Here is a 116637-nt window from a genome sequence, read left to right as displayed (position 1 = left end):
CGGGGGGCAGCACAGTAGGGGGGGACCAAGGGGGCACAGAGACAGCAGAACACAAGTCAACTGGATAGGAGGAGTGACGGGGGCAGCATACAGAGGAACCAATCTCCTCCATTTTCCTCCTGCAGCTACAGGAGGAAAAGGAGGACAGTGATTTCTCTACATGCTGCCCCCCGCCGCCCCTCCTATCCAGGTGTACAGGGGAGCCGCACAGGCCCTGGAGCACAGGGCCCGGTTGCAATTGCAACCCCTGCAGTTACTCCCCAGGTCCACTCTGATCTGATCATTTAACCCCCTGACCACCCGTCGTCAATAACCAATAATCGCCTTCCCTTTGAAGGTGGGGGTGGGGAAGACGTTATAATGCAGAATATAAAAAAATAAATAAAAAAGTTTTGGAGGATTTACAGACTTACGGTTTATCCTTCGACGACGGCTGGAAAACTGAAAGTACGAGATGAACACTTTCAGTTTTGCTTCTTGACATTGACACACCTCATCCTGAGAGCAGAGGGGGGGGGGGGGGAAGGGGGGGTTGGGGAAAGGTCGGCTGCCTCCAACTAAAACCCATACACATACACTGCTTAACCACTTGTGGACCGGGAGGTTTTACCCCTTTAAACACTTTAGCCCCAAGCCTATTTTTAACACTTTTTGTTTACAAGTTAAAATCAGTATTTTTTTTGCTAGAAAACTACTTAAAACCCCCAAACATTATATATATATATTTTTTAGCAAAGACTCTGGAGAATAAAATAGCGGTCATTGCAATATTTTTTGTCACGCGGTTTTTGAGCAGCGGTTTTTCAAACGCCATTTTTTTGGAAAAATTACGAAAAAAATTACATTTCACTGCATTTAAAAAAAAATAAACAGTAAAGTTAGCCAATTTTGTTTTATATTGTGAAAGATGATGTCCCGCCGAGTAAATAGATACCCAACATGTTAACGTTTAAAATTGCGCACACCCGCGGAATGGCGAGAAACTACGGCCAATGAAAATCTCCATAGGCAACGCTTTAAAAAAATTTTTAACGGTTACCAGTTTTGAGTTAGAGTGTAGCTCTTTTTTTTAATTATTGCTCATGCTCTGGCGATCGCGGCGATACCTCACATGTGTGGTTTGAACAGTGATTTCATTTGTGGCGCGACTTCCGTATACGTTTTCTTTAGTGCATGAGCTCATGGCGACGGGGGGCGGCTAAAATTTTTTTTTGTTCCTATTTATTTTTATTTATTTTATTTTAACACAGGTTTAAAAAAAAAAAAAAAAAATCAAAAATCTGATCACTTTTATTGCGGTCACAAGCAATGTAAACATCCCTTGTGACAGCAATAGGCAGTGACAGGTACTCTTTATGGAGGGATCGGGGGGAATGTGACAGCAGTAGGCAGTGACAGGTACTCTTTATGGAGGGATCGGGGGGAATGTGACAGTAATAGGCAGTGACATTTACTCTTTATGGAGGGATCGGGGGGAATGTGGCAGCAGTATGCAGTGACAGGTACTCTTTATGGAGGGATCGAGGGTCTGAAAGACCCCAAACCCCTCCACTGCCCTTCAATGTATTTAAAACGCAGAAAATGGCATTTTTGAATACAGTCACTTTTTAAAACTGCCGCCTTTAGCAGCCAAGTAACCCGGAGGAGACGTGATGGGCGCCGGATCCGGGTTACGTCATCGGAGACCCGATCGAAGCCGCTTCCAGCTTTGATCGGGACTCCATCCAGCCGGCGGAGACACAGAGCGCCTTTGATTCATCTATATAGGAACACATGTCTCTATGATCATTTCACAAGCCACGCCTCCTCCAGTAAGAATCCCTCCCCTAGGGACACATTTAGCCCCTTGATTACCCACAGTGTTAACCCCTTCCCTACCAGTGTCATTATTACAGTGACAGTGCATATATTTAGCACTGATTACTGTAGTAATGTCACTGGACCCCCCAAAAGTGTCAAAAATGTCAGTAGGGCAGCCCTGCAGCGATGTTCAGCAGCAGGAAGAGGACAGGGCAGCCCTGCAGTGACATTCAAAAGCAGGAAGAGGACCAGGCAACCCTGCAGTAATGTTTAGCAGTAGGAAGAGGACAGGGCAACCCTACAGCGATGTTCAGAAGCAGGAAGAGGACAGGGCAGCCCTGCAGCGATGTTCAGAAGCAGGAAGAGGACAGGGCAGCCCTGCAGTAATGTTCAGAAGCAGGAAGAGGACAGGGCAGCCCTGCAGTAATGTTCAGAAGCAGGAAGAGGACAGGGCAGCCCTGCAGTGATGTTCAGAAGCAGGAAGAGGACAGGTCGCCCTGCAGCGATGTTCAGAAGCAGGAAGAGGACAGGTCAGCCCTGCAGCGATGTTCAGAAGCAGGAAGAGGACAGGTCAGCCCTGCAGCGATGTTCAGAAGCAGGAAGAGGACAGGTCAGCCCTGCAGCGATGTTCAGAAGCAGGAAGAGGACAGGTCAGCCCTGCAGCGATGTTCAGAAGCAGGAAGAGGACAGGGCAGCCCTGCAGCAATGTTCAGAAGCAGGAAGAGGACAGGGCAACCCTGCAGGATTGTTTAGCAGCAGGAAGAGGACAGAGCAGCCCTGCAGTAATGTTCAGACACAGGAAGAGGACAGGGCAGCCCTGCAGCGATGTTCAGAAGCAGGAAGAGGACAGGTCAGCCCTGTAGTAATGTTCAGACACAGGAAGAGGACAGGTCAGCCCTGCAGTAATGTTCAGAAGCAGGAAGAGGACAGGTCAGCCCTGCAGTAATGTTCAGAAGCAGGAAGAGGACAGGTCAGCCCTGCAGCGATGTTCAGAAGCAGGAAGAGGACAGGGCAGCCCTGCAGCAATGTTCAGAAGCAGGAAGAGGACAGGGCAACCCTGCAGGATAGTTTAGCATCAGGAAGAGGACAGAGCAGCAATGCAGTCACGGTTTCTACACAATCCATTAGCCTGCACATCGTAGGACATACAATATTACAGGTAAGGAACAGGCCTAAAGCTGTAGAGAGAAAAAAAAAATGTTTTGCTAAGGCCCCATTAACACTTGTGAGACTCTTCATGCAACTTTGGACCCCAAAATTGCATAACAAGTTGCACCTCATGTTTCCCCAATGAATACTGTTCATATCTGTGAAACTTAAGGTTGCAGCGACTTTAAAATAGTTCCTGCACTACTTTGTTCTGACTTTCATGCGGCTTGACTTCAATGTAAAGTTGCATAAAAGTCGCACCTGCATGATATACATGCGACTCACTTGTGAAAAGAATGCTGCCAATAAAAAAAAAAAAAAAAAAAAAACTAAAAATAAAAAAAACACAAGAGCGCAGAAATGAGTCCCACGCTGTCCCGAGTGTGCTGGGTCCGACGCCCCAGCCAACTTCCATAAGCCCTCCTAGTTAGTCATTTTAAAGGGGTGGTGGCCACGGGCGTACTCAACAGCCAGCTGGTTATCAAGGAGCAGGACCAGCAAACCAGCTGCTGCAACGTTAACATACAGTCAGATTCAGTACAGTTCCCCACTGACAGCTGAATATAAACAAAATTCCTGACAATGAAAACTTCAGGAATAAAAACAGCATAGGGGTCCCCTCCCCAATCCATACCAGGCCTTTGGGAATCTGACGGGAACCCCATGCCAAAATGTGAAAAAAAAAAATGGCGTGGGACCCCCCTCAAAATCCATACCAGACCCTTATCTGAGCATTCAGCCTGGCAGTTTAGAAAAGGGGAGGGGGGGAATGAACAAGCGCCTCCTGAACCATACCAGGCCGGATGCCCTCAACATGGGGGGGGCGCCCCAGCAAAGCACCTTATCCCCATGTTGATGGGGATAAGGGCCTCTTCCCAACAACCCTGGCCAGTGGTTGTAGGGGGGGGGGGGGTCTCATCGGAATCTGGAAGCCCCTTGTGAATAAGTACACCCATTTTTCTACATGCTCCATATCTGTGGTAAGCAGCCTCTGTAGGACACTGTGGTGTTGTTTGTAATTATTTCACACGGGTGATGGAATGTCCTCCTTTTTATGGACATTCATGTGACAATTCAATTCCCCCCCTACTTCTTGGGGGAATTGAATGAGTTTATGACGTCGTAAAGATGCAATATTCTAGAAATCACAGATTTGGAAGGACAAACTTCTCTTGCTGAAAGGGTCATCTCTTTGGCCTTCATGTAGACAACCTGCTGCCAGAGGGTTTTAGTCACTTTAGAACGGCTCACCATCTTGCAAAGTCGGTGAAAACTGGAAAGTTAGGCTGCCAGTTAAATAGGATTTGTCAGAGAACTCAAGAAAATTAGCACAAGGTGCCGCATTAACACCAATCACTGGGAAGAATGTGAAAGTGTTCTCCAATTTTCATCAATGTTCTTTTTCAAATCTCATTGAAGTTTTTTTTTATTCTGTGCTTCAAAATATATGGAACTCATAAAATATGCTTAACAAAAGCGCTCTTTTACTCATGGTTAGATCATTTCAAATAGGACTAAGCGGTGACCTTGAAATTGATAAAATTGTAGGTGGTTCTCTAATTTTGATCTCCAGTGTACGCAGGGTTTTTTCTCAGAGAATAGGTGCAGGAACTCCCCTCTTCCGAGTCACCCCTTGTCTCCACCCACTACCCACCTCTGAGCACTGTCCCTTGGTTCCACCCCCTACCCACCTCTGAGCACTGTCCCATGGTTCCACCCCCCTACCCACCTCTGAGCATTATTCCTTGGTTCCACCCACTACCCACCTCTGAGCACTGTCCCTTGGTTCCACCCCCTACCAACCTCTGAGCACTGTCCCATGGTTCCACCCCCCTACCCACCTCTGAGCATTATTCCTTGGTTCCACCCACTACCCACCTCTGAGCACTGTCCCTTGGTTCCACCCACTACCCACTTCTGAGCACTGTCCCTTGGTTCCACCCACTACCCACCCTCTGAGCACTGTCCCTTGGTTCCACCCCCTACCCACCTCTGAGCACTGTCCCTTGGTTCCACCCCCTACCCACCTCTGAGCATTGTCCCTTGGTTCCACCCCCCTACCCACCCTCTGAGCACTGTCCCTTGGTTTCACCCACTACCCACTTCTGAGCACTGTCCCTTGGTTCCACCCCCTAACCACCTCTGAGCATTTTCCCTTGGTTCCACCCACTACCAACCTCTGAGCACTGTCCCTTGGTTCCACCCCCTGAGCACCGTCCCTTGTGGTTCCACCCACTGAGCACTGTCCCTTGGTTCCACCCACTAAGCACTGTCCCTTGGTTCCACCCACTACCCACCCTCTGAGCACTCTCCCTTGGTTCCACCCACTTCTGAGCACTGTCCCTTGGTTCCACCCACTACCCATCTCTGAGCATTGTCCCTTGGTTCCACCCCCCTACCCACCCTCTGAGCACTGTCCCTTGGTTTCACCCACTACCCACTTCTGAGCACTGTCCCTTGGTTCCACCCCCTACCCACCTCTGAGCATTTTCCCTTGGTTCCACCCACTACCAACCTCTGAGCACTGTCCCTTGGTTCCACCCCCTGAGCACCGTCCCTTGTGGTTCCACCCACTGAGCACTGTCCCTTGGTTCCACCCACTAAGCACTGTCCCTTGGTTCCACCCACTACCCACCCTCTGAGCACTGTCCCTTGGTTCCACCCACTTCTGAGCACTGTCCCTTGGTTCCACCCACTACCCACCCTCTGAGCACTCTCCCTTGGTTCCACCCACTACCCACCCTCTGAGCACTGTCCCTTGGTTCCACCCACTACCCCCTTCTGAGCACTGTCCCTTGGTTCCACCCCCCTACCCACCCTCTGAGCACTGTCCCTTGGTTCCACCCACTACCCACCGCTGAGCACTGTCCCTTGGTTCCACCCACTACCCTCCTCCCACAAACAAAATACCTCACCCAGCAACAAAAAAAGACCCCCCCCCCCCCAGAAACATTAGAAACCCTTCCAGTAGCAACAATGGCTCTCCCAGCAACCAGTATCAATAGATCAACCAACAATTGACCTCTACCTCAACAGGAGATCCCTACCAACAACATAAGACCCCCCAGCAACAATAGACCCTCACACAATAACAGATCCTTACCAGTGACAATAGATCCCCAAGCAGCCAGCATTAAGAGATGCTCCAACACACCCCATACCCCTAGCTATTACATACATTCAGTGCTAGACGTGACGGAACTGCGTCCCCCCCCCCCCGTGTTCCTGCTGAAAAAAGAGCCCTGAGTGTAGGTGTTAGTAGGGGGGGGGGGGGGGAAGGAAAACTGTATCCTAGAATTCTACAAAAAAATAACTGAAGAGGCTCTATACCTTCCCTACTCCACCCAAAAAAAAAAAAAACTCAGCAGGAGCCCCACATGAAGAACATTAAGATAAAGAAAGACACAAGACTTCTATCGAGGATCATTTTATTTCACTTGCAATAATGAAACAGAAAATGAGAACATCTTCAGCTGTGTCTTTCTATGGTCCTGTTGGATGGTCATCGCCACCAGTGTTAGAAAAGACACGAGAAGCTCTGCGCTGAGCTGGAACAAACTACTATATAAGAACAGTTATATATAAGGAGGGGGAAGGGGAGGAGATCTTAACGGAACTGGAGGGGGCTGATCCGCAGACCAATCACATCTTTCCCAATTTCTGTCACCTGCAAACATAAAAATGAATAGGATTATAATATTATATTTATTGTGAAGATAAATAAATAAATTATATTATATATATATATATATATATATATATATATATACACATACATACACACAATGTAAAGTGTGTATATATATATATATATATATATATATATATATATATATATATATATATATATATATATATATATATATATATATATATATATATATATATAGCTCTTAGCTGTGAATGTACAGAGCCGATCAGCAGGTCCCAGCCACGAATCATTGGCCAGGACTTGCTGACAGGCTCCTGGTGTGTACAATCACAACAAAATCCAACAGGGGGCGCCCCAAACCCAAAAGTAGGCGGCAACATACCAGAACGCCGCTTTGACTACAATGGTCACCCATCCGCAATACAATGCAGACGGGTGTTATGTGAAGATATATATCACATAGTATATATGTACAAAGAACGATCCTGTACCTGCTGACTTTCAAGGACACTTAGTCCCGGTTCACACTGGGGCAACTTGTCAGGCGACTTAGCAGCCTGACAAGTCCTGCTCCATTCAGTGCAATGGAACCGTTCTAATCGGAGCAACTCAAGTCGCTCCGACTTAGAAAAAAGGTTCCTGCACTACTTTGAGGGCGACTTGCATTGACTTCTATTAGAGAAGTCGCTTGCAAGCCCCGCTGAAATCGCGCTGCACGGGGCAGCTTCAGAGTTGGGCGACTTTCAAGCCGCCCCAGTGTGAACCCAGCCTTACCCTTCCAGGTATCCACCGCTGTCGTCACCTGGGCAGATTCTTCACCGGTCTTCGGTTTCCTGGCACCAGCATGATTACTTTGGTAAGCCGGCTGTGACTCCTTGTGGCTTCCTGCTGCACTGTAAATGGTCCCGCAGCCTTCTGGGACCTGGGACGTGTTCCAGAAGGCTGCAGGAAAAAAAGAGGTGGGACCGAACTTCCGCTTGGATCGCCTAGACGAGGGAATGGGTACAAGTGGCGGCCCGTCCATTGGGGGCGCAGGGGCACCGCCCCCCCTATCCATGCGTCCAGCCCCCTAATCTACATGCAGGCAACCAGACGCATGGATTCCAATGGGGGTTTTTTTTTTTTTTGAAGCACCTGATTAGAGCCAGAGGCTCTAATAGGCTTTAAAAAAGGGTGGGCTGGAGGCGCAAAGCCCACCCAGTTGTGTGACAATAGCGAATGAACATTTGCTAGTGTCACACGGATTCCCCTCCTGACCAATCAGGAAGCGGGTCCTGAGACCTGTTTCCTGATTGGCCGAAAGGAGAAGCCATGCTATTGACCGTGGAGGAGGAGGAGGGAGGAGACGCAGGGGAAGTCCGACCCACAGAGGAGACTGAGGGTGAAGTCGCCACCGCTGCCTGGCAGTCCAGGGTTAGTCAGCCGGCGACCGGGGGGGGGGACTATGGTGTGCAGGCTGGAGCTGGTGTGGTCGGGGGGAGGGTGGGGTATGGTCCGTCTGCCGACCCACCCTCCTTTTCGGCCCATGGAGCACCAGCCGCCACTGGGGGGTACCCATCAAAATTAGGTACTCCCTTGCCCTCCACAAAAAAAAAAAAAAAAAAAAAAGTGTCCAAAAGTGGGAGAGAAGGCAGAAAAAAACACAAAAGGAAGAGGAAGTTCCTTTTTGGGTAAAGTTCTGCTTTAACTGCTCCAACATCTCATAGCAACATGAACATAAAAGCACAAATTATAATGAAGAATATTCTCCAATGCAAAGCTCTCCAGGTGAGGATTCTTAGGCTTTGCATAGAAGAATATTCCTCGTTATATTTCATGCTTTCATAGCGGTAGCCGGCTAACTCTTACTGAAGGAGACCATTTCACCCATCACAATTTTTATAATAAAACATTCCCACATTGTAGGCCAAGACCACCCACCATAAAAGCCACCCCAAAAGGCATAGGTGGGCAGTCAGTGACTTCTCCCAGCGCGCCCATAATGCCGGAAATCCAACTTCCTTCCAGGGATTGTTCTGTTATTGCTTACAGAAATGTAAATGTGACAAGTCGGCATTCGTTCACTTACCGTGGAGACTCTGCAGATCTGTCCTTTGTACTCTGGACTGTAGCAGGCGCCGCTGAGCGGGCATTTCTCTACCGGCTTCCCTCTGTAGATGGGCTTATATGAGGCGGCACAGATGTCGAAGGGGTTGTGCATGTCGTAGTTGAGCTGGTACGTGTCCGTGAGGGTTTTCTCACACGCCGCGAGGATCTTGCGAGTCTGTGGGAGGGACGGTGACAATAAGAAGACGCTCACTCTACGGAGAACTAGATCCCTTCCAGAGATCTCAGAATACATTAAACTCAATGATTTGCTGTTATAGAGAAAATGTAGAAATGTTTATTGTGCCTGCAACAATGCAAATAATGTCAACTATAGGTTGAAACTGAGTTGGGAGTGATCACTGCAGGGGGGTATTGACCTAGTGGGACAGCCCCCATGGGTGTGTATATGCAAATGCCGTTGTTCTTTTTGACTAAGTCTTATGCCTAGCTACTCCTGTGGAGCGGAAGTCAATAACCAATAGTGATGACTTAGAGGAGGCGGCGACTGTCGGAGGACGTAAGAGAAATCTGAAACACCGCAATCTGCAGAAGAATATCATATAAAAATGTGAGCAGGGATCCTCAAACTACGGCCCTCCAGCTGTTGCGGAACTACACCTCCCATGAGGCATTGTAAAACTCTGACTTTCACAGACATGACTAGGCCTGATGGGAATTGTAGTTCCTGAACAACTGGGAAGGACGTAGTTTGAAGACCCCTGGTCTAGACCAGTGATGGTGAACCTTGGCACCCCAGATGTTTTGGAACTACATTTCCCATGGTGCTCATGCACTGTAGTGAAGCATCATGGGAAATGTAGTTCTAAAACATCTGGGGTGCCAAGGTTCACCATCACTGGTCTAGACCATTGTACAACTATTACAAGTGTACTTTGCAGTATTGTAACCTTAAACCTGAATACTGCAAATATGAGCTGAGCAGATCAGTGTACACTAAAGCAACTTCGTCTCCCTGGCTTCCATGCAACTATGGGTTCCAGCAGGGTAGGACCACAGCCAGCGTGCCCTCCCGTGCTTCTGACCACAGCCAGCGTGTCCTCCCGCGCTACTGACCACAGCCAGCGTGCCCTTCCGCGCTACTGACCACAGCCAGCGTGCCCTCCCGCGCTACTGACCACAGCCAGCGTGTCCTCCCGCGCTACTGACCACAGCCAGCGTGCCCTCCCGTGCTTCTGACCACAGCCAGCGTGCCCTCCCGCGCTACTGACCACAGCCAGCGTGCCCTCCCGCGCTACTGACCACAGCCAGCGTGCCCTCCCGCGCTACTGACCACAGCCAGCGTGCCCTCCCGCGCTACTGACCACAGCCAGCGTGCCCTCCCGCGCTACTGACCACAGCCAGCGTGCCCTCCCGCGCTACTGACCACAGCCAGCGTGCCCTCCCGCGCTACTGACCACAGCCAGCGTGCCCTCCCGCGCTACTGACCACAGCCAGCATGCCCTCCCGCGCTACTGACCACAGCCAGCGTGCCCTCCCGCGCTACTGACCACAGCCAGCGTGCCCTCCCACGCTACTGACCACAGCCAGCGTGCCCTCCCACGCTACTGACCACAGCCAGCGTGCCCTCCCACGCTACTGACCACAGCCAGCGTGCCCTCCCGTGCTACTGACCACAGCCAGCGTGCCCTCCCGCGCTTCTGACCACAGCCAGCGTGCCCTCCCGTGCTACTGACCACAGCCAGCGTGCCCTCCCGTGCTTCTGACCACAGCCAGCGTACCCTCCCGTGCTTCTGACCACAGCCAGCGTACCCTCCTTTGCTTATGACCACAGCCAGCGTGCCCTCCCGTGCTTCTGACCACAGCCAGTGTGCCCTCCCGTGCTTCTGACCACAGCCAGCGTGCCGTCCTGTGCTTCTAACTAAAGCCAGCGTGCCTTCCCGTGCTTCTGACCACAGACAGTGTGCCTTCCTGTGCTTCAATGTGTCACTGTGACCGGGCTATGGGGACAACACAGCAATGTCATGCCCCATGCTAAAATCACAGTAATAATGTCTGCCCTTTATCATATCCTGGAACAAGGTAACATCATACCGGTCCAGTAACCACAGGGCATAAATATGTGCGGACCTTTTAAAGCACATATACATATACATACATATATATATATATATAAAATTACATGCTCTGTGCAATAGAGTGGGGGGGGGGGGGGCCCCAACTACCAGCAACTGCTAATGTTCTCACCTGCTGTGCCACTTCAGGCTTGGGCCCCAATTCCAGCAGCCGCCTGGCGAACACTGCGGCTGTTTTGAAGTTCTTGAGTTTGAAGAAGAGGTTGACGGCCGTTCTCAGCACCAGGATCATGTGGACGGGCTGCAGGTTGGAGTGTGTGAAGTAGGCTGCCATCTGCAAGGAGGAACATACAAGGTCACAGCGATATCAACACCTCCCCCTGGTGGCCGGTATTAATGTTCATGTAAACCATAATGAACTTGTATTATAGTATTTTTTTTTCTTTCCAGTCTGTTAAATACACAATAAAAGCATTTTGCTGCCTGATAAAGGCAACTAAAATATTTGTTCTAGTCTGAATGACAAGTGCCCCGGCGGCCGGAGGGGGGCGCCAAATGCCCCTACTAACGGGGGATGCCAAGTGCTGTCCCCCCGACGACTGGGGTGCCGCCCCCCGATGTCTGGGGGACGCCAAGTGCCCCGACGACAGCGCTGGAAGCCAAGTGCCCCGACGACAGAGGTGGGCGCCAAGTGCCCCCGACGACAGCGGGGGACGCCAAGTGCCCCCGACGACAGCGGGGGGAAGCCAAGTGCCCCCGACGACAGCGGGGGGAAGCCAAGTGCCCCCGACGACAGCGGGGGGAAGCCAAGTGCCCCCGACGACAGCGGGGGGAAGCCAAGTGCCCCCGACGACAGCGGGGGGAAGCCAAGTGCCCCCGACGACAGCGGGGGACGCCAAGTGCCCCCGACGACAGCGGGGGACAGCCAAGTGCCCCCGACGACAGCGGGGGACAGCCAAGTGCCCCCGACGACAGCGGGGGACAGCCAAGTGCCCCCGACGACAGCGGGGGGAAGCCAAGTGCCCCCGACGACAGCGGGGGGAAGCCAAGTGCTTCAATGTGTCACTGTGACCGGGCTATGGGGACAACACAGCAATGTCATGCCCCATGCTAAATATCACAGTACTAATGTCTGCCCTTTATCATATCCTGGATCAAGGTAACATCATACAGGTCCAGTAACCACAGGGCAAGTGCTCCCACGACAGCGGGGGGGGGGGGGACGCCCAGTGCCCCCGACGACAGGAGGGCGCCAAATGTCCTGCTTCTCTGGGGGGGGCGTACCAAACTCAGGTCTCACAGGAGAATGCTGGAGGGAACGGAGCTGACATCATCAAGCAGGGCCATTCTGTGCAGCATTCTGGACCAGGCCACCGCAGGAGGAATATGATTGTCATCACATGACCCGACCAAAGAGTTGTTGTTGGGAGATAGTCTGGGGTGTTCCCAGTCTGAAGTTGGCCTTTAATCAATTAAACATGCAGAGTTTTTCTTTGTGTTTTTTTTGCTCCGCCCCCTTCTAGCTCACCTCACAGATCCTCTTCTGCTGCTCCAGGGTGTCTTTTGGAAGTTTCTTTCGTTCGATTTCCATGGACAGACCTACGATATATTCTCTGCAAATGGTGATCAGCTGCTGAGCCTGAAAAGAAAGTCATTTAGAGAATGAAACATTTTTAAGTCCAGTCTTAAACGTCACATTCTTTACGTAACTCCCTTTAGGTGGGCTTTCAGAACCCATTGTAGAGACAACAAGCCCTCACCTCGGAGATCTCCTGCTTGTTGTCCACCACCAGAAGGGGAACGCTGAGTAGAATTAGGCGGAACTTCTCCACTGCCTCTTCAAACTTGCCAGACGTGGTGAGCTGGTAGCACACCTGCAGCCGCTGGATGAGATCGCTGAGCTTCAGACCAACCGCGGGAAGCCCGTTCTTCAATCCCGCGTCCTTCCTACAAAAGACGGGGAAGATGGAGATAGTGTCTTACCAGACAGCTGACCTCAATTAGGCTGCTATTGGGGACCTTGCTGATCTTACTCAGACCCAGAAGAACACATTGCACATCATTCTATTATCATTGGGACTTTGCTGGCTGCATTCTTGCAGGGCACAGAAGCTGAACCCATCTGGGACTAATCTGACAGCCAACTGCCATTTTCAGATGAAGGTCAGCAATGTTAATTACTTATCTCTCCAAGCACAGGAAATAAACATTGCACATCAGAATGTGTCTAAAAATGGCTTACCAGTTACGCTGTGGGTAGCCGTACATGGGACTTTATTGGCTGCATTCTTGTAGGGCATGGAACCTGAACCCATCTGGGATTAATCTGACAGCCAACTGCCATTTTCAGAGGAAGGTCAGCAATGTTACTTATTTATCTCTCCAAGCACAGGAAATAAAACATTGCACGTCAGGATGTGTCTAGAAATGGCTTACCAGTTGCGTGTGTGTAGCCGTACATGGGACTTTACTGGCTGCATTCTTGCAGTGCACAGAAGCTGAACCCATCTGCAACTAATCTGAACCCATCTGGGACTAATCTGACAGCCAACTGCCATTTTCAGAGGAAGGTCAGCAATGTTACTTATTTATCTCTCCAAGCACAGGAAATAAAACATTGCACGTCAGGATGTGTCTAGAAATGGCTTACCAGTTGCGTGTGTGTAGCCGTACATGGGACTTTACTGGCTGCATTCTTGCAGTGCACAGAAGCTGAACCCATCTGCAACTAATCTGAACCCATCTGGGACTAATCTGACAGCCAACTGCCATTTTCAGATGAAGGCCAGCAATCTTACTTATTGATCTCTCCAAGCACAGGAAATAAAACATTGCACGTCAGGATGGGTCTAGAAATGGCTTACCAGTTGCGCTGTGGGTAGCCATACATGGCGGGAAGCCCAGGCAGAGCCTGGAAGGTGCTGCGTCCCCGGGAAAAGGTATGGAGGAAATGTTGCTTGTATGCGCTGAAGTTCACCACTCCCACCTGATCATGGAGGAGCTGAGAGGACAGGAATCACAGTTAGTATCAAGTCACAAAATCCTGTAAAGCTTTATTTAGACACGTAGCTTATAAAAAACTTGTTATACATACCTGCTCTATCTAATGGTTTTGCGCAGAGCAGCCCCGCCCCCTCGCCCCTCTTCTTGGGTCCCCCCCGCTGACGCTCCTGGTTCCTCCCCTCTGCTGAGTGGCCACCACAGCAAGCTACTTACTATGGAGGGCACTCATGCAGGCTTGTGCCTGAGCCGCACTGTGTGTGTCCATTGACTTGGCCCCTTCTCCGCCTCACTGGCTGTGCTTGACAGCCAATGGCTCCCGCCGCTGTCGCTGAAGGAGCAAGCTGCTGCTCTTGTGCACAGCACTGGATCGAGATTGGGCTCAGGTAAGCATAATGGGAGGCTGGGGGAAATCCTGGACACAATGTTTTTTTACCCGAAGAAAATGCATTAAAGCGGAACTTGACCCAAAAGGGAAAGTTTCGCTCTTACTTACTCCACCCCCGACATATTTGGCAATTTTTTTTTTTTTTTTAAGGGGAGTGGGGAAGCGGGTATCTGGTTTTTGTTAGGTACCGCCTCCCACTTCCTCCCCCCCTCCAAGCCCACAGCCTTCTGGGACACATCAATGCATGTGCAGTGTGAAGCCGCAAAAAGTAACAGCTTTCTTCTCAAAGTAGACATTCTGGGGACACGAAGACAAATGAAGAACCAGCCAGGGTGAGGCCAGCGCTGGATCCCTGGACAGGTAAGTTCCCTTTTATTAAAGTGGAACTTTAGTCAGAAAATTAGGTCCTGCTAGAGGACTTCAGGCCGGCCCTTTTTGCTGGTATAGCTATGTAAAACACTACTGGTAAGCCTTGGGAGGGAAAAGGGAGCGCTCATGACACTAAGTGGTAGAGCGCATGCTCCGAAATGCGTTGCATTCTGGTCCTGAGCCCTGCCCGCGTCATCCTGCTCCTGGCTGTGTTCCACCTGCTTCAGGAAGGACTTCGGCCGGCTTTCTCCTCCACTCGGGGACTCGGGTCTCATTCCACCTCGCAGTACCAGCAGCTCCCGCGGCCCGCTGCAACCGGTATTCCGGACCTACACTCATTGCTGTGCCTGTTTTTTTACTTATCTATTGTAAGTTGCCCTGTTGTGGGGTTTATTACAATACTCTGTATTACTGCACTTAGAGGCGCTTCTCTGCTTTTGATTTTTATGGCTAGTTATCAGCCATCTGAGCTGTTTTGTGCCCTTACAATTAAAAGGCCCCTCTCCGGGCTAGTTGCCAACCGACCGTTAGCCATTTTCACCACTCAGAGTTCTGAACTCACCCGCATCGCCGTTTCAAATGAACCAGCCAAGATGTGATCCACGGGAAGCTGGGAGTTGTTACACCACATCTGCAATACACATAAAAAACGTCAGTCAACATCTAGCCAAATATAACAGATAAAACAAAGCTTTTTCTTTTCCCATATAATTAATAATTTTATTCTTCACAATCAATCACATAACATATTCATTTTTTTTTCTGCAACAAAAAGGAATGATTGAAACCAGTTTTCTATGTAACATGTAAGAATAAAACGGCTTTCCTGCATTTCAATGGTCTGGTGATCATTTGTGTTCTGCTCCGGGATGTGAACACCTCCAATGTCTTACCTGTGCTGGGCTACTGCCTTTGGTGGGTGGCACAAAGAAGCCATCTTCTCCAGTTCCAGATGGGCCAGAGGGAACATCCTGAATAAAAAGGTAAGAAAGATAAGGTAAAAAAGAAAGCAGTTTTTTGCTACAGGAACAAAGTCAAAGAAAAAAAAAAAAAGAAAGCTGGGGTAGGATCTAGAGGGGGGAAGGGAGGCTTGGCCATAAGCTTTGCTCTGAGCAATGTAAGCTATGATACCTCACCCTCATTCCAAGCCTATTCTATCTACCCTGTAAAGGAAAGGTCTGAATACTTACCTATGCTGAGGGCACTCCAGTCTATTGATTGGGTCCCAACGCTGCCGGCTTCAGTGAAGAGGAGAGATTGCCGACAATGGCTAGAGTATGGGCGATGATGTCATCCATAGGCTTACTATGGGGCATCAATTGATGGCTGTCCCTCCTCTACATTGAAGCCAGTGCTGGGACCCAATCAAGTGACGGGACCGTATCGCCCCCAGAATAGGCAAGTATACAGATCTTTCCTTTCACCGGGTATATAGAATAAGCTTAGAATGGGGGTGGAAGTAGAATAAAGGTATAGTTTGTGTTCGTCTGGACTTCCACTTTAAGGATTCTCACCAGTTCAGGAGGAAGTTCCAGATCTTCTTCCACGTCCCATCCACCTCCTTCTTCCTGTCCTTTTCCAGGAGCCTCATCTCCAAATGCCTCTCCTGCATCCACAAATCCATCTAGAAGTAGAAGAAAAGCATTCAAGGACAAAATTCTTCCTGACCACCCATCAGAAGACCAAGAATCAGACGTCTGCTTTACCTTCATCCAGCTGAAGCTCAGCATCCTCTCCCCAACCTTCTCCTCCTACAGTGTCCACATCGATGTCTGCTGCCATACCTTTGGCTACAAGAGGAACAAAGTGCGTGAAAAAGGAGACAGGAGGTTATTTGATGAGATGACCTTCATTGGACTTGTTCTTCAGAACCTTTCATATCCTTGCAGGAAGCCTTACCTTTACTTGCTATGGACCCTTCAAAGAAGCCCTTGGAAACAGTCAGCAGAGGCCAGTTGGTGTCCAGTGGCATAACTGGAGGAGGTGGTAGCAGCAGTTTGGCATTTGGGTCTACCTCTGGAATCTACAAAATGTGAAGGCAAACTGATCAGTCTCTACACCCAGAAAGGAGCTGGGTGGCCATCTTAGCTGTATGAGGTGACACTTCCAATGGTTTGTTTTTGTTGCTGGTGGACATTGTGGTTTTAGCTGTCTGTTAAATCAGATGGCCAATCATGCCAGTGCAAGGTGGGCAGGAATAAAGAAGACTGCACCAAGGAGCCTCCACATACATGTTAAAGCTGAAGGAAGAGAAATACGGAGCTGCCATTGAGACTTTATTGTAGATCTACGCGATTATGCGCAGCCAAGCCGCCCTGCCACAGTAAATCTGTATGGGGCGGTTGGGCAAGTGGTTAAAGGTCCCATGGGCCATTATTTTTGAATAAAGAAATTTGTATAGTGTGTATCCAGCTAAAACTCACTTACATTTAGTGACTGGAGCAACAGAGGCAAGAGTATCTCCATGCTTTGTATTATGACCTACTGTTTGATTTGCCCCACGATTTTTGGTGTATCATCTGTGTTACTATTCTGGTATGTTTTGTGAAGCATTGGGAAACATCTGAGACTTTTTTTAAATTTTGTACTTTAGTGTTTTTCTATAAAACTCAATAAAAACATCTTTCAGGGGTTTACAATCAGGGGTCCTCAAACTACGGCCCTCCAGCTGTTGAGGAACTACACGTCCCATGAGGCATTGTAAAACTCTGACATTCACAGACATGACTAGGCATGATGGGAATTGTAGTTCCTAAACAACTGGAGGGCCATAGTTTGGAGACCCCTGATATAGACCCCATGACTAAGCCCTGATGGGTGGGGGCGAAACTCATGGGGGGGGGGGGTGTGGTTTTGACAGAGACATGTAGGCTGAGGCTGCTCCATACCTCTGTTACACGGGCTGGTCAGGAGTGGCATTCTTTATTCATTTATACATTTTTGTCTGGAGTTCCCCCTTTAATCTAGACCCTATGAATAAGCCCTGGTGGGCGAGGTTAAATGCATCAGAGGGGGGTGTGGTTTTTGGCAGAGACACGTAGGCTGAGGCCGCTCCTTGCCTATATGTTACACGGGCTGGTCGGGAGAGTGGTGGTGTTCTTTAGTCTTTACATGTGTGGAACTACACATCCCATGAGGCATTGGAAAACTCTGACATTCACAGACATGACTAGGCACGATGGGATTTGTAGTTCCTGTACAACTAGAGGGCCATAGTTTGGAGACCCCTGATCTAGACCCTATGACTAAGCCCTGATAGGTGGGGCGAAAATCATTGATTGGGGGGGGGGGGGGGGGGGAGTGGTTTTGGCAGAAACATGTAGGCTGAGGCCACTCCTTGCCTGTATGTTACACGGGCTGGTGGGGAGAGCGGTGGTTTTCTTTAGTCTTTACATGTGTGGAACTACACATCCCATGAGGGATTGGAAAACTCTGACATTCACAGACATGACTAGGCATGATGGGAATTGAAGTTCCTGAACAACTGGAGGACCATATAGTTTGAAGACCATTTGCATTTAAGTCATGCAAAAACATGAGCCACCAATGGTCACTATTATATGGCTACGACTGACAGGAGTTGTAGGAAGCCCTGTAACACACTTACTATTTCCTTTTCTAGGTCAAAGGATTCCCGCAGTTTGTCTTCTTCATCTGTAATGCCATGTGTGGCTGCAGTGAGATAGGCCAGAGACTCTGCCGAAGAGGAAAGACAGATACAGGCTACACCTCAGCAGAACAATAGAGGAAGGATTAGGCAGTGTAGGAGACACGGGTTTACTTACTCTGCCCACAGTTCTTAAGGATCCGCACTCGCTCATCAATGTCTCCCAGGAAGAGGGCATTCTGGTACTGCCCGCTCATGTCCTTACGGATCTCAGCTGTAATTCAAGATACAAAAAGGAGATGGTAAGACAGGAAACACCTTGACCCCAAAGTCAGCTTGACCCCAAAGTCAGCTTCTTCCTCAAGTGGCTAGAGAGGTGACCATGTTTCTTCTCTACAGCGTTTGTTGGGCACAAATTCCCACAGACAAACTCCAAAATATTGTATAAATCCTTCCCAGTAGAATGGAGGCTGGTATAGGCACAAAGGGGGCACCAACTTCACACTCTTACGCATGCAAAAAAGAGTGGCATCATCCCACCCGAGCCAACGAAGACAGCCACATCACAGCCCCAAGAAGAAGCCGGGTAGGAGATGCAGCCGCTGGCACAGGATCTCGCAACATTGAAGGAGAGTCAAGTGTTGCGGACTTTGGTTCTCCTCTAAAGCCTATGGTTTTGGAGCAGGATATTCAACAAACTCATATAGGTGTGATGGTCAGGTGTCCACAAACTACGGTCATATAAGAGAACAGGTAACTCAGGTGAACTGGCTGGTTAAAGTGACAATAAACCTTCCTATCCTCAACCAGCCAAGGAATCTGCTATCTTAGCTTCTGCTTAAAGCGGATCTTCAGTGCCCCCTCCAAAAAATTAGCCCCTTGAGGCCAACGTAACGCAAATATGAAGCCTTCTGCTTCAAGGGGTTGTACCGGGCGATGCCTGTAGCTGCAAGCATCACCCCGGTACCATTTATTTTTTTTTAGAGCCGACGATCAGCTTTCTTGTAATAACAAACGATGCGGCTAATCAGCTTGGCTGTTATTACAAGCAGCGGGCGAGGACACACGCCCACTGGAGACCCGCGCGACCAGCTGACACATTGGCCGGCTGGCTGGAGACCTGAATAAAGCTGGAATCGGCTTTGATTGGGTCTCGGATCCAGTAACCTGGAAATGACTTCACAGCATCACTTCCAGTTTACTGGAGTCCTAAAGGTGCCAGTTTTAAAAAATTTGGGGGGAGGAATAAAGGGAGCTTCCCCTTTTGGGTGGAGCTCCAATTTAATTGTGATGGGGCTGCACAGTGATGAGTTATGACACCAGTCATTTGATGGCTTTACAGTTGAGTTGACAGCAAAAGCAAAATGTGACAGTTGTCATTCATGGCACACCTTGAAATTTAGCCATTTCGGGGAAACAAAGCAGAACTAAACCCTCTTATCCTTTTCAGCCAAGGAAGCTGCCATCTTGGCCTTTGTTTTATCTGTAACTACCATGGTGCTGCACATAGGATCAGTTATGACACCGGCCATTTGATGGTTTAACAGTTTGGTTGATATAGCACAAGCAAATGTGACAGTTAGAATTCCTGGCATGCTGGGAATGTAACTTTTTTCTTTAAACAGTTAAATCGATGGGTTTAGTGACCTGCAACCCACACTCACCCATAGGTCATATCAGAACAAAGCAGCTGTGTCTGTGCATCTGCTTGTCCCAATAGAGATGAATGGGACAGCGGCACAGGGACACACTCAACACCTGTGCATCCCCATGCATAGGTCCCATTGCCCCCCATGTGAACAAGCCCCAATACAAATCATTGGAGAAATCTGCAGATTATTCAGAGCTTCCCGTGTAACAAAGACCTTTACTAATTATCTATATTGCCCACCAAAGGAGTCTACCATATGAACTCAGGAGCTGATCTGATTATATAGGCAGTCTGCATCTCTTACCGATCTTCATCATCTTTCTCAGTTTCTCCAGGTTCCCGGTGATGAGGTAAAGGAAGGCGAGCTTATCGAAATTCTTGGTGCGCTGGTAGCACATCTCCACGATCTGATGGTTGCCTTGCAGCAGAGCCACCTCGCCCAGCTTCTCCCAGCAGCTCTTGTCATCCAGAGCCTTTGAGGCTTCTAAAGCAATCTGGTGTGGGGAGAGAAGCTGTTACTACAGATTATGTACCTGGTTGAGGTTCACACTACCATAGATGAACAGGACACTGATAAAATTAAATAAATAAGGTGGTTTGTGCTAAAAACGTGAAAACTGTATATGTGATGGCTTGATGGCGCTAACTTCCACTTTTAGGCCGTTTATGTGAACCTGTGCTTTTCCCATGCATGGTAACGGACTGCTCTGTCCACTGCTTGTACTCTTTTCTTTGCTTCTCTGCTGCTGGAAGGATCTCCCTGCTCCGGTTTCATCCATTCTGTGCTTGCTCTACCTCCATTATTACCCCACCAGTCATCAGATGAGGGCACTGCTATGCTGTTCACGGTTCTCTTTGCTAGAAAATAAGCTGTACCTGAGGACCTGCAGTACAAGGACCCCCCTGCTTCTGTATCATCCATTCTGCCTATCTGCGCTTCCTCCACCACTCCTGCAGGTACTTAACCATTACCCCCCACCAGCAACAGGGGGATACCACTGATATGAAGTGAAGCCACGTTCCTTGGACTACTAGGCTCACCAGGATCGGAGTTATGTTTGGTGATTTCACTACAGTGCTGCTTCACTGTTCTCCTTGCTGGAGGGGGAAGCTGTACCCGAGGACCTGCAGTGGAAGGATCTCCCTGCTTCTGTTTCATCCATTCTGTGCTTGCTCTACCTCCATTATTACCCCACCAGTCATCAGATGAGGGCACTGCTATCCTGATCACTGTTCTCTTTGCTAGAAAATAAGCTGTACCTGAGGACCTGCAGTACAAGGACCCCCCTGCTTCTGTATCATCCATTCTGCCTATCTGCGCTTCCTCCACCACTCCTGCAGGTACTTAACCATTACCCCCCACCAGCAACAGGGGGATACCACTGATATGAAGTGAAGCCACGTTCCTTGGACTACTAGGCTCACCAGGATCGGAGTTATGTTTGGTGATTTCACTACAGTGCTGCTTCACTGTTCTCCTTGCTGGAGGGGGAAGCTGTACCCGAGGACCTGCAGTGGAAGGATCTCCCTGCTTCTGTTTCATCCATTCTGTGCTTGCTCTACCTCCATTATTACCCCACCAGTCATCAGATGAGGCCACCACTATGCTGATCACTGTTCTCTTTGCTAGAAAATAGGCTGTACCTGAGGACCTGCAGTACAAGGACCCCTCTGCTTCTGAATCATCCATTCTGCCTATCTGTGCTTCCTCCACCTCTCCTGTTGGTGCTTAACCATTACCCCACCAGCAACAGGAGATACCACTGACATGAAGTGAAGCCATGTTCCTCTGACTACTAGACTCACCAGGATCAGAGTTATGTTTGGCGATTTCATTACAGTGCTGCCTCACCGTTCTCCTTGCTGGAGGGGAAGCTGTACCCGAGGACCTGCAGTGCAAGGATCTCCCCGCTTCATCCATTCTGTGGATCTGTGCATGCTCCATCATTACCGACCAGTCATCAGATGATGCCACTACTGTGCTGCTCATTGTTCTCCTTGCTGGAGAGGTAACTGCACCTGAGGCCCTGCACTGCAAGTTTCTTTCATTCTGCGGATCTGTTTCCTCCACCTCTCCTGTTGGTTCTTGACCATTACCCCACCAGCAACAGGGGGGTACCACTTACATGAGAAAGCAAAGCCATGTTCCTCTAACAAAATGGCCCTCTCCACACACAGTTCAGAACAAGGCATGGTAAGTCAGTAATAAGAAAAAAGAAAAGCTTCTGAGAGTCTACAGGCAATACTGGATTTTACTCTTTTACCCCATGCTTGCCTTTTTTTTTTGGGCATGGCTTCCACATTACTAATCCCCTTTGAAGCAAACATGTTATTTTGGACTTCATGGACAAATCACAGGAAGATACCACAGAAAACATGCAAATGCCAAGCAACATCAAGAGCATCTAAAAAGGCAAACTCAAACCCCATTAGGCTTCTGGTGTGAAAGTGTTGTTCTGTAAGACCTTTGCGCACTAACATTTAGTCAGAGTAGAAATTATAAAAAAGGACCGGACAAGTCAACAAACCTCAATATTCCCGCACTCCAGAGCCAGGCTAAATCGTGTCTTCTCATCTTTCACAAAGTGCAATGCCACCTCGGGGTAACCCTTCTTCTGTAAGTAGGCAATGATGGACTGTCCTACCAGCTTGGCGTTTCTCACCATATGCAGCACCTATAAAGGAAAAAAAAAATAAAAAAATAAAAAATGGTGGATAAGTGCTCGGCTCAACCAGAAATATCATTCAAGAAGAAAGGAAGTGGCACAGCGTGTAACTACACTTGAAGACAGCAGAGGGAGCCAAAGCACACTCTAAACTGAGCACTACTGCCAGCAAATCAGAGAATGCCAGTTTTAAAGAAAAACTGTCAAAATAGAATTCAGCCCCCCTCCTCCATCCCCCCACTGCCGGGTCAGTTAGAAAGCGCAGCGCGCTTCATGCATGCGCAGTAGCAAACCGGCTGTGTGGATTCCCTTAGTATCAATGGGCGCAGCAGCACCTGGGCGCTGATCCGAAAATCGGCTGGGGTACCGACAACGCTGGACTCCAGGACAGGTAAAGTGTTCTAAGTATTAGTAGCTGCAGACTTAATTTTTTCGTGGGGGGGGGGTGGGGTGGAACAGCTCTTTAACTCTGCCCTGCACTCCCACCCAAGGCAGAAAATTATATTGTGGGTGGAGTTGCAGTTTAACCAATTGCGACCGTATACTGTACATGCACGGTGGCAAAGCAGCTCCCCTGTGCAGAATCATGTACCTGTACGCGATTCTGCACTTCCGGGTCTGGGGTGCGCACGGGCGCTGCCGGCGACCCTCTCCCACTGTGATTGGGCAAAGCGGGAGCCAATCAGCGGGTCTGGTGGATGCGATGTCCGCCTGGACCGGCCATTTGTTTGGGAGACAGGCAGAACGGCGATGTGCCTATATAAACAAAGCAAAACACTGTTCTGTGACAAGGGAACTCATGGATCCTGTGTTTCTGCTAAGCAGGAACACGTATCTCTGCCTTCCCACAGTACAAGCACCTCCCCCGCACAGTTTCCCAGCACTCCCTAGGAGCACATTTAACCCTTTGACTCACCCGTTAACCTCTTCCCTGCCAATGCCATTAGTACAGTGGCAGTGCATATTTTTAGCACTGATCACTGTATTGGTGTCACTGGTCCCCAAAAAGTGTCACTTAGAGTCCCATTTGTCCGCCGCAATGTCGCTGTCCCACTAGAAGTCGCTGATCGCTGCCATTACAAATTAAAATGACAAATCTATCCCATAGTTTGTAGACGCTATAACTTTTGCGTAAACCAATCAATGTATACTTATTGGGATTTTTTCTTTTTTTTTTTTACAAAAAAAATGTGTAGCAGAATACATATTGGCCTAAAATGATGAAGAAATTTGCAGAAAGAAATATATATATTTTTTTAATTGTATATGTTTTATAGCAGAAAGAAAGAAAATGTTTTTTTTTAATTTGATATGTTTTATAGCAGAAAGAAATATGTTTTTTTAACTGGATATGTTTTATAGCAGAAAGAAATATATATATATATATATTTCTTTCTGCTATAAAACATATCCAATTAAAAAAAAAATATATATATTTTTTTTAACGGATAGGTTTTAATCGCAGAAAGAAATATATTTTTTTAACTGGATAGGTTTTATAGCAGAAAGAAAGAAAAATGTTTAACTGGATATGTTTTTAAAAAAAAAAAAAATATTTCTTTCTGCTATAAAACCTATCCAGTTAAAAAAATACTTATTTCTGCTATAAAACATATCCAGTTAAAAAAATAATATTTCTTTCTACTATAAAACCTATACAATTAAAAAAAAAATATATATTTATTTTTTTTTTCTGCTATAAAACATATAATAAAAAAAAAAAAATATTTATTTCTGCTATAAAACATATCCAATTAAAAAAAACATTTTCTTTCTTTCTGCTATAAAACATATCCAGTTAAAAAAATATATATTTTTCTTTCTACTATAAAACCTATACATTTAAAAAAAATATATTTCTTTCTGTTATAATTGGATATGTTTTACAGCAGAAAGAAAAATATTTTTTTAAATTCTCGTTTTTTTTTTTTTTTTTTGTTTGTTTATAGCGCAAAAAATAAAAACAGCAGAGGTGATCATATACCACCAAAAGAAATCTCAATTTGTAGGAAAAAGAGACATAAATTTTATCACAGAGTCGCACGACTGCACAATTGTCAGTTAAAGTAACGCAGTGCCGTATCGCAAAAAAATGGCCTGGTCATGAAGGGGGGTTAAACCTTCCAGTGGGCAAGTGGTTTAAGGTGAACATATTTGGAAGAGGGCTGGGCTAGGGTACTACAATGCGACTTTACATAGGTCCCTACCTCATCATATTTCCGATTGATCAGGGCCAACTTGAATTTAAATTCAGTGGGGTCAATGGTGAGCACCCGCGGGCGACATTCCCGGTCCAGACAGTAAACGTTGTTCCCCTTCACCCGGGTGATGTAGATTGGCAGATCCAGAGTACGAATGATGCCGTGATCACTAAAAAGGAAAACAAAACCAAATGACACACCAATGTAAAGACAACGTTTTATATGCTGCAAGTTAGACAGTTGAAGAAATAGTATGGCCAGACAACTACTTTGTATTTAAAGGGGATCCATCACTGTGCCCACTTCTCTTTCTATAGTATCTATCTTGGCTTTGCAGGGCCCGCTGAAGCCTCTGGAAATCAAAGGTATTCCTGGATATGGGAGAGCAAGTGACGGCATCACCTTACTACCAGGATGCAGTGCTTGGGCCTAAGCTGCCAATCCACAGGCCCAAACTCTGCCACAAAGGGGTAGAGAGAAGGCCATTAACTCTGCATATGGTCCCAACACATATTTTACACAGGGATAGGGAATCGACCAATTATCGGCAATGCCGATATATTGGGGGCCGATATGCACTTTCCCGATATATCGGAATCGGCCCCTGAGGTTACCGATTTTTCGGGAAAGTGCTGTACTGGAGTGATGCCTGCAGCTAGAGGCATCACCCCGGTACCGGCGTCCATTGCAGACGGTCAGCTGTCTTGTAATGACAACCGATGTGGCGGAGAAGCCGCTCGGCTGCCATTACAAGGAGCGGGAGGGGACATGGGACATTTCCCCCCCCCCCCCCTCCACGGCTCACCCAGGTCTCCCGTCCCACCAGGAGACCCAGGCATCCTACCTGCACGTGAGAAGACCCGAATTCGGCTCTGATCGGGTCTCCATGTAAAAAAAACGGAAGTGATGTCATGACATCACTTCCGGGTTTTTTACATGCAGACCCGATCGGAGCCGAATGCGAATCTTCGAGTACCCGGAAGTGATGTCATGACATCACTTCCGGGTACTCTGTGGCAAATTAAAAAAAAATGCGAGCATTTAAAGCAGCCAAACTTGGCGTTTTGAATACTTTTAAGTGCAGAAGAGGGGGCTGGGGTCTTTTAGACCCCAGATCCCTCCACCAGAGTACCTGTGATAAAAAAAAAAAATTATTAAATGTCCGAAAATATTGGCCAATATTGGCCGATAGCGGCACTAAAAAAAACAATATTGGTCGATCACTACACAGGGATTAGCCCCAAGGCCCCAACAGCCAAAAAAAGCAGCAGTGGAGTATCAGCGGTGGTGTCCCAACAAGAGAAAACGGTCACCTTGCCTCGAATAGGCAAAAATGAAAGATTCCTGAATGGGCACAGTGAAAGATTTACATCAAGTCATTATCAATTTTCCCACTAAATTTAGCACCAACGTATAGAAACGTCAGACTACGCTTGGTATCTTACCCGGTGGTGAGCGCGTATTTGATGTGGTTGCTGGTGGTGTAGATGAAGACACCGCTCTCGTCCCATGCACCGCTCTTCACGCGAATGTTCTCGTGGATGTTACAAAGAGATTCCAGCTTTCTGTTGCAGATCATGATTGCTGTGGATGGACAAAAAAAAGAGGACAACCCTTCGTTCAATCAAATTCTGCAGACGTGGGATGTGAGCAGCCAATGACGGTCCTGACACCAGGGTACAATCTTCATATTTCAGTGATGGAATACTCACCATGTTTGGCCAGCAGGGCCACGTGAGACATGTCAGAGGACCAGATGACATATTTTACTTTAGCGATCTTCACAGAAGACAGCGTTCTGTAGACAGATACAATAACGATATTAACAGCGGGCAACTAGCAGGTAAACTCAGCTGTCTGGATGTTATTCTGGTTTGCTCCATTCCAGAGATTCTGGATCAAATTGGCCTATGGCAGGGATTGCTTCTCATCGCTATCAACATTTAATGTCCAAGTCTGCATCTAGGGATATCCCACCGCTCTTCCAAAATCTTGTCTACGCCAAGTACCCACATGTACCTAGCTCCCATGTCTTCAACTCACTCCAGTGACCAAGACCTGACCTGTCCCCCAGCTCCAAAGTACCTTCTACTCATTACAATGGTCAAGCCCCCACCAACCACATTGCCTTCTTATTGCAGTGGCCAAGCCTTCACCTATCCCCAGCTACCACAAGCCTTCCCATTGCAGTGGCCAAGCCTTCACCTGTCTTCTCATTGCAGTGGCCAAGGCCCCCACCAGTCCCCAGCTACCATGAGCCTTCTCATTGCAGTGGCCAGGGCCCCACCTGTCTTCGCATTGCAGTGGCCAAGGGCCCCACCTGTCTTCGCATTGCAGTGACCAAGGCCCCCACCAGTCCCCAGCTACCATGAGCCTTCTCATTGCAGTGGCCAAGCCCCCACCAGTCTCCAGCTACCATGAGCCTTCTTATTGCAGTGGCCAAGCCCTCACCTGTCTTCTCATTGCAGTGGCCAAGCCCCCACCTGTCTTCTCATTGCAGTGACCAAGGCCCCCACCTGTCCCCAGCTACCACGAACCTTCTTATTGCAGTGGCCAAGCCCCCACCTGTCTTCTCATTGCAGTGGCCAAGGCCCCACCTGTCTTCGCATTGCAGTGGCCAAGGCCCCCACCAGTCCCCAGCTACCATGTGCCTTCTCATTGCAGTGGCCAAGCCCCCACCTGCCTTCTCATTGCAGTGGCCAAGGCCCCCACCTGTCTCCAGCTACCACGAACCTTCTCATTGCAGTGGCCAAGGCCCCACCGGTCTTCTCATTGCAGTGGCCAAGGCCCCCACCTGTCTTCTCATTGCAGTGGCCAAGGCCCCCACCTGTCTTCTCATTGCAGTGACCAAGGCCCCCACCTGTCTTCTCATTGCAGTGACCAAGGCCCCCACCTGTCCCCAGCTACCACGAACCTTCTTATTGCAGTGGCCAAGCCCCCACCTGTCTTCTCATTGCAGTGGCCAAGGCCCCACCTGTCTTCTCATTGCAGTGGCCAAGGCCCCCACCAGTCCCCAGCTACCATGTGCCTTCTCATTGCAGTGGCCAAGCCCCCACCTGTCTTCTCATTGCAGTGGCCAAGCCCCCACCTGTCTTCTCATTGCAGTGGCCAAGGCCCCCACCTGTCTTCTCATTGCAGTTGCCGAGTCCCCCACCAGCAGGATCACATAGCCTCTGATGATCTAAGGGAGAATGACAGACGGCTGTGTTTACATCAGCCGTCTGTCTTTCTCCCTCTGCTGGAGATCATGAGTGACCGGCGGACATCGGAGCCGCCGGTCATCAGCGCGAGCTCCCCAGGGAACGAGCGGGGGCGCGCCGCGCGCTCGCCCCCTACAGGCGGCTGAGCGAGCGACGTACGGTATACGTCGCTTTGCCCAGCAGCGGCGGAGTGCCGCAGTATATTCATGGTGGGCGGGGCTAAAGTGGTTAATATTCAAACTGTACAAAAATTCACTGTAACAAAACCGCTTCAGATTCCCAGGGTTCTCACCGTTTCTGCTGTACATCGAACAGCGTGATGGAGTCAGCATCGCGGAGCAGCAGGTTCCCAGTTCCGGCGTAGAAGATCTCATCGCAGTTCGGCACCTGAACTTTCTTAGTGATCTCGTTCTTCAGGTTCTTAATGAGGATCTGCGGGAAGAAGTGAATGATAAACCAGGTCATTATTTTGGGGGATCGTACAAAAACCCTTCATCAGCGATGACACCAGAGCATGGAAGTAAACTCACAGAATGCATGCGATCCAGGACAGCGAATCTATTGCGAGCCACCCAGACAGCGGTCAGCCCAGAGGAGCGCTTCCCTTCAGGAGCTATTTACAGATCACAGAGGATTACTATCAGTTCACACTATACCTAATGACAGGGTCACTTTAACACTAGAGCCAACCTCTTACCATCAGGGTTCTGAGAGTCGGAATCCTTGGGGATGGTGTACAGGTCATAAGTGCTGTTCTCCAGGTTGCTGGCTCTCTGTAATAAAGGCGACAAATCAATCCAAAATACAACACAAAACCCACCGGTTATAAACTTTCTGAATCAAATACACCAAATAAATCTGGAGGTTTTAAAACAAAGCTACAGTGAGTACAGCTAATTCATATATGTGAACTTTTTTACATGCTGAAATTATTGTAAAACGCTGTTCAGTCGTTCTTGTGAGCAAAAACGCGGCAGTTGCTTTATGTAGTAATAGGCTGACATGATTGCTCATGCACTGTAGATCTCTCGAGTCTCCTCCCCCCTCTACAGCCTGACCACTGAAATAAGAATGAGCATCATAACATCAGTGAGGCGCAAAAAGTAGCGTCAAATATCAGATTCCTGATCTAAGAGCAGCTACCTGCCTCGTTCACTGACAGGTCGCAAGCACCCGCAGCTGTTTGAGCCTCTCTGCACAGCCAGTTATTACCTGCGGTGGTTGCACTTTGCGTGTGTCCAGCAGCGATCACATCGTAGGTAAATCGCTGGCTCTGCAAAGAGCTGGGGGCAGCTGCGGTCGCTGCCGACCTGTCATTATAACGAATAGGGCTGGTGGATGCACCCAGCAGCAATAGGAACAGCCGCTACAAATTTGTCCCAGCCTTAGTCGCTGGTGTGAATCTAGCCGAACTTTTTTTTTTTTTTTTAAGAACCTTTACAATCACTTTAAGAATTTTAAATGAATACGAGTACAGTAGGTAGGCAAAGAGAATGCTGTACTCTGTATATGCATGGTTTTGTATAATAATAAGAACTTGTGATTATGGACAATAAACCTCTTAGGTCACTTACAATCTGATGCAATTATTGTTCTTACCGTGCAGAGCAGTACGGCGTTTTCAGCTGGGTTATAGGACATGTTAAATACTGGGAACTTGGAACCACTGTATAGAAAAAAAAAAATAAAAAAAGATAAATCAGACCCAAAACCAAAAATGTGCTGAGCTGAAGTCAGACTTGCTGGAGCCCTGATCTGACTCATGTCATATCCTTCTGCCTGTACAATAGGGGAGGTCGGCTCCTTCAGGGTTTCTAGCTCACTAGCAACAGAATCACTGACAGCTTCTGCCACACCAAACCCGGCGGCACTGACAGGCTGCCCCGATGGGGGCGGCACCGACAGGCTGTCCCGATGGGGGCGGCACCGACAGGCTGCCCCGATGGGGGCGGCACCGACAGGCTGCCCCGATGGGGGCGGCACCGACAGGCTGCCCCGATGGGGGCGGCACCGACAGGCTGCCCCGATGGGGGCGGCACCGACAGGCTGCCCCGATGGGGGCGGCACCGACAGGCTGCACTTAATGGGCACTGGTATGCTGCACTAATGGGCACTGGTATGCTGCACTAAAGGGCACTGGTATGCTGCACTAAAGGGCACTGGTATGCTGCACTAATGGCCACTGGTATGCTGCACTAATGGCCACTGGTATGCTGCACTAAAGGGCACTGGTATGCTGCACTTAAAGGGCACTGGTATGCTGCACTAATGGCCACTGGTGAGGCTTCCCTGATTTTCAGTGTAAATGTCCCCTGTCACAGGATTGCCAGTTATCTGCTTTCCTTTCCTCAGACAGTGACAGAGCTGAGGAAAAAAGATATGCAGATAGCCGATCTTTCTTTGCATGTGATCAGTTGTGACTGGACCTTTACCTTGGTCTGTGATCAGCTGTGTCCGAAGGCCACCCCAATCACAGGGCACGCAGGGGGCGGGGGGGGGGGGGGGGGGGGGGTTCTGGGAGGAAGTCAATAGACGCTCTCCTAAAACTGGACGACCCCGCTGTAGCTGTCTTTTGGCTATAGCGTGACCCGCAATAGGGTAAGAAGTTGTATCTTTGTTGCTCTTTGCACTTACAACTTTTAGATCAGTTTTGGATGGGAAATGCCCTGAAAGCGTACCCCCATAATTTCCATCTCACCTTCTGAGCTGCATGACGGCCACATCCTTGGAGCTGTTGAAATCCAGTTGGCGGAGGAAGCGGTCCTTCACGTAGTACAGGATGTTCCCGTGGACGGCGTAGGCTGGTCTTTCCCGTTCCAACTTAAACACAATCATTCCTCCATCGTGTCCTGAAGGAGCAGAGGCAAATCACGACGGAGTTATCGAAAATTGTCTTAGTATATTAAATAATAAATGGGCACCAAAAAAAAGTGAAAATCCTGCTGATTTGCCCCCCCCCGCTCAGTAACCGAGTTACAGGTTTTTTTAAGGGGTGGTAGCGAGTATGGATTTATATCGGTAGCTGCTGCCACTTACTCAATCCTTGACTAAGGAAGGTTTACCTTGCGGCTTCACAGCATGTTTTCCTGCTGCGCTTACGCAAGACACGCTGCACTTTCTCATCTGTCTCCCTGTCTCCTGGGAGCTGTGTGAGGAGGGGCCAGAAATGTACTAGATCGTTGTGCGATGATCTTACCCGGAAGTGGGAGCAGGTACCTGGTTTTGACAGGTATCCTCCCCCCACCAAAAAAAATGCCAAATGTGGCAGTGGAGGGGGAAAGGGTGAGAACATCATATCTGCTCCTGATGACGTCATATTGACGAAACGCGTAGAGCGTCACTATGTCACTTCCGCTGTACACTGTGTTCCAGAAATACTATCTGCTTTCACAGCTCGATTTTCTGTCTGTTTGTGAGTATTTTGTATTACTTCAATAAACCATTTAGATTTAGAAGGATGGATTTTTAACACTGTGTTGGAGCACCGTGACACCACCACCCAAGGGAAAAATGGTAATAAAATAAGGGATTCAAAAGCTGTGTGAGGAGGGGCCAGAAATGTACTAGATCGTTGTGCGATCGTTCTGAGGTGATCTTACCCGGAAGTGGGAGCAGGTACCTGGTTTTGACAAGTATCCTCCCCACCCCCCCCCCAAAAAAAAATGCCAAATGTGGCAGTGGAGGGGGAAAGGGTGTGAACAAGAAGAGCTTCCCCTTTAAGTGCCAAAAGCTTCAAATATAGGCTATGACACTCCGGTCCCACATACTACAATGCACTGCATGTGAGCCCTCAACAAGCTAATGTATGTGCAATGCAAATCTATTCATATCTGCTCCTGATGACGTCACACTGACGAAACGCGTAGAGCGTCACTACGTCACTTCCGCTGTACCGGAAATACTATCTGCTTTCACAGCTCGATTTTCTGTCTGTTTGTGAGTATTTTGTATTACTTCAATAAACCATTTAGATTTAGAAAGATGGATTTTTAACACTGTGTTGGAGCACCGTGACACCACCCAAGGGAAAAATGGTAATAAAATAAGGGATTCAAAAGCTGTGTGAGGAGGGGCCAGAAACGTACTAGATCGTCACGCGATCGTTGTGCGATGATCTTACCCGGAAGTGGGAGCAGGTACCTGGTTTTGACATGTATCCTCCCCCCACCAAAAAAAATGCCAAATGTGGCAGTGGAGGGGGAAAGAAAGGGTGCGAACAAGAAGAGCTTCCCCTTTAAGTGCCAAAATCCAGCTTCAAATATAGGCTGTGACACTCCGGTCCCACATACTACAAAGCACTGCATGTGAGCCCTCAACAAGCTAATGTATGTGCAATGCAAATCTATTCATATCTGCTCCTGATGACGTCACACTGACGAAACGCGTAGAGCATCACTACGTCACTTCCGCTGTACACGGTGTTCCGGAAATACTATCTGCTTTCACAGCTCGATTTTCTGTCTGTTTGTGAGTATTTTGTATTACTTCCATAAACCATTTAGATTTAGAAAGATGGATTTTTAACACTGTGTTGGAGCAGCGTGACGCCACCCAAGGGAAAAATGGTAATAAAATAAGGGATTCAAAAGGCAAGCATTTTGCTAAACATAGAGAAATTTTTACCTGCTGCAAAAAGGTTGAGGTTGGGGTGAGCAGCCAGAACCCAGAAGCGATCGTGGTCTCGGCGGAAGGTCTGGACTCCGGTTCTATAAAGATAAACAGTGATAAGGTGAAATCAAAGGATAAATCCACACCTGGGAAGCAGCAGAGAAATAGGTCCCAGTAATTGTAAGCTGAACTCAAAAGTAAAATTCCACTGTTAAAAATGCTTCCTCCCATCTCCCGATAACTAAGTTGAATAACCCCTGTAAGAAATATGTACAGTGCCTTGCGAAAGTATTCGGCCCCCTTGAACTTTGCGACCTTTTGCCACATTTCAGGCTTCAAACATAAAAGATATAAAACTGTAATTTTTTGTGAAGAATCAACACGTGGGACACAATCATGAAGTGGAACAAAATTGATTGGATATTTCAAACTTTTTTTAACAAATCTAAAACTGAAAAATTGGGCGTGCAAAATTATTCAGCCCCCTTAAGTTAATACTTTGTAGCGCCACCTTTTGCTGCCATTACAGCTGTAAGTCGCTTGGGGTATGTCTCTATCAGTTTTGCACATCGAGAGACTGAAATTTTTGCCCATTCCACCTTGCAAAACAACTCGAGCTCAGTGAGGTTGGATGGAGAGCGTTTGTGAACAGCAGTTTTCAGTTCTTTCCACAGATTCTCGATTGGATTCAGGTCTGGACTTTGACTTGGCCATTCTAACACCTGGATATGTTTATTTGTGAACCATTCCATTGTAGATTTTGCTTTATGTTTTGGATCATTGTCTTGTTGGAAGACAAATCTCCGTCCCAGTCTCAGGTCTTTTGCAGACTCCATCAGGTTTTCTTCCAGAATGGTCCTGTATTTGGCTCCATCCATCTTCCCATCAATTTTAACCATCTTCCCTGGCCCTGCTGAAGAAAAGCAGGCCCAAACCATGATGCTACCACCACCATGTTTCACAGTGGGGATGGTGTGTTCAGGGTGATGAGCTGTGTTGCTTTTACGCCAAACACAATGTTTTGCATTGTTGCCAAAAAGTTTGATTTTGGTTTCATCTGACCAGAGCCCCTTCTTCCACATGTTTGGTGTCTCCCAGGTGGCTTGTGGCAAACTTTAAACGACACTTTTTATGGATATCTTTAAGAAATGGCTTTCTTCTTGCCACTCTTCCATAAAGGCCAGATTTGTGCAGTATACGACTGATTGTTGTCCTATGGACAGAGTCTCCCACCTCAGCTGTAGATCTCTGCAGTTCATCCAGAGTGATCATGGGCCTCTTGGCTGCATCTCTGATCAGTCTTCTCCTTGTATGAGCTGAAAGTTTAGAGGGACGGCCAGGTCTTCGTAGATTTGCAGTGGTCTGATACTCCTTCCATTTCAATATTATCGCTTGCACAGTGCTCCTTGGGATGTTTAAAGCTTGGGAAATCTTTTTGTATCCAAATCCGGCTTTAAACTTCTCCACAACAGTATCTCGGACCTGCCTGGTGGGTTCCTTGTTCTTCATGATGCTCTCTGCACTTTAAACGGACCTCTGAGACTATCACAGTGCAGGTGCATTTATACGGAGACTTGATTACACACAGGTGGATTCTATTTATCATCATTAGTCATTTAGGTCAACATTGGATCATTCAGAGATCCTCACTGAACTTCTGGAGAGAGTTTGCTGCACTGAAAGTAAAGGGGCTGAATAATTTTGCACGCCCAATTTTTCAGTTTATTTGTTAACAAAGTTTGAAATATCCAATAAATTTAGTTTCACTTCATGATTGTGTCCCACTTGTTGATTCTTCACAAAAAATTACAGTTTTATATCTTTATGTTTGAAGCCTGAAATGTGGCAAAAGGTTGAAAAGTTCAAGGGGGCCGAATACTTTCGCAAGGCACTATAGATAGATGGATAGGACAGATAGATCAGTAATACTTGAATGAAAGCGTCACATTTACAGATATAAACCTTCACATTGGAAATGTTAGATCTCATAGAAGACATTCAGTATAAGAATCTGATGGGTGACTCTGCCCGCATACTCCACCAATAACTGGAATATCACCGGTGGGTGGACTGGTTGGTTCTCTAGGAGTGCAAGGCACTGTATGTATAAAATATCCATACCTGGAATTCTTCTTGAAATCTTACTGAACCCAACATGGGATTCCCTGACCCCTCACCTTTTGGACATATCCCAAACGCGGATGCTCTTATCTTCGGAGTTACTCAGGATCAGCTCCTGTCGGGGGTGGAAGACGGCGCAGGAGACATTGTTGTAATGTCCGCGGCAAGTGTCCACTTCCCAGGCCTTGGACTCTGTGGATGGGGGGGGGGGGGAAAGAACGAGACGTCAGATGGTATAAAATGTTCCATTCCAGCCACAACTGTTTTTCTTTTACATTTTCTGACAGAGTGGGAAAAAGCTGCAATCACAATCCCTCTGTGCTTCAATGGAGGGTATTTTTCGGTCACATGCTGCCTTTAGCGGAGACTTCACTTCCTGTTCTGTCATCTGGACAGGAAGTAAGGGGAAATCTCTCTCACAGAGACAGCAACAAAAACTTGACAGAGGTTGTAAACGTTTCTCACAATGTGGGAGATTTTACTAAAACCGGTGACCTCAGAATCTGGGGGCAGCTGCACATGGTAGCCAATCAGCTGCTAACGTCAGCTTGTTCAATGAACGTCAACTATAAAACCTGGAAGCGGATTTGGTTTCTGTTCTTCATTGGCCAGATTGGGATTTTGTTTGGGTCTCACCCTCTGACAACATATGAGCCTCGTGTCTGCGATCTCTCTTCACCAATTCTGGAAAGGTGACCTCTCTACTGCCTTTCATACTGTTGACCACCCCCTCCTTCTCAAAAAACTCTGCCAATCCCTTCACTGACCTCCATTCAGTGTCCTCTACCCCTCTCTGCCAATCCCGCCACTGACCTCCATTCAGTGTCCTCTACCCCTCTCTGCCAATCCCGCCACTGACCTCCATTCAGTGTCCTCCACCTCTCTCTGCCAATCCCACCACTGACCTCCATTCAGTGTCCTCCACCCCTCTCTGCCAATCCTACCACTGACCTCCATTCAGTGTCCTCCACCCCTCTCTGCCAATCCCACCACTGACCTTTATTCAGTGTCCTCCACCCCTCTCTTCCAATCCCATCACTGACCTCCATTTAGTGTCCTCCACCCCTCTCTGCCAATCCCATCACTGACCTCCATTCAGTGTCCTTCACCCCTCTCTGCCAATCCCATCACTGACCTCCATTCAGTGTCCTCAACTTCTCTCTGCCAATCCCATCACTGACCTCCATTCAGTGTCCTCCACCCCTCTCTGCCAATCCCATCACTGACCTCCATTCAGTGTCCTCAACCTCTCTCTGCCAATCCCGCCACTGACCTCCATTCAGTGTCCTCAACCCCTCTCTGCCAATCCCATCACTGACCTCCATTCAGTGTCCTCCACCCCTCTCTGCCAATCCCATCACTGACCTCCATTCAGTGTCCTCCACCCCTCTCTGCCAATCCCATCACTGACCTCCATTCAGTGTCCTCCACCCCTCTCTGCCAATCCCATCACTGACCTCAATTCAGTGTCCTCCACCCCTCTCTGCCAATCCCATCACTGACCTTCATTCAGTGTCCTTCACCCCTCTCTGCCAATCCCTTCACTGACCTCCATTCAGTGTCCTCCACCCCTCTCTGCCAATCCCACCACTGACCTCCATTGAGTGTCCTCCACCCCTCTCTGCCAATCCCATCACTGACCTCCATTCAGTGTCCTCCATCCCTCTCTGCCTATCCCACCACTGACCTCCATTCAGTGTCCTCCACCCCTCTCTGCCAATCTCACTACTGACCTCCATTCAGTGTCCTCAACCCCTCTCTCTGCCATTCCCATCACTGACCTCCATCCCTCTCTGCCAATCCCATCACTGACTTCCATTCAGTGTCCTCCACCCCTCTCTGCCAATCCCTTCACTGACCTCCATTCAGTGTCCTCTACCCCCTCTGCCAATCCCATCACTGACCTCCATTGAGTGTCCTCAACCTCTCTCTGCCAATCCCACCACTGACCTCCATTCAGTGTCCTCCACCCCTCTCTGCCAATCCCATCACTGACCTACATTCAGAGTCCTCCACCCCTCTCTGCCAATCCCTTCACTGACCTCCATTCAGTGTCCTCCACCCCTGTCTGCCAATCCCTCCATTGGCTTCCACTCACCCAACGAATAAAATTCAAAGTGCTAACAATAGTTTACCACACCATCCACAACTCTGCCTCCAGCTACATCACTAACCTGATCTCAAAATATCAACGAAGCCGCTCTCTTCATTCTTCCCAAGACCTCCTGCTCACTAGCTCACTTGTCACTTCCTCCCATGCTCGTCTCCAGGATTCTCCCATTCTTTGGAACTCTTTACCCCAATCTGTCCGACTGTCCCCTAATCTATCCATCCTGTTTTACTCCACATACAGATATGGTGTAAAACTCTGACCGAATATACCCCCAGAAGTAGACCCTTGGACGAAACGCGTAGGGGTTCCTTGGAGTCCATATGTCCCGTTATATGAGTGAATAAGTCCCATTCATGTATTTTGTACCATGTTCAATTGTGTGCACTTTTTAAATCGATTGTTACAATTTTTGTACCTATAGTCGAAAGCCGTTTCAGCATTGTGATGATTTTTTTATCTGGATTTAGTAAAAAAATACGTTTTATTGATTTTGCATCTACATTTTCCCATCACTTTCCCCGGTATCGCAACATCCCGTTCCCCATTTACCGACTCCATAGTTGCCAACATTTGAAAAAAAAAATTCCAAGGACACTTTGCAGTACAGCTATCAATTACTTACCACACCCACTTCCCTGACGCTTAGCCCACTCCACATGATTAATCTCCGCCTACTTATCAGATTATAGGGTCTACTCAATAAAGAGAGAATTACAGGAAATTGAAAAGGGAATTTCAAACTTAAGGCCAAAGTAGCAGAGTAAATTACCCGGGACAGGGTCCTATTTGCCGGGACTGTCCCGGGAAAAACGGGACAGTTGGCAGCTATGCGACTCCTTTTTTGGATTAGGTTTTTTCCATATTTGGTTTCTATGCAGATTCTGTGTGCACAGTTTTAGTAAAATCTCCCCCAGAGTATTTTTTACTGCTGTTTGTGTCTCCATTCTTTAGGCCCCTTTCACACGGGCGGTGCGCCCGGCGGACTACATTTTGCACAGGAGGGATTGATCTGCCGATCCCCGCTGAGCAGGCGGATGACAGGTCCGTCTCCGCTCTGTGTGCAGAGACGGAGCCGTCAGATCCCTGCTCTTCTCTATGGGGAGATCGGATGAGAACGGACCGCCTGCCCGTTCTCATCCGATCCGATCCTCCAGATGGATGGAAAATAGGGTTTCTATCCGTCCGGATTTCACAGACAGGATCGGATACGGATGGCAGCGGGTGTCAGAGGAGATGTCTCCGCTGACATCCGCTGCCCCATAGGGATGCATGGAGCATCCGATCGGGTCCGCCTGAAAAAAACTGACAGGCGGATCGGATAGCCCGTGTGAAAGGGGCCTTAGTGAGATTTCCATGCACTTCCTCTTCTCTGACCCTTACCCAGCAGGGACAGAATCCACATTAACCACTTTAAGACCAGGCCTATTTTTGACACTTGGTGGTTACAAGCTAAAAACAGTTATTTTTTGCTAGAAAACTACTTAGAACCCCCAAACATATATATTTTATCTATTATTTTTTTATATATATTTAAAAAAAAAAAAGAAAAAAGGTTTTGCCTTTAGTTGTACTTTAAGCTAAAAAGCCTTGTGTGCAGCAGCCCACCTCAGCCCCCCTAATACTTACCTGAAGTCCATCTATATCCAGTGATGTTGCAGGAGTGTCTCGGCTGCCTGGGACTCCCCACCTCATTGGCTGAGACAGCAGAGAGGCGCCATTGGCTCCCACTGCCGTCAAAGTCAGTCAGCCAATGAGAAGAGAAAGGGGGCGGCTGTGGCTCGGCTCGGGTGCCCTATAGCAAGCTGCTTGCTGTGGGGGCACTTAACAGGAGGGAGGGAGGTGCCAGGAGCGCCAAAGAGAGACCAGAGAAGAGGAGAATCCGGGCTTCTCTGTGCAAAACCAACTGCACAGAGGAGGAAAGTATGACATGTTTGTTATTTATAAAATAAGGAGACTAATATAAAATTTTAACCACTTGCCGCCAGCCCATAGTCCGACGGTGGAGCGGTGCGGCTCTCATTCTGGGCTGACGTCATACGACGTCCGCTCAGGCACGACCCCGATCTTGAAAAAGAGCCAATGACTTGGTTCTTCACCCATGTGATTGGCTGTGTCCAGTCACAGCTGGTCACATGTAAATGAGGAAGTGCCGTTTAACGGCGCTCCTCGCCTCACACTGTCAGAGTGTGTGGAGAGGGGATCTGATTAGCGGCTCCTTCTCGAAGTGGAGTCCAGGACAAGTAATCAGGGCACAGATCATCAGTGCCCTGAATAAAGTAAAGCAAGAACAGTGCCCAGTGATGCCAGTCAGTGCCCGCCCAAGAGTGCAGCCCCACCGGCGCTCCCAAGACTGCAGCCCCACCGGCGCCCAAGACTGCAGCCCCAGCGGCGCCCAAGACTGCAGCCCCAGCGGCGCCCAAGACTGCAGCCCCAGCGGCGCCCAAGACTGCAGTCCCAGCGGCGCCCAAGACTGCAGTCCCAGCGGCGCCCAAGACTGCAGTCCCAGAGGCGCCCAAGGTTGCAGCCCCGCCAGCGCCCAAGAGTGCAGCCTCATCAGTGCAGCAGAAAAATTACTTAATTACAAAAAATTTATTAAACAGAAACTAGAAAAAAATGTTTTCTTTCCTAAAATGTCTTGTCTTTTTTTTTTTAAACCCAGCGGTGAATAAATACCACCAAATGAAAGCTCTATTTATGTGAAAAAAATTATAAAAATTTAATTTGGGTACAGCAATGCATGACCGCACAATTATCACCCAAAGTGTGACAGCGCTGAAAGCTGAAAATTGGCCTGGGCAGGAAGGGGGTGAAAGTGCCCGGTATTGAAGTGGTTAACTGAACAAGCTGAAGTTAGAAGCCGATTGGCTACCATGCACAGCTGCCCCATATTTTGCACTCTCTAGTCCAGTGATGGTGAACCTTGGCACCCCAGATGTTTCGGGTATTACATTTCCCATGATGCTCAAATACACTACAGAGTGCATGAGCATCATGGGAAATGTAGTTCCAAAATATATGGGGTGGATGCCAAGGTTTGCCACCTTAGTAAAGCAGGAGCTGTGCCCGTGCAACCACTGCATCCCAACTGACAGCAATGGGACTGCCTGCATGGAACACGGTGTGGGTAAAATCGGCCCTCACACGGGGCGCCATGCATCCAGCGGGTAAAGTTGTACAGATTGTGGGTTAGCTGAAGGCTCTCACTGCACACCTCACACACAGGCCAGAAAGCAGAAGTTCCTTGGCTGTCATTCAGGAGAAAGCAAGCGCTTGGGGGATCATGAACAAAAAAGCGTTTGAAGGTTCTCATTCGCCCAGGTCATGGCAGATTCAGCAGAAGTCCATTATATTCAACCAGGCTGCTTCTATAAATGTTTTGGATGTTTTATTTCTCAAGCAGCTTCTTCCACTCTAATAGGTTTCAGCAACTTACCCCAGCATTTATAGCCACATAGGCAACTAAGTTTTAACACCTCTACCCGGAGATTATTACCCATGTAATGTGATCAATTCAAGTGGGAGCAAACAAGTGCACCTTCTATCATGTCCACACAAAGCTTCAAGGTCCTTAAGATCATTTGTGGTTAGAAGTTCTGGCCTATCTTTTTGAATACAGTCATTTGTTAAATCCGGCGCCTTTAGCAGCCGAGAAACCCGGACGTGACGTCATGGACGCCGCCTCCTGGTTACGTCATTGGAGACCCGATCGAAGCCGCATCCAGCTTTGATCGGGACTCCAAACAGCCGGCGGAAGAGCCAGCTGGTTGCTCGGGTCTTCTGGTGGGATGGGAGACCCAGAGAGATCCGTGGGAGGCGTCCCCTCCCACTCGCTGGGGTAACGATCGAGCGGCTCCCGAGCCGCATTGGTCATTACTGCCGGAAAGCCGACCGCCGGCTCTAAAAAAACGGTACCGGGGTATTGCCTCTAGCTGCAGTCATCACCCCGGTACAACCACCTAAATGCAGCCGACGTAGACCAACGTCGGTTTGCGTTAAGTGGTTGTAAAGGCTATGTTTTTTTTTTTTTTTATACCCTAAAGTGGTTGTAAATCGACATGAAATATGAATAAAGCAAATCCCTCTATAGCAGGGGTCTTCAAACTATGGCCCTCCAGTTGTTCAGGAACTACAATTCCCATCATGCCTATTCATGTCTGTGAATGTCAGAGTTTTACAATGCCTCATGGGATGTGTAGTTCTGCAACAGCTGGAGGGCCATAGTTTGAGGATCCCTGCTCTATAGTGTGTACTTGTCTCAGTCCAGAGCACTAGGTGTCATTTCTGTCTGCTGCCTCCTTCCTCTGCTATCGGAATGAATCGCTTCTGACAAGTTTTCCTGACATTAAGAGAAAAATGGTGACAGTGGAGGGATCTCAGCTCTGTTCCTGTGTGAAGGGGTGTGTGTCCTTTCCTTCCAATCAGCTCTCCTCACTGATGTAACTTCAGCTCTCCGCCCCCTGCTTTGATCCTGTATAAATTCTGCACTTTGATAGGATGCAGGGGGAATGGCAGCTGGATGTAGGGGGAATGGCGGCTGTAGATAAACAGGTACAACTTATGTAGGAGGATTTGTTTCATCTCTGTGTATCACCTGAGGCAAGTCACTGCACTGGGTGTATGTGAGGGTCTACAACCACTTTTAATGCTGGCACTTTTCCACTGCAAGTACCGGCTCGGCTCTACTCGGCCCGGTTTGCTTTTCCACTGCTGGTACCGCATGGTATAGTGTGGGAACGGTTCGGTACGGTACGATATAGGTTTACTTTTCCACTAAAGTAGTACTAAAGTTAAGTGGGTGGGATAACAACGGGGTGGGTGGGATTCTCTGACCAATCAGTGGCTAGTAGTGACTGCATGCAAAGGATTGTGGGATATGGTACCAGTTTGGTACCTGTTGGAACCACAATCGAGTAGGTACTGTTTTTTCAGAGCCGTACCGTACCGTTCGGTTCCATGCAGTGGAAAAGCAAACCTATACAGACCCGAGCAACCAGCTGGCGCTTCCGTCGGCTGGTTGGAGTCCCAATCAAAGTGATCACAGTAGTTCTCAATGGCTAAAAGAATGGCAACCATGTTTACTACTGGACATGTGATCATTGTGATTGGTCACAGCGATCACATGGTGTCAGGAAGGAGCACTGCTAATCGGTACTCTGCTGTGTCCAGTAGCACAGTGGTCAAAGGTTTGCGCCGATGCGTGCCTCTGGGGGGCACACATGAGGCGCAGTACTCCCCAGAACGACGTTCATCCCACCCTGGCAGGAAGCGGGTAAACATTTCATGGTACCCATGTTGGCTATAATTACCGGGGTATGTTCCTGACACTCATAATAACCGAGGAAACTACTTGGGTGAGTAGCAAATCATCATCAATTCAGAAGTAAAGTACAATGGGAATAACTACTACTAGATCTTAAGCCAAAGCAGATATAAAAGGAAGAATTGAGTATAGACACTTGATCACTGGGCCGTCTACCACACAGTGCACAGAACCTCAGTAGTGTCACTGAGAAGGTACCACAGCTAAAAGGAGGCTCCAGTAGGAAACAGGGGAGGAACATGCCTTCCTTTGAACTATGGGGGGGTTTGGGTTTATCACAACAGCCTGCTGGAGAAGAGACAACAACGCTGCACAGAACACTACAGTTCACGGACGGCAGTCACACACAGACAGGGACAAACACATGCAGGCAGAAACCACCATGTATGGAGAACTGGCCTGCGCAGGCTGGGACAACCTCTGGAAAAGACACAAAGAGGACCACGTGTTAAATCTCATCCCTATCACACAGATCCACCCCAGTACATACATACTAGATGTCTAAAACAGGTGTCTCCAAACAATGGCCCTCCAGTTGTTCAGGAACTACGTTTCCCATCATGCCTAGTCATGTCTGTGAATGTCAGAGTTTTACAATGCCTCATAGGATGTGTAATTCTGCAACAGCTGGGAGGTCCATAGCTTGGAGATCCCTGGCCTAAAACATTGCTCATTGCGAGCAGCAGCCACTCAGAGTTCATTCTGCGTTGGCCAGACCCCAGGTGAGTGAATTCTGATTGGTCGCTATGGTTCTCCCTTAATAAAAAAAACACACCTTATTGAATAAAGGCTTTGAGAGATATAAAGTCACTTACCGTTCATTCTCCAGATTTTCACCTGCCGGTCATCAGCTCCGGACACAATGAGAGGCATGGTAGGGTGAAAGGCGGCCCAGTTCACACCACGATCGTGACCCTGGGGTTGAAGGAACAAAAAATGTATTAACTTTTCAACCCATCCAAACAGCTAAATACTCTTTAGCTTCTAAGCTCTCACGAGGTGGGCCCTCCTAACCCTCTTGTATTGAAACTGCACAGTCTCTTTACTCTGAAAAGCTGTCAAAAACTGGATCACCTGCTGGCAGCACTGTGGTTTCTGGACCAGAAGGTTGTAGTTCCAGTTTCCACCAACAGGTGTCTCCCAGCAGATAGTTTTCACCTGATGCTGGCTGCTGGGAGGGTATTTAGTCCCTCCTCTACTATTTCCTCTTGCCTGCTAGCCAGATACATGCTTGCTGACTAAACTTGAGTCTAAATCCTGCCCTGTACCCTGCTGTCTCTTATCGGCTCCCCTTGTTCCTGATACCAGTCCTGGTTCCCCTTCCTGACTGTTCCTTGCATCTCTAGTTTGGTCCAACAAACTATTCAAAGTGCCTGCAAACCTGGAATTTTAGTTTAAAAGAGGGGTGGGCCACTGTGGCCCTCCAGCTGCTATGGAACTATGTGTCCCATAAGGCACTGCAAAACTGACAGTAACAAGTATAACTACCATGAGGCATGATGGGACTTATAGTTTTGCAATAGCTGGAAGGCCGCTGTTGGCCACGCCCGCTTTAAAGCGTCCTTCACCTACTGTACAGTACATAAAGCGCTGTGTAAATTGTTAGCACTAGACAAAGGCCTGTTCTAACAGAACCGTGACTCGCATTGTGCTTGTGGGCTTCCGTCAGTATACCACCTCCTCCCAGTCTTGAACATGGATATCAAATATCCTAGCTGCCCCCATACAAAGCTAGCTGACAACTTAGCTTGTACAAGTTTTGGAACCTTCTCCTTTATTGAACAGTCACACAGAATTTATATACAGCATGGACATCCCCCCTCCTGATCAGATTACCCCATCAGGTCAGGGGTTGCCTGATTACATTATCATATACAGATGAAATTGTATACAGAAATATAACTAACCTGAACTAATTATCTAGCCATCTGGACAGAAACAATGGGACAGACAGGCTTAACAGAATACACATCAGATCTCAATACACAGACAATAGGAAGGGACCACCACTGACAGAATGTCCGTCTCGGACATTGAAGTACAATACACATTATCAGAAGTGTAAACACGGAACCCCCAGGAGATAACAGGAGAGTATATCAGCATATTCAACGATGTGTGGAAGACAGGTGGTTGAGCTAATGATTTTAGCATCTGCTATGAGTCGGACTGTGTGAAGCAGTCTTCATAGGTTTCTTGAGATAAATATTACTGTCCCATTTGAAGTAATCCAAACCATATTCTCAGTGTCCATTAAGTACCTGTCTTTCACCCCCAGTGACGGTAAGTACCGTCACATATCCCCCCCCCCAAAAAAAAATAGACTAACCAGGTACCAGACGTCCAATCGGTCTGTGCCTGAGTTAGTCAGGCAATAAGTCCCAAAGAGTCAACCCATCATGGGAGCCTCCTTAACAAAGCTCCACATGGTTTGTAAGTTTGTCCCAGCAGGGCGCATGGAGCTCTCATAGCCGATCAGTCTATGGAAGTCTGGTTTGGGCAGGCCAGACTGGGCTTCTTGGTCACCCTGTGTCCCTTAATAGACACAGGGTGACTTACACATAAGAGGGGCCTAGGGGACAGAGGGATTTCCCAACCTCTCTAAGATAAGCTGTGTTCCACGGGCCCCCCAACTACAGTGACTCCCGTCACACCTGTCCTACATAAAACATTTTACATGCAACTAAAAAAACTTGTCAACATTTTCAACTGTATATTTGCAAATTATTGTATTCTACAACAAAATTCAAAAATGTATCGCGTGTCTTTTTCTATTGGACTCCCAGTGCCCCCAGCCTCATCAACATGATGTGAGATACACACATAGGAAAGGGTAATGCACAGTACCTCCAGAACATGTTTCACCACTGCGTCGGTGGTCCCAAACAAATCCACTCCTGTGATTCCACGCACATCGGAGTCCACCGCTCCCGGAGAAAGGTTCTTTTTGCGCAGGCCTTTCCGTGAGACGAGAGCAGAAGAGACATGATTATTGTATGGTAAAAAAAAGGGCCTTACACTTCCTGCAGCCACAAGACGACCAAAGGATGCATACGTCTACAGCCTCCAGAGCCTGGCTGGGACTTGGATGCAAGCATTAGGAACACCAACGTGTTGTGTGATTGCCACTTGTTTAAAGGGCAGCTCTAGGCAAAATATTTTAATTTTTTTTTTTTTGGAGCAGGGAAAGGGTTCGGGTTCATCATATTTATCTATGTCATGGAACAAGAAGTCATAAATTCAATGTATTATTGTCAACAGAACTGGAAATAAAGAGAAATCTTCCAATGAGAATATAAAGGGGATATTCACTCACTTCCTGTTCCAATGGGAATTTTGGGGCACAGACGGGGAAGGAGGAGGGAGAAGGAGGAGAGGAAGGAGGGAGAAGGAGGAGAGGAAGGAGGGAGAAGGAGGAGAGGAAGGAGGGAGAAGGAGGAGAGGAAGGAGGGAGAAGGAGGAGAGGAAGGAGGGAGAAGGAGGAGAGGAAGGAGGGAGAAGGAGGAGAGGAAGGAGGGAGAAGGAGGAGAGGAAGGAGGGAGAAGGAGGAGAGGAAGGAGGGAGAAGGAGGAGAGGAAGGAGGGAGAAGGAGGAGGGAGAGGAAGGAGAAGGAGGGAGAGGAAGGAGAAGGAGGGAGAGGAAGGAGAAGGAGGGAGAGGAAGGAGAAGGAGGGAGAGGAAGGAGAAGGAGGGAGAGGAAGGAGAAGGAGGGAGAGGAAGGAGAAGGAGAAGGAGGGAGAGGAAGGAGAAGGAGAGAGAGGAAGGAGAAGGAGAGAGAGGAAGGAGAAGGAGAAGGAGGGAGAGGAAGGAGAAGGAGGGAGAGGAAGGAGAAGGAGAAGGAGGGAGAGGAAGGAGAAGGAGGGAGAGGAAGGAGAAGGAGGGAGAGGAAGGAGAAGGAGGGAGAGGAAGGAGGGAGAAGGAGAGGAGGGAGAAGGAGAGGAGGGAGAAGGAGAGGAAGGAGGGAGAAGGAGAGGAAGGAGAAGGAGAGGAAGGGGGGAGAAGGAGAGGAAGGAGAAGGAGAGGAAGGAGGGAGAAGGAGAGGAAGGAGAAGGAGAGGAAGGAGAGGAAGGAGAAAGGAGGAGAAAGGAGAAGGAAGGAGAAAGGAGGAGAAAGGAGAAGGAAGGAGAAAGGAGGAGAAAGGAGAAGGAAAAGGAGAGGAAGGAGAAGGAAGGAGAAAGAGGAAGGAAGGAGAAAGAGGAAGGAAGGAGAAAGAGGAAGGAAGGAGAAAGAGGAAGGAAGGAGAAAGAGGAAGGAAGGAGAAAGAGGAAGGAAGGAGAAAGAGGAAGGAAGGAGAAGGAGAGGAAGAAGAAACCTCATACTTCAACTAGCTCACTGGGTTTTGGCCAGATGGCTTAGATACAAGCAAGCCAAAAAATACAAGCAGAGTGCCAACCAATCGGTAAAAAAAACAAAACAAGTTGCTTTAACGAATTGTAATATGATGGCAAAAAACACCCAAAACGATTTGGGGGCCAATTCACTCCTCTTCATCAGGGTTTAGAAACATTACGAGGACACAAAAGAAACAAAGTAGCCAAAGAGATCTGCATTGGATCTAGTAATTATCCTGGGAGATGCGAGTGCCTCAATATTGACAGTGGCAGCTTTCATAAGGTTGTTATGCCCTGATGAAGGGAGTGCAATGCCCCCGAAACACGTTGGATGCTCTACTTGATCATTTTATGACCTGGACTCTTTCACCATTTGGTTTAACCCTTTTACATTTTTTGAAGAGCCTGCAGTTCTGCATCTTACTGTGCTAACTCCCAGTCTTCAGTCTATCCACAGGACTCCCAATCATTAAAAAAGCATGAATGGACTCAACTTTAGGCCCCTTAAACATGGGCGCCCCTGGGCGGACTCTGCTTGCTCAGCATGGGGATCGCTCCGCTGATCCCTATCCAATGCATTTCAGAGGCTCAAAGCTCCCACTTCATCAGGACTGTATCCAAGATGTTTCAGGGGCTCAAAGCTCCTCCATCAGGACTGCATCCAAGATGTTTCAGGGGCTCAAAGCTCCAGCCTCATCAGGACTGTATCCAAAAATGTTTCAGGGGCTCAAAGCTCCAGCTTCATCAGGACTATATCCAAGATGTTTCAGGGGCTCAAAGCTCCCACTTCATCAGGACTGTATCCAAGATGTTTCAGGGGCTCAAAGCTCCTCCATCAGGACTGCATCCAAGAGGTTTCAGGGGCTCAAAGCTCCAGCTTCATCAGGACTGTATTCAAAAATGTTTCAGGGGCTCAAAGCTCCAGCTTCATCAGGACTATATCCAAAATGTTTCAGGGGCTCAAAGCTCCAGCTTCATCAGGACTGTATCCAAGATGTTTCAGGGGCTCAAAGCTCCTCCATCAGGACTGCATCCAAGATGTTTCAGGGGCTCAAAGCTCCTCCATCAGGACTGCATCCAAGATGTTTCAGGGGCTCAAAGCTCCAGCTTCATCAGGACTGTAGCCAAAAATGTTTCAGGGGCTCAAAGCTCCAGCTTCATCAGGACTATATCCAAGATGTTTCAGGGGCTCAAAGCTCCCCCTTCTTGAGGACTGTATCCAAGATGTTTCAGGGGCTCAAAGCTCTGGCTTCATCAGGACTGTATCCAAAGATGTTTCAGGGGCTCAAAGCTCCAGCTTCATCAGGACTATATCCAAAGGTGTTTCAGGATCTCAAAGCTCCCCCTTCATCAGGACTGTATCCAAAGATGTTTCAGGGGCTCAAAGCTCCTCCATCAGGACTGCATCCAAGATGTTTCAGGGGCTCAAAGCTCCAGCTTCATCAGGACTGTATCCAAAAATGTTTCAGGGGTTCAAAGCTCCAGCTTCATCAGGACTATATCCAATGCATTTCAGAGGCTCAAAGCTCGCCCTTCATCAGGACTGTATCCAAAGATGTTTCAGGGGCTCAAAGCTCCCCCTTCATCAGGACTGTATCCAAGATGTTTCAGGGGCTCAAAGCTCCGGCTTCATCAGGACTGTATCCAAGATGTTTTAGGGGCTCAAAGCCCCCTCTTCACCACGACTGTTAGGCTGGCCATGCATTATACAGTTTTCCTATTCAATTTACTTTAGATTTACCTTCAACTACGTAGTGCAAGGGCCTGCCTGACTGCATACAAATTAAAAGCGTTCAGATTTGACCTCATATTATAAGGTCCAGCTAAATCTAAATGAAAATTGTACAAGAAAATTGTATAATATATGGCCAGCCTTAGTGAATTCTGATCGGACAACCAGATACTTGGAAACATTTTGCAACTGATGTACAATATAAAACTGAATTTCTTACCACCACATAAGCACTGATGAAGAGAAAGTTTTGAGCAATTGAAATGCGTTGCCACCACATAAGCACTGATGAAGAGAAAGTTTTGAGCAATCGAAATGCGTTGTCACAAGGAAAAAAAAAATTCTTACAGGACTTACTCAAGTTTTGTGGTGCTCTCACCCATCTAGTGTTCTACAAGGGAGAGAGTCACATGTTCAGCCATTCACCTAGTTTCCCTTGGCCTGACAGCTCAGCATAAAATCAAAGCTTTATGGGGAACTAAGTGATCCTTTTACTTTGACCTGCATGGGTCAAGCCTCAACACCTTATTTCCTGCAGATTTTAAACCAATCCTATATCAAATACCACATATTGCACAGACAGTGGACACCAGGCCAGCTAGGCCTATAGGTGTCTCAGCTTTGATGATCTACAACAATCTTCTTGTCTTGCTCCATGGAGTGAGATGACCACAGCATGCGGGATGAGCTGAGGAATGTAAAACGTAGCCATGTACTGCTAGACACAGCAGCAGCATGAGTGGAAAATATCTGCGACTGCACAAATGAAGAGGGCAGGAAGGACACGTAGGATGGACCAGTGTATGGGTCAAACTTGGGAGGGTGTTCACAGTGAATTAGGTGGCATGGCATCTGCAGGCAGTAAAAGTTAGGCATGCACAGGATTAATGGCCATAAAAGAAATCAAAATTAGTTCCTGGGTAAAGAAATGCTTGCAAACAAAAAGGGACAGGGCATGCTGGGACTTTTAGTTCCTTTACTGATAGACACAATATTGGCTGTATAGGGGCCAATTGCAAAGGCTTTAATATCCCTGGACTTTACTTATCAAAGAGTAAAGTTCTTACATTCCATATTCTGAACTCAGGATAATAACATTTGTAGCTTTATCTCTTAATAAACAGCTTACCCTGACTTTGAGACAAAGTATTCACCTGTGATTACATTTTATTCCTTCCAACATTTATTTAGCAATTATAAGATCTGGGATTTCCTTATTTCATGGCTTAATCTACTGCTGTGGGGGTGGTCTATTTTTGCTGGGGGATCTATTGTTGCTGGCTGTTGGTGGATCTATGGTCACTGGGGAGGGGTGTCTATTGTAGGTAACTATTGTTGCTGGTGGGGAATCTTGTTCATGTGAGGGTCTTTTGTTGCTGGGGGGGGGTCAATTCTTGCTGGGTGTTATCTACTGTTGAGGGAGGGTTTTTTTGTTGCTGGCTTCTGAAGAGTCTATTTATGCTGGCTTCTATGATATCTACTGTTGCTGACAAGTTGGGGGGGGGGTCTGTTGTTGCTGGGATGGATCGGTTGTTGCTGGGAGGGTATTTGTTTTTGGGGGGGGGGGGGGTCTACTGTTGCTGGGAAACCTATAGTTGCTACGGGGGGGGGGTTATTGTTGCTGGCTGCTAAAGGGTCTATTTATGCTGGCTGCTGTGAGATCTACTGTTGTTGACGGGGGGGGGGGGGGTGTTGCTGGGATGGATTGATTGTTGCTGGGGGGGGGGGGGGTATTTTGTTTTTGGGGGTCTATTGTTGCTGGGAAACTTATTGTCACTGGGGGTGTCTATTGTTGCTGATGGGACATCTTTTGTTCCTGTAAGGATCTTATGTTGCTGTGGCTCAATTGATGAATTGCTGCTGGGAAGAATCTTTTGTTGCTGGCAGCTGTAGGATCTATGGTTGGTGGAGTCCTATTGTTGCTCAGATGGATCTGACGTTGCTGGGGGGGGGGGGGGTAATATTGTTGCTGGGAGGAATCTATTGTTTCGGGAGGAATCCAATGTTCCTGGCTGCGGGGAAACTTTCTTTACTGCTTTTACTGTTATCATTAACAAATTCCATAAAAAATTTAATGATACTTGGTTCTGTAGTTTCTTAAAGAGATAATACTGGGAGATGGGTAGGGGGTGGAACCAAAGGACAGTATGCGGAGGTGGGTTGGAGACAGGGGGTGACTCGCAAGGGGGGGGGGGTGTTGATGGAATACCTGCACCTAATCTGAGAAAAAAGCCTTAGTAAGATAATTATATACTATATGGGCCAAAGATTGTGGACTCCTGACCAGTGATGAGCTCTGGTACATAGCAGCGAGATGGGGGGGGATGCCTCCTCCAGGTATGACTGGCTGCTCGCTTTGACAGCTTCCAGGTGGCAGAGCTCAGCCGGGTTCGGGCTTGTGTCTGAACCCACCTGAGATCATCCCTAACCACTACACCAAAATTAGCTTGTTGGATCATCAATTCCAGAACCATGGTCAGTAGAATAGAGATGGCCTCCCTTTACAGATATAACAGCCTCCACTCCTCTAGGAAGATTTTCCATCAGAATTTGGAGGATGTCTGTTGGACTTTGTACTCATTCAGCCGAAAGAAGATTTACGAGATCCTGGCTCGCAATCAGCGTTCCAATGCATCCCTAAAGTGTTCAGTAGGGTTGAAGTAAGGGCTTTGTGGAGGACACTCAAGTTCCTCCACATCAAACTGGTCTAATCAGTCTATGGAGTGAGCCACCATTTGTGTAGTCAGGTACTGATGTTGGAAGAAGAGAAGGCCTGGCTCACCATCAACGTTCCAAATCATCTCAAAAGGTGTTCAGTAGGGTTGAAGTAAGGGGCTTTGTGGAGGACACTCAAGTTCCTCCACATTGAACTCGTCTAATCAGGTCTATGGAGCGAGCCACCGTTTGTGAAGCCAGGTGCTAATGTTGGATGAGGAGAAGGCCTGGCTCACCATCAACGTTCCAATTCAACTCAAAGGTGTTCAGTAGGGTTTAAGTAAGGACTTTGTGGAGGACACTCAAGTTCCTCCACATTGAACTCGTCTAATCAGGTCTATGGAGCGAGCCACCGTTTGTGAAGCCAGGTGCTAATGTTGGATGAGGAGAAGGCCTGGCTCACCATCAACGTTCCAATTCAACTCAAAGGTGTTCAGTAGGGTTTAAGTAAGGACTTTGTGGAGGACACTCAAGTTCCTCCACATTGAACTCGTCTAATCAGGTCTATGGAGCGAGCCACCATTTGTGAGGTCAGGTGATGATGTTGGATGAGGAGAAGGCCTGGCTCACCATCAGCGTTCCAATTCATCCCAATAGTGTTCAGTAGGGTTGAAGTAGGGGCTTTGTGGAGGACACTCAAGTTCCTCCACTTTGAACTGGTCTAATCAGGTCTATTTAGCAAGCCACCATTTGTGAGGTCAGGTGCTGATGTTGGATAAGGAGAAGGCCTGGGTCACCATCAGCGTTATAGTTCATCTAAAAGGTGTTCAGTAGGGTTGAAGTAGGGGCTTTGTGGAGGACACTCAATTTCCTCCACATCGAACTGGTCTAATCAGGTCTATGGAGCGAACCACCATTTGTGAGGTCAGGTGCTGATGTTGGATGAGATCAGTTTTCCAATTCATCCCAATAGTGTTCAGTAGGGTTGAAGTAAGGGCTTTGTGGAGGACACTAAAGTTCCTCCACATTGAACTGGTCTAATCAGGTCTATGGAGCGAGCCACCATTTGGGAGGCCAGGTGCTGATGTTGGATGAGGAGAAAGCCTGGCTCACCATCAACGTTCCAATTCATCCCAATAGTGTTAAGTAGGGTTGAGGTTAGGGCTTTGTGGAGGACACTCAAGTTCCTCCACATCGAACTGGTCTAATCAGGTCTATGGAGCGAACCACCATTTTTGAGGTCAGGTACTGATGTTGGATGATGAGAAGGCCTGGCTCAACATCAGCGTTATAGTTCATCCCAAAGGTGTTCAGTAGGGTTGAGGTCGGGGCTCTGCAGGACATTCCAGTTCTTCCAAACCTAGCTCGTCAAACCAGGTCTTTATGGAGCTTTTTATACAATGGTAAGAACTAGGTTTGATTTAAAATGTGTTTTATAATGTGGGCAGGAGCATTGGTCTCATATCAGTGGTCCTCAACTCCGGTCCTCAGGGCCCACTAACAGGCCAGATTTTAAGTATTACCTTGGGGAGATGCAGACTAGAATACTGCAATCACTGAGCAGCAAATTATATCACCTGGGATGTATTTCAGTTATCTTGCAAACCTGGCCTGTTAGTGGGCCCTGAGGACCAGGGTTGAGGACCACTGTCTTAGATGATAAAAGTACTTAAAAAGAAAAATACCCCAAGATTTGATTACAACCAATTATTAGCCAACTATATTTAGTTTAGTTTTTAAAGCCATCATTTTGGCAATAGAGCAGCTCTACCCTTCCAGTTTAAAACAGCAAATAATAGAACGAGCCTTTCTTGCTTCCTGGTGTTGGAGTTTAGTAGGTAAAGACCTTTAGATGACATGCAGTTCACACATAGTTAAACCACTCACACGGCACGAGATGATATGCAGCTCACACGTAGTTAAATCGTTCACACGGCATGCTTATGGAGCCATTAAGAGAAGGTAGACAACAGCGACAGCACAGAGGAGAGCAACAATTCCTCCAAGTTCATGTAGACAGAGAGATTGGGTGAGACGGCTCAATCTCTGCCCTCTCATGCAAACTCTTCTGCTGACTGGACTGGTCTGATCGGCTGTGTGCTTTAAAGTAGGAGCCAGAACCACGCTCTAAACTGCAGGAGATGGAGAGGTGATGGAGAAGGGAAGTAATATGACCTAACACCGGACTTTCTTCTTTCGGCAAGCTTTAATGAAGCTTTTAAAGCACCATTCAACTGTAAAAAGTTGAATACAGATCCTAATAGGAGTGCTGATTGCCACTTTAAACAAGCTGCTAGCAGGCTTCCAACAAGCTTCATGAAATGATGAAGCCTGCTAGCAGCTTGTTTAAAGTGGCAATCAGCACTCCCATTAGGATCTGTGTTTAACATTTACAAACTGGAGTTAAATGGTACTTTAAAAGCTTTAACAAAGTTTGCTAAAAGCTCTGCAAATGCTTTGTCAAAGCTTGCTGCTCACACATCTCTTATACAAGCTGAGGTTTATGTGAAACAGGCCTTAGTGCCGATTCACACCACCGCGGCACGACTTCGGGGACGACCTGTAAAGTTGCGTGCACCGCGACTTGCATGGACTTCATATAATGAATGTCAATGCAAGTCGCTCCGATGTCGCCCCCGAAGTAGTACAGGAACTATTTTCTAAGTCGGGGCGACTTGAGTCGCTCCTATTAGAACGGTTCCCGTAGCACAGAATGGACCGGGACTTGTCAGGCTGCCCAGTCACCTGACAAGTCGCGGTAGTGTGAATGGGCAAACTGGTATCCAAGGGTCAATGCACTGAACAGCGGTATTTCAGTTACTGGTGGAGTCTGGAGGGCTTGGTCTCCCCCAAACATCTGGGATGGAATATTTGCCTACTGTACTTCCTGGCTCTGGACCCACCCACCCTTGTGGATTCCTGATCCTCCTTTCTTCCCTATATAAAACTGAAACAAAAATCTAATATTGTGTGGTAACCCCTCATAATGGGCACAGCAGGTGTACAGACCCAGGAACTCAGCACAGGGATGGTGGGAACCCCTCATAATGGGCACAGCGGGTGTACAGACCCGGGAACTCAGCACAGGGATGGTGAGAACCCCTCATAATGGGCACAGCGGGTGTACAGACCTGGGAACTCAGCACAGGGATGATGGGAACCCCTCATAATGGGAGCAGCTGGTGTACAGACCCGGGAACTCAGCACAGGGATGGTGGGAACCCCTCATATGGGCACAGCGGGGGTACAGACCCGGGAACTCAGCACAGGGATGGTGGGAACCCCTCATATGGGCACAGCGGGGGTACAGACCCAGGAACCCAGTACAGGGATGGTGGGAACCCCTCATAATGGGCACAGCAGGTGTACAGACCCAGTAACTCAGCACAGGGATGAACCCCTGCTCAGCCATTAACATGAAGCTTTGTATTCTATGAATGCATACAAAGCCTCCTCTGATTGGCTGAGGTGGAAAGCCCCGCCTCTCCATCTTAAAAATTGCAATGCTCTCTGCGGCTCATCTAATCTCTTCTCCACTCCTTTTCATCTACTGCAGTTTTGAGCGGGTTTCTGGCACCAAGGAGACCCCCTTGACCTGGGCAGCTCACCAGAAATATCCCAAACGCGCACTGTCTGGTCCAGACTGGCAGAAACTACCAAATCTTCCGATGGGTGGAACTGGGCGCACATGACGTAATGGTTGTGACCCGTCAGGACGCTGCGGAGGAAAAAAACATTCTAAATTAATATTCTGTATATCTGTAATAAAAAAAAAAAAAGCATCAGTGTTCAGGAATGCATTTGCAGATAACAAACAACTATTTCTGTTGCGCCAATGTGAACGGGGGCTAAGCCTATAATTGGACGGTGAAAGGAGAAGCAGCAGACTGAGGAGCACATCTCTCTGCTCCTTACTCCTATAAGCACAGCTAATTGGCTCCTTGTGCTGCTTCTCCCTCTCCAAGCTCTGTTCTACAGGGACAGCAAGACGCATACCAAGTCAGACTCAAGTACTTATAATGCATTTAAAAGAAAAAAAAAAAAATACATATAGCAATGCATTAATACAGAGCTGAATTATTTAAGTCTTCTATATCTGCCTGGGGTTCCGCTTTAATGAGGAAACAGCAGATGAAGCAAAAATTCTTTGCTTGCCCCTGTAATAGACAACAAAAAACAATTGCAGGAAATTTGGTGGACACGTCTTATTGCCGAAGTTTCAGAGCTCTATAGCAGTGGTCCTCAACTCCGGTCCTCAGGGCCCACTAACAGGCCAGGTTTGCAAGATAACTGAAATACATCCCAGGTGATCTCATTTGCTGCTCAGTGATTGCAGTACTCTAGTCTGCATCTCCCCAAGGTAATACTTAAAATCTGGCCTGTTATTGGGCCCTGAGGACCACTGCTCTATAGGAATGCAATGTGATTTAACCACAACGGAAATACCAGTTGTACACGGACTATCCCTTTAAGGATGGAGCTTTTTGTTTACCAGACACAAGTTCGAGACTGCCAGTTCCAGATGCGGATGGTTTGATCATCGGAGGCACTGAGAATCCAGGGGTATTCCTGCAAAACAACCAGGTAAACATTATTAGCCACTTCCCACCCGGGCCAATTCTGACACTTCGCTCCTACATGTAAAAAGCTACTTTTTCTAAAAAATGACTTGGAACCCTTAAACAATATATATTTTTTGTAGCAGAGACCCTAGAGCAGTGAGATTATATATATATCTATCTATATCTATCCCTCTCTCTATCCCTCTCCCTCTATCCCTATCCCTCTCCCTCTCTCTATCCCTCTCTCTATCCCTCTCCCTATCCCTCTCCCTATCCCTCTCTCTCTATCCCTCTCCCTATCCCTCTCTCTATCCCTCTCCCTATCCCTCTCTCTATCCCTATCCCTCTCTCTATCCCTATCCATCCCTCTCTCTATCTCTATCCATCCCTCTCTCTATCTCTATCCATCCCTCTCTCTATCCCTATCCCTCTCTCTATCCCTATCCCTCTCTCTATCCCTCTCCCTATCCCTCTCCCTCTCCCTATCCCTCTCCCTCTCCCTATCCCTCTCCCTATCCCTCTCTCTATCCCTATCCATCCCTCTCTCTATCCATCCCTCTCTCTATCCCTATCTATCCCTCTCTCTATCCCTATCTATCCCTCTCTCTATCCCTATCCCTCTCTCTATCCCTCTCTCTATCCCTATCCCTCTCTCTATCCCTATCCCTCTCTCTATCCCTATCCATCCCTCTCTCTATCCCTATCTATCCCTCTCTCTATCCCTCTCTCTATCCCTCTCCCTATCCCTCTCCCTCTCTCTATCCCTCTCTCTATCCCTCTCTCTATCCCTCTCTCTATCCCTCTCTCTATCCCTCTCTCTATCCCTATCCCTCTCCATCCCTATCCCTCTCCATCCCTATCCCTCTCCATCCCTATCCCTCTCCATCTCTATCCCTCTCCATCTCTATCCCTCTCCATCTCTATCCCTCTCCATCTCTATCCCTCTCCATCTCTATCCCTCTCCATCTCTATCCCTCTCCATCTCTATCCCTCTCCATCTCTATCCCTCTCCATCTCTATCCCTCTCCATCTCTATCCCTCTCCATCTCTATCCCTCTCCATCCCTCTCTCTATCCCTATCTCCCTCTCTATCTCTATCCATCCCCCTCTCTATCTCTATCCATCCCTCTCTCTATCTCTATCCATCCCTCTCTCTATCTCTATCCATCCCTCTCTCTATCCATCCCTCTCTCTATCCATCCCTCTCTCTATCTCTATCCATCCCTCTCTCTATCCATCCCTCTCTCTATCTCTATCCATCCCTCTCTCTATCTCTATCCATCCCTCTCTCTATCCATCCCTCTCTCTATCTCTATCCATCCCTCTCTCTATCTCTATCCCTCTCTCTATCCCTCTCTCTATCTCTATCCATCCCTCTCTCTATCCCTCTCTCTATCCATATATATCAATATCTATTTTTTTGTACTTTATCGCTATCGCAAGGGACGAACAACATCTATTAGACCCCAAACCTCTCCCCTAGCCTCCCTTGAAGCATATCAGACATAGATCGATTTAATCAGCTGTGGCCAGGTAAACGAAGGGGCGGATCTGGAAGTGACAAGCTACTCGTCGCTCCCAGTTTCCAGGGTTACAGAGAGAGGAATGATGTTAGGTTCCTCTGTACAGGGCAGCCATCGCCACATCGCTCCCGGGCTTCTCGATGGGACAGGAGTACCCGGGAAAGGCAGAGCCAGCGGCAGGAGGGGGGGGGGGGGGGGGGGGGGACGACCTCCCGCAGAAGTGATCCGAGGTAGCAAATCAGCCACTCGGATCACTTCTGCATTACTGGGAATCTCCGGTTGAAAAAGATTGATAGGTGTAGGCATCCCGGTATATTGCAACCGGATAAAGGTATAAAGGCCAAAGCGCTACCAGTGATCATGCCGGTATAACCACTGAAACCTGAGGATGTCCATGGACGTCCTACAGGTGAGCAACTGGTTAATAAATGGTAAACCCCCAAATATTTTACTGCCTTAATCCCCTTGACCCTTAAGGCTGCGACTGTCAGCTTCCACCCTTATAGACATGACTCCCCCCCCCCCCCCTTCCCTCACATACAAGACTCCTCCTGTGCTGTGGTTTTACTCTTCTTCACGCTAACCTTCCAAGTATCTGGAAATGTTGAAGAGTTCTCTGAGGAAGTCTCTGCCCAAATGCAAACTATTTATTCATGTTCTGTATTACCAACAACTGGCTCATGTGCCACAACATGGCTCACAGGCCATTCCTTATTGAGGCAGTCTTATTAGGTAATAGTCCGTTTAGTGATCTCCCTACTCACATGATGGAAGAAAGTGGTGCGGATATAATCCAGGTGACCCAGCAGGGTGAACAGACAGCGTCTGAGTTTATAATTCCAGACCTGCGGTGGAAAAAAGAAAGAAAAAAAAAACAAAAAAATTTAGATAATTTCCTGCCAGGGCACACCGGGACCTGACTGCTCTTGTATCCTAATGTTGGATCATGACAAAGGACTAAGCTCCTAGATGAGTGATGGCGAACCTTGGCAACCCAGATGTTTTGGAACTACATTTCCCATGATGCTCAACTCAACACTGCAGAGTGCATGAGCATCATGGGAAATGTAGTTCCAAAATATCTGGGGTGCCAAAGTTCACCATCACTGCTCTAGAGAGTCTGTGACCCAGGACTATAACCCCGCAATGCCAAACGGAAGCCAGAATTCGAATGATTGAAACCTGAAAATCAATTACAAAATAAGTGTCTTGCAGGGTATATCGCTATCCGAGAAAGTCTGCTTAGGCGCTCATCACAGTTATACTGAGATAAGCATATGCAAAAAATAGGTTGCGCTAAACTTGAAATCAAAACATTATTGTGATGAAATTTTGTGATGCAAACAAACACCAAAAAAATAGTGATATCTAAACAAAAACTAATAGTTCAAAAAGTGATATGGTACAAGTCCAACCATAAAGTATTCAAATCCAAGTTAAACCGTGCAAAATAGTATGCCACCACCATAAAACCGTGTCCGCCAACAATCGGGTGACCTGCTTACCAGAAAGAAGAGACCACAAGGGTCAACAACGCTGGAAGTGTGGCTAAGATACACTGTGATGTCAGTAGCACAAAACTGACCTCTCCTTGATGTTTCTCAAAAAAGGAGTGAAATGCACTTACAAGACTTACAAGACAGTTGTAATCTGGAATCATGAATTGGAAAGATAAGCAGACTGGCTACAAACATAGCACCCATCCTTCCAGGATCTCCAACATGCGGTGACGTCAGCACGTCGTGGTGCCCCAGGACGACGTCATCTGGGACGAAACGTGCCGTGTTTGCGACGTGCTGCCGCATGTAGGACATCCCGGACGAACGGGTGCTGTGTTTATAGCCAGCCGGCTTATCTTTCTAATTCATGATTCCAGATTACTACTGTCTTGTAAGTGCATTTAACTCTTTTTTTTTTTTTTTCAATAAAACTCTCATACGTTACTACACTATGGCGTATCTCCAATCTTTTGGAGAATACCTTGTGACAAGCTGTCCATCGCTTTGAGAAACATCAAGAAGAGGTCTGTTTTGTGCTATTGACATCACAGTGTATCTTAGCACACTTCCAGCGTTGTTGACCCTTGTGATCTCTTCTTTCTGGTAAGCAGGTCATCTAAGTGTTGGCAGACACGGTTTTATGGTGGTGGCATACTATTTTGCACGGTTTTACAATACTTTATGGTTGGACTTATATCATATCACTTTTTGGACCATTACTTTTTAAAGTCCAACCATAAAGTATTCATTTCCAAGCTGAACCGTGCAAAATAGTATGCCACCACCATAAAACCGTGTCCACCAACACTCAGATGACCTGCTTACCAGAAAGAGATCACAAGGGTCAACAACGCTGGAAGTGTGCTAAGATACACTGTGAAGTCAATAGCACAAAAAAAGTATCTCTCCTTGATGTTTTTCAAAGCAATGGACAGCTTGTCACAAGGTATTCCCCAAAAGATATAATAGGAGATACGCTATAGTATAGTAACGTATGAGAGTTCATTGGAAAAAGGAGTTAATTGCACTTACAAGACAGTAGTAATATGGAATCATGAATTAGAAACAAACCACCCATTCATGCAGGATCTCCAACACGCGGTGACGTCAGCACGTCGCGGTGCCCCAAGACGACGTCATCTGTGATGAAACGTGCCGGATTTGCGACGTGCTGACGTCACCGCGTGTAGGAGATCCCAGACGAACGAGTGCTGGGTTTGTAGCCAGCCGGCTTATCTTTCTACTTCATGATTCCAGATAACTACTGTCTTGTAAGTGCATTCAACTCGTTTTTTTTTTTTTTTCAATAATCTCTCATATGTTACTACACTATAGCAAATCTCCTATTCTATCTTTTGGGGAATACCTTGCGACAAGCTGTCCATCGCTTTGAGAAACATCAAGGAGAGATCCTTGTTTCTGTGCTATTGACATCACAGTGTATCTTAACACACTTCCAGCGTTGTTGACCTCTTGTGGTCTCTTCTTTCTGGTAAGCAGGTCATCGGAGTGTTGGCGAACACAGTTTTTTTGTGGTGGTGGCATACTATTTTGCACGGTTCAACTTGGATTTGAATACTTTATGGTTGGACTTATACCATATCACTTTGGCCTATTACTTTTAAGTCCAACCATAAAGTATTCAAATCCAAGTTGAACCGTGCAAAATAGTATGCCACCCCCATAAAACCGTGTCCGCCAACATTCAGATGACCTGCTTACCAGAAAGAAGAGATCACAAGGGTCAAAAACACTGGAAGTGTGCTAAGATACACTGTGATGTCAATAGCACAAAAAAAGTATCTCTCCTTGATGTTTCTCAAAGCGATGGACAGCTTGTCCCAAGGTATTCCCCAAAAGATAGAATAGGAGATACGCCATAGTGTAGTAACGTATGAGAGTTCATTGGAAAATGGAGTTAAATGCACTTACAAGACAGTAGTAATCTGAAATCATGAATTAGAAACAAACCACCCGTTCATCCAGGATCTCCAACACGCGGCGACGTCAGCACGTCGCGGTGCCCCAGGACAACGTCATCTATGACGAAACGCATTGGATCGGCGACGTGCTGACGTCACCACGTGTTGGAGATCCTGGAAGGACGGGTGCTGTGTTTGTAGCCGGCCGGCTTGTCTTTCCAATTCATTATTCCAGATTACTACTGTCTTGTAAGTGCAATTAACTCTCATACGTTACTACACTATGGCGTATCTCCTATTATATTGTTTGGGGAATACCTTGTGACAAGCTGTCCATTGCTTTGAGAAACATCAAGGAGAGATCCTTTTTTTTCTGTGCTATTGACATCACAGTGTATCTTAGCACGCTTCCAGCGTTGTTGACCTCTTGTGGCCTCTTCTTTCTGGTAAGCTGGTCAACTGAGTGTTGGCGTACTATTTTGCACGGTTTAACTTGGATTTAAATACTTTATGGTTGGACTTATATCATATCACTTTTTGGCCTATTACTTTTAAGTCTAACCATAAAGTATTCAAATCCAAGTTGAACCGTGCAAAATAGTATGCCACCACCATAAAACCGTGTCTGCCAACACTCAGATGACCTGCATACCAGAAAAAAGAGATCACAAGGGTCAACAAGGCTGGAAGTGTGCTAAGATACACTGTGAAGTCAAAAGCACAAAATGGACCTCTCCTTGATGTTTCTCAAAGTGATTGACAGCTTGTTACAAGATATTCCCCAAAAGATAGAATAAGAGATACGCCATAGTGTAGTAACGTATGAGAGTTTATTGGAAAAAGGAGTTAATTGCACTTACAAGACAGTAGTAAACTGGAATCATGAATTAGAAAGATAAGCTGGCCGGCTACAAACACAGCACCTGTTCGTCCAGGATCTCCTATACGCAGTTACGTCAGCACGTCGCGGACCTGACACGTTTCGTCACAGATGTCGTCCTGGGGCAGTGCGATGTGCTGACGTCACCGCGTGTTGGAGATCCTGGAAGGACGGGTTCTGTGTTTATAGCTGGCCGGCTTATCTTTCCAATTCATGATTCCAGATTACAACTGTCTTGTAAGTGCATTTAACTCCTTTTTTTGGGAAACCTCAAGGAGAGGTCTGTTTTGTGCTATTGACATCACAGTGTATCTTACTTAGCACACCTTAGCACAGGAGCGTTTACCTGTCAAATTCGGATACCTGCTCCCCCCCCAAATGCCAATTCTTCAAGAGGAGCAGGGGACAAGTCCTTAAAGCAGAACTTTTGGGTGGAGCTTCACTTTAAAATCGGTGGTTTGAAACACACGGCACACAAGAAGACAAAACACTAACCTTGATTTTGTAGTCATCTCCTCCAGAGACAAACAGAGGCTGCTGTTTATGAAAATCAATACCACGGACCGGGCCTAGAGAGAAAATCAAATAATCATTTGTGGAAATGAGATACCGCCACACATTACAGATAGAACTTATAAAGATAGGCACCAAAAAATGTTTGAAATATCCTCACACGGGGCACCAAAAAAAAAAGGCAAAGCGGAACTTTACCCATAAGAACTTCATAAAAAATAATGTTCTTATTAAAGAACGTACATCCCAGCTCAACCACTTCCGGAACGCCCGCCGCAGTTTGGGGGTCACTACTTTGACGTTAAATACTGGGATTATGACAGCAGATAGCAGCCATAACACCGGTATTTTTTTTAAAGTGCGGGTGGTCCACTTTAACATAAGGGTGGTCCCAGTGGTGGATTCACCACGTTGTCACCCTTATGGGCGGCGGGAGAGGTCCCCCCCCCCTGGTTGTTTTCCCTGCTTACCGGATCCGCCGGTAGCGGGGAAAATGATCCGGTTTGCTGTCCCCTCAGGCAGGAAGTCGAGTGATGGCAACATGGCCCCCACTCCACTCTATGGCCTTGGAGGACTGGAACGACGTCATAGCAACGGATTTAAAGAGCCCATTTTTTTTCCATCATGAAAAAAATGATTTTTCTTTTTCTTTTTTAGTGTAGATGTGAGGTCTTTTTGACCCCAGATCTCACATTAAAGAGGACCTGTCCTAATTATTTCTATTACAGGGGGTGTTTACATTCCTTGTAATAGGAATAAAAATGATCAAAAAAAGTATAAAAAAAAAAAAAGTGTAAAAATAAAATAAATAAGAAAAACTTTTTTAGTGTAGATGTGAGATGTGAGGTATTTTTGACCCCAGATCTCACATTAAAGAGGTCCTGTCCTGCTTATTTATATTACAACGGATGTTTACATTCTTTATAATAGGAATAAAAGTGATCAAAAAATTATAAAAAAATAAATAAATAAAAAATAAAGCGTAAAAATAAAAGATAAAATAAATAGGATTTTTTTTTAGTGTAGATGTGAGGTCTTTTTGACCCCAGATCTCACAATAAAGAGGTCCTGTCCTGCTTATTTCTATTACAAGGATTGCTAACATTCCTTGTAATAGGAATAAAAATGATCAAAAAATTATTTAAAAAAAAAAAAGTAGTGTAAAAATAAAAGATAAATAGGAAAACAAAAAGAAAAAAATTAAAGCGCTCCGTCCCTGTTCGCTCACGCACAAAAGCATACGCTAGTCGCGCCCACATATGTAAACGGTGTTCAAACCACACATGTGAGGTATCGCCGCGATCGTTGGAGTGAGAGCAACAATTCTAGGCCTAGACCTCCTCTGTAACTCTAAGATGGTAACCTGTATAAATTTTTAAAGTGTCGTCTATGGGGATTTTTAAGTACCAGAGTTTGTCGCCATTCCGCGAGCGTGCGCAATTTTGAAGCATGACATGTTGGGTATCTATTTACTTGGCGTAACATTATCTTTCACATTATAGAAAAAAAAAATGGGCTAACTTTACTGTTTTCTTAATTTAAAAAAAAGTGTATTTTTTCCCCAAAAAAATTGCATCTTTCCTGCCTAGCCCACAAAGGGAAGCCCCCGGCTCAGGGAGTGGCTGATCCATTATTGAAGGGTTTGCCCCTCTGGCAGGATACGGGATAAATGGTTTCTTACCGTCATGTTCATCAAACTTGTCTATGAGGGTACACATGCGGTAATCCCACAGCTGGATGACGCCGTTGTGCAGACTGGTGAGGACCCATGGGCGCTTAGGGTGGAAGCTCAGGCCTGACAGAGAAAGGAAGATTACAGAGGAGCTGTCAGTAAATTTGCATGTTTACATCCCTGACATCTCACAATATACAGAAATAAAAACCCTCCATCAGCATTCTTTATTGCTGAATTCAGGGAGATAAACAAGGAATCCCATTCATAGCGTGGTCCATCTATCAATGGGGGATTGGTGGTCCCCAGTGCTGTTTATGAACAGAAATGGATAAATAGCCATGTTGGGCGGCTGATCCATTCGATGGTCGCTGTGTACAGAGTGGTCTTTAGACAGCTGTCTGCTTCCGCCATCTTCACAATCACATCACAACGAGAGCAACATTTGGGGCCCCACAGAACTCCCTCGGTTTGGCATGTGATGGCGTCCCCCTGCAAGGACGCTCTCTCCCACGTAATGATGCCCCCCCTATGGCTTCTGCGCTAGGTTCCCACATGAGGACGCCCCCCCCCCCAAAAAAGGTTCCCACCCACCTGAGGATGTCCCCCCCAAAAGAGTTCCCACCCACGTGAGGACGTCCCCCCAAAAAGGTTCCCACCCACGTGAGGACGTCCCCCCAAAAAGGTTCCCACCCACGTGAGGACGTCCCCCCAAAAAGGTTCCCACCCACGTGAGGACGTCCCCCCAAAAAGGTTCCCACGTGAGGACGTCCCCCCAAAAAGGTTCCCACGTGAGGACGTCCCCCCAAAAAGGTTCCCATGTTGCCCCAAAGGTTCCCAAGTGATGACGTCCCCCTCGCTCCCATGCGAGGACAATGCCCGCGGGGCTCCCATGTAACGATGTTCACCTTGAGCCCCCCACGTGAGGACGTCCCCTTGGGGCCCCCCATATAATGATGTTCGCTGTAAGCCCCCCCCCCCCCCGATGACATTACCTGAGGTTGCCCGCGTGGCTCCCATGGGAGGACGTCCCCTTGAGGTTCCCACGTGATGCTGTTCCCTGCGAGGCTCCCATGTGAGGACGTTGCCCACGAGGCTCCCACGTAACGATGTTCGCTGTGAGCCCCCCCCCACGTGAGGAGGATCCCCCTGGGGCTCCTATGTGATGACATTCCCTGCGAGGCTCCCACATGATGATGTTTCTTCCAAGGCTCCCACGTAATGATGGTCGCTGTGAGCCCCCCCCCCCCCCCAGGATGTCACCCGAGGATGTCCCCCTGAGGCTCCCACATGATGACGTACCCCCTGAGGCTCCAACGCGAGGACAAGGCCCACAAGGCTCCCACGCGAGGACAATGTTCACTGTGAGACCCCATGTGAGGAGGATCCCCCTGGGGCTCCCATGTGATGATGTTCCCTGTGAGGCTTGCACATAATGATTGTTGCTGTGAGCCCCCCCCACCCCCAGGACGTCACCTGAGGATGTCCCCCTGAGGTTCCCACGTGATGAGGTTCCCTGCGAGGACATTCTCTGCGAGGCTCCCATGTAATGATGTTCGCTGTGAGGAGGATACCCGCGAGGCTCCTACATTATGACCTTCCTTGGGGGGCTCCCACATAATGTTCGCTGTGAGCCCCCCCATGTAATGACATCCCACTCGAGGCTCCCACATGATGACATTCCTTGCGGGGCTCCCATGTAATGATGTTCGCTGTGAGCCCCCCACGTGATGATGTCAACCGCGAGACTCCTGCGCCACAACGTCCCCTGCTAGGTTCCCAGGAGAGGATGTCCCCCCCCCCCCCCCCGGCTCCTAATTTATGACGCCCCCCGCGAGGCTCCAATATGTTGCCCTAATTGTGAGGCTGGCAGCACGGACTTTCTCTGGGATCAGATATTGGGCTGCCCCCCTCCTCATAGAAAATGAAAGTCCCCGCACATAGCCGTACCCCCAATACACAGCTCCAGAGTGAGGATCCATCAGAACGCTCGCAGTGGCAGTGCTCATTGGTCAGTGTAGCCATGTGACCGTGCTGACCAATCAGAAGTGCCATGTGAGGCTGCTTCCTATAATAAGGATTCCAAGAATAAAACAGAGCTTCTCATTGGTCAGTATGGTCACACGGCTAACACTTCCCTCTATGAGCATTATTATAGATACTCACTCCAGGGCTGTGTGTTGGAGGTGCTGGCTGCACCGTTGGGGCCCATTCTGTGCAGCGGGGGGCCCACTAGGTGCAATGGGGGGCCCATTCTGTGCAGGGGGGGCCCATTCTGTGCAGGGGGGGGGCCCATTCTGTGCAGGGGGGGGGCCCATTCTGTGCAGTGTGGGGGGCCCATTCTGTGCAGTGTGGGGGGCCCATTCTGTGCAAGGGGGGGGGCCCATTCTGTGCAAGGGGGGGGGCCCATTCTGTGCAAGGGGGGGGGCCCATTCTGTGCAAGGGGGGGGGCCCATTCTGTGCAAGGGGGGCTCTATAGAGGTGGCTGGGATATTGAGGAATTGTTTTAACATCCCCCCCCCCCCATCTTGTCTAGGATAGAATGAATTGATGTCATCCGTCTGCTGCAGGCAGGAGGAGCATTTCCTCAGTCTCCCCCCAGTGATCACTAGGACTGTACAGTGTAACTTTGTAGCAAAGTAAAATGGTGCAGCTGTACTTCATTGGATTTTTTGTTTTAAATAAATGAATAAAAATAAATATAAAAGCAGAAAGTTACATTGTTGTCAGAATCACATAAAACAGGTTGGAAATTTCCGATCGCTCCGATTGGCTGCCAGGCCCCCCCAGGATGAGGCCTGTAACCTTCCTGAGGAACTACAAGTCCCACAATGACAGTGAATGGGCGAGGCTGGGCCTTGTGGTTCCTCAGGGGCCCAGCACACATTCCCCTCCCCCCCATTCAGCCTGTATAGGGGCTCAATGTCCCCCCCCCTCCAATAATATGTGTCCCCTCACCCCCAGGGGGTCCCCCTTACCCTTCACCCGGGCAGACTTGGTCTCGAACTTGGTCAGCATCTCCCCGGCCTCCCGTCACACGTCAGCCCACTCTGTCCCGGAAGTGCCGCGTTGGACCCAAAGCTCCGGCCCACCCTCTCTGAGCATGCGCGGCTTAGCACCGCCCTCCCAACCATTCCGCACCGACCCCACCCACACAGCCACAGCGTCCGGGTCCGCCCACACAGCCAGAGCTCCGCAGCCCCCGCCCACTAACCCGGCCGAAGACCTGGCGGAAGTGGAGCCAAGTGCTGGCGGAAGAAGGCCACAATGGGCCTCGGGGCAGGGCGGAAGTGGAGCGGCTGGAGATGATGGCGGCGGCCGGTGTCTTGCTGGGGCTCTCCCTGGTGCTGCTGACCGGTGAGCGAGTCTACCGAGTGGGGGGAGAGAGAACTGGGGGGATAATGAGCGGTAATGTCACCGGGTCATGTGACCGGCTGGGCTCTGTGATCTATGGTTCCCTTACCGCCTGGAGGGGCGGAGTCACGTGATGAGTTCTCTGCCTGCAGCCTGAGAACTGAGACTTCACCGAGAGGAGCCCCCTGGAGAGAGAGAGACCCTCCATTCCTCTGTTATTGTTATATATATATATATATACTGTCATGTGACCAGTGTGTATTACTAAGAGGAGTCCCTGGGCTCTCTGCTGCTCAGAGGAGTCCCTCCATTCCTCTATTATATATATATATATATATATATATTGTCATGTGACCACTCTTCATCACTAAGAGGAGTCCCTGGGCTCTCTACTGCTCAGAGGAGACCCTCCATTCCTCTATTATATATATATATATATATATATATATATATATATTGTCATGTGACCACTCTTCATTACTAAGAGGAGTCTGGGCTCTCTACTGCTCACAGAGGAGTCCCTCCATTCCTCTGTTTTATATATATATATATTAGGGACAGACCCATGTGTTTTTTTCAGGGCTGATATCGATATTTTGGTCACAATGTATCGGCTGATATTTTGTACATTTAAAGTTTTAAAAAATAAAGACAATTTTTGACACAAATCTGGTACTGAACATGTTAATTTTCGTTTAATGCTTAATGGCTGGCACGTTATGGTGGGTGGCTGTCTGGCACAGGGGCTGTGGGTGGCTGTCTGGCACCCTGTGGTGGGTGGCTGGCTGGCACATTATGATGGGTGGGTGGCTGGCACAGGGGCTGTGGGTGGCTGATAGAGGGCCTGCGGGTGGCTGGCTCCCTGTGGTAGCTGGCTGGCTGGCACCGTGTGGTGGGTGGCTGGCTGTCTGGTACCCTATGGTCGGTGGCTGGCTGGCTGCCACCCTGTGGGTAGCTGGCTGGATGTTTGGCACCCTGTGGTGGGTGGGTGGCTGGTACAGGGCCTGTGGTGGCTGGCTGACACCCTGTTGGTGGCTGGCTGTCTGGTACCCAGTGGTGGCTGGCTCGCTGGTACATGGACTGTAGATGTGGGTGGCTGACACCCTGTCTGTGGGTGGCTGGCTGTCTGGTAGCCTGTGGTGGGTGGCTGGTACATGGACTGTAGATGTGGGTGGCTGGCTGGCACTGGGGCTGTGGGTGGTTGGCTGGTACATGGACTGTAGATGTGGGTGGCTGGCACCCTGTCTGTGGGTGGGTGGCTGTCTGGTACCCAGTGGTGGGTGGCTCGCTGGTACATGGACTGTAGATGTGGGTGGCTGGTTGGCACCGGGCTGCTGTGGGTGGGTGTATGGCTGTGATACACTCCTGTGAGACTATTCCCGACTCCAGACGAGGCTGTCCAAGGCAAGGGAGGCGGCCTAAGAAGGCAGAATGACGTCACAAAAATATCAGCCCGTTCCGGGGGGCCGATAGCGATATATCAGGAAAAGTACATATCGGTATACTTAATGATTATGGGTCTATCCCTAAAATATCCATCATGTGACCACTCTTCATTACTAAGAGGAGTCCCTGGGCTCTCTGCTGCTCATAGAGGAGTCCCTCCATTCCTCCATCATCATTTCTATATACTGGCCATGTGACCAGTGATTATTATTGATGCCGGTCATGTGACCAGTGATTATTATTGATGCCGGTCATGTGATCAGTGATTATTATTGATGCCGGTCATGTGATCAGTGATTATTATTGATGCCGATCATGTGACCAGTGTTAATTATTGATGCCGGTCATGTGATTAGTGATTATTATTGATGCCGGTCATGTGACCAGTGTTTATTATTTATACCGGTGTTCCGTGAGAATTACCTACCCCATGAGAAAAACCTACCCTGGCAGTGCGCATGCTCACAGCCCCTAGTGCGCATGCGCACTAGTCTGAAATGATGACTCTTCCGTGGAAAAAACCTACCATCGCGGCGGGTACATTAAAACAGCTGTACTGCAATATGAGTAAGCTCCGCTCCTTGCCCTGTCACTTCCCTGATCTTGTCTAAAAAAATATAAAAGCGGCTGGCGGCTCCGTGATTTATGTTGTCATACAGCCGCCGCCGGTTTTATATTTAGTAGACAAGACCAGGGAAGTGTCAGGGATAGCAGTGGAGATCACATGATATTTCTGGCGAGCTCTTTTAATGTAATTCCGCGGCGTTACAGACACTTTCGTAAACCGGAAGTGACGAGGGTAGGTTTTTCCCACGGGTAGGTAATTCTCACGGAACACCGGCCATGTGACAAGTGTTTATTATTTATACCGGCCATGTGACAAGTGTTTATTATTGATGCCGATCATGTGACCAGTGATTATTATTGATGCCGGTCATGTGACCAGTGATTATTATTGATGCCGATCATGTGACCAGTGATTATTATTGATGCCGGTCATGTGACCAGTGATTATTATTTATACCGGTCATGTGACCAGTGATTTATTATTGATGCCGATCATGTGACCAGTGATTTTTATTGATGCCGGTCATGTGACCAGTGATTATTATTGATGCCGATCATGTGACCAGTGATTATTATTGATGCCGGTCATGTGACCAGTGACCCCCTTATTTTAGAGCCAGTGATGTCATCACCAGGTCTCTGGGCTTCTCTATGCAATGCAGGCAGATCGTGGCTGGTGGGAGGGGCCGGCAGGGGGCTGTACATAGTTTCCGGAAAACATCCCAGCATTGGCCTCAGTTCTCTTCTCCGGCCATTAGTTCCGATGTGATCTGAGGTCCTGTAACCCTATATACAAAAAGAAAACGAAAACCTTCTGCCGTTTGATTGGCCAGGCTGGAAGTTGGGTTTGTGTTGGGGGAGGGGATGGGGATATATTTTTAGAAATGATTAACAATTGTATTTGTATCTCTCAGGTGTGTGCCGGGGGAACTCTGTGGAGAGGAAGATTTATATCCCACTGAACAGCACGTCTCCCTGCGTCCGACTCCTCAACGCTACTCATCAGATTGGCTGCCAGTGTAAGGCCCCTCCCCCCTTTCCCTACAACTATTCTAGAGAACGCTAGAGGGAATTACCTGTATCCAATGCTGATAGTTCCCTCTAGACATTATAAACTATTTATTCGGAGGCTCGGCACGTGGTAAGGAGGAGGCTCTGCCATGTCCAATATATTATTGAAAGAGCACAAATTGTTGTGTGCGGAAAACTGCATCAAAAACCCCCTCATAGGACAGACCAACAAGTTATTTTTATTATTGGATTATAAAAATATAAAGAAAAAAGATACAAACATTCCATCCCTCTAGAGAAAAGATACAAATAAAAGCCGGCACCGGTTACATCACAGAATGTGCGGCCGCCGGTAGCGATTCATCAGGCTGGCGGCCATAACATTATCTGTGACCACCTAACATGTTTCCGACTAACACTGTGGAGTCTTCAGAGGTGCAGCAGTGAGTACTGTTATTTTCTAGAACACAAATACATTATCTCACAAAAGTAAGTACACCCCTCACATTTTTTGTAAATATTTTATTCTATCTTTTCATGTGACAACACTGAAGAAATGACACTTTGCTACAATGTAAAGTAGTGAGTGTACAGCTTGTATAACAGTGTAAATTTACTGTCCCCTCAAAATAACTCAACACACAGCCATTAATGTCTAAACCGCTGGCAACAAAAGTCAGTACACCCCTAAGTGACAATCTCCAAATTGGGCCCAAAGTGACAATATTTTGTGTGGCCACCATTATTTTCCAGCACTGCCTTAACCCTCTTGGGCATGGAGTTCACCAGAGCTTCACAGGTTGTCACTGGAGTCCTCTTCCCCTCCTCCATGATGACATCACAGAGCTGGTGGATGTTAGAGACCTTGCGCTCCTCCACCTTCTGTTTGAGGATGCCCCACAGATGCTCAATAAGGTTTAGGTCTGGAGACATGCTTGGCCAGTCCATCACCTTTACCCTCAGCTTCTTTAGCAAGGCAGTGGTCGTCTTGGAGGTGTTTGGGGTCGTTATCATGTTTGAATACTGCCCTGCGGCCCAGTCTCTGAAGGGAGGGGATCATGCTCTGCTTCAGTATGTCACAGTACATGTTGGCATTCATGGTTCCCTCAATGAACTGTAGCTCCCCAGTGCCGGCAGCACTCATGCAGCCCCAGACCATGACACTCCCACCACCATGCCTGACTGTAGGCAAGACACACTTGTCTTTGTACTCCTCACCTGGTTGCCACCACACACGCCTGACACCATCTGAACCAAATATGTTTATCTTGGTCTCATCAGAGCACAGGAGATGGTTCCAGTAATCCATGTCCTTATGCCCCATACACACGTGCAGATTATCTGCAGACTTTTGTCTGCAGACTTACCAAAACCATATAATATGAGGTCAAACCTAAACACCTTCAATTTGTATGCAATCCGGCAGGCCCTTGCACTACATAGAAAAGGTAAGTCTGCAGACAAAAGTCTGCAGATAATCTGCACGTGTGTATGGGGCATTAGTCTGCTTGTCTTCAGCAAACTGTTTGCAGGCTTTCTTGTGCATCATCTTTAGAAGAGGCTTCCTTCTGGGACGACAGCCATGCAGACCAATTTGATGCAGTGTGCGGCGTATGGTCTGAGCACTGACAGGCTGACCCTCCCCCCCCTTCAACCTCTGCAGCAATGCTGGCAGCACTCATACGTCTATTTCCCAAAGACAACCTCTGGATATGACGCTGAGCACGTGCACTCATCTTTGACCATGGTGAGGCCTGTTAAACCGCTGTATGGTCTTGGCCACCGTGCTGCAGCTCAGTTTCAGGGTCATGGCAATCTTCTTATAGCCTAGGCCATCTTTATGTAGAGCAACAATTATTTTTTTCAGATCCTCAGAGAGTTCTTTGCCATGAGGAGCCATGTTGAACTTCCAGTGACCAGTATGAGAGAGTGAGAGCGATAACACCAAATTTAACACACCTGCTCCCCATTCACACCTGAGACCTTGTAACACTAACGAGTCACATGACACCGGGGAGGGAAAATGGCTAATTGGAAAAAAATTTGGACATTGTCACTTAGGGGTGTCCTCACTTTTGTTGCCAGCGGTTTAGACATTAATGGCTGTGTGTTGAGTTATTTTGAGGGGACAGCAAATTTACACTGTTATACAAGCTGTACACTCACTACTTTACATTGTAGCAAAGTGTCATTTCTTCAGTGTTGTCACATGAAAAGATAGAATAAAATATTTACAAAAATGTGAGGGGTGTACTTACTTTTGTGAGATACTGTATTTCTGTTCTAGAAAATAACAGTACTCACTGCTGCACCTCTGAAGACTCCGCAGTATGAGTCGGAAACACGTTAGGTGGTCACACATAATGTTATGGCCGCCAGCCTGATGAATCGCTCCAGGTGGCCGCACATTCGCCATACTATTGTGATGTAACGGGTGTCGGTTTTTATGTGAATCTTTTTCTCTAGACGGAGGGAATGTTTGGATGTTTTTTCTATATATTTTTATAATCCAATAATAAAAATGACTTTTTACTATGTTGGTCTCTTATAAGTCTGTGAGGGGTTTTGATGCAGTTTTCCGCACACAACAATTTCTGCTCTGAAAATATTATTTGCCCGTCCTGCCAAGTAGACGATGACCCAATCCCTAAAATCTCTTGTGAGCTCTTCATTGGTTGGCCTTGCTCTGTGAAGTTTTCTTGTGTTTCAGCTTCCAGGAATGGGGACACGGGGGTTATCCACTTGGTGGAGAAGGAAGAGGATCTGCCCTGGGTTCTAGAGACCGGCCCTACGCCACCCTACATGGTTCTGCTCGAAGGCAACTTATTTAACAAGTAAGACGTGATGAACTAAAAGATTTTACACACATGTTTTTTTATATAATTGGCTAAACCATTATAATTAGCAGCGATATTTATTATTATATAATTTCATGTTTCTGACATCTGTTTATGCTGCAAAAAAAATTTTTTCCTCCGCAGGGACACACTCCAGAAGCTGAAGGGCAGCTCTCGTGTCTCTGGGATAGCGGTCACCTACGCCAAGCCCCCTCCGGAAGGCTTCTCTTTAGATGTTCAGTGCCCCAATGATGGCTTCGGTAAGTCTACAGCACATGTGTCAGACACAAGGCCCGCGGGCTGAATCCGGGCCTTCCAGGGTGTTTCATGTGGCCCTTGCACCTCTCCTGCAGCTGCAGGAGAGCTCCTGGTCCTCCTCCAGACCCTGTACTTTTTTTGCTTTCCAGCAATGCCTACAGCTTCATCCCAGCAGCAGCACAAGATAAGGGGGTTGCACTGTGATGTAAGGGAGGGTGGGGGGACTCAATGTCTGATGGTGGGGAGGCTCTTGCATAGTTACATAGTAGGTGAGGTTGAATAAAGACAATAGTCCATCCAGTTCAACCTGTGTAGGTGTGTGTGGCTGTAATCATCTCACATACCCCTGAATGTTCTGATCCTTGAGATGTACATCTAAGAGTCTTTTGAAAGCCACCATACTTCCCGCAGAAACCACCTCTTGTGGTAGAGAATTCCACAATCTTGTAGCCCTAACAGTAAAGAACCCCCTGCGTTGCCTGAGGTTAAAACTCTTCTCCTCGAGTCCTCATGCAATCCCTTCGACTGAATAGCTTATTTTCTATGCTGAGATCACCATTGAGGTATTTATAAATTGCTATCATGTCCCCTCTCAGACGTCTCTTCCCCAGGGAGAATTAATCAAGCGATTGCAGACGCTCCCCATAATTAAGGTCCTCCAATCCCCTAATTAGTTTAGTTGCCATTCTCTGGACTCTCTCCAGCTCCAACACAACTCTTGACGTCTGTAAGGGTAGGGGGTGCTCTGGACATCCAGTCTTACAGATACAAGGGCAATCACAATGCTGATGCGGCCCACGAATAAATTGAGTTTGACACCCCCTGGTCTACAGTATTAACCACTTCACACAAAATCCTGTACCTGTACATCACTTTGTGGAAGTGGTTATACTGGGGTGATGCCTGAAGCCAGAGGTGTCACCCCGGTACCCCTTTTTTTAGAGCGGACGGTCAGTTTTCAAGTGATAGTTAAAAAATAAAGCCTCAAAGGATCAGCGCAACCAACACCTAAACTAGTGGTAAAGTCTAACTCAGTGATGGCGAACCTTGGCACCCCAGATGTTTTGGAGCTTCATTTCCCATAGGGCTCAACTACACTGCAGGGTGCACATGAGCATCATGGGAAATGTAGTTCCAAAACATCTGGGGGTGCCAAGGTTCCCCATCACTGGACTAACTAGTCCAGGGGTCTTCAAACTATGGCCCTCCAGTTGTTCAGGAACTACAATTCCCATCATGCCTAGTCATGTCTGTGAATGTCAGAGTTTTACAATGCCACATGGGACATGTAGTTCCTCAACAGCTGGAGGGCCGTAGTTTGAGGATCCCTGAACTAGTCTAAAGGCTGCAAGCACTAATTATGCTAACACTGCATAAAGTGGGTAAAAAACAATCAAAATCACAATAGTGCTGCACCAAATAACCTCATAAACAAAGAATAAACTGCCAGGGTGCTATATAAAGTGAACCACGCTGTGACACCAAAGGGTCAAAGAAAAATCATAAAATATTAAAAATGCATAAAATAGTGACACGAAACGAATGAGCGCGCTGTAAATGATAAAACGCAAACCAATAAAATGCATGTCTTAATGCAAAGTGCAAATAGAACAATTGGGCAATGAGCAGCTCTTACCCCAATATAACAATAAATCTCATATAGTAAACTGTGCAATGTTGCAAAACTCCGTATGTGCAAACTCAGCAAAAATAAATAGTTAATGGTAAACAAAAAAGTAAATTCATACACGGATAACCCCCCCCCCCCCCAAAAAAAAAAGGGTAATATGATAATTGAATGGAGAGAAAAAACTGTCTATAAAATTCTGGCACCGTCCCCTCAAAAATGTAAAATTGGGTATATATAACCAGGTATGGTGGGAAAATAAAAATAATTACATAGGGATGGAAGTGGAAAAGGAAAGGGGGAGGGGGGGAAAAGGGAAGGAATAGGGCGTGTAAACCAACCCTGGATTTGGGGATTTGAATGTGCCCAAAATATAAAAACAAGAGGAGTTAAAAGAAATTATTCCATATTTATTCAAAATACAAAAGAAGTTTATATATAAAAAAAGAACACAGTCCTAAAAAGTTATCACCATATATGCATAAAATGCATCACATGGCCTATGAATAGGGCATATGATCTAGCTGTGGATCTACGCGTTTCGCTCACAATTGTTGAGCTTGTTCTGCATACATGTTTAACCACTTGCCGACCGCTTACTGCATATTTACTGTGGCAGTGTGGCTCTCCCAGGCAAACCGACGTAGGGATACTTCGGTTGCTTGGTGGCAGCTAGAGGGCGAGCACGCGCCGCCAGCGGCATCCTCCCGCCCCCAGTCGGCAGCGGGGAAGCCGATGCGTGTGTCAGGTTGCTCCGATTTCCGCCTGACACCCGCGATCGCTCCCCGCTGAGAGAGAAGGATGGTCAAATGTTGTAAACACAGCCGACCGTTCTTCTCCCTGGAATGATCACAGAGTGCCTGTGATCCTTCTATTATTATTATTATTATACAGGACTTATATAGCGCCAACAGTTTGCGCAGCGCTTTACAATGTGAAGGAAGACAATACAGTTACAATACAGTTCGAAAAAAGGAGGAACTAGAGGGCCCTGCTCGTTAGAGCTTCTATAATAGGATCACATGTTTCTATGGTCATTCCACAAGCCACGCCCCCCCCCCCACAGTTAGAATCACTCCCCTAGGCTCACATTTAACACTTTGATCACCCACTGCGTTAACCCCTTCCCTGCCAGTGTAATTTTTACAGTAACAGTGCATATTTATAGCACTGATTACTGTAGTAATGTCACTGTTACCCCCAAAAGTGTAAAAAATGTCAGTCAGGGGTCCGATCTGTCCATCACAATGTCACAGTCCTGCAAAAAATCGCAAATCGCCGCCATTACTAGTAAAAAAAAAAAAATAAATAAAAATTACATAAATATTTCCCGTAGTTAGTAGACGCAAACCAATCAAAATACGCTTATTGCGATTTTTTTTTTTTTTTTTTTTTTAACCAAAAATATGTAGCAGAAAACAAATTGGCCTAAATGTTAAAAAATTTTGATTTTTAATCTTTTTTTTTTTGCAAATGTCGTATAGCAGAATGTGAAAATTAAATTTTTATGTTTTTTCAAAATTGTCGCTCTTTTATTGTTTATAGCGTAAAAAATAAAAATCGCAGAGGTGATCAAATACCACCAAAAAAAAGGACATACATTTTATTTGGGTACAGCATCGCACGACTGCGCAATTGTCTGTTTAAGTAACGCAGTGCCGAATCGCAAAATATGGCCTGGTCAGGAATGGGGTAAAATCTTCCGGTCTTAAAGTGGTTAAAAATACGCTCATTGAGAATTTTTTTGTCAAAGACGTGTAGCTAAATACATTTTGGCCTAAATATATGACAAAAATTGAATATATTGGATATTTTTGAACTGTCAAAGTAGAAAATGTCAAATTTTTTGCAAAATTGTCACTTTTTTTTATTAATATCGCAAAAAATGAAAAGCGCAGAGGTGATCAAATACCACCAAAAGAAAGCTCTGTTTGTGGGGAAAAAAGGACGTAAATTTTGTTTGGGTACGACGCTGCATGACCGCGCAATCTTCAGTTAAAGTCGCGCAGTGCCAAGTTGAAAAAAGTGGCCTGGACGTTAAGCAGGAAAATCCTCCGGTCTTAAAGTGGTGAAATTCTCCAATAATAAAGAGCATTTCCACCTTTTGTGTATTTATAGCCGGGTGGCATTGAAAAGCCGTCCTTCCTTCTGAGTTCTGCCTGAACCCGTTTGTAAGGCAGTTTTTTTCTAACATTGATTGAAGCGCGCACTCTTCTGTTCTTGATTGACAGGCCTTTACAGCAGCGATCACGGCTCCCAGTACGCACATTGCAATGGAAGTGTATGGAACCCCCTGGGTACCGGATTCTCCTACGAGGATTTCAGCTTTCCCATCTTCCTCCTTGAGAATGATAATGAGACCGAGGTCATTAAACAGGTGAGTTGCCTTCATAAGCTTAAAGCCCAACTCCGGCCAATATTATTTTTTCCCCATGCAGGGCGGGCTGTGCCTGGGCCAACTGCTGTTTATTTTTCTAGGGGTGAGCACAAAGTTCATACTTCCCTGATTCCCTGATCCTCTTGAAAACCGCGGTTCAGTGGTGGACTGTTCCTGTCTATGGAGCGTGCTTGTATCCGGAACAGTCCATTCTCAAGACTGTGGGGGTGCCGGACCGGTCTTGAGCAGGGAGTATTGGCAGATCAGGTAAGTACAGTACCTTGAAAAAGTATTCGCACCCTCCAAAATTATGGACAGTCTTGAGGCACCCTCCAAAAATTATGGACAGTCTTGAGGCACCCTCCAAAATTATGGACAGTCTTGAGGCACCCTCCAAAATGATGGACAGTCTTGAGGCACCCTCCAAAATGATGGACAGTCTTGAGGCACCCTCCAAAATTATGGACAGTCTTGAGGCACCCTTCCAAATTATGGACAGTCTTGAGGCACCCTCCAAAAATATGGACAGCCTTGAGGCACCCTCCAAAAATATGGACAGCCTTGAGGCACCCTCCAAAAATATGGACAGTCTTGAGGCACCCTCCAAAAATATGGACAGTCTTGAGGCACCCTCCAAAAATATGGACAGCCTTGAGGCACCCTCCAAAAATATGGACAGCCTTGAGGCACCCTCCAAAAATATGGACAGCCTTGAGGCACCCTCCAAAAATATGGACAGTCTTGAGGCACCCTCCAAAAATATGGACAGCCTTGAGGCACCCTCCAAAAATATGGACAGCCTTGAGGCACCCTCCAAAAATATGGACAGCCTTGAGGCACCCTCCAAAAATATGGACAGCCTTGAGGCACCCTCCAAAAATATGGACAGCCTTGAGGCACCCTCCAAAAATATGGACAGCCTTGAGGCACCCTCCAAAAATATGGACAGCCTTGAGGCACCCTCCAAAATGGTGGACAGCCTGGAGGCACCCTCCAAAATGATGGACAGTCTTGAGGCACCTTCCTTGAGGCACTTCCACATGTTTGCCGTGTCCCCCACATGGCTTCTCACAAACTGCAAACAGGACTTCTTATGGCTTTTTTCCACCAATGGCTTTCTTCTTGTCACTCTTCCATAAAGGGCAGATTTGTGGAGCGCACGACTAATAGTTGTCCTGTGGACAGATTCTCCCACCTGAGCTGTGGATCTCTGCAGCTCCTCCAGAGTTACCATGGGCCTCTTGGCTGCTTCTCTGATGAATGCTCTCCTTGCCCGGCCGGTCAGTTTAGGTGGACGGCCATGTCTTGGTAGGGTTGCCCACCCGGTCAGTTTAGGTGGATGGCCATGTCTTGGTAGGGTTGCAGTTGTGTCATACTCTTTCCATTTTCCGATGATGGATTGAACAGCGCTCTGTGAGATGTTTGAAGGTTGGGATATTGTTTTTAGAACCTAATCCTGCTTTACACTTCTCCACAACTTTATCCCTGACCTGTCTGGTGTGTTCCTTGGCCTTCATGATGCTGTTTGTTCACTAAGGTTCTCTAACAAACCTCTGAGGGCTTCACAGAACAGCTGTATTTACACTGAGATGAAATTACACACAGGTGGACTCTATTTACTAATTAGGTCACTTCTGAAGGCAATATGTTCCAGTAGATGTTAGGGGTATCAGAATAAAGGGGGGTGAATACAAATGCAGCCACACTTTTCACAGATTTATTTGTAAAAAAAAACATTGAAAACCATTTTATCATTTTCCTTCCACTTCACAATTATGTGCCACTTTGTGTTGGTCTATCACATAAAATCCCAATAAAATAAATGTATGTTTTTTGGCTGTAATGTGACAAAATGTGGAAAATTTCAAGGGGTGTGAATACTTTTGCAAGGCACTGTATGCCTCCGCTGTCGTCTCCCTTAAAATAAAACAAGCAGTGAACTCGTGCAGTGCAGGCACAGCGCCCACTGCATGGAGAAAAATAATTCTGCCCGGAGTTCAGCTTTAATGGAGTGCATGTCTGTGTCCAAACTATACAGCCTACCTGTAGTAAGTAACAAAGAGCTCTCTATTCCTGTGTAGTGTTACAGGGATCACAATGTACCCGGGAATGGCAGCGTGCCACACTACCCGCTCTGCGCCATGCAGCTCTCCTCCCACATGCACGCTGTAACCAGTTCCGTCACCTGCATGAGGCGCAACTCCATCCAGACGTCATTCAGCATAAATCCCGGTGAGTAGGCCTGAGGTGCTGTTGGCTCATGCTGATGTTATATTTTATGACTTTTTTTTTTTCCTCTTTCTGAAATTTCACTTTTATAACGCACCCGCATTGTAGTGCGGACGGGCGGCCAGTACAAGCAGAGTGACAGACCTTTACATCACTGGCCTCTTCTGGGGTACAAGGCGCATGCATGCCGCTGACTCCCACAGTACAAGGCGCATGCATGCCGCTGACTCCCACTGTGATTAGACACCGTGGGATTTTGTCAGCAGGTGCCGGCCAATGATTTTTGGTGGGGGATCAGCAGAGCTGGGGGTACTACTGAGTGGGGGATCAGCAGAGCTGAGGGTACTACTGAGTGGGGGGATCAGCAGAGCTGAGGGTACTACTGAGTAGGGGGGATCAGCAGAGCTGAGGGTACTACTGAGTGGGGGGATCAGCAGAGCTGAGGGTACTACTGAGTGGGGGGATCAGCAGAGCTGAGGGTACTACTGAGTGGGGGGATCAGCAGAGCTGAGGGTACTACTGAGTGGGGGATCAGCAGAGCTGAGGGTACTACTGAGTGGGTGGATCAGCAGAGCTGAGGGTACTACTGAGTGGGGGAATAGCAGAGCTGGGGGTACTACTGAGTGGGGGAATAGCAGAGCTGAGGGTACTACTGAGTGGGGGAATAGCAGAGCTGAGGGTACTACTGAGTGGGGGAATAGCAGAGCTGGGGGTACTACTGAGTGGGGGAATAGCAGAGCTGGGGGTACTACTGAGTGGGGGAATAGCAGAGCTGGGGGTACTACTGAGTGGGGGAATAGCAGAGCTGGGGGTACTACTGAGTGGGGGAATAGCAGAGCTGGGGGTACTACTGAGTGGGGGAATAGCAGAGCTGGGGGTACTACTGAGTGGGGGAATAGCAGAGCTGGGGGTACTACTGAGTGGGGGAATAGCAGAGCTGGGGGTACTACTGAGTGGGGGAATAGCAGAGCTGGGGTTACTACTGAGTGGGGGAATAGCAGAGCTGGGGTTACTACTGAGTGGGGGAATAGCAGAGCTGGGGGGTACTACTGAGTGGGGGAATAGCAGAGCTGGGGGGTACTACTGAGTGGGAGATCAGCAGAGCTGAGGGTACTACTGAGTGGGGGGGATCAGCAGAGCTGGGGGTACTACTGAGTGGGGGGGATCAGCAGAGCTGAGGGTACTACTGAGTGGGGGGGATCAGCAGAGCTGAGGGTACTACTGAGTGGGGGGGATCAGCAGAGCTGAGGGTACTACTGAGTGGGGGGGATCAGCAGAGCTGAGGGTACTACTGAGTGGGGGGGATCAGCAGAGCTGAGGGTACTACTGAGTGGGGGGGATCAGCAGAGCTGAGGGTACTACTGAGTGGGGGGGATCAGCAGAGCTGAGGGTACTACTGAGTGGGGGGGATCAGCAGAGCTAAGGGTACTACTGAGTGGGGGGATCAGCAGAGCTGAGGGTACTACTGAGTGGGGGGATCAGCAGAGCTGAGGGTACTACTGAGTGGGGGGATGAGCTGAGGGTACTACTGAGTGGGGGGATGAGCAGAGCTGAGGGTACTACTGAGTGGGGGGATGAGCAGAGCTGAGGGTACTACTGAGTGGGGGGATGAGCAGAGCTGGGGGTACTACTGAGTGGGGGGATCAGCAGAGCTGGGGGTACTACTGAGTGGGGGATCAGCAGAGCTGGAGGTACTACTGAGTGGGGGATCAGCAGAGCTGGAGGTACTACTGAGCAGGGGATTCCCTGAGGGACGAGGGTATCAGTTAGCTGCGGATCTGCTGAGTTAGGGTACAACTGATCCTGGTGAGTAGGCCTGAGGTGCTGCTGGCTTATGCTGATCTCCTATTTTGTGGCTTCTCTCTCTTTCTGAAATTTCAATTTGAACTGCTTCAGGATGATGTGCCCACATTGTACTGCGGACGGGCGGCCCGTACAGGCAGACTGACCCCTAAGCACCACTCCCACGACCGACGTACCCCCTACGTCGGTTCGCGCAGGAGGGGCTGCCTGCCGCAGTATATATATGCGGCGGGCGGTCCTTAAGTGGTCAGTTGGTGGGATCAAGACGATAAAGCCCTGTGCAAGTTCCCATGACTGGTCGCACTGGGCCATAAACTCTCCCCCTCAACCCAATGTAACAATTCTAAAGCAATAAGAAGGTACCAGCTGTGTCACATGGCAGAACGGGTATGTGTCCTTCCTGGTTGGTTTCTGTGGATTGACTATCACTCTGTCCTTTAGAAGCTGTGTGCGACTCACTTGCCGGGTACAATGTCTGGAGTGCCACAAAGCCCATCAACACTTCCTCAGTATTGCTGCCGGAGGAGCAAGTGGTCGTGTCCGCTGCCAGGGTAAGCCCAGAAATATCGCTTATGATGGCGAACCTTGGCACCCCGGATGTTTGGGAACTACATTTCCCATGATGCCCAACTGCACTGCAGAGTGCATGAACATCATGGGAAATGAAGTTCCAAAACATCTGGGGTGCCGAGGTTCACCATCGCAGTAACTTTGCTGTTTGTCTTGGATTTCTTTATCTTTGTTGTTTTCGATGTTAACAGCTGGATGGCCGTTCGTTCTTTTGGAACCTGGCACCGGCGGCAGAGAGCACCGTCTCTGCACTGGTCACCCAGCTGGCTGCGGCGGAAGCTCTCCACAAAGTCAACGGCACCCAATCGCTGCCCAGAAACATCATGTTCACCTTCTTCCAGGGGGTAAGGAATCCTTATTATTTATCTTATGTCTTTCTGTGATGGAGGAAAGTGTTTGCTGCCTAAAGCAACCAATCAAATTGCAGCTCTCTAGTAATTGGATAGTACACTTGCTTCAAAATGCGGCATTGGATGCGTTTTTTTTTTTTAAAGCACTCTGAATGCCAATCAAAGTGGCTGTCGCTAAATAAAATGAGGACGTCTGATAAGACGAAACGCGGCGTCGGGGTCTTCTACAAGTGTTGCTGTGATTCTCCATGTACTATATTTAAGCGCTTTTAATATTGCACTATTAGGGGGAAACTCCACTTTTTTGGGGGGAAAAAATCAGCAAATAAAGAAAAAACAATATAAGATACAAGTCAGATTTCTGGCATCCCCTGCAACATAAATGTCATTTTTGGTGAGATACTCCCAATAGGAACACTTCTAAAGGGATACAGGCCCAGCAGCTTTCCTCATTAGAGCCCTGCAGCTGCCACAACTCAGGCTCCAGAAGACTAGATGTTAGGGGGAGAAGGGATGAAATGTTCCCTCAGGCTCCAGAAGACTAGATGTTAGGGGGAGAAGGGATGAAATGTTCCCTCAGGCTCCAGAAGACTAGATGTTAGGGGGAGAAGGGATGAGATGTTAGGGGGAGAAGGAATGAGATGTTCCCTCAGGCTCCAGAAGACTAAATGTTAGGGGGAGAAGGGATGAGATGTTCCCTCAGGCTCCAGAAGACTAGATGTTCGGGGGAGAAGGGATGAGATGTACCCTCAGGCTCCAGAAGATTATATGCTAGGGGGAGAAGGGATGAGATGTTAGGGGGAGAAGGGATGAGATGTTCCCTCAGGCTCCAGAAGACTAGATGTTAGGGGGAGAAGGGATGAGATGTTCCCTCAGGCTCCAGAAGACTAGATGTTAGGGGAGAAGGGATGAGATGTTCCCTCAGGCTCCAGAAGTCTGGATGTTAGGGGGAGAAGGGATGAGATGTTCCCTCAGGCTCCAGAAGACTAGAAGTTAGGGAAAGAAGGGATGAAATGTTCCCTCGGTCTCCAGAAGACTAGATGTTATGGGGAGAAGGGATGAGATGTTCCCTCAGGCTCCAGAAGACTAGATGTTAGGGGAAGAAGGCATGAGATGTTCCCTAAGGCTCCAGAAGACTAGATGTTAGGGGAGAAGGAATAAGATGTTCCCTCAGGCTCCAGAAGACTAGATGTTTGGGGAAGAAGGGATGAGATGTCATCTCAGGCTCCAGAAGACTAGATGTTCGGGGAAGAAGGGATGAGATGTTCCAACAGGCTCCAGAAGACTAGATGTTGGGGGAGAAGGGATGAGATGTCTCCTCAGGCTCCAGAAGACTAGATGTTAGGGGGAGAAGGGGTGAGAAGCCCCCTTAGGCTCCAGAAGAGTAGATGTTAGGGGGAGAAGGGATGAAATGTTCCCTCAGGCTCCAGAAGACTAGATGTTAGGGGGAGAAGGGATGAGATGTTCCCTCAGGCTCCAGAAGACTGGATGTTAGGGGAAGAAGGGATGAGATGTTCCCTTAGGCTCCAGAAGACTAGATGTTAGGGGGAGAAGGGATGAGATGTTCCCTCAGGCTCCAGAAGACTAGAAGTTAGGGGAAGAAGGGATGAGATGTTCCCTCAGGCTCCAGAAGACTAGATGTTAGGGGAGAAGGAATGAGATGTTCCCTCAGGCTCCAGAAGACTAGAAGTTAGGGGAAGAAGGGATGAGATGTTCCCTCAGGCTCCAGAAGACTAGATGTTAGGGGAGAAGGAATGAGATTTTCCCTCAGGCTCCAGAAGACTAGAAGTTAGGGGAAGAAGGGATGAGATGTTCCCTCAGGCTCTAGAAGACTAGAAGTTAGGGGAAGAAGGGATGAGATGTTCCCTCAGGCTCCAGAAGACTAGATGTTAGGGGAGAAGGGATGAGATGTTCCCTCAGGCTCCAGAAGACTAGATGTTAGGGGGAGAAGGGATGAGATGTTCCCTCAGGCTCCAGAAGACTAGATGTTAGGGGGAGAAGGGATGAGATGTTCCCTCAGGCTCCAGAAGACTAGATGTTAGGGGGAGAAGGGATGAGATGTTCCCTCAGGCTCCAGAAGACTGGATGTTAGGGGGAGAAGGGATGAGATGTTCCCTCAGGCTCCAGAAGACTAGATGTTAGGGGAGAAGGGATGAGATGTTCCCTCAGGCTCCAGAAGACTAGATGTTAGGGGAGAAGGGATGAGATGTTCCCTCAGGCTCCAGAAGACTGGATGTTAGGGGGAGAAGGGATGAGATGTTCCCTCAGGCTCCAGAAGACTAGATGTTGGGGGAGAAGGGGTGAGATGTTCCCTCAGGCTCCAGAAGACTAGAAGTTGGGGGAGAAGGGGTGAGATGTTCCCTCAGGCTCCAGAAGACTAGAAGTTAGGGAAAGAAGGGATGAAATGTTCCCTCGGGCTCCAGAAGACTAGATGTTATGGGGAGAAGGGATGAGATGTTCCCTCAGGCTCCAGAAGACTAGATGTTAGGGGAAGAAGGCATGAGATGTTCCCTAAGGCTCCAGAAGACTAGATGTTAGGGGGAGAAGGGATGAGATGTTCCCTCAGGCTCCAGAAGACTAGAAGTTAGGGGAAGAAGGGATGAGATGTTCCCTCAGGCTCCAGAAGACTAGATGTTAGGGGAGAAGGAATGAGATGTTCCCTCAGGCTCCAGAAGACTAGAAGTTAGGGGAAGAAGGGATGAGATGTTCCCTCAGGCTCCAGAAGACTAGATGTTAGGGGAGAAGGAATGAGATGTTCCCTCAGGCTCCAGAAGACTAGAAGTTAGGGGAAGAAGGGATGAGATGTTCCCTCAGGCTCCAGAAGACTAGAAGTTAGGGGAAGAAGGGATGAGATGTTCCCTCAGGCTCCAGAAGACTAGATGTTAGGGGAAGAAGGGATGAGATGTTCCCTCAGGCTCCAGAAGACTAGATGTTAGGGGGAGAAGGGATGAGATGTTCCCTCAGGCTCCAGAAGACTAGATGTTAGGGGGAGAAGGGATGAGATGTTCCCTCAGGCTCCAGAAGACTAGATGTTAGGGGGAGAAGGGATGAGATGTTCCCTCAGGCTCCAGAAGACTAGATGTTAGGGGGAGAAGGGATGAGATGTTCCCTCAGGCTCCAGAAGACTAGATGTTAGGGGAAGAAGGCATGAGATGTTCCCTAAGGCTCCAGAAGACTAGATGTTAGGGGAGAAGGAATAAGATGTTCCCTCAGGCTCCAGAAGACTAGATGTTTGGGGAAGAAGGGATGAGATGTTCCCTCAGGCTCCAGAAGACTAGATGTTGGGGGAGAAGGGATGAGATGTCATCTCAGGCTCCAGAAGACTAGATGTTCGGGGAAGAAGGGATGAGATGTTCCAACAGGCTCCAGAAGACTAGATGTTGGGGGAGAAGGGATGAGATGTCTCCTCAGGCTCCAGAAGACTAGATGTTAGGGGGAGAAGGGGTGAGATGCTCCCTCAGGCTCCAGAAGAGTAGATGTTAGGGGGAGAAGGGATGAAATGTTCCCTCAGGCTCCAGAAGACTAGATGTTAGGGGAGAAGGGATGAGATGTTCCCTCAGGCTCCAGAAGACTAGATGTTAGGGGAAGAAGGGATGAGATGTTCCCTAAGGCTCCAGAAGACTAGATGTTAGGGGAGAAGGAATGAGATGTTCCCTCAGGCTCCAGAAGACTAGATGTTTGGGGAAGAAGGGATGAGATGTTCCCTCAGGCTCCAGAAGACTAGATGTTGGGGGAGAAGGGATGAGATGTCTCCTCAGGCTCCAGAAGACTAGATGTTCGGGGAAGAAGGGATGAGATGTACCCTCAGGCTCCAGAAGACTAGATGTTGGGGGAGAAGGGATGAGATGTTCCCTCAGGCTCCAGAAGACTAGATGTTAGGGGGAGAAGGGGTGAGATGCTCCCTCAGGCTCCAGAAGACTAGATGTTAGGGGGAGAAGGGATGAGATGTTCCCTCAGGCTCCAGAAGATTATATGCTAGGGGGAGAAGGGATGAGATGTTCCCTCAGGCTCCAGAAGACTAGAAGTTAGGGAAAGAAGGGATGAAATGTTCCCTCAGGCTCCAGAAGACTAGATGTTATGGGGAGAAGGGATGAGATGTTCCCTCAGGCTCCAGAAGACTAGATGTTAGGGGAAGAAGGCATGAGATGTTCCCTAAGGCTCCAGAAGACTAGATGTTAGGGGAGAAGGAATGAGATGTTCCCTCAGGCTCCAGAAGACTAGATGTTTGGGGAAGAAGGGATGAGATGTTCCCTCAGGCTCCAGAAGACTAGATGTTTGGGGAGGAAGGGATGAGATGTTCCCTCAGGCTCCAGAAGACTAGATGTTGGGGGAGAAGGGATGAGATGTCATCTCAGGCTCCAGAAGACTAGATGTTCGGGGAAGAAGGGATGAGATGTTCCAACAGGCTCCAGAAGACTAGATGTTGGGGGAGAAGGGATGAGATGTCTCCTCAGGCTCCAGAAGACTAGATGTTAGGGGGAGAAGGGGTGAGATGCTCCCTCAGGCTCCAGAAGAGTAGATGTTAGGGGGAGAAGGGATGAAATGTTCCCTCAGGCTCCAGAAGACTAGATGTTATGGGGAGAAGGGATGAGATGTTCCCTCAGGCTCCAGAAGACTAGATGTTAGGGGTAGAAGGCATGAGATGTTCCCTCAGGCTCCAGAAGACTAGATGTTTGGGGAAGAAGGGATGAGATGTTCCCTAAGGCTCCAGAAGACTAGATGTTAGGGGAGAAGGAATGAGATGTTCCCTCAGGCTCCAGAAGACTAGATGTTTGGGGAAGAAGGGATGAGATGTTCCCTCAGGCTCCAGAAGACTAGATGGGGGAGAAGGGATGAGATGTCTCCTCAGGCTCCAGAAGACTAGATGTTCGGGGAAGAAGGGATGAGATGTACCCTCAGGCTCCAGAAGACTAGATGTTGGGGGAGAAGGGATGAGATGTCTCCTCAGGCTCCAGAAGACTAGATGTTAGGGGGAGAAGGGGTGAGATGCTCCCTCAGGCTCCAGAAGACTAGATGTTAGGGGGAGAAGGGATGAGATGTTCCCTCAGGCTCCAGAAGATTATATGCTAGGGGGAGAAGGGATGAGATGTTAGGGGGAGAAGGGATGAGATGTTCCCTCAGGCTCCAGAAGACTAGATGTTAGGGGAAGAAAGGATGAGATGTTCCTTCAGGCTCCAGAAGACTAGATGTTAGGGGAAGAAGGGATGAGATGTTCCCTCAGGCTCCAGAAGACTAGACTCCTCCACCAAATACTCGTCGGGGCTGGTTGCATGTGACCTCTCCGTGTTCCCGCAGGAAGTGTTTGACTACATTGGAAGCTCGCGGATGGTGTACGACATGCAGAAAGGACGGTTTCCTGTGCGCCTCAACAACATTCACTCCTTTGTTGAACTCAGTCAGGTACTCCGGTAGAAATTAGAAATTCTAAACTTCTAAAACTCCAATCTCCGGAGCCACCGGTGAGTCACGTTTACATTTGTCCTACAGGTGGCGCTTAGAAACAACTCTGTCCTATGGATTCACAGTGACCCCGTCTCTCGGACAAATGAGACGGTGAATGCAGAGGTATTTATCAGGGGGTGGAATCTGTTTATGGGGGGGTATGGTGGGTAATGTGTTTATGTCCTATATAAGCTATAGTGAAATTCTTAGACCTGGCTCTCCTTATAAAGGTGCAGAATCTCATCCAGACCCTGAGGACGGCGAGTACAGGGGCCAACGTGACCTTGCGGGAGGTTAACCAGTCTCAAGCCCTTTCACCAGCATCTTTCCAGCGTTTCTTGAAGGCTCGAAATATCCCGGGGGTGGTGCTGACTGACCACACCGTACCCTACCACAATAAGTGAGTCTTTGTAGTCCATAGAAGTGCCCATTTTGGACTTTTTTGGGCTAAAGCAGCACTGGTTCTGTGGAACAGTTGCTTACCCCTAGAAGTTACTAGGAGTTCCTTGAGCAATGGGCAATGGTGGATATCCTCTATAGTTCTGGTAGTGATGTCACATGCTAAAGCCAATAGTGTGGGATCAGTGACCATCAGCGTAAGGGGGAATTTCTTCTACTGACCACCAATGTAATGGGGCACCTCTCTCACTGTCCTCCCAACCCTGACTAACCAACAAACTAAGAGGACGCCTATTCCACTAACCACTAGTCCAAGGTGGCATCCCACTGACCTACTTTGTAAGCTGCACCTCTCCTATTGTTTACCAATGTCAGGGAGCACCTCTCCCATTGGTCACCAATGTCAGGGAGCACCTCTCCCATTGGTCACCAATGTCAGGGAGCACCTCTCCCATTGGTCACCAATGTCAGGGAGCACCTCTCCCATTGGTCACCAATGTCAGGGGGCACCTCTCCCATTGGCCACCAATGTCAGGGAGCACCTCTCCCATTGGTCACCAATGTCAGGGGGCACCTCTCCCATTGGCCACCAATGTAAAAGAGGGGGCACCTTGCCCACTGACCCCCAGTGTAAGAGGGCACTTCTCCAACTGGCGACTAATCTAGGGGTTCATCCCTCCCACTAGCCACTAATCTAAGGGTTCATTCCTTCCACTGGCCACTAAGCTAAGGGTTCATCCCTCCCACTGATTAGCAATTAAAGGGGGTACCTTTCCCATTGAAGAAAGTAAAAATCCGGCACCAGAACGTCTTGCCATTAAAACTTTTTTTTTTTCCCCCAGTGAAAACTTTATAGCTTAATCCATCAAACCAAGAAAATGAATCATTTCCTCAAAATTGACACGTTTCAGCCTCCTACATAGGCCTTAGTCATTATTATGACTAAGGCCTATGTAGGAGGCTGAAACGCGCCAATTTGTAGGAATTGATTCCTTTTCATGGATTACATATAGATATCTTGATCTCATCCTGTCTATCCTTATAGCATTTTGGGGTTGTAGCACTTCCTTTGTTACTCTAGACCTCTCCCATTGACCTCTTCTTGTAGCACTTCCTTTGCTACTTTAGACCTCTCCTATTGACCTCTTCCTGTAGCACTTCCTTTGCTACTCTAGACCTCTCCCATTGACCTCTTCCTGTAGCACTTCCTTTGCTACTCTAGACCTCTCCCATTGACCTCTTCTTGTAGCACTTCCTTTGCTACTTTAGACCTCTCCTATTGACCTCTTCCTGTAGCACTTCCTTTGTTACTCTAGACCTCTCCCATTGACCTCTTCTTGTAGCACTTCTTTGTTTCTCTAGACCTCTCCCATTGACCTCTTCTTGTAGCACTTCCTTTGTTACTCTAGACTTCTCCCATTGACCTCTTCTCGTAGCACTTCCTTTGTTACTCTAGACCTCTCCCATTGACCTCTTCTTGTAGCACTTCCTTTGTTACTCTAGACTTCTCCCATTGACCTCTTCTCGTAGCACTTCCTTTGTTACTCTAGACCTCTCCCATTGACCTCTTCTTGTAGCACTTCCTTTGTTCCTCTTGACCTCTCCCATTGACCTCCTCTTGTAGAACTTCGTTTGTTACTCTAGACCTCTCCCATTGACCTCTTCTTGTACAACTTCCTTTGTTACGCTAGACCTCTCCTATTGACCTCTTCCTGTAGCACTTCCTTTGCTACTCTAGACCTCTCCCAATAACCTCTTCTTGTAGCACTTCCTTTGTTACTCTAGACCTCTCCCATTGATCTCTCTTTGAAGGGGGCATCACTCCCACTGGCCACCAATCTAAGAGGTTGCTTTTCCTTCTGGCCATCAGTCTAAGGTGTGTGTTGATCTCATTGTTGGACCATGGGTGGAGGACGTGGGGGGCAGTGCTGGTGCCTTCAGAGGGAGAATACAGCTTCTAAACCTTTTTTTTTTTCAACTCTATACAAGGGAGGGGGCAACAATAAAGCTGCTCATTATTGAAGCGTGCTTTCTCTTCTCAGGTACTATAACAGCATGTTTGACATGGCAGAGACAATCAAGATGGACTACCCCAGCGGACTGTCCCAGGACGAAGCCATGGAGTATGTTACGGAAACAGCCCAGGTGAGAAATGATACTCCAAGGGAACCCGTCACGAAGAAAACTGAATTTCACTTTAAGCGTGATTCCAACCTAATCCTTTATTTCTGGTTTTGAATGGAGCCCTATTCTATTTTCATGTTGTCTCAACCACCGCTAGTGCGGTTCACCCCCACTTCTTGTCCTGGGGACACAGATGGCAATAAAAGGATGTACCGTATATACTCGAGTATAAGCCGACCCGAATATAAGCCGAGACCCCTAATTTTACCACACAAAAGTGGGAAAACTTATTGACTCGAGTATAAACCTAGGGGGGGAAATGCAGCAGCTACTGGACCACTACAAGTCTCAAAACAGGGGCTGCGGGCATGGTACACAAGATGGCGCAGGTCATAGTATAGGCATTGCACAGGTGATGGTAAGGGCATGGCACAGGTCAGGGCACAGGTGATGGTACAGGCATGTCACAGGTGATGGTACAGGCATGTCACAGGTGATGGTACAGGCATGTCACAGGTGATGATACAGGCATGTCACAGGTGATGGTACAGGCATGTCACAGGTGATGATACAGGCATGTCACAGGTGATGGTACAGGCATGTCACAGGTGATGGTACAGGCAATGTCACAGGTCATGGTACAGGAGATGGTATAGGCATGGCACAGGTGATGGTATAGGCATGGCACAGTATGTACAGGCATGGCACAGTATGTACAGGCATGGCACAGTATGTACAGGCATGGCACAGTATGTACAGGCATGGCACAGTATGTACAGGCATGGCACAGTAGGTATAGGCATGGCACAGTAGGTATAGGCATGGCACAGTAGGTATAGGCATGGCACAGTATGTACAGGCATGGCACAGTATGTACAGGCATGGCACAGTATGTACAGGCATGGCACAGGAGATGCAGTGCTGCGGGCATGGTACAGGAGAATGTCCTGTACCATGCCCGCAGCACTGCATGAGGAAATGCAGGGGCTGCGGAGGAGTCTCACTTACCTGTCGGTTAGCCGCTTTCGATTTAAAAATCGCGCCGCCTGGCGCCAATACTACGTATATATAGCAAATGCGCCGCCGATGCTCGGGAAAACCCGAACACGTTCGGCTATTCCCGGGCATGCCACACATGCGCAGTGACACATCGGCGCCGAACGGCGCCATTTTTAAAAACGCAGTGAAGCCAGTGAATCGAGTATAAGCCGAGGGGGGCACTTTCAGCATGAAAAACTCGGCTTATACTCGAGTATATACGGTAACTCTTGAAACTGGTGTAGAGCATTTCCCCCACTTTCTGTCCTGGGAAGCAGAGACACCTGAACAAAAGATTTGGATAAATCCCTCCAATGAGGACACAGATGGCACTACAAAATTGGTGGTTTTTAATCCCTCTTACAAAAACAAAACAAAAAAATGAGTTTCTTTCATAGATCGAAAGTGTTTAGTTATATCTACTCAATGTGGGAGATTTACTAAAACTGGAGAGTGCAAAATCTGGTGCAGCTCTGCATAGAAACCAATCAGCTTCCAGGTTTTATTGTCAAAGCCTAATTGAAGAAGCTGAAGTTAGAAGTTGATTGACTAGCATGCACAGCTGCACCAGATTCTGCGGGCTCTAATTTTTAGTAAAATGTGAAAAAAAAAAAAAATTCCATGTCATAAATCCAGTGCTGTCCTGTGCTATCTGAGTGTTATCAACTCTGCCCGATTCTCATCTGAGGACTACAGAACACCTGCCCACTATGTTATGGAGAGGGGGAGGCATTTTGCAGTCCTATCCCACATCCTGTGCCAAAGTAGACATAGGGCAGTGAGGGTTGTCCCTGTAGGACAGGAATTGTGTTACAGGCAGGATTGCCAGGGGAAAAAAAAAAGGGAGAAATACCTGAAAAGTCTTTGTGGACTACAGAACACCTATGTGATGGAAAGAAAAGAATAAAAAGAACGGGAGGTGTTCAGTTGTCTTAACATACTTGCTGTCCTAGGGTGACAACACTGCTCTTCCATAGATACAGTGCAGTGAGTGAACGTTGTCACCCTAGGACAGGAAGTGTTTAGGGGAAAATAAAGAAGAAAAATAACTATAAAAATAAATAAAAATTTAAAAAATATAAAAATAAAGAAAAGATTGAAAAAAAAAAAAATTTCAGCCACCACATCACATCGAAGGAATATATAATATATAATCTTTGGGCTATGCACCCGTAAAATTAACGGCAGTTGCCATATGTATACCTTACTGGTTCTTTAAGAGCAGAGAATATAATTAAAAGATATATATATTTTATATATATATATATATATATATTTAAATTATATATATATATATATATTATATTTAAATTATATTTTTATATATATATATATATATATGTGTGTGTAATATATATAGTATTTTTTTTTTAAATGTATATCCTCTGCTCTTAAAGGACCAGTAAGGTATACATATGGCAACGATTGTTAATTTTAAGGGTGCATAGCCCAAAGATGTTGTAATTTTACAACATGACCTGACCTGGAATAAGTTTGTTCCCAAAAGATGTCCTGAGAATTATTGGCTGCTTGCTTATTAGAGATCACTACCCGTATAATGAATGAAACTTGTCAGGGATGTTGCTTGCACCTGCAAGGTCAGCAATGACGGTTCCCAAATTTCTCTCTTGACTTCTTCTCTTTACACTGGTAACTTTTCCCGCTTGTAATTCAGATAACTTTCTTTCTTACAGGCCCTATCAGAAGTTGCCACCTTGCTGGCCAGAACTTTATACCAACTAGCAGGAGGAAACGACACCGTAGACATTAAGGCGGATCCCCACACGGTAACATATTACATTATCTGCCATATATCCAGTAGAGGTACCTCCTGGGCTGCTGCTTTGGGGAGCTTCTTATCTGGTGTCTTAGCTGCACCATGTTGCAGTCCAGTTGGGCACCTCAGAAGCTCATACAGAGAGGACACCGGCAGTCTAGTTGGGCGTCTCAATGGGATGAATAGTGCCCCATTGTTGGTGTCAGTGGGGGGAATAGTGCCCCAATATTAGTGTTAGTTCGAGGAATAGATCCCTATTGTTGGTGTTAGTGGGAGGAATAGTGCCCCATCATTGGTGTCAGTGGGAGAAATAGTGCCCCATCATTGGTGTCAGTGGGAGGAATAGAGCCCCATCATTGGTGTCAGTGGGAGGAATAGTGCCCCATCATTGGTATCAGTTGGGGGGAAATAGTGACCATCATTGGTGTCAGTGGGAGGAATAGTGCCCCCATCATTGGTGTCAGTGGGAGGAATAGTGCCCCCATCATTGGTGTCAGTGGGAGGAATAGTGTCCCATCATTGGTGTCAGTGGGAGGAATAGTGCCCCATCATTGGTATCAGTTGGGGGGAATAGTGACCATCATTGGTGTCAGTGGGAGGAATAGTGCCCCCATCATTGGTGTCAGTGGGAGGAATAATGCCCCATCATTGGTATCAGTGGGAGGAATAGTGCCACATCATTGGTGTCAGTGGGAGGAATAGTGTCCCATCATTGGTGTCAGTGGAAGGAATAGTGCCCCATCATTTGTATCAGTGGGAGGAATAGTGCCCCATCATTGGTGTCAGTGGAAGGAATAGTGCCCCATCATTTGTATCAGTGGGAGGAATAGTGCCCCATCATTGGAGTCAGTGAGAGGAATAGTGCCCCATCATTGGAGTCAGTGAGAGGAATAGTGCCCCATCATTGGAGTCAGTGGGAGGAATAGTGCCCCATCATTGGAGTCAGTGAGAGGAATAGTGCCCCATCATTGGAGTCAGTGGGAGGAATAGTGCCCCATCATTGGTGTCAGTGGCAGGAATAGTAAACCAAGGGCCAGATAAAAACAAGTACAGGGCTGCATCTGGCCTCCAGGCCGCAGTTTGGAGACCACTGGTGTAGACGGTCAGAAGTGACTCATGCAGATAGCAGAGGAATGAGGGAGCAGACAGAAATTGCACTAGGTGCATTGGGTTGAGTTCACACTATAGAATGATATGCTTTGTTCATTTGTTTACAACCACTGTTCATCCACTCATATATCTGTTGTATATATGGCCGCACTCTCCACTCTATGCAGGTTGGGAAAATGTATCTTATGCCATAGACGTAGAGGTGTCCCCATAGATGGCTTGTTTTGCTCATTCTCTGTATTCCTACAGGTGACTCGGATGCTGTATGGGTTCCTAGTGAGGTCCAATAACAGCTGGTTCCAGTCCATTATGAGGCCGGATTGGAAAGACGCTTTGGGTAAGACCAGTATGCTTTGCTCACTGAAGCTGAACTGCAGACAAAGGCTAAATACGCTGCTTAAAGCGGAGTTCCGGGCACAAAAAAGATTTTTTTTTTTTTTTTTGTGCCGCACCTGAAAAGGAATTGGATAGTTATTTATTTTTTTTTGTTTACTCGCCTTTTTATTGAAGATCGTAAATACTCACCTATGACAGCTTCCTCCTCCAGCGCCGAGGCTCACCCCGTCACTTCCTGCCTCGCGATGATTCCTGGGAGCTAAACGTCATCGCTCCCAGGAATCAATGCGCCGCACCGGCCCCGCTCGTCATTTCCGGGCGACGCCGCATTCCCCTGCTAAACAGCTTCTGGGCATGCCCAGAAGCTGTTTAGGAATGCGGCGCCGCACCGGAAGTGACGAGAGGGGCCGGTGCAGTGCATTCTGGGACACGAAGACGCGGAAGAAGACAGAGAAGAGGACCGCGCCAGGTTCAGCTGCCCATAACCGAGATGGAAACGCTGTGGAAGAAAATTTCTAAGTAAGTATTTCTTCTAAAAGGTAAGTGCGAACCGGGACAGATCAGAGGCTAGCCATTGTGGAATGTGCTAGCCCTGACTGTCCCGGGGGTATGTTCAGGAAAAAAACGTTTCTCTGCCCGGAACTCCGCTTTAAAGTATCACCCCACTTTTGTCGAGGGGGGAAAAAAAAAAAAACTGTCCTTCCCATTGGCCGTTCATCAGAAGAACCTTACCTGCTGATTTTTGTTAAGAAAGACACTTGCAGGTGTTGGCAATAATTCAGACTCGCATGGCCCTAGGCATCAAAGTTCCTTCAGATATCTGGGAGCACTCAATGATACAGCAGGTACGATGTCACAGAATGCTCGGCTTTATTAAAACAATGAAGAACTTTTTATAGAGAAAGTAAAAGGGAAAGTCCCTTTCCAGGAGATTATACATAGAATTGATACAAGAATAGCAATTTACCATTACGTGCTTCCAGTCACGTACTTACATATGAGCTAATTAAAATAAGGCATAATTATAATTGGCATTACATTAGACTTGTTCTAAGGGTTAAGATAAGGTATAATTAGTTACTTCAAACAGACTTGCTCTAAGGGTCAGTTTGACCACAAAGCGTAACATCCTGGAGACTTTAAAGGACATTTACTTAGATAGGCTTTTTAATTAAGCTGAGTCTAGGGTTTTAGTAATAAGATGGAGTTGAAAGAACAAAATGGAGGATAGATTATTCCTTTAGCAGGTTCGGCTTCCTTCTACTTCCTGCATCCTTCCCGAATCAAGTCTGATTCTACTCTTATGATCTATGGACAATCTATAGTGCCCTTTACCTATATGTTTCACTTACACTATTTATGATTTTTTTTTCTTTATCTTATTTTGCACAACTTTATTGATTATTGCAAAGATCTGGCCCAGCACTGTTTCTTGTGATCTATTGTTATTTATGTGTGTTGAAAACACGTTTGTATTGAGAGCAGCCAGAGACCTATAGAATACACGTAAATTATATATAATATAATTTTTTTTTTTTTTTTTTTTGATTGGTTGCGCTGATTTGTCTTTTGTTACACATTGGCACCGGTGACAGCTTTCCTTTATTCTGTGTCCTTTTGCACCAAATGATCACCTTTTTCCTTCCAGAGGACAAGCAGCCTCAGTATTACGTGACGGCCTCTTCAATGGGCAGCAAGCCGACGCCAAACAATCCGACCCGCCTCCTACTGGCTGTCCTCGCCAATCTCACCGGCACGGTGGTGAACCTTACCAAAGAGGAGTGCCAGAACCCGGACAAGGCCACAGATGCCAAGAAAGAGGCAAGTTGTGAACAGGTCCCCTGCTCAATCGGAGCGTAATAGGATGGATGATATCACAAATGGGCTGCGTACAGATTTTGTTTGCGTGCCAGTGTTTAATCCTCCTGTAGGTGGCAGTATAACCCTGGAGTTACAGCTGAAGTTAAGATAAAAAGCAATTTTTTTCCCCTGCAGCTTTAGTAACAATACTTACCTGTAAGGAAGTATTTCTAATGATGTGCAGGCTGCTGCGTTCTGTAGAAGTCTTCACTGCAGGGCTGCCCCGTCCTCTTCCTGCTGCTGAACTTCTGGTGCTGTGGGGGGGTAATAGTTTTGGGTTTCTGGGCTCAGCTACGCTAAAGATGATCTGATGGAGATACGCCCCCCCCCCCCCCCCCCCTCTAATGAAGTATTTTCACTGATTACTCCTGTACTCCTTTGCCTGTAACACCATCTGTGAATGGGGTAGAGTCTGATCAGTCACAGGATCCATCAGCAGAAACAGTACAGGGCAGCCCTACAGTGAGGTTCAGCAACAGGAAGAGTATACAGGGCAGACCTACAGTGAGGTTCAGCAGCAGGAAGAATACAGGGCGGCCCTACAGTGATGTTTTGCAGCAGGAAGAATACAGGGCAGCCCTGCAGTGATGTTCAGCAGCAGGAAGAGGACAGGGCAGACCTACAGTGACGTTCAGCAGCAGGAAGAATACAGGGCAGCCCTTCAGTGATGTTCAGCAGCAGGAAGAGGACAGGGCAGACCTACAGTGACGTTCAGCAGCAGGAAGAATACAGGGCAGCCCTTCAGTGATGTTCAGCAGCAGGAAGAGGACAGGGCATTCCTACAGTGATATTCAGCAGCAGGAAGAGGACAGGGCAGCCCTACAGTGAGGTTCAGCAGCAGAAACAGTACAGAGGAGCCCTACAGTGAGGTTCTGAAACAGGAAGAGTGCAGGGCAGCCCTACAGTGACGTTCAGCAGCAGGAGGAGGACAGGGCAGCCCTGCAGTGACGTTCAGCAGCAGAAGGAGGACAGGGCAACCCTGCAGTGACGTTCAGCAGCAGGAGGAGGACAGGGCAACCCTGCAGTGACTTTCAGCAGCAGGAGGAGGACAGGGCAGCCCTGCAGTGAGGTTCAGCAGCAGGAAGAGGACAGGGCAACCCTGCAGTGACGTTCAGCAGCAGGAGGAGGACAGGGCAGCCCTGCAGTGAGGTTCAGCAGCAGGAAGAGGACAGGGCAGCCCTGCAGTGAGGTTCAGCAGCAGGAAGAGGACAGGGCAGCCCTGCAGTGAGGTTCAACAGCAGGAGGAGGACTGGGCAGCCCTGCAGTGACGTTCAGCAGCAGGAAGAGGACAGGGCAGCCCTGCAGTGACGTTCAGCATCAGGAGGAGGACAGGGCAGCCCTGCAGTGACGTTCAGCAGGAGGAGGACAGGGCAGCCCTACAGTGACGTTCAGCAGCAGGAAGAGGACAGGGCAGCCCTGCAGTGACGTTCAGCAGCAGGAGGATGACAGGGCAGCCCTGCAGTGACGTTCAGCAGTAGGAAGAGGACAGGGCAGCCCTGCAGTGACGTTCAGCAGCAGGAAGAGGACAGGGCAGCCCAGAGGAAAAGAGAAATTGTTTTGATCATTTTAGAAGAATATTTGATACGTTTTGCTTAACTTCCCACCTACTTTTAAATCCTCAGTATTGTCACGTTTGCTAACAGCAGCGTATTTCAGAGATTAGAGGTCAGGGTGGAAAGTCTTGGCATCTTAGCGGTCAGACTGGAGTGCTTCTTTAACGTGTATTCTTACAGTTTCCTCTCTTTCATCATCAGCTGTATGACTATGTCTGGGTCCAGGGCCCTCTTAAAGACAATAGCACCTCCAGGGAGCCGTATTGCGTCAGAAGTACGAAGCGCACGCACTTTGCTGAGTCTCCCGCCTTCGAATTGAACGAGTGGGGCTCCACAGAGTACTCCACGTGGACGGAAAGCCGATGGAAGGAAATACGAGCGCGAATATTCCTCGTCCCCAGTCAGGAGCTGGAGGTGAGATTTTTGTCATTACTTATTATTCAGAAATATCTGATTGCATCCGGACTTTAAAGAAGGAACATTGCGGTGTCCTGCCGACTGCAGATCTGCTTTCATTTTTAACCACTTGCCTTCAAGACACTTTTACCCCCTTCCTGCCCAGGCCAATTTTCAGTTTCAGCTCTGTCACACTTTGAATGACTATGGCGTAGTCATGTAACACTGTACCCAAATGAAATGTTTATCCTTTGAGACAGATAGAGATTTCTTTCGGTGGTATTTAATCACCACTGGGGGGTTTTTTATTTTTTACTAAACAAATGAAAAAAGACCGAAATTAAAAAAAAAAAAAAAAGTATTTTCTTAGTTTCTGTTATAAAATTTTCTAAATAAGTAATTTTCTCCTTCACTGATGTGCACTGAAGAGGCTGCAGTGATGTGCCCTGATAGGCTGCAGTAGTGATGGGCACCGATAGGCTGCAGTAGTGATGGGCACCGATAGGCTGCAGTAGTGATGGGCTCCGATAGGCTGCAGTAGTGATGGGCTCCGATAGGCTGCAGTAGTGATGGGCTCCGATAGGCTGCAGTAGTGATGGGCTCCGATAGGCTGCAGTGGTAGGCTACACTGAGGAGGCACTGATAGGCGTCACTTCTGAGGCTGCACTGATAGGCACTAGTGAGGAGGCACTAATATGTGGCACAGACAGGCATCACTGATGGCCACAGACAGGCATCACTGATGGCCACAGACGGGCATCACTGATGGCCACAGACGGGCATCACTGATGGCCACAGACGGGCATCACTGATGGCCACAGACGGGCATCACTGATGGCCACTGAGGGGCATCACTGATGGCCACTGAGGGGCATCACTGATGGCCACTGAGGGGCATCACTGATGGCCACTGAGGGGCATCACTGATGGCCACTGAGGGGCATCACTGATGGCCACTGAGGGGCATCACTGATGGCCACTGAGGGGCATCACTGATGGCCACTGAGGGGCATCACTGATGGCCACTGACGGGCATCACTGATGGCCACTGACGGGCATCACTGATGGCCACTGACGGGCATCACTGATGGCCACTGATGGCCACTGACAGGCATCACTGATGGCCACTGACAGGCATCACTGATGGCCACTGACAGGCGCCACTGACGGCCACTAGCAGGCATCACTGATTGGCACTACTGATGGGCACTGTTGGGTCTGCACTGATAATCAGGGCACTGATCATCAGTGTCCTGATTATCAGTATAGATGTCCCCTGTGTGGATTTGCCGGTTATCGTCTCTTCTCGCGTGTTGTCAGCGTGAGGAGAGGAATGCCGATAACCTGCAAATACTGTACACTGTGATCAGCTGTGATTGGACACAGCTGGCCACATGGTAAAGAGCCAATGTGATTGGCTCTTTACCCCGATCTGTGATCAGCTGTGTCCATAGTACACAATGATCACAGATCCGTGCCGATGCGCGTCTTTCGACTATACCGCGGGTGGGAGGTGGTTAAACAGTCCACTAAGAGATGACCTGCATGGCCAGATAGGTGATCGGATCGGCCATTTTTTCTTCCTGTGTCACCTCTCCGCCTCCTGACTCTTCATTGGGCAGTGAATCGGCATCTTCACCCCTGTCTAGTAAGTAGAGAGCTGACCCAGGAAGTAATAGATGGGTATTACCAACTAGCAGAGGTGCGTTCGGCATAATTAAATCCTAAAGCATGTTGGCAGTTTGCCCGGAGTTCCCTTTTAACTCTTGAATCTACTTTGCATCGGCCTCTGAGATCTCCCTTGTTTTTCCCTGCAGGTAATTACGCTGATCACTGGCATTGCCGTCCTCGTCCTCTCCTTCGTTGGCACCTACTTCATCAACGCCAAGTCGGACATTTTGTTCACAAGCACAGAAGACGATGGATCCGTGGCCTACTAGAGACTGTGCTGCCCCCCGATGGAAGGGAGGACCGCGCTCTGCCTCTTGCACTGGTTGGGTAGCGATGCCCGTGCTGCTTTTTATCTAAAGAGCCACACTGGACGGACTTTAACTTTGGACTTTTTTGAGGTTTTTTTTTTGAAAATTAAGTGACGTAGATGAGCAAGCATAATCCCCCCCCTCCCCCCCCCGGTGCGCACTGCTGGAGGACCCGGGGAGGGGAACACGATGGAGTTGTAGAATGATGGGACCAAATATGGGCTTTGATTTTTCAAAACCAATGACGATAGGCCCAATTTTTTTTTTTAATTAGCTGAACTCTAATACCAAACCCCAAAATAACTTGCTTGTCCTATAATTGCATTTTTTTTTTTTTTGTTTTTCTGCCAAATTAAAGTGAAACTCCAGCCAAAACTTTTTCTCCTTTTGATTAGAGCAGGGAAGGTATAAAACCCCTCTCTGATTTTATATTGCAGTCTGTGTCCCATCTGAGGAGATTTCCCCTGACTTCCTGTCCTGGTGACACAGCAGGAAGTGAGTGGGAGTCTCACTGACCTGAAGGAAAGTGTACTTTTTTGGCAGTAGTCACCAGGAGATTCCCCCCTGTTTCTATGCAGGTGACAACTGAAACTCAATATAGGATCAAAGGTAAGCTATATGGGCTTATTGGACACTCCGTTCCAAAACTATGACCATTCAAATGGAGTTCCCTCCACTCCTCCTAGGTAGGTTTAGCCCAGTGCTTCTCAACCTTTCTTCAGTCAAGGCAACCTTTAAAATTATGGCCAATCCCAAGGCACCCTCTGAAATTATGGCCAATCCCAAGGCACCCTCTGAAATTATGGCCAATCCCAAGGCACCCTCTGAAATTATGGCCAATCCCAAGGCACCCTCTGAAATTATGGCCAATCCCAAGGCACCCTCTGAAATTATGGCCAATCCCAAGGCACCCTCTGAAATTACGGACAGTCTTGGGGGCACCCTCTGAAATTACGGACAGTCTCGGGGGCACCCTCTGAAATTACGGACAGTCTCGGGGGCACCCTCTGAAATTACGGACAGTCTCGGGGGCACCCTCTGAAATTACGGACAGTCTCGGGGGCACCCTCTGAAATTACGGACAGTCTCGGGGGCACCCTCTGAAATTACGGACAGTCTCGGGGGCACCCTCTGAAATTACGGACAGTCTCGGGGGCACCCTCTGAAATTACGGACAGTCTCGGGGGCACCCTCTGAAATTACGGACAGTCTTGGGGTCACCCTCTGAAATTACGGACAGTCTCGGGGGCACCCTCTGAAATTACAGATAGTCTCGGAGGGGGGGGGGGCACCCTCTGAAATTACGGACAGTCTTGGGGGCACCCTCTGAAATTACGGACAGTCTCGGGGGCACCCTCTGAAATTACGGACAGTCTCGGGGGCACCCTCTGAAATTACGGACAGTCTCGGGGGCACCCTCTGAAATTACGGACAGTCTCGGGGGCACCCTCTGAAATTACGGACAGTCTCGGGGGCACCCTCTGAAATTACGGACAGTCTCGGGGGCACCCTCTGAAATTACGGACAGTCTTGGGGTCACCCTCTGAAATTACGGACAGTCTTGGGGGCACCCTCTGAAATTACGGACAGTCTCGGGGGCACCCTCTGAAATTACGGATAGTCTCGGGGGCACCCTCTGAAATTACGGATAGTCTCGGGGGCACCCTCTGAAATTACGGATAGTCTCGGGGGCACCCTCTGAAATTACGGATAGTCTCGGGGGCACCCTCTGAAATTACGGACAGTCTTGGGGGCACCCTCTGAAATTATGGACAGTCTCGGGGGCACCCTCTGAAATTATGGACAGTCTCGGGGGCACCCTCTGAAATTATGGACAGTATCGGGGGGCACCCTCTGAAATTATGGACAGTATCGGGGGGCACCTTCTGAAATTACGGACAGTCTCGGGGGCACCCTCTGAAATTATGGACAGTCTCGGGGGCACCCTCTGAAATTACGGACAGTCTCGGGGGCACCCTCTGAAATTACGGACAGTCTCGGGGGCACCCTCTGAAATTACGGACAGTCTCGGGGGCACCCTCTGAAATTACGGACAGTCTCGGGGGCACCCTCTGAAATTACGGACAGTCTCGGGGGCACCCTCTGAAATTACGGACAGTCTCGGGGGCACCCTCTGAAATTACGGATAGTCTCGGGGGCACCCTCTGAAATTACGGAGAGTCTCGGGGGCACCCTCTGAAATTACGGAGAGTCTCGGGGGCACCCTCTGAAATTATGGACAGTCCCGGGGGCACCCTCTTAAATTATGGACAGTCCCGGGGGCACCCTCTTAAATTATGGACAGTCCCGGGGGCACCCTCTGAAATTATGGACAGTCCCGGGGGCACCCTCTGAAATTATGGGCATTCTCGGGGGCACCCTCTGAAATTACGGGCAGTCTCTGGGCACCCTATTCTAATATGTTTTACATAATACATCAACATCCACACATGTACGATACCCAACTTTAGAGGTGATTTATTCTTCCAAATCCAATACACTTTTGCATACTGGTACTGACTAGTATTCCAATGTTTCTCTTTTCCCTCAGATTTCTCCATCATTTAGCTAATGTGACCCCCAGCGCTGACAGAGAGGGACAGGGGAGGGTCATTGGTTATTAGGACCCCGGCGGCTAGAAGGTCGTAATGGTGCACAATGAAAACCTGTGGGTTTGTGTAACTAACAGGCAGGCTTCATCCATCTCCTGATTGGTATACAATTTTGGGGCATTTTTTTAGGCATTTTGCCAAGGCACCCCTGATGAAACCTCAAGCATCCCTGATGAAACCTCAAGGCACCCTGGTTGAAAAAGGCTGGTTCTAGCCCACCCTTTATCCCCCATCACTTCTATCAGCCAAGTTGAAGTTCACCCCCTAAATAGGTCTAGCACACCCTCTAGCCCTCGTTCCTTCTACCAGCCCTGCTAAAGTCCAGCCCTCTAAGTAGGTCTAGCCCACCCTCCAGCCCTGCTGAAGTCCACCCCTCTAAGTAGGCCTAGCCCACCCTCCGGCCCTGTTGAAGTCCACCCCTCTAAGTAGGTCCAGCCCTGTTGAAATCCACCCCTCTAAGTAGGTCTAGCCTACCTTCCAGCCCTGCTGAAGTCCACCCCTCTAAAAAGATCTAGCCTACCCTCCAGCCCTGTTGAAGTCTACCCCTCTAAGTAGGTCTAGCCCACCCTCCAGCCCCCACCATCCCTTTTACCAGCCTTATCGAAGTCCACTCCTCTAAGTAGGTCTAGCCTGCTCTCCAGTCCCCCATCCCTTCTACCAGCTCTTTTGAAGCTCACCCTTCTAAGTAGGTTTAGCCCACTCTCCAGCCCCCCATCCCTATTAAAGTCTACCCCTGATAAGTAGGTCTAGCTCACCCTCCACCCCCCAATCTCTTCTTCGAGGCCTGTTAAAATCCACTCCAAGTAGGTCCAGACTACCACCACCCAGCCCCATCTACCAGCCCTATTAAAGTCTATATGCCCAAAATGCATAGGCACCTAGTTTCCCAATGCTCTAAGTAGGTTTAACCCACCCTCCAGCCCCCCATCCCTTCTACCATCCCTATTCAAGTCCACCCTTTTAGGTAGGTCTAGCCTACCCACCAGCTCCCCATCCCTTCTACCAGCCCTGCTGAAGTCCACCCATCCAAGTAGGTCTAGCCCATACGTTAGCCCCTCCATTCCTTCCATAAGCCCTGTTGAAGGCCACCCTTCTAAGTAGGTGTAGCCCACCCTCCAACCTTCTACCAGCCCTATTGAAGCCTCCCCCCTCCAAGCAGGTTTAGACCACCATCACCCAGCTCCGTCTACCATCCCTATTAAAGTCTATATGCCCAAATTGCATAGGCACAGAGTTTCCCAACCCTCTAAGTAGATCTAACCCACCCTCCAGACCTCCATCCCTTCTACCAGTCCTATTCAAGTCCACCCCTCCTAAGTAGGTCTAGCCCACCCTCCACCAACCATCCCTTTTTCCAGCCCTGTTAAAATCCACTCCTTCAAGTAGGTCCAGACCACCACCACCCACCCCCGTCTACCAGCCCTATTAAAGTCTAGGTGCCGGAATGGCATAGGTACGGGCTTTGGCTCAAGAAGCTGACAGGGGGATGTAAACAATACTGTGGGTTTGGAATGAGATCTGACGAGTATAGCAATTGTGGGGGGGAAGTGGGGGCAAATGGGCTTTGTGGGAAAGTTCCCTTACCCTTTTAAAGTCATGGACCCCAAACATTAGCAGCCTTTGACTTTAGTGTGTGCTGTACAGCCATGCTAGAATGCCTCGACTCCTAAAATAATTTAAAAGCCGAGTGAAGTGAAACAGACCGGCCACCAGGGGGAGGCGTTGATATGGTTGTGATATTCTATGTCCCCCCAGCAGAGGGCAGCCCTCTCACACACTGAGCCCATCCACATGATCCTGTTGCTCAGAACGGCTGTCAGCCTCTTTGCTGGAAGCCCCTGAACTCGGTCATTTTAGTTTTTAGATTTGGTCATAAAGGGTCGATCATTCTCTAGCACCTTGCATAGTATCTCTCCCGCTTTTCCCAAGACCAGAAAAAAGAAAGTTTTGACGCTGTAAAAGCAATATGCCAGCCTTGTGGATTTAATAACACTAGACGCATGCTTTAAAGCCCTACTCCATTTTCTAAATACATTTCGGGTGCCTTGAAATAAAACGTGTGCAAAGTCTTACAGTTCTTTAGAGAGCAGCACCAGTCTCCTGCCAGGGGGGAGCCCCAGTCTCCTGCCAGGGGGGAGCCCCAGTCTCCTGCCGGGGGGGAACCCCAGTCTCCTGCCGGGGGGGAGCCCCAGTCTCCTGCCGGGGGGGAGCCCCAGTCTCCTGCAGGGGGGAGCCCCAGTCTCCTGCCGGGGGGAGCCCCAGTCTCCTGCCATGAGGAGCCCCAGTCTCCTTATAGCACCCCCAAATTTTCCCTCCTAGAAGAATTCATACCCCCTGCTGCCCCCCAAATCCCCCCTGTCAACTCGACACAAATCCCCCCCCCCCCCAATCTCCTTGTGGCACCCCCCCCATATCTCTCATGATACCACAGTGCCCAGGGCAGCCGCCCTTCCTGTCCACCCCTTGACCCAGCCCTGTTGGGGGGAGCTTTTGACCTCTGATTTTAGAAGGGGGGGGTTAGGGTGCTCTGGACATCTAGTCTTACAGATGCAACTGGCCCTTTGAGGACAACCATAATGCTGATGTGGCCCACGATGAAATCCAGTTTGACACCCCCTGCTGTAGAGCAAAGAAGACACAGCAGGGGGGGCCAGACTAAATACAGTATAATACAGGCCCTAACTTATTGATGAGCCAGTGTTTATGTAAGTTGCCTTTTGCCTTTCATTTCAATAAATATGTTTTACACTACACTTAGATTGCGCCCTCCTCTTCCCTAAGCTGTCATACTGAGCTTCAGTCATTTATCTTTTCTACCAGGAAGGAACCAAGTAGCTTGATTAGGAATTCTGGCTTCAGTTTGGCCTTGCGGGGTTCTAGTCCTGGGTCACAGACTCTCTAGATCAGTGATCGGGAACCTTGGCACCCCCAGATGTTTTGGAACTACATTTCCCATGATGCTCATGCACTCTGCAGGGTAGTTGAGCTTCATGGGAAATGTAGTTCCAAAACATCTGGGGGTGCCAAGTTTCCCCATCACTGCCCTAGAGCATCAAAGCAGCCATGGTATGGAACTACAAGTCCCATCATGCCTCTGGGAGTCATGTTTACGGCTGTAAATTGGGGATGTCTTTTTAGTTTTTGATTTCTTGGAATTAAAATAAATAAAATCTGATTTGATAAACAAATTGACTTGAACTTCTGAAATATTAGGGTTTAATTTAGATGTGTGGTTGAGGGGGGGGGGGGGGGGGCAGTAAAAATGTGTGGTTGAGCCTTGTTTTTACCACCCCCTTAAGATGCAATAGGCAGCCGACGGGGGGGGGGGGGGGGGGGGTGTTTACATGCTGCAGTGGCAATGCCTCACGCCCGCTGCAAAGTCTGCGATCGCCCGCTGAACGGGACACATGCAGGCAAGAGCCACAAACGCCTTGCAACCAGCAAAAATAGGGTTAGAACAGGTGGTGAGCAGGCATTGCATCACTTCCTCACTGCCTGTCAGTCACCTCTGAAGTGCAATCTGAACTTGGATCATGCTTCAGAGGAGAGGTAGATTTTAGATGCACATCTAATTCTATCCTAAAGAGTTACCTGTATTGCCAGCTTGGAATACTAGGCAAGGCTGGTGATGAATGGAAGGCATCCTAATGTTCTGTGCCATTGCTTAGCTCATCATGCCTCCTGCGCAGCACCCCTGACCCTCCAATGCAAATATTGACAAAAGTTGGTGTTTAAATTGAGGGTCTCCAAACTTTTCAGTACGCCCACTTGCATCAGGGAACCTATCAGAGTGCCCCCTTATATCTGGGTCTCAATTGGATTCCCCCTTCACACCAGGGTCCCCATTACATTCCCCCTTTACACCAGGGTCCCCATCACATTCCCCCTTTACACCAGGGTCCCCATCACATTCCCCCTTTAGATCAGGGTCCCCATTACATTCCCCCTTTACACCAGGGTCCCCATCACATTCCCCCTTTACACCAGGGTCCCCATCACATTCCCCCTTTAGATCAGGGTCCCCATCACATTCCCCCTTTAGATCAGGGTCCCCATCACATTCCCCCTTTAGATCAGGGTCCCCATCACATTCCCCCTTTAGATCAGGGTCCCCATCACATTCCCCCTTTACACCAGGGTCCCCATCACATTCCCCCTTTACACCAGGGTCCCCATCACATTCCCCCTTTACACCAGGGTCCCCATCACATTCCCCCTTTACACCAGGGTCCCCATCACATTCCCCCTGTACACCAGGGTCCCCATCACATTCCCCCTTTAGATCAGGGTCCCCATCACATTCCCCCTTTACATCAGGGTCCCCATCACATACCCCCTTTACACCAGGGTCCCCATCACATTCCCCCTTTAGATCAGGGTCCCTATTAGATTCTCCCTTACAATCAGGGAACCTATCAGAGTGCCCCCTTATATCTGGGTCTCAGTTGGCTTCCCCCTTCACATCAGGGTCTCCATCACATTCCCCCCTTCACACCAGGGTCCCCATCACATTCCCCCTTTACACCAGGGTCCCCATCACATTCCCCCTTTACACCAGGGTCCCCATCAGATTCCCCCTTTACACCAGGGTCCCCATCACATTCCCCCTTTAGATCAGGGTCCCTATTAGATTCCCCCCTTACAATCAGTGACCCTATCAGAGTGCCCCCTTACATCAGGGACCCTACCAGAGTGCCCCCTTACATCTGGGTCTCAATTGGATTCCCCCCTTACATCAGGGTCCCCTTCCGATTCCCCCCTTACAATCAGGGTCCCCATCACATTACCCCCTTACACCAGGGTCACATGTCACATTCCCCTTTACATCAGGGTCCCCATCAGATTTCCCCCTTATAATCAGGGTCCTTATCAGAGTGCCCCCTTACATCAGGGTCTCCATCACATTCCCTCCTTATATTAGCTAGGTGGACATGTGTCTTTTGTCAACCTAACTATGTAAGGGTCCCCATCACATTCCCCCTTTACATCATTGTCCCCATCAGATTCCCCCCTTACATCAGGGACCCTATCAGAGTGCCCCCTTACATCAGGGTCTTAATTGGATTCCCCCCCCCCCCCCCCCCCTTAGATCAGGGTCCCTAAACCTGACCATCAAACCTATATAAGCTCTTAGGACATCCAATTCCAAAACCATGGCAAATAATATGGAGTTGGACATCCAATTCCGAAAACATGGCTGGCCATTAACATGGAGTTGGCCTTTCCTGAGCAGCTATAAAAGCCTGTGGAGACCTGACTATCAAACCTACATGAGCTCCTTGGTCATTCCATAACCATGGGCATTCAAATAAAGTTGCCCTTCCCCACCTTCCTTTTGCAGCTCTCACAGCGTCCACTCTTCTGGAATGGATTTACAAGAGATTACCAGTAGCCTTCACTGGAAACACCGGAACTCATTTGAGGAGGAATCCACATACATTTTCGATAACTTGTATATGTTAATAAGTAAGGAAAATTTCCCACAAAGCTTCCTACTCCCTTATATAGGTTTAGCCCAACCCAGACACCGCTCCCCATCCAAACACACATATCTACCAGATCTATTGAAGTCTATGGGCCCAAGGTCGGCACAGATGTTGGTTTCCTGAAGGCGGCAGAGGGACCTCCATGAGCTGGTTGGACATCCAATGCCAGAACCTTAAGCATTATTGTGGAGTTGGCTTGCCTTTAAAGCTTTAAAATCCTCCACTGGGAAGACTTTCTTCAAGATTTTGGAGCGTGTCTGTGAGAATTTGGGCCTAGTTCACCAAAGTAACACTTGTGAGATCAGGCACTGATGTTAGAGAAGATCTGGCTCACAATTGGTGTTCCAATGGGGGGTTCAGTGGGTTTGAGGTCAAGGCTCTGTGCAGACCACTCCAGTTACTCCACACAACACTGGTCAAACCATGTGTTTGAGGAGCTAGCTCTGTGCACAGGGGTATCATTACGCTGGAAAAGAAAAGGGTATTCACCAAATTGTTACCACAAGGTTGGAAGAGCCCAATTATCTAAAATATCTTTGCATGGTGGGCCCAGTTCACCAAAGTAACACTTGTGAGGTCAGGCACTGATGTTGGAGAAAACCTGGTTCACAATTGGTGTTCCAAGTGGGGATCAGTAGGGTTGAGGTCAAGGCTCTGTGCAGACCACTCCAGTTATTCTACACCACACTGGTCAAACCATGTGTTTGTGGAGCCCAGTTCACCAAAGTAACACTTGTGAGGTCAGGCACTGATGTTGGAGAAAACCTGGTTCACAATTGGTTCCAAGTGGGGATCAGTAGGGTTGAGGTCAAGGCTATGTGCAGACCACTCCAGTTACTCCACACGACACTGGTCAAACCATGTGTTTGTGGAGCCCAGTTCACCAAAGTAACACTTGTGAGGTCAGGTACTGATGTTGGAGAAGATCTGGCTCACAAATGGTGTTCCAAGTGGGGATCAGTAGGGTTGAGGTCAAGGCTCTGTGCAGACCACTCCAGTTACTCCACACGGCACTGGTCAAACCATGTATTTGTGGAGCTAGCTCTGTGCACAGGGGTATAATTATGCTGGAAACGAAAAGGGTATTCACCAAATTGTTACCACAAGTTTGGAAGAGCCCAATTGTCTAAAATATCTTTGCATGGTGGGCCCAGTTCACCAAAGTAACACTTGTGAGGTCAGGCACTGATGTTGGAGAAGATCTGGCTCACAATTGGTGTTCCAAGTGGGGATCAGTAGGGTTGAGGTCAAGGCTCTGTGCAGACCACTTGAGTTAAGCCCCGTACACACGTACCGATCGTCGGCCGACCGATCGGCCGTCTTTTGTCCCCGGGCTGTCGTGTCTGTTGAAAAGTGCAAAGACAGCACAAGAATTTTGTCCGCCGACTACGGCTGACTGCAGAAGTGATGTCATGTGATGGTTAACTTTCCCTGTGTTTTTTCTTTTCTGAGCATGCCCAGTCTTGCAAATCTGCAGTCTGTCGGCCGAATTCTGTACTGACTGGCGAACAATCGGCCGCTTTGGTGTCGGCATACAAAAATTTTAATGCTTGCATGAAAGATTCTTGTCGGCAGAATGTGCGCTGACATCTGTCGGAGGCACCATACTAACAAGCGTACAATCGGCAGATCTTTCGTCCGCCGACGTTTGTATGCCGACGATCGGTACGTGTGTACAGGCCTTTACTCCACACTACACTGGTCAAACCATGTATTTGTGGAGCCCAGTTCACCAAAGTAACACTTGTGAGGTCAGGCACTGATGTTGGAGAAGATCTGGCTCACAATTGGTGTTCCAAGTGGGGATCAGTAGGGTTGAGGTCAAGGCTCTGTGAAGACCACTCCATTTACTCCACACAACATTGGTCAAACCATGTATTTGTGGAGCTAGCTCTGTGCACAGGGGTATAATTACGCTGGAAAAGAAATGGGTATTCACCAAATTGTTACCACAAGTTTGGAAGAGCCCAATTGTCTAAAATATCTTTGCATGGTGGGCCCAGTTCACCAAAGTAACACTTGTGAGGTCAGGCGCTGATGTTGGAGAAGATCTGGCTCACAATTGGTGTTCCAAGTGGGGATCAGTAGGGTTGAGGTCAAGGCTCTGTGCAGACCACTTGAGTTACTGCACACTACACTGGTCAAACCATGTGTTTGTGGAGCTGGCTTTCTGCACGGGGGTATAATTATGCTGGAAAAGAAAAGGATATTCACCAAATTGTTACCACAACGTTGGAAGAGCCTGATTGTCTAAAATATCTTTGCATGGTGTAGTATTAACAGGACCATTCGCTGGAAACATCTAAACTCAAAACGTTGAAGACATTTGGCCATATAGTGTCCTTGGTACCCACCTGAGGTTGCATACAATTCTTTTCATCTAGTAAATCAACAAAACGGCATTTGAGCAACATCGTTTGACCAGGGGGGGTGCCAAAACTTTTGCACACGCCTGCATATACATTCTGCATAGATAGGAAATGTTTCTAGACAGATTTGTGTCGTGTTTTTTACTCCGGGAACTGTCTGAACTGACATCAAGCAAAGCCCGCATCTTGCATGTTCTCAGCCCTCATCCAGCTGCTGTCGGAATGACCTGTATCGCATCCTGCGGAGGGTCATGTGACAGCTGCGGAGTGCGGGGACATATCTGAGATGACAGCGGCAGAAGCTATATAAGATCAGGGGGAATAAATCAGATTATTTAACCATTTCTTTCCTTCTATTGCAGGATAACAAACTTCTCTCAGGGGCGTCGACATTTGTAAAATTGTATTTATACATTCGCCGCTCGCTTGCCTTCTTGATGTGACCTTTTTAAAAAAAAAAAAATAATAAAATCTTTAAAAAATTGTATTGATTATATTATTCGATTGACCATTTCATTATAATTGGTTATACGTTTATAACATTTACTTTTATATACTTTATTATACAGTAATAGTGGGTGACTGGGGAGGGGGAGGGCAATAAATTGTAAGCTCCTTCCTGTGGTGCAGAGACTGATGTGACTGGATCAGTGTTCTCTGTACAGCACTGCAGTATATGTCGGAGATACAGTATCTCACAAAAGTAAGTACACCCCTCACATTTTTGTAAATATTTTATTCTATCTTTTCATGTGACAACACCGAGCACGTTCACTGAACGTCTTTGGTGGACCATGGCGAGGCCTGTTCTGAGTGGAACCTGTCCTGTTAAACCACTGTATGGTCTTGGCCACCGTGCTGCAGCTCAGTTTTAGGGTCTTGGCAATCTTCTTATAGCATAGGCCATCTTTATGTAGAGCAACAATTTTTTTTTTTCAGATCCTCAGAGAGTTCTTTGCCATGAGTTGCCATGTTGAACTTCCAGTGACCAGTATGAGAGAGTGAGAGCGATAACACTAAATTGAACACACCTGCTCCCCATTCACACCTGAGACCTTGTAACACTAACGAGTCACATGACACCGGGGAGGGAAAACGGCTAATTGGGCCAAATTTGGACATTGTCACTTACGGGTGTACTCACTTTTGTTGCCAGCGGTTTAGACATTAATGGCTGTGTGTTGAGTTATTTTGAGGGGACAGTAAATTTACACTGTTATACAAGCTGTACACTCACTACTTTACATTGTAGCAAAGTGTCATTTCTTCAGTGTTGTCACATGAAAAGATAGAATAAAATATTTACAAAAATGGGAGGGGTGTACTTACTTTTGTGAGATACTATATATATATATATATATATATATATATATATATATATATATATATATATTATAAAATTAGAGTGAAAGCTCGTCTGGCACAGAGACTGATATGAATGGCTCTGCATACTAGAATATATTTCAGAGCTACAGTATATTATTGTATTATAACAATAATAATAATGTGGGAATATGATGGGGACTGATGTGACTGTGGGGGGACATTAGAGTGTAAGCTCCTCTGGTGACTGGCTCAGTGATCTCTGTACAGCACTGCGGTATATGTCAGAGCTATATATATGTATAATAATAATAGTGTGTGACTGTGGGGGGACATTAGAGTGTAAGCTTCTCTGGTGCAGAGACTGATGTGATTGGCTCAATGTTCTCTGTACAGCACTGTGGTATATGTCAGAGCTATATAAATATATAATATACAGTATATATACAGTATATATATATATATATATTATAACATTAGAGTGTAAGTTCCTCTGGTGCAGAGACTGATATGAATGTCTCTGCATCCTCTATAAGGTACTATGGTATATGTCAGAGCTATATAAATGTATAATAATAGTGTGTGACTGTGGGGGGACATTAGAGTGTAAGCTCCTCTGGTGCAGAGACTGCGGTATTGTCTCTGCACCGGATTGTGGGGGGGGGGGGGGACATTAGAGTGTAAGCTCCTCTGTATAGCACTGCGGTATATGTCAGAGCTATATAAATGTATAATAATAATAGTGTGTGACTGTGGGGGCACATTAGAGTGTAAGCTCCTCTGGTACAGAGACTGATGTGACTGTGGAGGGACATTAGAGTGTAAGCTCCTCTGGTGCAGAGACTGATGTGACTGGCTCAGTGTTCTCTGTACAGCACTGCAGTATATGTCAGAGCTATATAAATGTCTAATAATAATAGTGTGTGACTGTGGGGGGGGGGGGGGGGGGGGTGGGGACGACATTAGAGTGTAAGCTCCTCTGGTGACTGGCTCAGTGTTCTCTGTACAGCACTGCGGTATATGTCAGAGCTATATAAATGTATAATAATAATAGTGTGTGATTGTGGGGGGACATTAGAGTGTAAGCTTCTCTGGTGCAGAGACTGATGTGACTGTGGAGGGACATTAGAGTGTAAGCTCCTCTGGTACAGAGACTGATGTGACTGTGGAGGGACATTAAAGTGTAAGCTCCTCTGGTACAGAGACTGATGTGATTGGCTCAGTGTTCCCTGTACAGCACTGCGGTATATGTCAGAGCTATATAAATAAATATTTTTTGTAATATTATAAAAAAAAAAATATATATATATATATAATAATAATAGTCAGTGGGGGGACATTAGAGTGTAAGCTCCCCTGGTACAGAGACTGATGTGACTGTGGGGGGACATTAGAGTGTAAGCTCCTCTGGTACAGAGACTGATGTGACTGTGGGAGGACATTAGAGTGTAAGCTCCTCTGGTACAGAGACTGATGTGACTGTGGGAGGACATTAGAGTGTAAGCTCCTCTGGTACAGAGACTGATGTGACTGTGGGAGGACATTAGAGTGTAAGCTCCTCTGGTACAGAGACTGATGTGAATGGCTCAGTGTTCTCTGTACAGCACTGCGGTATATGTCAGAGCTATATAAATGTATAATAATAATAGTGTGTGACTTTAGGGGGACATTAGAGTGTAAGCTCCTCGGACAAATAGCTCAGTGTCCTCTGTACACCACTGTGGTATATGTCAGAGTTATATCTCTAGAGGGTCTTCATTATGTGCGGAGGGACAGGTGCTCTTCAGTGCTCGTAGCTGGGAGTGATGCAACCATAGGTAATATCGCAGCTGTTATTGCTGCATGTCGGTGTAAACAAGACAGCGGGGGCCCCGGGGACTGCTGTATCTGGCTCAGTGGTGGCAGCGAGCCCGGGAAAGGCAGAAGCAGCAAAATAAGTTCACTTCCACAACAGGGGCCCTTTCTATACTTAGAAGCTGGACTCAACTCACCATTCTGGAGCCCCTTTTTTTACCACCCCCCACTTCTCACCCTACCCCCACCCCAGAGATGGGTCGGCGTCGGAGCTTTCTATCATTTTCTGCCTGTTACCTCTCCGCCGGCCCCTCTTTATTTCCTCGCCTATAAATATCTCATTTCCTTCCCCCCATTTCATGCTTCTTCTCCTCGCTGCGTCCTTCTGGGGCCGCTCGTGGTCGGTCGCATCGGTTTGCGATCGCTGATCTGTGCAGAGGCAATTAGTTGCTAATTGTCGGTATAATTCCCTTTTTTTTAATGTATTTTTGGATCCCGGTCACGGAAAACACGCAATAAAAAAGTTTTAACGCGAGGCGACGCATCACAGACCCATCACATCGAAAACCAAACAAAAAAATTCTCGGTTGTTCGTTTGTCGCGTCATTAGTGTGCCGGCTGCGACATGCGATTTTTTTTTGTGCCGCAATGGAAAGTACCCGATCATGATTTTTTTTTTTTTTTTTTTTTAGAAAAATGACGGCACAATCGTCCAAAAAAAGAAAAAAAAATCACTATTTTCGTTTTTCTATTGACAGAACGTTCAGTTTTCGCCTTGTCTATGGCCGGCCTTACAATGGCATTGATTTTAAGTGGTAAATCCACCCACCTGTGGTACATACCTGTGCCATGGTGGGGCGCAGAATGCTTTGTGAATGGGCTGCTGTAAAGTCGCATGCTGCGACGCATGATAAAGTGTGCTGCAGTGCATGCGTTATACATAAAGTGTTATATATGAAGCCCCTGCTCTGCATAAAGCTGAAGTCGACTCTGCTTTTCCTGGTCCCCCCCAATCAATTACATTTTTAATAAAAACCTTTCTTTTTTCATTACACACCGTATTGTGATGTCATCACCTGGTCTCTGTGCTTCTCTATGCAATGCAGGCAGATCATGGCTGGTGGGAGGAGCTTCCTGAAAACATCCCAGCACCCTGCCTCAGTACTCCAGTTAATTATTATTATTAACAGTGAATTTCATATTTTGTGTATATAAATATTAAGATTATTTATATTTCAAAAAGTAGAAAAGATGGGGCTTTACGGGCTAGATGGGAGGAGAAGGATCCATAGCAACACCATAATATTATAAAATCATAATTTTATTATATATATTAAAATACATGGGGACAATTCCCACTGTATTTATGGGAATTGTCCCCATGTATTTTAATATATATATATATATATATATATAATAAAATTATGATTTTATAATATTATGGTGTTGCTATGGATCCTTCTCCTCCCATCTAGCCCGTAAAGCCCCATCTTTTCTACTTTTTGATATATACCTACATATAGGGGTATGGGGAGTGTTTACACGGACATTGTATGTCTATTTATATTTCCTTCATACATATTATTATTACTATTTTACATATTATATTTAATATTCATATTTTAGATTTTAAATTATTATTAATTTTATTTTGGATGTTTAATATTTCTGTTCTATATTTTGAATTATTATTGTTTTATATTTTATTTTTGTGGTTTATATTGTAAAATATTTTTATTATTACTAATACTATTATTTACAATGTATTTCATATTTTGTGTTTTTTAATATTATTATTTGAATTTGCTTTACGTATTTTATATTATTAGAACTAGTCTAAATATTATATTTATATTTTAACTTATTATTATTTATATATTTATATTTTAACTTATTACTATTATTATTTTAGATGTTCAATATTTCTGTTCTATATTCTGTATTATTATTTTACATTATTATTATTTTACATTTGTCATTTACATTTTAAAATATTGTTATTATTATCACAATCTCTTTATTATTATTATTATTATTATTATTACTATTTCGATTTTTAATAATTATGTATCAGATTTATTATTTTCACTATTATTATTATTTTTTTATCATCATCATATTCTCTTTATTAGTATTACTATTTTAGATATTTAATATTTATGTTTCCGATTTATTATTATTTTTATTTGTGTTTTTTGTGTGGCTTTGTTGTTTTCTCCATTTTTTTTGTTGAATTGTTCCTATTTTATTTTGGATGTTTAATATTTCTGTTCTATATTATGAATTATTATTATTTTATATTTTATTTTTGTGGTTTATATTGTAAAATATTTTTATTATTACTAATACTATTATTTACAATGTATTTCATATTTTGTGTTTTTTAATATTATTATTATTATTTGAATTCTTTGAATTTGCTTTACGTATTTTATATTATTAGAACTATTCTAAATATTATATTTATATTTTAACTTATTACTATATATATTTATATTTTAACTTATTACTATTATTATTTTAGATGTTTAATATTTCTGTTCTATATTCTGTATTATTATTTTACATTTGTCATTTATATTTTAAAATATTGTTATTATTATTATTATCACAATCTCTTTATTATTATTATTATTATTACTATTTCGATTTTTAATAATTATGTTTCAGATTTATTATTTTCACTATTATTATTATTATTTTTTTTTATCATCATCATAATCTCTTTATTAGTATTACTATTTTAGATATTTAATATTTATGTTTCCGATTTATTATTATTTTTATTTGTGTTTTTTGTGTGGCTTTGTTGTTTTCTCCATTTTTTTTGTTGAATTGTTCCTATTTTATTTTGGATGTTTAATATTTCTGTTCTATATTATGAATTATTATTATTTTATATTTTATTTTTGTGGTTTATATTGTAAAATATTTTTATTATTACTAATACTATTATTTACAATGTATTTCATATTTTGTGTTTTTTAATATTATTATTATTATTTGAATTCTTTGAATTTGCTTTACGTATTTTATATTATTAGAACTATTCTAAATATTATATTTATATTTTAACTTATTATTATATATATATTTATATTTTAACTTATTACTATTATTATTTTAGATGTTCAATATTTCTGTTCTATATTCTGTATTATTATTTTACATTATTATTATTATTTTACATTTGTCATTTATATTTTAAAATATTGTTATTATTATTATCACAATCTCTTTATTATTGTTATTATTATTACTATTTCGATTTTTAATAATTATGTTTCAGATTTATTATTTTCACTATTATTAGTATTATTTTTTTTTATCATCATCATAATCTCTTTATTAGTATT

At 47.3% G+C, this 116637-nt stretch overlaps 2 protein-coding genes across 2 annotated transcripts; one reads left to right on the top strand and one right to left on the bottom strand.

The window, feature by feature from the left end:
- Positions 1-6360: 6360 nt before the first annotated feature.
- On the bottom strand, positions 6361-66376 carry COPA (COPI coat complex subunit alpha). The gene is made up of 33 exons (XM_082275747.1): positions 66233-66376; positions 63264-63377; positions 61565-61638; positions 57533-57613; positions 55176-55252; positions 54292-54401; positions 44814-44923; positions 42782-42881; positions 34590-34725; positions 32428-32510; positions 30503-30653; positions 29404-29470; positions 28502-28577; positions 28335-28417; positions 28097-28236; positions 26317-26402; positions 26050-26188; positions 24611-24773; positions 22266-22412; positions 20042-20231; positions 18265-18360; positions 18087-18175; positions 16379-16502; positions 16186-16269; positions 15994-16103; positions 15373-15450; positions 15042-15110; positions 13587-13723; positions 12483-12669; positions 12251-12361; positions 10895-11056; positions 8670-8864; positions 6361-6616 (listed from the first exon to the last, which is right to left on the bottom strand). The coding sequence occupies exons 1-33, from the start codon at positions 66270-66272 to the stop codon at positions 6557-6559; spliced, it is 3669 nt and encodes a 1222-aa protein (XP_082131873.1). The 5' UTR covers positions 66273-66376; the 3' UTR covers positions 6361-6556.
- Positions 66377-66470: 94 nt separating this feature from the next.
- NCSTN (nicastrin) lies at positions 66471-100072 on the top strand. The gene is made up of 17 exons (XM_082242811.1): positions 66471-66611; positions 69536-69640; positions 72343-72466; positions 72614-72729; positions 76586-76731; positions 78813-78963; positions 81205-81314; positions 81525-81677; positions 86979-87083; positions 87171-87248; positions 87356-87525; positions 89567-89669; positions 92381-92473; positions 93823-93910; positions 95558-95730; positions 97524-97736; positions 99536-100072. The coding sequence occupies exons 1-17, from the start codon at positions 66560-66562 to the stop codon at positions 99656-99658; spliced, it is 2103 nt and encodes a 700-aa protein (XP_082098937.1). The 5' UTR covers positions 66471-66559; the 3' UTR covers positions 99659-100072.
- Positions 100073-116637: the final 16565 nt, after the last annotated feature.

Source organism: Pelophylax lessonae (assembly GCF_965119305.1).
Source record: "Pelophylax lessonae genome assembly, chromosome: 13".
Classification (NCBI taxonomy): Eukaryota; Metazoa; Chordata; class Amphibia; order Anura; family Ranidae; genus Pelophylax; species Pelophylax lessonae.
This window is presented reverse-complemented; position numbering and strand designations above follow the sequence as displayed.

Excerpts from the sequence above, each read along its gene's own strand:
- COPA (XM_082275747.1), bottom strand. The coding sequence starts at position 66,272 with ATGCTGACCAAGTTCGAGACCAAGTCTGCCCGGGTGAAGG. Across the intron at positions 57,614-61,564 it reads GAGATGACTACAAAATCAAG|GTCTGGAATTATAAACTCAG; the intron begins GTTAGTGTTTTG and ends TTTCCACCGCAG. Across the intron at positions 54,402-55,175 it reads CAGTCTCGAACTTGTGTCTG|CGTCCTGACGGGTCACAACC; the intron begins GTAAACAAAAAG and ends TTTCCTCCGCAG.
- NCSTN (XM_082242811.1), top strand. The coding sequence starts at position 66,560 with ATGATGGCGGCGGCCGGTGTCTTGCTGGGGCTCTCCCTGGTGCTGCTG. Across the intron at positions 87,249-87,355 it reads ATGAGACGGTGAATGCAGAG|GTGCAGAATCTCATCCAGAC; the intron begins GTATTTATCAGG and ends CTCCTTATAAAG. Across the intron at positions 93,911-95,557 it reads GGATTGGAAAGACGCTTTGG|AGGACAAGCAGCCTCAGTAT; the intron begins GTAAGACCAGTA and ends TTTTCCTTCCAG.